Raw genomic sequence first — 144,179 nt, forward strand, 5'->3', positions numbered from 1 at the left:
AGTTAATATCTTAAGTAATGTTTAGCATTATTTTTTCTGAATCTTCTGGCATGGGTCATTATGATGATGTTCAGGGTGTAGGAAAGAAGCATTCTCTTTTATGAAAATACAGATATTTTAGGATGGAGTCATCTGGTGGTAGATCTCATAAATGTACATCAAGAGACATTTCCTAATATCATTAGTTTGGGTTTTTTCTTCACTTCACCCTGACTGTCCATCTAGAAGTTTTGAAAGATGGAGCCACAAAAACAAAAGACTGTATTTAGTTTAATAAGCCAATTTAAAGAGAAAGGTTGGAATTATATATGGCAGAGGACAATTAGGCAGACTGAACAATTCTTCAATTAATAATGAGATGCATGAAAGGCAAAGGAGAAGAGATCCTCCTCTCAGAAGGAGAAGGTTTATGATTCTCTGTACTCCCACCAGTGCATGCCAGTCAGACAAAGCTTTTTAGGGGCTCTGCTGAGGGCATCTTTTTGGTGGAAAGTCTCCAGTGGAAATTTTCCATTCCTAAAGAGGTTTACCACAGATGGTCTTCATCTTGCCAGGCTCTGTTAGAAAGCATGAAGTGGGGGGTGAACCTGTGCTTCATAAGCACCTGCTGGACCCTGAACTGTGAGTGTGGTGCTGGAGGTATTTTAACCACAATCCACTCTCTGCCTTGATCTTCTTTTCCTCACTCTGGTTTGCAGCCTGGAAAACATGACACGGAGAGACAGAAGCCTACCTGTAGATGCATCGATTTGGCTTTTTTCATGCATCTTTTATCTTTCTTCTAAATCTCTGATTGTTGTGTGCTGGAGCAACAAACCATATGTTAAAGGCGTTAAAGAGCAAATACTTTGCAGACTGTACCAGCATGCAGAGTCAGAGGGGAGGCGAGCAATAATGTTGAGAGAAGGGGGAAGAAGTGATTATCTGGTAGTCATTATTCGGGAGGGCAATAGTGGGAGGTGCTGTAAGTGACAGGGATTCACTATGGGATGCAAATCACTTAAGGCAAAGCCATTAGGATCAATTTAAAATACCAAAGAGGGAGGCTAAAGTGACAATAACATATTTTAATTGAAATCACAAATATCATTCTGCAAGCTATGATGTAAAAGACCAGGCAGAGTTACTTTAGCTGAATAGAGGAAGTTTTCCTTTTTCATTAAAGAAAAAAAAATCTCCACTTTGCAAAGACCAAAGTGGAGCAGAATTGGGTTTTAAAAATTCTTAAATGCCATTTTTATGTATATCTCTATTTTAATGTTCTTTGTGTGTGTATTATAAATGGAATTAGCTACATTACTAATGCTTTCAACCTGATTTTAATAGAGCCTAGGGCCGAAGCATGGAATCAGCACGTGTCTCATTAAAAGAAAAATACAGTTATAGAGACAGTAAATAGTGTGTCCAGATAAACACATTTATCTGTGCATTAGTTTTATTTATTGAGAGAAGTAGCCTTATGTACAGACACTCCGTGTGTGTGTGTGTGTGTGTTTAGACACTTCTGCAGAGCTGAAGTCCATATGATGGGGTTGTTACTGTTTCTGGCAGCAGAAATGTGAACTTGGTAAAAGAGCCTGGCATGGAAAACCACTGAGTTCTGACATATTCCATTTGCTCCTAACTCTTTGATTTCCACTCACAGGATCTGACATATGTTGGGCATTGACCTTGCTCTTTAAATAAGCTTATTTTAGAGGACCTTTGCAGAATGCTGTCTGTTTAGCCTTGATGTAAGCTGTTAGGGAAATGTAGTACAAACACAGAAGTTGTATGTTTTGAATGCCAGAGATGTTAAGCTGAAGAGCAGTTGGTAAGATCTATACTTTTTTACTGCTTTCTGTGCTCTTAACAAGGAAGTATCCTTAAAGAAAAGAAAAAATCCTGCATTTGTATGAAGACTTTTTAAAAAGTCATTTTTAGCAGGAAGTTCAAGACCAGACTCTGATTTTTTTTTCAATCCAGAATATTCTGACTGGGCTCTCAGGTGCCTCTCTGTAACTTCTCCAAAGTTTGGCCTCTCCCTTTATGAAGAACACACTTCAGTCAGTGAATTTCAACAAGAACCTTAACCTTCAGTGTGGAGATTTGCGTTCCATTTGTCATAGGGGAGCAGCTTGCATAAAAGTTCACACTGGAAGGGCTGCAATCTAGCAAATGCCAGCATGTATCACTATGCAATAAAACAAATCACTGAGTCCCAACATGGCAAATTAGAGTGAGAGAATGAAAGTGCCTTTATGAGATGGGTAGAAAAAATGTCCTTCATTAAGCCTGTATCTGCTGAAGTAAATAGAAAACTTCCATCAGCTCCAGTAAAAGCAAGAAGAGAAAGAAACTTGGAAGCCTGTTTGGGATGTGTTTGATGTTCTGCTATTGCTGGTAGACAAATTCCTGCACCCTTTGCATGGACTTTGAAGTTTGTAGCCTGGAAATTCAATCAGCTGGAGAGCATGTCCCTGGAAAGGGTTGCTAAGTTTAGCCATATCTGAGTAAGTGGCAATAAAATTCTACACACAGGAAATCAGGTATCAAATTGCCAAAATACATGTAAATTTGAATCCATGGTTGTATGTAGCTCTTCAGCACTCAGCTTGGCTCTGTGTGCAGCAAGGAGAAGCATCTGAGCTCTGCCAGAACATTAATAATCATCTTCTGTTGCCTATAGATGGCTCTGCACTTTGGCTTCCTCTCAAAGAGTGTGACTCAGTTGGCTTTGCAAACACACAGGAAGGGCATGAGGACCTGTCTTTGTTGACAGTGGGTTGAGAGGCTGTGAGCATTTGAAATGGAGAACTTCCTTGGCTGAAGGAGTTAGGAGTAGGTATTTTTACCTCTCTCTGCACACTTGTCTCCCTGATTCACTGGTGTCCCTCCTGTTACTACCAATAACTCATCTCCATAGGGTTCATATTCTGACCCATAAAGTCTTTTTGGGAAGCACAGGAGTGTCATGCCACCGTTGCCACTGCTGGTGACTGCTCTATGGAGGATCAGCTGGACCTGTGCCATCGGCCAAAGGGAAGGATGTAAACTGCAACATGATCTGGCAAATACAGGGGGAGCAAAGACAGGTTTAGGGCTTTTTAACAGGGAGACACAGCTGCCCTGCTGTGCACCTTAAGCCCAGGCCCTGCCTCCTGAGATCTGCCACCTCGAGCAGCCAGATCCCTGCTCTTGCTCTTTTTGTCATTGACAACATAGAGCATTTTCTCAGGCTGCCCAGAGAGGTGGTGGAGCCATTCCAAACCTACCTGGATGCCGTCCTGTGTGACCTGCTCTAGGTGGACCTGCTCACCTGCTCTGGTGGGGAAGTTGGGACTTGATGATCTCCAGAGGTCCCTTCCAGGCCCTACCCCTCTGTGATTTTGTGACTTTCAGTTTATTAATTCTTCTCACATCTTTATTTATTTACAGTAAGGGTGATGAGACACTGGAACAGGTTGCCCAGTGAGTTCATGGATGCCCTCTCCCTGGGGGTGTTCAAGGCCAGGTTGAATGAGGCCTTGAGCAATCTGGTCTAGGGAATGTGTCCCTGCCTACAGCAGCAGGGTTGACATAAGATGATTTTTAAGGTCCATTCCAACCCATACCATTCTATGCATCTATAAATCTACGGCAGAGCTGCTGCTGTCTTCTGTAAAGGGAACCTGCCCAAAATTCCCTTGACTGTCATTCACAAGCTCATTTTTTTCACAGAAATAGCTTTTATTTGTTATGAATTCTTCATACAGAAAAGCTTCTTACAAAAACTAAATAATGTGATATATTCCAAGTTCTGGACAGATGAAAACTGAAAGGGCTGTGGTGTTTGTGCAAGTGGAATGATAATGGCAAGTACCACATAAAGTCTCCAAAGATAGTGTCAGAGGACTCGATCCCCCATAAAATAATGAAAGACTCTAATGCAGTGGTGTTTTGTGAAGCAATTTGAGCATAAATGCCACCTTCTTTCCCATTAGCTGACTTCCATTGTACCAGGAGTTTTTATTTTTTAATACGTATTTTGAGCACACTGAGAACAACACTTTCCATTGTGATAGTGCTGCGGGAAGGTTTAAAGGTTGGAGTGTACTGAGCATTGAGATGCAAATCACATTTACACCCAATCTCCTGCTGGGGCCCAATTTTTTATAGATCAGATTCTGCAGCCGTGATGAAGAATCAGTGATCTGCCGTTCCTGGGATTCACAAATTAGTTGCGCTCTAAGGTACCATTTCCTATGATATAATTGTAGCTTAGCAGTTGAAAGTTTGTCACTGAAGACAGTCCCCTGATCTTCCATTTTTTTCCAGGTGCAGTGCCACTAAGGATCCATTCACAGACAATGCAAACACACACATCGCAGCTCCTTGCCCTGCAACATGCTTTTGCTGAATATAAACATGCTTTTTTTTCTCCCCTGGTGCACAGGTGGTGAAACACTGGCTGCCTTGAACTTCACATTTAAAAATGGAAAGAAGAAAAAAGTTGTGTTTTGGAGGGTGCTAGAGCAGCTCCTGCAAGCTTGTAACATGGTGGCTGCAGAAATCACCAAGGGGATAATGAGGCATGCCTGCCCTATTGTGGATACCTCTGCTGATTGCTCAACAAGTTTCAGTAAGGAACACGCAGTTCAATTTGTTGAAATGGCTAATGGCCTGGGTTTGGCTTTTCAGGGTGAGTTTTTAAATTATGATTTTAATTGCTGTCATTACAAATACCTGACTCTCCACAACTGGAAGGACACGTTATAGAAAGGCTGGGGCAGTACTGTCTGGCAGCATGGGAAAGTTTTAGCCATGTACGTGGCAGGAAGCACCAGGCCACATCTCTCTTACCTCTACCACACTGTGCTCCTGATTGTAAGAGGACAAGTACCTCTGAAGACTTCTTCATGTCTTCACCTCTCTAAAACACACTGTGCCAGCAAGAAAGACTGTGCTGAAGCAGATGCTTTGGGTTACCAGGTTCTGCTTGTTGGGGATGCACTTTCTCTGTGCCAGTGGAAACACTTCCTTACTGATGTGATGTGCCTGCTTTTGCAATTCATAAAGCACAGCATCCACAACCAGCCCACAGCAGCTAACTCATTGCCTGACAGAAAGTTAGAGGATATTGCCCTCTTCTCCTAGAAATGGGATGGACACTTATTTTTACAGGGCACTGATAACAGCATTCAGTCCTTACTAGTTTGGGGCTAGTAGCTTAAACATAGTTATGCTTCTCAATGCCCTGAACAACTGAAGCCTCCAAGAAATCAAGTATTTAGAGATTCTTGAATGTGCACAAATATGCTGAAAATTACCACAGTGATCACAAGTTCAGAGCTGGGTCTGCCTATCTGCATCTGCTTGCCATCCTGCAAGTTTAACTAGTCCTGCTACTTACTACTAATTAGCCACCTGCTAATACACCAGTAGCTACCGGTGTTGCAGAATCTAAGGGTTCCATAGAGATTAATGAGAATGAGCATTTGTTGACAGCCATGGTGGGAGTTGCCTGTCTACAGCGTTTCAGGAGTCCCCATTGCTGTAATGTTTTATTACCTCCTTTGGTAATTATAACTGACACTGAGCAGGGTTTTCATAGGTCTCATTTGGCTCTGCAGAGCCAAAAGACATATTGTGTTCTGTCTGTGGTGAGGAGAAAAGAGGCCAGTCATAATATATTTCCCAATAACAGTCCCTTCTTCTCTCCACATCCCTCACATGGATGACACAATGCAAAGGGACAGAACTAGGGGTTCTACTGCCACATGAGAAGGTGCCTGCAGGATGGCAGCTGAAGGACAGATGCTGGATTCACTCTCCCAGCAGAGCCCTGGCCAGGCTGCTGTAAACATCATTTTTTATGCTTCACTGTCTTACATGAAATGCTCTTTCCCTGCTTTTTGAGTATGTGGAGAACAGTTTAGCCATTTAAACTTAATGTCAACTGCCTTCTTTATTTGGGCATATGAAGGTAGTTAAAGTGCTACAGAAGTTTGTTCAGGGTGCCAGCAGTAAATAACTCCGGTGGGCCTTTCAGCGCCTCTTCTAAACAGGGAGCATAATCAGAATTAACACAAGGGGTTTAAATGCAGGCAGAAATACAGGCCCCTCGTAACTCTCAGAGGGGATATGAGTGCACAGCTGCTGCTTCCCTAGGAATACCAATAGCCTGCTTGGAAAAAGAGGTACAGGGGAATGCCCTGGCCTCCTGGTCATCTTCCTAAATCCATTCTGCAGAGAGGCACATGCTGTACATCCAGCCTGTGGATCTGGCTCAACTTTGCACTGAAAAGTGAGCATTTTCCATTTGCTACCATGGAAAGGAAGCTGCTTTCACCCTTACCTTGAAGAAGATGAGCTGTAGCAATGCGCAAGGAGCTTTTTTTATAGTCAGGGGGCCAGAAGGGGAAACAGTGGTCACAAGCCGAGACTGGAAGTTGGCTTGGTAAGTAAATCTCAGGCTGTAGCTGGTTTTAATTTATTTCTTGTTTTATGTGCAGGAGACTAGGCCTTGCAGGCCTGGCTAATATCAAAGCCTGGGGGTCTGTAGATTTTTAATCAAGGTCCACTTTGGGGGGTTCTGCTTTCAGTGGTTGTGGATGTATAGGGGGTTTGTTGTGTTTTTCTTTTTTTTCATGCTGCAGTGTCTGGATTTCTTTAGTTAAACTTTTCCATTCTTCAGTCTTGAGCCAAGTGAGTGATTTCAAATTAACCAGCAGTTTTCAGAGAAAGAGTTTTTTGTTGGTTTGTTTGGTATTCTGTTTTTCTTTTTGAAGTGAGCTTGCAGTCCGGCTTCCCTGAAAATCACAGATGGCATCTGCAATCCTACCCCATTGCCTCTCACTAATTTGGCATTGTGAGCACTGTCTAAATAGTTTATTGTTCATCAAACCTGCATGAAAGGAATTTTATATAATTTTTTTGTTTGTTTTGTCCCTCTGCTGGCAGGAAAAGTAAATCCCAAAGTATTTCAGCAGGTGCTATTAATATGCAAATAAAGCAGAGTACACTAGGTCTAATAGACCTCCCAACTGCATGGGAGGTGTCGCTGTTGGAGCAAATTAACTTTCTGTAATTTGCATGCTTTTTACAGCCTCCTGGGATTATATTTTAGATCAGAGACAATAAAAGCATATGCTGCTAGTTTAAAATGTAACTATTTTTAGACTTTGAAACTATTTTAAACTAACTTCTTAGTGTTAACTGTTATTTTGCAAAGAAACTTTTCACAGAGATTGCAATTTTCATGGCCTTTCTCTTTTGTCATTAACTACTCCACCTCTCTTTCCAGGTTGAACATGAAGAAGGGAATCTTCTAGCAGGCTGCATCTTCAAAGCCAGGTATTTCTTACAAAAGCAAGTCCAGATCATCCTAGCTTAGTTCTGACTCTGCATTCAGTTGCTGGTGGGTTTGTTTTGTTGGTTTTTTTTGTGAAAGTCCTTCTTCTCCTGTGGCATTTTCATGAGATGTAAATGCATTCAGAAAGAATGCTGTGGCCCATGCTGACCACTCACACAGTATGAAAGCTGTTGCAAGATCCAGAAATATTCTTTACTAACCCACCAAAGAGAAGAGAGATTGAGCTGATGTGGCATAGATTCCCAGTATGTTTGCCTAGCCTGCATCTAGAGATCTATAATCAGTTGGGAAAATACTATTTAAACAAAAAGGTAGGGGAAGCAAGGACTTCAGAGCAGTTTCAGTCTGTGGAGTCAAACATTACTGAACTGTACTGCTGCATGGCACTTTCCAAATTGATATTGTCAGCAAAAATCATACTGTTGGCACCTGTGGTTTGCAGTAAGTTGAGCGATGGAACATCAACTGTTGTGCCGGAGAACTTGTGTCTTTCTTTCAGGTGCTGCAGTGATTGCTTCCTATCCAAACTACTCGAAGGGACTGCTCAGGTAGGTTCATACAAAACAGCTGCTTGAAATTTGTCCCTTAACCTCTATATCACTTTGTTCTGCTCTCTTCTTGGGTATCTGTTGAGCTATTAGGAAATTGTTTTCCTGGCTTGCAGCACAGGCTTTGCCTGCCCCTGTTCAGCTTGCTTTGAAAGACTTCAGTAAGAGGTTTGTTAGACCAACAGCAGGTTTAGCTGTTACAGATGTACTTCAGCAGCAGAATGTAGTGGTGTTGGCTGAGGGAGTCTGTGAAAGGTAGAGAGGCAGGCATTTTATTTTGTCGTCCTGCCAATTGTCCCATTGCCCAGAGTATGTGATTTGTGAGTTTCCTTTGGCACAGTTGCTCCATTGCTCATATATCTCTGTGCAGTATTTCCAGGTCACTCGGTCCACAGGGTGGTGGCCATCTTTTATTTCAAGAAGGCTAGAGTTCAGGGGTAGGATCAGATGTGTGGAGGAGATGGCAGCCAGGTGGAGACGAAGTTAGCATTGTCAAATTTATTTCTAGCTTGGGAAAGGTGAGTGTTAGCAAGAGAGAGTAAGCCTGAAAGATTCCCTTTGAGATATAGCCAGGAAAAAAAAACCTCTTGTGTTGCAGCTTTCACCACACAGCAACGTGTGATAAGGCTCTTCTGAATTTCTGGGGCCACAACTTTACCATCAATGTTTTTATAAATATATTTCAGTCACATAATATAAGAAAGTAATTTCCCAATTAATAAAAAAAGGGCAGGCCTTGACTGATGCTTGACTTACTATTGTGAGTTGTGATCCTAAGGAATTGCATTCAGACATGACCAATGCAGTGAACCCTGTGAAAGGGAAATCCCTTCCCAGCATGAGCCCATTGCAGTTAGTGAAATTACAGCCAATTGTCAAAAAGACAGAGAATGAAATTAGGAAGTTCATTCCCACTCCCAAAGGTGGTTGCACCACTAAACCATCCACAACACAAGTTATTTTTGTTTTCCAACAACAGAAAACAGAGACAGAATGAGTGCTCTGTAAACAGTGCTCCTAATACACCAAGCTGGATTTACTCCTGTGTGATCCGTGTCCCATGAGCTGTCCCTGGTGCCCCAAGGGTCTTTTTGCCAGAGCCTAACTGCTTTACTGTGCAAACCTGGAGAAGGTTAACTATTTCTGAGGCTGTAAACCAAGGGGAAGGGGGGGAAAGTGCTGGAGAGGTCTTGTGAAAATCTCATTGAAAATGCTGGGGTTTTTTTCCCTCTTGTCTCACCTTAAGTGTTTTATAGCATTAATACCAGTGACCTCTCACTTCTGCTGCTTTTCATTAATGGGATGTGGCTTGCCTATTGTGAGCCTATGCACTAGAGCTTAAAATGGGTTATTTAAATAGAAAAAAAGGAAGGGGGAGGGGAAGAAAAAAGGGCTGTGATTACTCAGGTGTCAATAAAAAAAAAAAAAGAGAGAGATGTTGTGCCAGATGGCTGCATTTGTGAAGCAGAGTGTAGTCAGAAGGGAAGTGGAAGGAGACAAGGCAACTGTACATCAGAAGTGTGAAAACATGATGAAAATACCTTCAACCTTGTTTCACCAACACTGCATTAGGAAGCAACTATGGTGAGATGCAAGCACAGAACAGCATAAGGGGATACCATTTGGAAAACAAAACTACCTTTCAGTAATGAACTGCTTGACTTTCTCCAGCAAAAGCTTAGAAGTTTAGAAAAATCAAGAGACTTTGTAATGAAATGGAAGGTCTGAGCCAGTAAGCTGCAGAGCACTGTATTTGGTGTGGCTGCAAAATGCCACGTGCGATAGAGTAAAATACTGATAGCAGGCTGTGTCACAGGCTTAGTTAGCATTATAGCAGGATATGCTGCTGCCAATCATCTGTAAGGAACTGCTCTCTCTAGTGACACAGACAGTCAACAGCTCCGTGCCATGGCTGCAGATGTCCAGGAAGAGTTTTCTAGTGATGTGCAAGAGATATCTTGGGTCTTATACTAGGTATTCACATAGTTTGATCACTGCTCTGCCCATGCCCACACAAGTGGTATCTAGGAGTACTGGTGGGGGTCTGGATTAGTGTCTGTTCTCAAAGTGGTGGACTTGTAGTAACAGTGCTGGCCAGTTTGTACCTCAACCTCTTTCGTCAGCTCTCAGTGCCAGTGCAAAGTACTTGCTGAGCTGTAAAAGCAGAGAGCTTGACAGGTGCCTGGGTAGGGGCTTCTTTATCCTTTTGTATACTGAAACCACTTTCTGGTTTGCTTCCATGCTGCAGCTTTTGGCTGTCACATATAAAAAGTTTTGAATAATTTGCTTGATCAGAAATCCGCATTTTATGGGGGTTTTGTTCATGTTTAACCTGGCTCTGCTCTGTAGTTCCACAATCTCTTCTCTGAGGTCTCCTACAGGAAAAGGAGAACACTGACATGGTCAGTTATGTCTTGGGTTACAAATTTTGTGGCCTTTGGGTTTTATTACAAGTATGAAATCTTTTTTCTTAGATTGCAGTTTGATTAGAATATTGCAAGGAGAATCTGTGTTACTTTTCACCAAAACTGTTTCCAGACATACAATTTTCTCACCCCCAACCCCCAAAGTGACTTCAACTTTTATCATGTACTTTCTAGCAATGAGCTTCATTCAAATATACTGAAGTTGGGTTACCTTAGTAACAGTAAGTGCAGCAAACATGGCAGGAACATAGATCTTCCTCTGTTTCTTGTTCTGTTACTACTAAAGCTTGAATGTGAAAGTTTCATTCTGAAGTCTGAATTTCTCTAATAACTTTAGATCAAAAGTTTATTCTCCATGTCAGGAAGATTTGTTGTTGTTGTTGTTTTGATTTTTTGTTGTTTTGGGGGGGTTGAGGTTTTGGGGTTTGTTTTGGTTTGGTTTTTGTTATAAACTGTATTGTGTTATTTGGGGAAGATGGTCACAACTGAGAAAGAATTGCTTTGTTAACAAATCAAAAGCTTATGCTGTCAAAACTGAAATCATTCTACCTTTTTATGTGCAAATTAAAGCTTCTGTCAAACCTTCAGCCATGGTGCATTTAATTTGTGGAAATGTAAGAATATCTGGCTTAATGTTAAAATACTCCTCATGAGGAAGGAACTATTTTAAGCAAGGCATTACATTTGAGATTGTCAAAAAATCAGATATGAAAGAAATAGAATGGTGTTTTAAGAGAATTTGTTGTCCCCTGTTTTCACCAAAGTTCAGTGCAGTTCTGAAAAGTGTGCTTAAGTTGTACAAGTGTTTGAAGATCTCATTGAATCAAAGGCTTTGGGAATGAGTCAAGTTGCATGTGTGGCCAAAGCACAGGAGCTACATACTTGGTATTTTTACTTAGGATCACAAGATGTTTAACTAATGCCAACAGTACTGAGAAACCTTTGAGTCTGGATTCAGTCAAGTTTGGGTAAAATCTAAAAAGTAGCTATTGGTTTCATGGTGATAATTTGTGTTTTACAAAGTCTCTGTAGAGGGGATAAAATTCTGATTGTCTAAAGTTGGGCACCAGTTCTGTATTTAGGCTTCTAAAATAAAGAGCCATCTGTTTAGGCAGCAGCACCCAGTAGCTTGGCATTTCTGGAGCCCTGGTGCCATGGGCCTCGAATGAGCAGCATCTAGCAGCACGTGCTTCGCTTCAAGCACATGAATGAGGCCATTGATGAATTCCAGCATTTTGAACAGGGCATTTTGTTAGATACTTAAAGAAAAATCCCGGTTTCAGCTGCCACATTCAGAAAGTTTTTTGAGAGAACCTGGCTGTCTCCATGGCCTGTGGTCAAGCTGCCAGACTGATAGCCACAAATGACATTAGTACAGCAAGTTACTGTGTACCAAAAGTTAACTCCTTTCCTTGGAAAGCAGATTGGGTTTGATCTTAAGGCAGATCACACTCACACTGAGCCTGTGTCTGATGGTTTCTTTCACTTTTTTAATGGGATAACAGTAAGTTATCCTTTACTGTTTGCCTGTTCTTGTTGGGAGAACAAGGAAAACCCTGGTCTCTTATTGCAGTGTTGCAAACACCCTGTTTCAGTGTGGCCAGTATCTTTAGCTGCATTTTGGCTTGTTTTTTTTCTAGCATTCCTTGAGATTACTTAATTCCCAGCACTCCCTCTGTGACCAGGAAGCTTTCACTGAGGCTCTTTGAGAGGAGGGGTCCTGTAAAGGTAGGCTGTGTTTTCCAGTCATTTCTTTCCAGTCAGATATTTTAATATCTTGTTCTGTGTTTGGGTAGGCTTTAATTGTGCTGAGTCCATTTTACCTCGTTATTGCCCTTCTGTAATGCTGAGAAGAGAATAAGTGTCTGTATTTTGAGGAGCAGACTTGTTCCCTGAAGTGGCCCATTCCCAGCACTTTGGGCAGTGCATGCAATAATCCTTCTGAAAAGGCTGCCCTTGCATTGCATTAGTATGTACACGTCTAGGCCAGGATGTGCCCATGGAATCACTGTGCAGGTGCTGGCTTTCCAGCCACCTGGCCAGCAACATTCAAGCAGGGGAGTCCTTCCAGTCATACCAGTGCCAGCTAGACCACCCACTTTTCCTGTGCAGAGGGTACAGAAAATACTCTATGAATTTTGTCAACCATCAAATGTTTGTGTCTGGGTATCCTCTGCCATGTTTATGCCAGTGTTGTTAGCAATACATAATTCTAGCATCTTAGTTTATAAATAAATAGTTTTTTTTTCTGGGCCATCTCCATAAAGGGACTTTCTACAGGCTGAATGTGGAATGTCTTAAATTTGAAGGTGTTTATTACTGGTACTAAGCCATCACCCATAATTAACGGCAAGACAGCTACAGAGTCTGTGGGTTGCCCCAGGATTTTTGTACACATTCTCTTTTCATATCTGCCCCCCAGCATGAATTATATGATCATATTCTGCTTCTCACCATTAAACATCAAGTAAAAGGTTCAGGATGGGATCTCCTGTTTCAGGTCATAAACATGTGATCCAGCCACCCTATAAAGTACATTGCTCCAGTTTACTGCTTTCCATGAGTTCCTAAGTATAACTATGGCACAGAGTGGAGTTTGGATATGGTCCTGCAGGCAGTGAAAGTTGCACCCAACAAAGCTGTATGGCATGATGAAAATTACTGAAGTGATGAAGCTTCACCCAAATGGGTAAGGTGTGCCTTGATGCTGTGGGCATGGCTTCCTCAGTTTCTGACAGAAGCCTGTAAAACAATGGAGACTCTAATGCCCCCATAGCCTATTTTTGTGTAAGGATTCAGGAAATAAGGTTTCCAGACTCCTTGGTTGGCTGCCAGAAGGGCTGGGTAGGAGGCAAATACACAGGGGTGAGTGTGCTGGTAAGCTTAAGGCTTCCCTGCTGACTTTTCCTCAGTCAGGAGTGCCTTAGCTTAGCCTTGTGCACTTGGTGCTTTCATTGGCCTCTCTGCAAGCTGGACATCTCTTTCTTTATTATTGTGGCTGTTATGCAATCAGACGCTACTTCCTTACAGAATGCACTGGGGATGCACTATTTATACAGAAACTATGCACACTGAAATCCTTTTTCTCTGTGGTGATTGCAGATAATGTAGTAAGCTTTGCTTTGATTCATTAGTTTAGCACAAGAGATATTCAGAATTACTGGGTGTAATTCATGGCATTTCAGAAGCCATATATTTTCACAGTACTCTAAATCTACTGATTTTACTAGTAACTCAAGCAGGTGGTAATTGGTTTGCCATAGCACTGTCACAGGACAGTGGTGGTGCCATTTTTTCATGGTAACTGGACAGCTTGCATGTTCGTATTTGTAGTGAGTGACCACTGTACAGTGATGTGGCTGTTTGCAGAAGTGCATCTGAGCATTGCGAGGATCACCAATGCCTGCAAACTCCAGACTCAAGCAGACTCTGACTTCATGGGCGCCTGAGTGAAAGCCATAGGGAATCCTCCACAATGGAGGGACTTTCTTCTCTGGCCTTCAGCTGAGAACGTTTTACAAAGTGAAAGAAGTCTTAAGCAATGTCATTTCTTGAGCTGAAAGAACACACTTATTTTTTCCTTAATTAATTAATTTTCTTTAGCAGAGGATTATTTTTTAATATTTCTTTGGATAAAATGCTGTGCCACTTCTAGTCTGCCTTTTTTCTTTCTGGCAAGGTGAGTAAGCACACCCTTAGGATTGGCAGTGATTCACCAGTATCTTACCTCCTGTTTCACATTCTTTCCTTTCTTGCCTTATTGGGACCATCCTCCTGGCCTCGCTGATGTGAGCATGACTCCATCTAATTCAGCACTGGATGAGTCTTGAGAGATTTTCCACATACACCCATGCAAGCAGTCAGCACCATCCTGTAAAATCTCTGCCTTTAAACACTGCTTTTAAGAGAGAGGCTCCAAACCTCTTTCTAGCCAATGGTAACCTTTGTCCACAAGAAATCCTCATTAAGTCAAAGTGTGTGTTCTCATTCTTTTCACAAAAACACAGACTGCAATTTCTGACAGCCGTTGGAAGTCTTTTCACCCAGCCATTGTGTACATCTAGAGCTCATCACCACCACCTTCGCAGCAAGGCTTTTCCGAGGCACCTATGGAGACAGGATTTAAAATATCACTATTGAAATGATTAAACTTTGCCTTACACACCTGTGACCATGATGGGAGATGTTTTAACTTCCCCCCCTACACACTCCCCCTGCTTTGAGCACTGCTCATTTCTGTCTGACTTTATTGGGCACTGTAGTGTATTCGCACACCTCTGGAAATGAGTAGCATAATTTAAATATCTAACTTTAGTTGCTTGGTGACCAGGGTTTCTCATCTAATGTCACAGATTAAAATGTTCACATTTTATCTGAACATCTTTATTTAGCCCTGATGCCTGTACAACAGAGATGTGCTCAAACAGCCTTTCCTCTCTGTTTTCAGCTGCTTCACATGAAACTGATTTACCCAGGTCAGTTCCCTCTGATCAGCTTTATACTTTCAAAATAATTGACAAATTTAAAAGCAATTATCAGAGAAAATCACTTAACATGAGAAACTGTTTTCATTGCTGACTTTCTTCTATGTATCTATTTGCTTCTCTGTCTGAACCTCTTAAATGTTCAGAAAAAAATTTAAGCACGGCCCATGACTGCATTTAATGCACAAGATTTCACACCTCTGGGCTCTGTATTTATAGCTTTGTCATGTTCCTTCCTTGTACTGACCTGAAGAATAGGATTTTTTTCCCTTATCTGATGAGAAGGTTTTCTGTCATGGTGTGGTTATTGCAGCACAAAATATTGTCTAAAACTTGACCCTGAACAAATTTTGTACAAGGACAGCTACCCCAGAATTCCAAAGGGGATGAAACCCTCCCCACTCCAGCTGAAGGAGTAAGCTTCTTTGGATATATAAAACTGGGCTGAACTCAGTCATATTAACATGGATTTTTCATTGAATTGCAATTCAGGAATTTAAAAAATACCTGTATTAATCATGGTCTGGGCTGAAAAAATCTCTCAGATACTTTCAGTCATCATATGATGCTGCTCTAAAGCCTTGTCAGTAACCATGGCTTTCAAAGAAAGGACTTGCACCAGTTTTGGTGGGGATGGTAGACGCCTGCCCTGCAGAGAGTTTTCCCACTCCGTTCCTTTGCGTGACACCCATTCTTCCCACTCCTGCCGGCTGCAGCACCTACCTCCCAGGCAGTAATGCAGAACACTTGGGACAGGCATTCAGCTTCAGCAGTGTGAGGAGAGAAGGGGAACAGCACAACACAGTCAGAGCTTTTAAATAGTATAGCTTGCTTTATTTAAGTAGCCAGTGAGTACAAAAAATAAACAAACACTGACAGTCTCTTTTCACCAGTGCTGAATAGCTCACAGCACGACCTGCACCCCCTCTAGCTGCCTTCCCAAAAGTTCAACTGCCTTACTCTTTTCTGTCTAATCCAAATTCCTACTGTCCTTAACATAATTGTATTTGAGTTCAGCAACTGTTGCCAACCAAAAATGGGAATAATTTATAATTAATTACCCCTGGCACAAAGTTCACATCCATTCACATTATCCATGAACAGACTGTGATTATTTTTTTCCATGTGGAAGAATTATTCCCAAAATCATTTGTGGAGGGTGGACACCATTTTCCTCCCTACATAACCAGTTCAGAGGTCAAACATAGTTCTCCTGCTGTAAACAAAGGTGTGTTGCACCCCTGTGCCACTTAAGTGGCACTATTCTTTTCCCTGGTAGAATGAATGTGACTTGAATGTTTCTCCACTATAGAAAAGGTGCCTGTTATTCATCTGTGGTGTTCCTGTGGAATTTCTTTCTGCAAATATTTTTAAGTGTTCTGGTTCAGCCCCCATATCAAACATTGTGCTTATTATGTCTCCATCTACCAAAACAGGGGTTAGAATAGCTGGAGAAAGTGAATGCAGCCCCTTACCCCCTTAACCCCACAGGCTCATGTGAAAGCTGCAGGACTTTATTTTTTAAAATACAGAATTCTTAATTAAGGGCTTAATTATAAAATGTTTGCTTATTACAACAAATACTTAGACAATGCTCCTAAGTCCTTTAGGAATAGTTACCTGAGGCCACCATGGTAAACTGGAACCTTCACTCTGATACCTACTTAAGAGCTGTAATAAAATACTGAACTTAACTAAATCCTGTCCAAATCCCTTTAAAGGTGAGTGCATGAGGTAGCTGTACACAGCTGTCCAGAAGAGATGACTGCAAATCGGCCCTGGTGAGTTATTTTTCTGTGAGACACAAAGCCAGAAGGGATCTGTTTTTTCATGCTAATGAAGCCCAAAGTGACAGAGATTTGGCAGAGCAGGATCCAGTACAATCACTAGCCAGAATGCAAGGAAGGTGAAACCATTACATTTAGGCATATTGTAGCACAAACCTACAGCCCAGCCCAGTCTTAAACTTCATCTCAAATTATTCCAGAGCCAAGTGCCTTCTTTATAGTCCAGCTCTTTGTGACAAAGTGTTTGTCAGAGTAAGTGATAAATATTTTGCCAAGGTAAAAATCCAGCATCCAGACCCTGAATCGTGTGCTTGCTTTCCAGAAGTATTTTTGGAGATACTAAGAGTCTCTGAAACATTCCCAGTGAGCTTCCAAGCTGGGAACCAGCAGTACAGGTCAGCATCCACATAAATAGCTGGATTTTAGAGCACGTATACTGTACCTCATTAGTATAGTCCTCGAACTTCATCAATGCTGGAGTACAGTGCTTCAGGGAAAGAAAAAAAGGAGGAAAGGAAAAATCAGAACAAACTATAAAGGCAAGGCTTGCTTTGGCTCATTTACCCCATTAGCTTTGCATTAACTTTGTCACAACAGGATTTACATAAAATTTTTCATGCCAAGCACACGCACCCTCCGAATCCCAAAGCTATCATGTTAGTTTATTCAACAGAAAGAAGAGGTGCCACAAAATAATGTCAAGGCTCTGTTCATAGCAGGACATCAAGAGAAAAAAAAGTCAATTCTAGTCCTGCCATGTCAGCAAAACGTAACTGTTTTTTCACACAGTCTTTTTAAAGTTCAGCACGTGTGTTCCAACCTCAAACCCCTGAGGTGTAAATGCAGCAGCTTTCCCACATCTGAGTGTCTGTGGTTGCTCCAGATCACTGTTTGGGGCTGCACTGACCTCTCCGTTGTTAATGTTGGGTTGGCTTTGTCCCAGGTGATGCTGCTCTGCCATAGTGGGCATGCAGCTTCATGGTAAGGTGTGCCCACATAAACCTACTCTGCTGTAAAACAAACAGCAAATACAAACCTCTGCCTCTGCCAGATCATGTAATTTACCTTTAGCTGAAGAACTGCTGGTTTTTGCCACATCTTTCTGCACAAGGAGTCACTCTGCATTTTAACAGAAAAGGTCTGAAACGTGAAATGTTCAGGTGAGAGGAGGGAGAAATTTGAAGTTCCTTAAAGTCACAAACACATACTGGGAGTGGTATCCAGTTACCTCCCTTTCATTTTTTCCCCTCAGAATGCAGTTCCCAGAGGGATTTTCCCCAAGATGTTCGTACTGTGCTGGTTTTAACGCTGATTGAAGCAAGGTAGCAAGTGGATATTTACAGGCCTGACATGCCTGCTCTGCCAAGAAACAGCATGAGCTTTCAACTCAGAAACCAAGGTAAACTTTGTTGCTTAATCAATCTGCTTTTGCCTGGCTTGGCCAGGTACACCTATTCATGTTCATTACAGGGATGACTGTTAATTTATGATGACTTTATTTGTATTTTTCTTAGTCAAGGCCTTGCTTAGTAAGGGTGGAGACAACTCAACCCAAAGGCCATTAACTGGGATCTCACAACCTACAGACTCCCAACCCGAGAATGTACCTCTGAAATAGTAGAGATTTGGAGCCATTCTGAGTGGTTCTCAGAGTATAAAGTTGATCATGTGTCTCCTGTATCAGTGTCCTTGCTTAAAACCCTAACCCACAAGGAAATAATTCTTTAACCTGCAATCTTCTGTCATCTGCCTTTGCTTTCCAAAAGCATGACTGGGTATGCAATGGCAGGGCAGCTCAGAGCTGTGTCCTCCTACCAGCTGGTATACTCCATGTTAATCTGCCCCCACAAAGACAAAAAAAACCCCAAAAAACAACCAACAAAAAAAAATCAGAGTGGTAGCTTATTCTTTTACGGATGGTTTGCTCTTTGAAGAGCCTCTCTTAAATACTTGGAGTAAGCAGTTTGTCTGTTCACAGAGCTATGTTCTTGATCACGAAACAAGAAGCTGAAGCATTTTAGCTACAGCCAGACAAAGGCAGTCTTTTTATTTTGTGCTTCGAGGGTATGTTTGTAAATGAGTATTCAAGTGTTCATCTTCCACATGAGGTCCTATTCCATCTTATTTGTTACCTGAAGGTAGTCCAACAGATCAGAGGCAGGAAAACAGATTCATGTCAGTATAACATGATGCAGAACCTGCACAGAAAGTGGGATTTAAATGGTGTGTGTTAATGCAGTCCTGTTTTGCCTGAGAAATAATCTGTAAATTAAAGCATTATTCTGGAAAGTGTGCATAGTGCTTCATGTGAAAAATTTAATGCTCAGGGTCCAAACATTTCTGTATTCTATTTAAACTGCTTAATTTATCTCCTTTGCACTTGATATTCTTTCCTTAAAATCAGTTAAAGTTATGCTGTCAGGATGTTTGTGTTTGTGTTTGCGAACACGTATAGGCCCATGAATGTTTCTACTGCTAAAGCAGGCAAGACAGCTATTGTTTACAAACCCAAGTTACTGGTCTGGAGAAGCATCCATACTTATGCATATGAGACCTGCTCATTGGCCTCAATGGAAAAAGTGCCATAAGCTTTTGCTTTCATATTATCCAGTTGTACACTTCTGAGTTACAGACCTGTGTTGAAAAATGTCAGCACTTCTGAAGAGAGTCACAGGATCACAGAATGTTACAGATTGCAAGGGACCTCCAGAGATCAAGTCCAACCACCCTACCAAAGCAGGATCACCGAGAGCAGGCTGCACAGGAATGCATCCAGGCAAGTTTTGAAAGTCTCCAGAGGAGACTCCACAACCTCTCTGAGCATCCTGTTCCAGTGCTCTACCACCCTCACTGTAAAGAAATGTCTCCTCATGTTGTGCGGTGGTACCGGTGTTCTAGCTGGTATCCCTGGTTTCTTGTTGCTGGGCACCACCAAAAAAATGACTGGCACCTGCAACTTGGCACCCATCCTGTAGATATTTATAGGTGTATGTAAGACCCCCTCTCAGCTTTCTCCTCTCCAGACTTATCAGCCCCAGGTCTCTCGGTCTCTTCAGAGGAGAGATATTCAAGTCCTGCAATCCTCCTTCTAGTGCTCTGTTGGAGTTTCTCCAGCAGATCTCTGTCTCTCATGAATTGAGAGGCCCAAAACTGGACAGAGGTGTGGTCTCGCAAGGGTAGAGGGGAAGGAGAACATCCCTAGGCCTGCTAGAACACTCTGGAAAAGTGGTAGAAAGTTCACACTGTCAGAGCAGATGCTCAGGACTATCTGCTAATACGGGAATAAATGCACTCACATTAGCAAATGCCAAGGTACACCTGCACTGCTGAACTCTTTCTGTTTTCACACTCTTGTCATTTAGGCAGCATGACAGCATGAGCTATCCTCACATATTGAGGCCTGAGAAAACAGTTCTGAAGGACCAGGGGAAGCAAATAAAATGTATTTGTGATTATATGGCTGACCTTAGGCATACAGTATGTGAAGCTGCAGGAATCCTACACTGAATCTCAGATGATAAGTATGGTGATAACTGGTAAGACTGTGCTGAACTGCTGTGAAACAATTCAGGTAGTCAGCAAACAGGGCTAATTGCTAGTTTGGGGGATATTACAGGTAATTTACTGCCCACTGAGGACTTCTACCTAAAAATAAGCTGGGATTTTTGTTATGGGTTTGGTTTTGGATGTTTTTTTTTCCCTTTGGACAGGACTTGCATGTTAATGTAGAATTCCTGATGCAATTATATGTGAAGGGGACATTCAGATACACTTCCATAAATGCCCTTCTGCTTTTCAATTACATTAACTGTCTTCACAGATCCCTTAACAGAAACCATATTCTTCACTTTTATCCAAAATAGCAAATAGGCATTAAACAAGACTTTGCTGTTACCCGAGATGCCTTGATCAAAGGTCTGAGAGTAACACAATAAACATCAGAAAAGAAACTACTGGTGGTTTCCAACACAAACTAACAGGAAAGTGTCAAGTGAGCAGATACTGACAATTCAACCCTGAAACCAAATGTTTGTGTGCAAAACTCCACCTTTGAGAGGAAAGAATAAATATCCACAGAGTATTTTGGCTATAATTACTTCATTTAAAAAGGGGAGAGGGGGGGAATTGCTGAATTCAGTTTGCTAAAGTCAAGACATTAATATTTTTGGCATGTAATGATGTAAACCAAATGTTTAAATGAAATGTCATCCCCTGGGTTTGCATTTGCCCATTGAACTACAGCACAAACCCTCCACAGACCTTCATACAATACACATTTTTCAGTTCATTGAAGAAGGCCCCTGCTGCTTCTCAAGGAAAACTAACTTGCAGAAGCAAAATAAATACTGGCGTCGCAGTGTAGCAGCAGAGCCTCACACGCACAGATGTGTAGCATTGTCAGCTTTTAAATCAGATAAGGAGTATTCAGACATAATCACTTCAGTGTCTGGGACACGTCGCATGCTGCAGAGCTGCCCAAGTATGGCCTGACAGACACTTGCAGTGTGTGTTCAGGCTAAATGGCAACAAGCTGTCAGTATTTCATAACAGTCCTGTTATGTCTAGATAGGCAAATGTTTGTGTAATTTAGCTCTACTTAAAAATAGCTGAAGAAATGGGGACACAAATGGAGCTTTATGATGAGTTGTCAATGATGTCGTACCTGCTGGATGATAGTAGCTAAGGGGGCATCCTCGGGGTGCTGTGGCTGAGCTGCAAGCAGCATTGCCACAAAGCCCCTGTCTTTTCATCTGCCTGTCCCATCAGCAGGGTGTCCTGGATGGCTAATAGGCATATCAGATATCCTGGCTTGTGCCACCCTTCTGCAGGGCAGGAGGAAAACAAAGGCTTGGGCCATTATGTCCCCTCCCAAAGTGATAAACTGGTACCCACAGGTGTTTAGGTACTTGTTGGTGCCTTGCCAAAATAAGGGTGAGCAAGCCCTGGTTTCAACTAACGTGGTCAGTTTTGCAAATGCCATTGTGACTGGTGAATCTCTGTGGCCAAAGGAGCCATTGCACTCAGGGAAAGAATATAAATTGAGATAAGTTGCAAGCACTTGAGCTGCCTCTGCCTCACAGAGCTGCCTCTGCCTCACTGCTCTTGGACAATGTGTCCTGCTCTGCCTCATGCTTCAGACCAGCTTAGCCCTGATATTTTGGGCAAAGTGCCTCAAGTTTCTCAGGAGGAGGCATTTAAGTGCCTCACGATGTGGCAAGAAGGGCCAGGACATCATGCTCCCTGCACATCTGCAAGAGATCCTGCCTGCACCTCTGCAAACCTCTGTGCAAAGAGGAACCAAGATCAGGTCAGAGATCATCTGCCTCTTTCCCAGGACCCTGGGAAGATCTAGAAGCCTCTCAATGGCTGAGCAGTTCCAACACTGCCACAAAGGAGCCAGGGACCATCTTGACATTGCTACCCCACCGCAGTGAGTAGCACAGACGTTCCCTAGGGCTCCAGGCTACCTATTCGTAAGTGGGGCAAAGCCATTTTGTGGCTAAACTTTCCCAAATGTTCTGATTCTCCTAAGTGAATTAGCCATAAGCATCCTTGTGAAGATTTTCCTGGCTGAATTTGAACCCAAAATGTAACTAAATAGTATATAGTTGTGGGTGGGGCTTTCTGGAAATAAAATTAACTATATATTTTATAATTCCTGCCTCATTAACCTGCCTCATTAATTGCCCCAACTAAATCACAGGGCTGCTCATGTGAAAATATATATCTGTATCTCTAGATATCTATAGCCCCATGTTTCATCATGAACCCCAGGCCTGGCTGAGGTACAGTGTGCAACGGGCTGCTTTTAGGCAAGCTAGCTCTAGAAAAGCAGAGAGAGAGTGCACATTTAGCCCCACAGAAATGTGGGTCACTGGTTCTGTGGTGGGCCTCTTAAGATGTACAGAATATCCCAGCAAGGGAAACTTGAACTTATATCCAACACCTGATTTTAAGTAAAAAAAATATTGATGGAGTGGTGGGAATAAGTATTTTTTTAGCTCTAATTTATGGCTGAGCAGCTTCATTTTAGTTACTTCACGAGAATATTTTAAACCAAGCCTGCATAATATTAAAATAAGTTAAAATGTATGTAAAATTTATGAGAGCATGTCAGGTGCAATGCTTGATAAAGTAAGTTTAATGCTTCAGAATTTTTTTCTTCAGGCAGAGAAAGCTGAATCCTGCAATTCTAGGTTACAGTATAATTTTAGAAACTCTTTTCCATTATACCATTCTTTTATTAATGAGATCCAACCCGATTTAACGAAAAGAGGTAAATTCCTAAAGAATTTGTGAAGAGTCCTCAGCAGGTTGGAAGCCAGGAGCATGTGATAAAAGAGGACATTTTGCTGCCACTCATATGATATATCCAGTTTTATAAAAACACAGAGGAAATCAATTTACGACCAGCTTTATAAGTGTCACTGTTCCGTGTGGTTTTTCTCCTGGAAATGCTGCCTCACCCTGTGAGCAAACAAAAGCTTTGGCAGTTGACAAGGGCTGTACATCACTTTGAAAACTTTTCATTTACTGGGGGTGTGTCGTGTTGTTTCATTGTGTGACACACTCAATTATCGTGACAGAGCTAAATGACAAAGTACTGTCACCCTACTGAAAATTCTAAGCAGCTTCTTTCCATTTTTCTGCCTGGTCATGGAACATCACTGAACTGGCACAAAGGAGCGGCAGGAGCAGAAAACAGGGGGAATGTCTGCACACTGCTGTAGTGTATTAAAAATTCAGCTCCTCGGCAATATTAAATCTGAATTTACTTCCATCAAACAGAAACTTAGCATATCTCATTCTTCCATTATAAAATATTGACATCAGAAATAGTGAATCCTGAAATGAAGATTATAGATGAAAATTACATGCTTGGTAATTATATTTTTTTTTCTTTGTTATTATGCCTTCCCTCTGAGGATTGCACAGGCTGTTGCAAACAGTAATGAAGTTAGCATGCAATGTCAATGTAAAGTATGCTGCAAAGTTATTCCTTCCTTCACTATAAATGAGGGAAGTGAGATGGTGGGAGAAGGGTGATTTCCCCTGCCAAACTCGCACACAGGTGGGACAGCACTCCATCTCACCTCTTAGGCATCATCCCTAGAGATGAGACCCTTGGTGCCACCTTGTTTTTGCCGTCTTTTGTTCTGCTGTTTCCTTGGGGGTTTTAGGTCCTTACAGAGGCTCAGAGCTATTAATATCAATGACAGTTTATGTAACAAACTAAAGAGGCAGTTCACAAATGCTTTCACTCCTGACAAACCCACTGCCCTGCCTTGTAACATTCTGCATTCTGGAATAGCCACAGTGCTAAACCCCTCAATTACAGGTGTGAAAATGTCCAACCCTTCATTTCAGTCACATCACTGCCTATTCTTCCAGCCCCTTCTTGAGAGGCATGACATCAAAAACGGGAACAGTTCAATGTACTGGGCAACCTGCACTAGAATAACCCTTCTGGTTGCTGCATGTGGAAACAGCAAAGGGTGGCTTCCCAACAGAAAAGTCATCTCATCACACCCTGAAATTCAGATGTGGCCAACTAAGTTGTTCCCTGATGATGTCTCCCTTAGGTAATTACTCAGAGAGGTATCTCGTGGCAGGATGGGTTAATTTGCTCACTGACCGTTACCTTTGCATACTCTTGGACTGTGCCTCATCACCTATAGATGTCTTCCAGGAGTGTAATACATACAGTGTGACACCTGATATCCTATCTGTCTCATATGCTTATAAAAATCAATCTAAATCAATAATTTGTCCACCCTCCTCACACTGTATTTGCAGACGTTCAAAGACAGGACCAATTACTCTTAAGGTTGAATTGTCAGGTGTCAGATGAGAATATAGAAGTTGAAGCATTATATGTAGGAACTGATTTATTTAGAAGACCTGAAGAATCTGTGTTGCTATCAACAGGTCTATAAACAGCACATTTTGTAGTACAGTCTGGTAGAAACTGATACCTTGCAAAATGTTAGAGGTTGTGCTGACTTGGTTTTCTTTCCTTTTCTCATATTTTTTGCACAGTTTGAATCATCTAGCTGCCTGTTGAAGTAGGTAAACGAAGAGTCAAGATCACTTAAGTTATGATAGTAAATGTTCTGACCTTGAGGGCTTTTGGTCCCTATCCTTCTTGTCAAACATGGTGCCTTTTTGTTAGCTAATTTTCCAGGTGCAGGTGTAAATGCCAATACCCCATGCTTGTATATAATATATGTATGTCTTTATCGTGCATCCAATCTCCTGAGTTTGATTCCAGAAATGAGACCCAGGGCACTCTCAAAGGTCTAAGGATTAACACAGGAACATTTATGTCCCTGACAAACCCATAGTATACAAATACCAGGGCTCATTATAATCACAAAAGATGTTCCCAAGTTTAGCAGTTCTCATCCCAGAATACCAAAACCCCTCTCTTAACACTCCCAACAAATCAATATGCATTATTATTACATGCCCAGATACTACTGTGATAGATATTGGGTTTCTGCTCATGCCAAAATTTCAGTAGGCTGTTCCCTTGAGTATTTATGCTTGTGTAGTCTATTTAACAACAGCCCATTCAAAATGCTCACAGCTTCTAGGAATGAAATGCACATAATTTAGGAATAGCTGCCTGGCTATTCAGGCATCATGCTGTGTCAAGGGAAAATTAAATCTCTGACTCCCCCCGCTTTTAAAACAAACCTGTAGTTTGCATCATATTTGGGGGAGCTGCATGGAAGTTTCATAAAGGGAAAGCAAGCATGTCTCTTTTGCCTGTTTAGTGGCAGTGCCTCCCCATTAATGTTCCAAAATGATACAGGAGTTTAAAAAAATGGTCTCAGCATGCATGCATTGTATCGCATTAAGAAATCAGGATTTTCTAGGCACTGCACAACATTAATTACACTGAGCATGCTGCAAATTTAAATTAAATGATATGCCATGTTCTGTTGTAAATATCAAAATGGATTGCAAGATACAGCCCCATATTTGCTTCTGATTGGCATTTGTGCACTGAACAGGATCAGAAAATCTCAAAGATATTTGATTTTGTTGTTATTTTAGGTGCACCTGATGCAAGTGCACTTTTTGTTTTCAGCAGTAACCAACAGCACACTCGCAGGTTAGAACACTGTGGTAAAAAAAAAATTACCCACTCCTCAAGAAAAAATAATAATACTAAAAGAACAATAAAAGCCCTCTGCCTCCATTTCCCACTCCAAACAAAACAGAACAAAAATATGTCTCTACTCCCCAAGCAATTACTGTCTAGGCAGTGGGAGGGAACCAGGAAGAAAATGGGGGATATGTGAGATGGAGGCAGGTAAGAGAGTGGACTTGATTTTGTCATGTGGGTCAAGTACCCAGGATCAGGTGTAAGCAAAGCAATGCTCTGTGGGCTGCAACTAACCTGAGGGTCAAAGGGCTTATGTTACAGCTTGAGTTTAAGGCAAGGAAGGGAATGAGGGGTGAGCTGGCTTGGGACTGTCTCTTCTCTGTTATGAGGGAAGTCTGATCTGATAATTCAGTGAGAACAAGACAATGGCTGAAAATAGTCTAAGAAATACACAACAGGTCCTTTAGTATTTGTATTCTTTTTCATAGGTATTTCACACTTGTGATTTTATAATGTCAGCTTGAACTGCCAAGATCTCACCAGCCTCTGCCCTTAAGCAGTGGGGTGAGGAGTATTTTAGCCTGTATTTAAATACTAAACAAATATTTTAAAACTCTGCACATCATCAGAGAAGAGATGGCATTTAGATAACTCTATAAAGAAGGCACTTTGGAAAATAATCTGTATTTTCAGGACTTATTTAATGCCTTTGTAAAATGATTAGCACTGAGTTGAGCACAAGTCAGTCTGAACCGGCACAAAGGCATGAGGCATAGAAGTGCAGGCAGGTCCATGCAGACACCAGCATGTCTTCAAACCCAGGCTTGCCATATTCTTTCTAAATGATCTTACTTCTTTCTGTGTATTTTGCTTTTAGGACTTAACCCCAGCTTTCCTGGACCATGAGACAGCAGACTGCTGTGTACGACAAACACAACTACGGAACAAACAAACAAACAAAAAGCACCCAAAAAAAGGGGATGAGGATGACTTGACCTACCCCAGAACAATGAATGGACATTAAAACCAAGCTCAGGATGCCTCAGTTTATAAAACTTCTTTCACAAATCTTCAGAAGTTCCCCTAGAGTCTTCCTCAGCTGGTCTGAAACACACTTGTCTGGGACAACAGCCTTCATGAGCTTGTCTGGTAAAGAAAGGCTGTCCCTGGGCCTGCTGAGGATCAGGTGAAATATCTGTCCCTAAATTTCCACAAAATTTCACTGGATCTTTTCAGTGTCTTCTTTGGATATGATACTCAAGGTTCAGGAAGTGGCTGGTGACATAATAAAACCTGATGTCAGACTGTAAGCTGGTTGTTCATTCTCACATCTGACAGCAGTGCCTCATTGCCACCTTGATTGTGTGTTTGGCTTTTAAAGACATGCTTTTCCCTGGGAGCTGCAAGGATACACTGAAGGGTGTCTAACCTTCCTCTGTGTCCAGAATGAATGAGGTAATGGTCAGTCAGGTGAGATGGAAACCACAAGACACCCTATTTCCATATGCCTGACAGAAATAAGTGGGAAAACAACTGGCCTTCTGCTCTCTCCCCACCTTTTAGTACTTACAAGAGAAAAAATGCAAAAAAAGACAAGCCAAGGATAGTTTATGTGCAGCACAGGAACCTCTCAGAAGCAAATGTGTCTGTGATTTAATAACACATCTACACAAAACGACACTTCTCCTAATATTCACTGAGAGAAAGAAAGCAGAGCAGTATGGGGCCATAACCAGCACACGATGCATTACTATTGCAACAACAGCTAAACTACCAGGTATTTATTTCTCAGTATGCACAATTGTTGGAGGAGAATGAAAATTATTCTTTGACACTCTGACAGAGACATAGAAAGCCCTGTGCTTCCCCTAACTCCTGTGGTCCTGGCAAGAAACAACTCACAAATTCTAGTAAGTAGAAAATAGAAATAAATACCTTAACTATATCGCGTAGGGTTTTGAATGGCTTTCTGAATCGGACAGTGCTGCTCGTATGTCTTCGTTACTCCTACACTCTGTAACGTTTGCTCTCCAAAAGTCAGAGACAAAGTGAGATAGATACCACAAGGATCACAGACACTACACTGGGAAACCAGGTATCAATGGTACATCCAGATTTATGGTAGGGGATGGCAGTAAAGTGAAAGCAAAATTGTTTGCACCGTTTCTATTGTTGCCCATTACTGTGTATTTGTCCTTTTTTCTTGCTTAGCTACAGCTGCAAGAATGGAAAATTGTACCTTATGTACAGTATTAGGAGCCACTTTTTGATCATAAGGTCAATCAGACTAGTTTACCTGCCGGCAGTATTTATGACACAATCACTCAGTGTCTTTAAGGAAAGGTTAGATACATTTATGGGAAAGGTATTTTGCAGAAGCCTTCCCGTTTCATAGAGGTCTTGGCCAAAATGACCCAGGAGGCCCCTTCCAAGTCTATCAAATGTGGTTCCCTGATTGATGCTGTTTCCCCCCCCAAGTCTTTTCAAAACACAAAGCACTGTTATAAAATTTAATATGATACACTATATAACTTTAACACAATGCCATTCCCTTATAGGCAATGGCTAGCTGGTAGCACAGAAGCTAGCACAAAGAGAAGAAAAGAAGGAAAAAAGAAATTGCAGTGCAGTTTCTCTGCCAAGGGATATAGACTATAACATTTGCACTGTTTCTTAATATGGACCCTCATCTCTGCAGGGGGACACCAAGTCAGGGAGGCATATAGCCCAGACTGTAGTATGTATTTTTCCAGCCTAACGAGGCCTGAGGTAATTTTCTATGCTGTGCAATCAGCATCCCCTCAATGCTGGAAAGCAAATGGACACCCAATTCTCCTTGTTATAAGTAACTGCCTGGTATTGTCATCAGCTGAGCGTAACATAGAGCTGCCTGGAGGCAAGAAACGGGAGTGTCCTGCATCTCTCTACACACACACAGAGGGTCATAATGCAGGCATGGTCTCCAGCTATGGTCTCAAACCCTTCTGTGGTTAAAAATTGCAAGAGTGAAAACAAAGTAAAGTGAGAAGGGGCTTAGAAAAGTCCGCTTCTGCAGTTAATTACCCTCTCTAACATGTCTTTGGCCCAGCCTGTTGCTATTTGTGCAGCTCTCATGCAACAGAAGGAGCAAACCCATGAAAATGACAAGCCCAAAAAGCTGTGCTTCTAAAACCCTCTGCTGAGTGCAGGAAAATTACTGGGTAACAAATTTGTTAGCCAGCAGAGCACTGGCTACATTTTCCCTTATTTGAATACAAGATGCTGCTTAAGAAAAAAATTGTTTCTTTTTTTCTGTTCTCCTTACAGTGGCCAGGTCGTATCATGCTTTGAGGCTACTCTGAAGCTCCAGCAAGATGAAAGTGCTTAGCAAAGAAGCATTCAGTGAGGCTGTCACGTGAGAACACAATGGAGTGTGAGATTTGTTTTTCAGAGAGACCACTCTTCAGGTCTCTTGTATTTTCGGGTCCACCAACTCATTTAGTGAATTTATGTCATACTTCTCATCACTACACTTTTTTGGTTGGTTGGTTGGCTGTTGGTTTGCCTTTTTTTTTTTTTTTGAGGAGAGATGGCTTTGCTGACTGTTGCTTAAAACTGAATATTTCTATTTTCTTGTTTAGATTGTTAATACATTTAAATGTTTAAATCAACTTTATGAAAATACTGAACCTAAATCACAAGGTTTTCCTAGCCCCTTGGTTGAAATGCTGTAGTTGGCCCCTGTTGCTTTAGAGCAAGTTTTAATTTCATGTTTTCACAGGGAAAAAGAAAAAAATATCCAGAATTTTATTGAATTGGGTTTGCTTTCAGAAACCTTTTACACTAACCTTTGCATTATCATTCCAGCTGATTTAGTTAAAGGCTAAACACCCCTTTCAAAAGAACAGCACTCCCCACCCTGCCTTCTTGGGACATCTGTGGCAGGAAATAACAACGTCCATATGCACACAGTCCAAATGCTTTTGAAGTCTCCCAAGTGTGAGCTGTTCCCTTTTGTAGAACAGGCTAGGATTAACTCTTTTATTGACCTTCTAACCTCAGCCACAAGAAAGAAAAACAGCCTAAGGTTGGGAGGGTTTATTATTTTATGGAAGCTTGCAGTCTTCTTCACCCAAACATTTGAGAGATCAAACACCCTACAGGTGGGGGCAAACTGAAGTCCACTAATGTTGCTTTCCATGAGCAGCTCCATGAAGCTCCTTTTGGATCCTGCCATTCTATTTTACTCTTCATCAATGGCTATCCCTAAAAGCTTGTGTTTTTACTTGAAAATATTTTCCCATTACCACAAGACCTGGATCTATCTGAATCATATCTGGGAGAGAAAGTAGTAACACTTCTGTCCTTTTCAACAAGTTGCATCTATGTATGTTTCCCAATTCCTACATCGTAAAAGTGGCTTTTAGAAAACAAAAAAAGCTTTAATTCTGACAGTGCTTACAACTGCTCATCCTTTGCTCTGACTTCATCCCTGCATCACAGTGCAGAGTAAGACACATCATAATAGCTCTTCTCACTGGAGTCAAAATGGTAAAAATTTGTCAGGCCTAAGAAACAGCCAAGGCAAAACAAAACTCAGCTACATCTCCTTGGTATGTTACACAAGGTCATGACTATTTGTCATAAGGACCATGATTTTGAGCTAGCCCTGTCTCTCCTCTGCTGTAGCTTTCACCATTAAGTGTTTTCATAGAATCATAGAATTGACCAGGGTGGAAGAGATCGCCAAGATCATCCAATCCAACCTATCACTCAGCCCTGTCCAGTTAACTAGACCGTGGCACCAACTGCCTCATCCAGGCTTTTCTTGAACACCTCCAGGGATGGCGACTCCACCACCTCCCTGCACAGCCCATTCCAATGCAAATCACTCTATCTGGGAAGAACTTCCTCCTAACATCCAGCCTGTACTTCCCCAGCACAACTTGAGATGGTGTCCCCTTGTTCTGTTGCTGGTTGCCTGGGAGAAGAGACCAAGTGCCACCTCGCTACAACCTCCCTTCAGGTAGTTGTAGACAGCAATGAGACCACCCCTGAGCCTCCTCTTCTCCCAGCTAAACAACCCCAGCTCCCTCAGCCTCTCCTCACAGGGTTTGTGTTCCAGGCCTTTCACCAGCTTCATTGCCCTTCTTTGGACACGTTCCAGCACCTCAACATTTTGATGATACAGTCCCTCTTGGGGTCTCTCCTTTTGGAAGATTTTTACTTGTCTTGTGTCTTAGCTTTTAGCAAGCCAAGACACTTTAAAATCTCAGATGGGCAGGATGAGGAAGGCAAAAATCTCCCACCTCATGTTCCTCATTAAATAACACTTTGAAGAGAACTTTCCAGCTGTTCTGCTGGGTAAATATGCATCACATATCTAATGTGCAAGGATGCCCTTCACACCAACAGACTGGGGAAGAAAAGCAGTGGGAAAAGCAAAAGGCATCTAAAAAAACCAAGGCTGGCAGATTTTTTATTTCCTTCCCTGATCTCTGCAAATGCAAAAACCCATCCAGGATCATAGATTTCCAGACTGGGCTGTATACACCATTAACTGTGTCACAAAGCAGACATGATTTGCTATTGTTGCCTCCTCCAAAACAAAAGTTGTTATTGTGAGTTCCGTGGGACTCAGGAGCTCCATTTCCCAGTTATCAGTCAGTATTTCAATGGTAAATAAATAGTAGTAATAATCATAACACTACCTGGCTTGCCATTATGTTGTACTCAGTCTTTGTGATTCCTCTCTAACATTAAAGTTTGTGTATTAAACACTTTAATTGAAGCTCTTAATCAAACAGTGGTATTTTCACCTGTGCAGCTATTCACAGAATCATCACAAAGCACTTTGCATAATCAAAGTAGCCAGCCTGATCTTTTTATGGATGCAAACACCATTACTGTGCATCATAGGAGTATTAGTACAGCTGCCACGTACACAATTAATTGTCAAACATACTGATTTTACAAATTATGCTGGCCAAACAGCATCCAAAAAAAAATGGGTTTTGTCCTTAAGCTTGTTCCAAAAATCTCTAAGCAACACAGCACAAGGAGACTGGATGGTCTTACCTACTAGGTTTGAAGAGCAGGCTGCAGACATGAAAGCTAGGGAAGAGTCTCACCTTATTATCAAGAGCCCTGGTTCAGAAGGAAAAAAAGAAAAGAGGCTGCAATTGTTCTGGTTTAGAAAAGAAGCCATGGAAGTCTCGATGTACAGTGGTGCTGAGTACTGAGCAGCCGCTGCAGGGTCACTAAGAGAGGACAAGGCATAGCCCAGCAATGCAAATGCTGATGTTAAATGATTCCTCCCGAGGTCTGCAAGAGGTCTCAAGCCTTGGGTCTGTAATAGGTAGTTTTGGAGCTATGAGATGGCAAAGAGCTTTGTTCCCTCTCATATAATTGATAAATTACCATTGTTAGTGTTAAACAATACTACCGAGCAGAGAATGGAAACATGCTAATGCTTTACCTATCTTAAGCAATGCTGCTCACGTGCTCCTTCTGTTCTTAAATGTGTTAGATATTTGTTTGAGGAAACAATAACTTTTAGAAAAGAGAAAAATAAGAACTTGAAAGATAATCAAAACCTTGACTACATACTTTACCACAGGCAGCTGTGAATAAGCTTCAGTACTCTTTATTTTTAACATTCCAGATATGTAATTTAATGCAGGTCTAATGACAGTCTCGAACGTACTGCTTTAATCGAAATTGTTCAAGCTCTGTTCTGTGACAAGAGCTCACAAGCTACCAGCAGGGCTGTCCATTTTCTCCGCTTCTGTGCGGAAAAGAAAAGGGAGGGGAGGGAGACACTCTTGAACTTATGTTGCTATTGATGTGTGATATACAATAAAAAAACAGTTAAATTTCAATTACCCACAGGTAATTATAATTTTATTGTTTGACTGTACTATAGGGATTTTTGTAATTCCCAAGACTAATAATTTTCTATAATTTTACAGGTTGTCAAATAAACTATTAAAGATTATCTTTGAAAAGGATTCTGCAATTGTAAGGACGTATCATACTGTTCCTGTACATTATTAGTAATTAGAGATCCCTGGATAGTGAAATATCTGCACTATATGCTAGCTGCTGGATACCATATTTTCTCACAACCTCCTGTAATCTTGAACCAAAGCTTTCAAACTTCCCATCCATTGTAGCCTGAGTCACGTCCAAACTTTTATTAATATTCACTGAGCACTCGTTAAGCAATTCCAGTGCATTCGAGATGTTAAATCTATGCTTCCTGATGGGGAAAAGCAAAGGCTCACAGGTCCATCCTGGCATAGTAGAAACAAACACAAAAGGACTAATTCTGAGCTGTGTCCCCTGATAGAGATGTGGAGAAGCAGCAACATTTATACCAGCACAAAAAATCTGACTCTGTCCTGAATGCCTTTTGGCAGTGTGGCCTGCACAACAGGGTGAAACTACGCTTCCTAAATACACTAGGGATCAGCATCATGTGTCAAGAATCAGGGAGGATGGGATGGGCAGAGTATCCAACCCACAGGAAGCAGAAATTTAGGGCTATTCCCTCTTCCTTATCAATCTCCCCAGATTCACCAGGGTGTGGATTAGGCCACTGGATAGCCCCCCCAAGCCACTATGCCCAGCATCCACATAGCCAAGGTGAACAGACAGTAACTTTTCCCAGTTTAGCTGGTAAAAGCCAAACAGCAACTAAACCAGCATTTACTGGCTGATAGCTCCCTTCAGCCCTATGTGTAGTGTTTGGTGAGGTATTTACAGGGGTGTCACCCTAAAGATGAGCAGGCAAAGGATGAGCTAAGAAGAAAAGATGACCCCAAAATGTTGTATGCTATACCCAGGCACAGCCTGAGAAGGCAGAGAGTGTACAACCACACAAGAGGATTAGGAGCTGTAGAGAGTGTTGCTATCCTTACTACAGAGCCATCAAAAGTACAATTCCTAACTGCTGGCTTTTTTTACTGCGGCTGCCCCAGGAGGCAGTCGTTATTTGTTTTATTTGCCTCGTGGATTGTTATGTGGTAAAGGCACTGTGTGGTAGGAAACTTCAGTGCATTAAGACTTCTTTATGGGCTGAAATCTCTGAGGAGAGTGGTTCCAGGACATGAAGACTTTCATGCAGAAAACTTTATGGATATGATTTGTTTCCCCATGGATGCCTCCCAATGGATGGACACCAAGCAAGAGCATCATCTCATGGCTCAGCTCTGCACTGGACACAGTGCAAGGAGCATTTTGCCTTCCTCCTGGTGCCAAGAAGCCTCTTTGGCAGCTGTGATACTCAGTGAGGGATCTGGTGTAGGATTTTCCTCACACTGGGGAGTGTTGAAGGTGGATTATGTTGGTTTTACAGCAGTCTTGAGCTGGTGGAGCAGTATAAAGATACGGGAGCACAGGGAAGGATTAAGGCCAATGGACTGCAGCTCTTTGCCTTCCTCTAGAGACAACTTTGATCCAATCAGATATGCAGAACAAATCTGAGTAGTCAGTATAGATCTACACACTGAGCTCTCTTTCCAAGCTCTGCTTGTCTTGCTGTCCTTATGCTCAGCTTGCACCTCTGGGAAGGAGTGGGAAGAAGGATATTTGATAATTTGGAGGACTCTTCAATAAGTGCCATTTTCTGCCTCTCTACCTACATACCCATCTTAGCTGAGATTGAACCCTTTACTCCACATGACTGACCTGTATAACAGACAGGAAAAAATGCAAAACCCATACACTAGGCTGAGTATCTTTCTGGATAGCAGGCAATACCATGTACAAACACACATCCCTCTCTCCCCTTAATTTTGGTCTGTGTTTCCTGCTTAACACATCTCTTTTCCAAGTGGAACACGTTCTGACAATTGAATAGTGAAAGCAATTAGAAACAGAATTAACTGATAAAATTAAACCCCTGCTTTCCTCATGTTTGTCATATGACTACAAATATTGTCACTCCCATTAATATTAATTAATATAATTATCAATGTTTCTAATCCCTATGCATTTTGTTGAAAAGTTACTCTTAGCTGAAGAATATAATTGTTAAGTCACGGAAATGTTAAGTAGCAGCTAAGCAAGTCCAAAGAATTAATAGCAAACTGTAGTTTATCCAAGGATTAGACTTTTAGCAATACATAATCACCTCTTCATGTGTTCATCCACATAAAATACCTTCTATCCCTCACTACACTTCTGCCTACTTGTCCTTGCGGTGCACAAATTTCAAGAATAAAATTTAAAAAAAAAAGGAGAAGCTAGGAAGGAAATATTCTTTGCAGCTTCACACGTTTCTTGCAGATAAGTCACCATGATAAGAGTTATGTGCTCTTAGCTGAAAGCAATGTCAAGGTCAATTATCTCACAATGAAAGCCCTAATGCAAGACAGTTTTGTGATCAGAATATGTAACATTGCAGAGGCCTTGGTGTTGAGGAAAGCAAATCCACTCTCTCTAGACTTTCCAACGTGTTGTCTCTCAGTTTTGAATGTCATGGCTTATTCCAGTAATACAAAAGACCAACTTGCAACTCTGTAGCCATTAGAGCAGGTTTTCCTGGCATGGTATGTCTGGCACTGCCATGTAGAGGGACACTGGGCAGAGCCTTCCCTGTCACCTGCCCAGTTCCTCAGAGGACACTTAGCAATTCCCGCTTTGCAATAGCGTGTGGGCTTCACAGAGTAGTGCAGGGTGGAGTGTTAATTACCTGTTTTGGAAAACAGCCAAAGCACTTTAAAGGCTTTTGTTGGAAGGTGGCGGGGTTTTTCTACTAGGAGACAATAATGCAATCATTTCACTATTAATTTTTAATTTATGTTGCTGTGCATTATTACCAACCTATACTGATTATACTAAGAGAAATGGTGATGTTCTGCAAGTGATACCTGTCAGGGAGATTGTTGGGCAGCACTGTAAAAGAAATGACAGATAAAAGCTATTCTTTAAAGTTGTTGCAGTCACCTGCTGCTGCCTATTCCTACAAGGTATCACATTAAATACTTATAAAATGTATGAGCTTAAGAAATTCATGGAGATGTGCCACAGTGTTCCCTCTTGTCAGTTGTTTTCTTTGCCTGGTTTTGTGGGGGTTTGTTTTTCTTTTTTTTTAGTGGCAGCCCTTTGTAATGAAAAGTTACTTCCCAGAAAGCTTTTGCAAACAAACTGAACTCACTGGCATGGATGAAACCTGCTGCTATGTGCTCACTGCTGGGGAGAACACATGTACTCCCCTGCAGGTTTGGGGGTGGAGGTCCACACAGGTCAAAATGCAATGGTGCAGCATCAGCACGAGTGTAAATCTCTGCACAACAAGCAGGTTCACTACTCAAGTGCATCATTTGTGCAAAGGGCAGTTCATCTTTTTTATTCAGAACTCTCTTTGTTTCCTGCTCATCTATCTGTGCTGTGAGATTTAAACTTACCCTGCATCCCCCTGATTTGAAAATACCTCTGCACTCCCCAGTAAAAAAACAAACAAACAAACAAACAATCTGGTAAATTATACTTTGACAACTGTACTGGCAGAGTTGGACCATAATCCACAGGCCACTACTAAGGGAACGGCATGCATGCACAAGAGTCAGAAGTACACATATGTGAGTCCTTCTCACAAGGAAATCACCATGAGAAGATGTAAGTTTCAGACCACTGACACAATCAGCTTACTGGTAGAGAAACGATTGTATCACCTGCTCGTGTCTCCTCACAAACTCTTCATCTAAGCAAAAGTTAACCATGGGGGAATGGGAAATCTTTAATCTGCTTTTCTTCAGTTCTTCAAATTTCTGGTTCTTATCAACTTGCATGAAATATGAGCAACACAAAAACTTAATATCGTCCACTTAATGAAATAAATGGAAATAAAACACAGTTTTCCAGTGTGAGGCAGATACATCACAATAAAATACTGCATGAGAACAGGTGTGCAAAGCAGCTTTAAAAAGGCATCATGGTTATAAATTCAGGAGTAAGAAATCAATCAGACCCAAACTCAAGTATGTAGAGAAGTCTGCATTCAGTAACACAGAATTCATGACCTACATTTGCCAATGATGTGAGTGTCAGGGGGAGGAATTAGGAAGGGCCTTTGTTCACCCCAATGTTTGAATATTGTGCATTGCAAGGAACAGTCATGACATTTTTTCCCCTGAATCCCTAATACTAACTATGTATTTCTATGTAATTTTATCATACCATTTGTATTATAAAATAATAATATAACACCACTGTATAATAGATAACATACAGATCATGGAATCATAGAATCAACCAGGTTGGAAGAGATCTCCAAGATCATCCAGTCCAACCTATCACCCAGCCCTATCCAGTCAACTAGACCATGGCACCAAGTGCCTCATTCAGTATAACTCTCTTTTTTGACAAACACTCAAGAGGGTCATAATTTTTCACAGTTGAACTGGGAAAACTGTGGAAAACTGATGGAAAAATGAAAAGCTTGCACCCAGTTTTCACAGATTTCAGCTGAATTAGCTTTGAAATGGGTAGATGCTTTTCACGATAACCAATTAGACATTACTTTTCAGTTAAAAAGCATCAGCAACTAACAAAAAATAAGCAATAAACTAAAACACAAAACAAAGACCAAACAAACTAACCCAAAACAAACAGAAGATTTTTACCTGATCACTTCCAAACTGTAATTTTAATCACAGCATAAGCCCCTGATCATCAGTGAAAAACATGTCTTTGTTATCTCCATATCCAGTGGTGACTCCAAGACTAGCTCAGGAAAGCAGTGAAACACGCAGGTTAAGACCAGTATGCACTTTTCCAAATAGCAATTCTTTCCTGAACTGGGGCCAACATAGGACCAGTAAAGGGAAAAACAAAAATGCAGACAGTGAAGCAACTTGCCCCTCAATCCCCAGTGAATCAGAGATTTAACCTCTTATACAGGTGCCAGTCCTATTCCTCACTTAACTGTATGTAGTCTTGTCATTTTTTTAGGTCAGGAAAAGAGAAAGTCACCCTCTGACCCTTGCTGGAGGGTTTCCCAGGTCAAGAAGCAACAGTTGTTTGCATAATGAAAAGTCACTTTGCTGCTTTCTTGGAAACATGAACACAGCATCTGACCAAGATAAAGAAATACAGCAGTGGATTAACTCCAGCACAGCTTCTATGCCCCAGCAGCTATTACACACAACTCAGCTGCATTTCTCCTAACAAGACCCTCTACAATCAACCAGTGGCAGAGCCATTGCATTAAGCAGCTGCATACCGTCTTTTAATACATAGCCCCGTGGATGGTGTCATCACTATACATTTGGGTTCTTTGACAATGACATGATCTATACAACACCAGGGTTGTTGACACCAAACAGGAGACACCTCTCTTGAAGGGGAAAGAGAATTTTTGTAGAGGAGATGGCAGGGCTAGTTGACAGGGCTTTAAATGGGATGTGAAAGGGGGAGGGGAGTCATCAGGCTTCCATGTGGCAATGTGCGGGAGGACACACCAAGTGTGGGAGGCAATGGGGGACTAGTAAAGGCTCTCAACCTGATACCCAGAAGCATGCTGGGGTCAAAATAATGTAGTCAAAATGAGCCAGATCCCCTTTAGGTAGCAGCTGCCAACAGGAAAACATCATGTGGTAATCCATGTGGTAGTGACGACACAAGGGGTAGAAATAGATTGATAGCTACAGAGGTGCCTAAGCATGGACAGGTGGGATCTGACCCTAGTATTGGAGTACAGACTGAGAAAAGAGTTCCAAAGACCAGGGTAAGGGAAAATCAGTCAGCAAGTCAGCTCCAATAAAGGCACAACTGAAAATCTTCTACACTAATGCAAGGAGCACGGGGAACAAACAGTAAGAATTGCAAATACGTGCAAGTCTACAGGGTTATGGCATCACTGAGACATGGTGGGATGGATCTCATGATTGGAGCTTGGGGATAGATGGTCATAGACTCTTCAGGAGGGAGAGGCAGGGAAGAAGACAAGGGAGTGTTGCCCTCTACATGAACAGAGCTTGACTTGGACATGTGCAAAGCAAAGCCAATGAGTTTATGGGCAAAGGTCAAAGGGAAGGCAGGAAAAGGTAACATCATAATAGGAGTCTGCTACAGACCTTCTGATCAGGAAGGCAAAGCTTCATGGTCACAAGCCCTGGTCCTCATGGAGGACTACAACCACCCTGACATCTGTTGGAAGGACAACACAGCAGAGTACCAGAAATCCAAGAGGTTCCTGGAATGCACTGATGATAACTTCCTCCTCCAAGTAGTAGATGAACCCACAAGAAAAGGTGCTGTGCTGGACCTAGTCCTCACCAACAAGGAGGGGCTGGTGAGTGAAGTGAAGCTGAAGGGTAGCCCTGGCTGCAGTGACCATGAAATGGTAGAGTTTAAGATCCTCAAGGCATATGGGAGGGTGCATAGAAAGCTCACTGCTCTGGACTTCAGGAGAGCAGATTTCAGCCTCTTCAGAGACCTCCTTGGCAGAGTGTCGTAGGAAAAACTGGAAGAAGGGGGCGGGGGGAAGGAAAGTTGGTTAATGTTCAAGGATCAACTCCGAGGCCCAAGGGCAATGCATCCCAAAGAAGAGGAAGGCAAGCAAGAACACCAGGAGGCCTCCATGGATGAACAGATAGCTCCTGGACACTCTTAGATGCAAGAAGAAAGCCTACAGAGACTGGAAGCAAGGACAGGTAACCTGGGACCAATACAAAGAAATTGTTTGTGCAACCAGAGGTCAGGTTAGGAAAGCTAAAGCACAGCTAGAATTAAATCTGGCTAGGGACATTAAGGGGAACAAGAGGAACTTCTTCAGGTATATAAGTGAGAAAAGGACTAGGGAGAATGCAGGACCCTTCCAGAAGGGAAATGGAGAGCTGGTGACAAAGTATATGGATAAGGCTGAGGTGCTCAAAGACATCTTTGCCTCAGTCTTCAATGGCAAGGGCTCCAACCACAATGTCCAAGTCCCAGAGGGCAAAAGTAAGGATTGGGAGAAGGAAGATCTGCCCACTATAAGTGAAGACCATGTTTGTGAGCACTTAAGGAATCTGAGTGAGTCTATGGGGCCTGAGGGAACTGGCGGACGAAGCCGCTAAGCCACTGCCCCTCATATTTGAAAGGTCATGGCAGACTGGTGAAGTTCCTGCTGACTGGAAGAGGGCAAACATAATGCCCATCTTCAAGAAGGGAAAAAAAGGATGACTCCGGGAACTACAGACCAGCCAGTCTCACTGCTGTGTTTTGAGCTTACCTGATGAGGCAAATCTACCTCTCCCGATATTGTCAACACAAACACCATACAGTATTTCTCCTTTGCTAGGGAGATTATATTTATCATCATACACACATGGCCCATCCATGTGTGTATCTTGACAAGAAGTCTTGTCACCTGCTGCAGAGGTTCCAAAGTCCTGTTGAAATAAATGTTGAAGAAGCCCACTTTTTCTCACACTAACTGCAGTAAGGCTAGCACATTAGCACATGTTCCAGAGGAAGTGGAACGCAGTCTAACAGCAGATAAATATAAATTATATATAAGAAAAAGACTCTGTACCTTTAACTCTTAATTCATTACAGATCAACCATCGGTCTTTAATTTTGAGACATGTCACCATGTGGTCAATAAGACAAGCTGTATCCTATCACACAAATGATTTCCAGGGCACCAAGACACAAGCAGGGATTTGACTAGCAGGTCTCAAAATGGTACTTTACCAGGGCACTTCATATGCATATTCTTTCTGAGGTTGGTGGAAAGAGGAGGTGCTTAGCACTGCCAAATATCTGACCACTGGGTCATGATAAATTTGATGCTCTGCAATTACTTTTTCCTATGATTCCTGTATTTTTAGTGTGCATCCTAAACAGAAAAAAAAAATCAGCCAGAGGGTAGGGGCAAGGGAAGACGTTCACAGCACTGACAACTTGTCTAAGTAGCCCAAGTTTCATTTTCACGGTGCTGCACATCTCTGGTCATCTCAATAGAATTGGAATTTACTAGTGGCTACATGCCCATGCTTTATCTATAACTAATGATAAATATATAATGACAAAAAGTAATAATACAAATCTACCCCAGCTTTCATTGGCAGGGGAGCCTGAAAAAGCCTCTTAGCTGGTCTAGTTTTATACAGTTCTTATTGATAAAACCATCCCTCTCATGCACATTAAGGAGAAAAAAAATCAAAACAAAATACAACAAAAAACCCAACCAACATGCCACTTCCTGCTTAGGCACATTACAACATTTTCCTTTCTGTTACAGTGTGTTATTAATTGGATTATCCTGTTGCTTCACAGCTTTGAAAATAATAAATTAAAGAAAACAACACAGAAAAAGAAAAAGCTATTGAATCTTCAGACAACTTGGGTTGGAGGGTTTTGTTTCTCTGCTTGTTTGAGACATTCCTTTCCATCTACTGCACCATCACGTTTCACTTCCTGAGAGCTATAGATATTTATTCAATGACCTTCTATCTTGGCCATCATAAATAGTTCTCTGATAACGAACCATGCTCTCTGAACTAGAATGGAAGGGGGAGGGGGTTAAACATGACAGCACCAGAGATAAATCAAAGGGAATTGAGGAAGGTAGGCTAGAGCTAGGAGTAAAAGCAGCAGCCCAGCTGAAGTGCATGTACACTAATGCACGCAGTATGGGTAACAAACAAGAGGAGCTGGAAGCTCTGGTGCTGGAGGGAAACTATGATATTGTCGCCATCACTGAAACGTGGTGGGATGGCTCACATGATTGGTGTGCTGTAATCAATGGCTACAGACTCTTCAGGAGAGACAGGCAAGGGAGAAAGGGCGGGGGAGTGGCTCTGTATATTAGGGATGCTCTGGATGTCATGGAGGTAGAAATCAGGGATGATCAAGTTGAGTCATTATGGGTGAGACTTAAGGCGAAGGCCAACAAGGCTGATATCCTGGTTGGAGTCTGTTACAGACCACCCAACCAGGAAGAAGAGGTTGATTTATTACTCTTTAAGCAACTGGAGGCTGCCTCAAGATCACCTGCCCTTGTTCTGGTGGGCGACTTTAACCTACCAGACATCTGCTGGGACTTAAACACTGCAGAGAAGAAGCAGTCTAGAAGGTTTCTGCAATGTGTGGAAGACAACTTCCTATCCCAGCTGTTACGTGAGCCTACCAGGGGGGCAGCCCTGCTTGACCTGCTGCTCACAAATAGAGAGGGGCTGGTAGGGGATGTGGTGGTTGGAGGCTGCCTGGGGTCCAGTGACCATGAAATTATAGAGTTTTCAATACGTGGAGAAACCAGGAGGGGCATCAACAGAACCTCCACACTGGACTTCCGAAGGGCAGACTTCAGCCTATTTAAGGAACTAATTCAGAAAGTTCCTTGGGAAATAGCCCTTAGAAACAAAGGGGTCCAGGAAGGTTGGACCTGCTTCAAGAAAGAACTCCTGAAGGCACAGGAGCAGGCAGTGCCACTGAGCCGGAAGATGAGCCGACGAGGGAGGCAGCCAGGCTGGATGGGCAGGGAGCTGCTGAAGGAATTAAAGATTAAAAAGAGAGTGTATCACCTTTGGAAAAGAGGGGAGGTGTCCCAGGAGAAGTTCAAGGAGGTTGCTAGGTCTTGTAGAGGAAAAATTAGAGAGGCAAAAGCCCACTTGGAGCTCAGGCTGGCCACAGCTGCCAAGGAAAATAAAAAGTGTTTCTTTAAATATATGAATAGCAAGAGAAGGGCCAAGGACAACCTCCAGTCCTTGTTAGATAGAGAGGGGAATAGAGTGACAAAGGATGAGGAAAAGGCAGAGGTGCTTAACACCTTCTTTGCCTCAATCTTCACTAGTGGGACAGGTTGTCTCCAGGACAGCTGGACTCCTGAAGTGGTGGATGGAGTCAGGGACCAGTACAGTCCCCCTCTAATCCATGAGGAAGCAGTAAGGGATCTGCTAAGTCACTTGGATCCTCACAAGTCCATGGGACCGGATGGGATCCACCCTAGGGTGCTGAGAGAGCTGGCAGCTGAGCTGGCCAAGCCACTCTCCATCATTTATCAGCAGTCCTGGCTCACTGGAGAGGTCCCTGAAGACTGGAAGCTGGCCAATGTGATTCCCATACACAAGAAGGGTCGTAAGGAGGAGCCAGAAAACTACAGACCTGTGAGCCTGACCTCAGTGCCAGGCAAGGTCATGGAACAGGTCATCTTGGGTGCCATCACAAAGCACCTACAGGATAGCCAAGGGATCAGGCCCAGCCAGCATGGGTTTAGGAAGGGCAGGTCCTGCCTCACCAACCTGATCTCCTTTTATGATCAGGTTACCCGCCTGGTGAATGTGGGGAAGGCTGTGGATGTAGTCTACTTGGACTTCAGCAAAGCCTTTGACACTGTCTGCCACAAGAAGCTCCTAGCCAAGCTGGCAGCTCATGGTTTGGACAGATTCACTCTGTGCTGGATCAAGAACTGGCTGGATGGCAGAGCTCAGAGAGTGGTGGTGAATGGTGCCACGTCCAGTTGGCAGCCAGTCACAAGTGGTGTTCCCCAAGGATCAGTGCTGGGCCCAGTCCTGTTCAATATCTTTATTGATGATCTGGACGAGGGCATTGAGTCCAGCATCAGTAAGTTTGCAGATGACACCAAGCTAGGAGCAGGTGTTGATCTGTTGGAAGGTAGGAGAGCCCTGCAGAGGGACCTGGACAGGCTGGATGGGTGGGCAGAGGCCAATGAGATGAGATTTAACAAGGCCAAGTGCAGGGTTCTGCACTTTGGCCACAATAACCCCAAGCAGCGCTATAGGCTGGGGACTGAGTGGCTGGAGAGCAGCCAGGAGGAAAGGGACCTGGGGGTACTGATAGATAGTAAGCTGAAGATGAGCCAGCAGTGTGCCCAGGTGGCCAAGAGAGCCAATGGCATCCTGGCCTGCATCAGGAATAGTGTGGCCAGCAGGACAAGGGAGGTTATTCTTCCCCTGTACTCAGCACTGGTCAGGCCACACCTTGAGTACTGTGTCCAGTTCTGGGCCCCTCAATTCAAGAAAGATGTTGAGGTACTGGAACATGTCCAGAGAAGGGCAACGAAGCTGGTGAGGGGCCTGGAACACAAATCCTATGAGGAGAGGTTGAGAGAACTGGGCCTGTTTAGCCTGGAGAAGAGGAGGCTCAGAGGTGATCTTATTACTGTCTACAACTACCTGAAGGGACATTGTAGCCAGGTGGGGGTTGGCCTCTTCTCCCAGGTAACCAGCAATAGAACAAGGGGACACAGTCTCAAGTTGTGCCAGGGTAGGTATAGGCTGGATGTTAGGAAGAAGTTTTTCACAGAGAGAGTGATTTCCCATTGGAATGGGCTGCCCAGGGAGGTGGTGGAGGCACCGTCCCTGGGGGTCTTCAAGAAAAGACTGGATGAGGCACTCAGTGCCATGGTCTAGTTGACTGGCTAGGGCTGGGTGATAGGTTGGACTGGATGATCTTTGAGGTCTCTTCCAACCTGGTTGATTCTATGATTCTATGATTCTATGATTCTATTTGCTACCAAAGGGATCTTCAAGAAGCACGTGCACTGTGATACAGGATATCCCTGCTTTGTTAGGAATGCAATAAAGAGTTGTACAAAATCAGTTTTCTTCCATTTGGAGGATAAGTGCATATTATTTTTGTAGTTTTGCCACTTCTTATTGCCTGTCTGTTTCTGCTTCATACTGAAGAGAGTCACTGCTCCCTTGCTCTTGAAACGAACACTGCTACTTAAATACGCTATGTGCTTATTGAAAGATCCAAGGATTTCAGCTGTCAATACAGGCTTAATTATCTGCTGGTGGATGCTCAGATACTATTATGATGGCTGTTGTATAAGGCCAGCACAGAAGCAACCACTCTCAGCCTGCTGTACACATTGATCCAACAATTTAGGCAAAAAATAAACATGTGAAGCATAATATTAGCTTGCATCTTACTTACTTATGACATAACCCATCATGTAACATGGTGTTATTTCATGTCATGTCACATGTAACATGATGCAATGCAATGTCACACTTCAGAAAATATTACTAAGTGAGAACTGATCCTTGTTTTCAGTTCAGAATATGTGAACCTGATCCAAACACATTGTGGCTTCAGCTGATGGGAGGGGATCAAACTGAGAGCTACATCAGGCAAGTGCTTTTCTTCTCTGGCTTGGCCAGCAGATGTCCATTTGTCAGTTTTAGGTTCAATTGGAATTTCTTTGTCACGAGTGCTTTCTCTTGTAAAAGAAACAGCAATTTTATGGCAAGCCAAATGCTGAGGGGGGGGAAGCCCTTAGAAATACATAATAAATGTATATTAGCGAGACAGAAAATTGGAAAATGGCCACCTGCCAGCAGCCACATAAATTCTGGAGGCGATGTATTTTTCTGCCATTATGCATTATCACAGGAATTGCAAATATTTATTAAAAGTATTAAAATGGTGAGAATGTTAAATGTTTCCTTCAGAGCTGGAAATTCACATTGCCATATAGAAGATAGGATATTCTGATACAATGTTTATTAAAACGACTTCATTTTATTAGGCTGTCACACACAATAAATGTGCAGGTACAGTTAACAAAAGATCTATTGTGGATATGGGAGATTTGTGAGTAACACTTCAAAAAAATAATCTCTTCTGAACTCTATTAATATAAAAAGCATGCTGCAAACTTTCATTAACTTCCTGAGAACCAATTATTTTCTGAGCTTATTTTCTTTTTCTGCCACCCTGCTACATTTTGTTAGTCAATTTGTTTGCTTACATTTTAATGCTTAATGAGATTAAGTGCAGTTTATCTCTAATTTATATACCAGTAAGCTGAGTGTAACAGGCAACAAAATACTGTGATTATTTTGGGGTTCATTTACAGGTCTACACACGATTTGCCATAATGTATTGGGACCATAGTGTCTTTTCATCCATGAATAAAACATTATTAAAAGATTGGTGGGAGCTCCATAATATTGATTGAGAAGCAAATCATATTCTGGTTTTGCCCACATTTTCTGCCACGGTTTTGATCACGGTGATTTTGTGCATAAGGTTCTTGTTACAGTAAGACATAGGCACAGTGAACAACATCAACATCCCACCACCTCACAGGGCAACCTTCCTGGTTAGCTTTGCAGAGCACAGAGCCCCTTGCAGGAGAGTCTGAGCACGGATAGGGAGAGTCCTGTGAGGGACACCAATCCCTATGAGAAAGGCTGATGTGAACAAGTGAAGGGTTAAAGGTCTGTGAAAAAGCAGCTGAATAATTGTCTCTCAGGACAGACTTAGAAAACATCTGGATTAGGAGGGGATATCTTGAGATAAACAAGATGATCTTCTTAGACGGTCACCAGATTTGTGATGAGATTGTTGTTGCTGGATTGGAAACAACACTACTTCTGCACTCAGTGGTTTCCTGAATCAGCAGTGAAAGGAAGGAGGATAGCCATTGCCTTCACACAACTGCAAGTGTCATCTAAGCAGCTTTTAAAGGTCATTCTGTTTTAAGAAATGAGCAGAGAGACAAGAAACCAGTACTGTTTTTTTTCCTTAAGTGAAGGTTTCTCAATTCCTTATGGCCTATTAAGTAAGCAGTGAGATTGGAGTGTGTGTTGCAGATAGAGGGCAACTAGATCAAAGTTACAAGACCCTAGATACAGAGCAAGCTTTATGCAAGAAAAAACCTGACTCTGTAAGATGAAATTTCAGAAATAAAAGATTTTTCTCTCTGGTCTTCTATGGGAAAGTTTTATTCCTTTCTGACAAGCAGGGAGCTGAGACAGTAGCTTTCATGAAACACAGTGCTTCGTTGTGATCCAGACACTTCATATGGATTTGTCAAATATCTGAAGTGGTGCATGAGATTTAACATGAAATGTGTATGTTGGAGAGAGACCTTGGCTGCCTCACAGGCAGAGGCACAACTTCTGTTGAGTTTGGTGAGGGCAGGTATAACGCCCTCTCACTGATGCAGCTGCTTGACCAGAAGTCAGGAAGTAGAGGTGAGTTTTACTCTACCCAAAGCACTAGTGTAATTCGGGCACTAAAAAGCATAGTCAGCATCTCAAGCAATGCAAACTCATTTGCTTGGCCAGCCTTATTTAATATGAATCATGTTTTATCTTGATTTAGGTTGTTGTTGTTCTTTAATTAAAGAAATTACAGGAGGTCGTTCTCATTAGCTTAGAAGGGTCCTCACAGAAGGGGTCTGCAACAATTTAACCTCAGGGTAAGCTGGCACAACTTTTGCATGTAAATGGGATTTACTACTGGACACTTTGTGAATAATCCAGCTCACCACTTGTGACATTTAAGGAATACTTGGAATACTGACTGGAATAAAAAGATGATGTTGATAAACTGGGGACTTAACCATGAAATTGACAAAACAATGTGCAGTGGCAGCCTGGAGCCATTGCCGGCAGGGAAGGGACACCACAAGGCTTTCTGTTAGGGGCAATCCAGGCAATGCTTCCTATCCCTGCATGACGACATGAAGAGATACTGTTCTCAAATCCCATTGCTCATGTCTGTATAGAGGAAGGGCTACCCTAAGGGATATAGAAACTGGACAGGAAGAGTGGAAAGCAAGGTGTTTCCCCTCTGACCAAGGAGTTCATGCCTTGGGGCTGGAGCATGGCACAGGTGTATGGTGGTAGGGGGGCCACCATTGCCATGGAAAAGATTTGCTGTGAAAAGGAAAAAAAGGGGAGAAAAAGCAGCGGCATGAGAAGTGCCAACTCTGAATGACGCTGTCTTTAATTGGTACCACCAAGGGCTTTGTGCGGCCAGCACTCTTTTCGTGTTTATAATAGAATCCCCAAATTTGAATGATCTGAAGGGCATCTGACTGTTTTATATTAATCACAAGCTATACAGCAGACACTGAGAGCAAGTGGGCAGATACCCTGGTGTAGTAGCAACTAAGGAGCTCTCATTATAATCATCCTGCCAAATCAAAAGAAAAACCCTAAGGCTCCTAATAATGGAGACCACTGGACTAAACAAATTGAACAAGTAGCTAGACATGCATGAACTTAAACCTACTGATTTTTCTGAGCCACTTATTCTGCTCAGTACTCCAGATCAGATGCAGACAAAACACAGGCACGGACTCCATGTGGCTGAACCCACCCTAGAGAGGCATATGCTGACATACAGGTGAGAGCACATACACCCAGTGCTGGGGAAACAGGTACAGAAGCAGTTTAAAAAGGCACCTTCAAGGAGTCATTATTATACCACTATCAAAAGCGATACAGCAGTAAGTGGAACCGGTAGTGTGTATGGAGACGTTGGCATGCATGAGCAGGGGGGTGTCGGAGCAGGCTTATCAGTCTCAGTAGGGCTGGATGTCTACTTCCCCCAGTTCCAGTTCAGAAGATATAAAAGAAAGACTTTGGACCTCATAAATTTGAATGTCTCTAGGTCAGAAAAAGGTGCAGTACCCTGAAAGACCTGAACACTTCTCGCCTTCATGCACCTGCTGATGGAAGTTATTATTTAAGTTATATTCCCTACTGGAAGGGGGGAAAAAATGGCAAAAAGGTGGGTCATTGCTCTCTGAAAAAATGCACTTGGCACTAATGAAAAACCTCCAGAAATAAGAGGGAAAGGAAATTTTAGATTTAGAAGCGATGTATTACATGTTGGTATTTTAAAGACAAATGATAGCTGGATTCCATTAGCTATCAGCCCTTCTCAAAAGCCATCAGGCAGAAAAGCAGGATTTTGAGATATTCCTTCAAACCTCAAAATTAATCTGTGCACAAGAATAAATAGCAAGGGGAGAAAAAGAAACATAAATTATTAGGGTCAGAGTTAAGAGCTGGAATCAGGGGAGATGAAAAAGGAAGGGTTCAGTAGGGAGGACGTGGACAAGGGACAATGCACTTGAATTAGGTGGAGGCATCAAGGGAGAGTGTTTTCATGGAAAGAAAATTGACTTTGAACCTTTAGTGCATTTATCATTGTAGGAATTGACGGCTAAAACACTGTCAGATTTCTAAGTATTGGTAAATTTTACCTGCTGTTGTCATCACAATTGTCACTGCTATTTGTGTGAGGGCGCTGGTTGCTGTCCTCTGTCGTCATCTCAGCAGCTTCATTTCCATATGGACACTGCAGTGGCCATGGAGGCAGAACTGGGGCTTCCATTGTGGGTGTCCTGGTGCCATTTGAAACTGTAAGATAATGTTTTGAGAGATCGTGATTCTTTTTAGAGGTAATTCTTTCTCTTTTACTTCATTCCTCTGTTTCCTTTTGTTTTTTTCCCCTATTGCTTCTCTGTATTTTTTCTGCTCCGTACAGTAATAAATCAACACATAAATATACTGTATTATTTCCACCTGAAATGTCAGAAGATAAATAGTACAAAAGATCAGTTTGGTCATTTACCATATTGGCTTAGTATGGTAATACTGTTGTTTTTTTTTCACTTCTCATTTCAAAAGTGTAAACGAGAACAAGAACAGATCAAGTGCTGCCTACCTAAGACAGTGCCTTGTGCAATGACAATATCAAATTCATGTTTGGAAGACCAAACTGCCTCTCTTTTACATATTCATAGGAAAAAACTCAGAATTTTGAATTAGCCCAAAATTTGAAACTACACTTTTGCCCAGCAGCAAAACCAGATGTAGCCTTCGTTACATTAAATCACCAACACATACAGAGAGAGAGATGAGGAAAATGCACATTAAATATGAAAAGCTTTCCTTTCAGGCAGAAGATAAACAGCCCTACTACAAATTAGCTCTCGGCCCCGTCAGGTGTGAATCTCTCTTGTCAATACGTACCAAATTCCCTGAGATAGAACCACATGGTCATGAATTTTATTTCTCTCCTGCTTAATTCCTAGTACCACTCTCCCTTGTGGATTTACTCAGGGATGATTTACAGTGGGAAAGGTGACATTAAACACGTCATTGAGCATGCAAAGATGCTGCACTCAAAGCAGCATATGCTTGACTTTGTTAAAAGATGAATGCTGTCAACTCCACAGTGCCCATCAAGATCTGGCCTCCTTTTTCTTCCCAACAAACTTCGAGAAAGATGCAGACACAAGTCTTGACACTGAGAGAAATAAAAGTTAATGTATTCATGACATGATTTCACTTGCAGCCTGATTTAGCAATGTCTTGTCTAGTTTGGATCTGCTGTTGCTTTTCCTAATTTACTCATTGCACAAAGAAAATAAATAAATAAGTGTGCTATAGTCTTATTTATCCTTCTTTGGACATTTCTTTACCAGGCAGATGGTCAATTAAGAGCACTAAACAATGACACTGTTTTCTCTGTAAACATTTTTTTTCTAATAGCCTAACAAATGAGAATCTGTGCTGCCATACTGCTGAATACCATCTTGACTTTCTAATTACAAAGAACTGTGTCTTGATAGTAACAATTACAGCTGTAACAATGATGCTGGTACTTGAACAATATGGTTGGAGGCAAAGTGCTTATCGGAATATTCACAAATAAAGGCTTACATTTATGCCAGAGCTGGAGATGGGAGGTTAAACAGTTGGGGGTGGGGAGGTGCAGAAGAAAGGTTGAAAACATTGGTTTAGTAGCTACAGATGTGAATTTGAATCCAATTACATGAAAGGCGCGGGAGGACGAAGCATGAAAAGATGCTGTTTCCTTCTGTTTGGCTAATCAATAGGTTAAAGGGTTAGTAAAATTAACATGTTAATAACATTCATTTTGCTATTTATGTACTGGTCAGAGTATTTTCAGAGAATTATGTCTCATGAGTAATACACACACTGTTATGCCTGCTTTTTTCCTTTTTTCTCTGAAATGGTGAAACAATTGTGGTTTTTTCCCCCCAGTGTAATGGAAATTGGCTTCCCAAGTCCAATTTACCCTACTTTTCTTCTTTTTCTTCTTAAATACCATCCTTGCAATGTTTGGGTGTTTATTTCTTTACATTTTTTAAGTAAACTTCCATGTATCCCAAAGAAAAGGGGTAATGTCGTTCCTGAGCTCACCACATCCTCACCAATGATGTTCCAGGGAAACATGTTGGCAAACTGCTGTCTTTTAAACTCCCTCCTAGAGGGAAGGGGATCCTTGGAAGAGACAGCTCTTTTGTCCTGACCTCATCTATCATCTTTCATACCCCTCTGCACCCCTAGTGCCACAGGACTCTACATCCATTGGCACTACCGTGGTCTCCACAGGCAGGATAGCTTTTGCCTCCTCTGCTGCTTCCCTCACTCTCATTCCCACAGCACTCCACCCACTCTCTAAGCTGTAATTTAGCCCACACTTACTAATCAGTGCACATAATTTGTCTCTAATGCTGTCAATTTAAGATGGCAACCTGACTTTATTTTTGGAGGGGGCAGGGTCAACAATTTAATGAATCTCGTCTGCATTTTAATTCAGACCTAATAATCTGCCTCTGGCAGTTTTCTTAGACGAGAGCAACGTTTCCAGGATTTTCTTTCATCAAATCCAGCACAATGGGATGTTTACCTTCCTGCCTTGGATGTGTTCAGTACAGGGCAAGTCTCATACAGACTCACCTTAATCAAACTGGGACATGGACTAAATCTACTGATTCAGCCTTTGAGGCAGTTTCCTGGGGATGTGAAAAGCACAAGGAAAGAGAAACATGAGTCTGCGTCGTTGCTTTTCTGCACAAGTAGATGCACAGTTATAGGCACAAAACTAGACCTCTGCAATGCACTGCCCCTCTTGAAATACCCCTTCCTTCACTTATGGTGGGAGCATTCAAGGCACAGCTCCAAAAGAACTTGCTTTATTTACTCCTGTGCTTTTCGTTTTGTTCCTCCTACCATAAAGTCCAGCAGGAGTGGAAAAAGTTACCAGAAGGAAAGTGAGGTATAGAAAATTCAGTCCTTCTGATGAAACAGCACGGAACAGTTTGTCTAATTGCCACGGCAGGAGGCTGGAGCCTGACTGAGCAGCTCGGTGGACTTCCCTGGGTCAAAATAAATACAATTCCCCAAACAAGAGCCCCTCGATGTCAGATGTAAACGGAATGGACTTTGTTATTAGGAGCAATGTGACTTTGCCTGGGTGAGCACCGTGCTGACAGTAGCTCCTTTCTGGATTTCAGTCAGCTGCTGTCACTTGCCTTGACAACGCGGGAAGTTAATGTATTCATAGCGTTACTGCACACACATCTGCAATTCGCAACATATTGTACTGTTTACCCCTGCTTTTTCGTAGTAGTGTGTGTAGTAATTTGCCTTCTAGTAGCAAAAGATTTTTCAACTTAAATTTTTACCCTCATTTTGTTTGCTATTAATAGAAAACAACCCTTCCACAGCCCTGCCACCAGCACAGCTACTGCAGTCTGAGGCATCGCAAACAGAAAAATGTAATATTCTCCATTTCTATCAGAAGCATCTTTGAGATATTTTTATGCATATTCTTCATCTTTCTCTGCCACATGTTTTTTCCCCTTTAAGAGCTGCCTAGTGTGGATAGTTTCTAACCAGTATTGGAAGGGGCATTCCTGCAATGTTCCTGAGTACTGACAGCAACAGCACAGGTGTTTCATGTCCTACATTATCTTGTGCAGGTACTCCTGCCTGACAGCATATTAGGGTGCTTTCAGGACATCTACTCTTTCACAGCAGCTCCAATTCAGTGTTTTTTTGAGTTTTTGGTGAATTGCTTAACTGATTTACTGCTCATATTCATTATTGGTACCTACTGCAAAATTCTGTCAGATTCAGGTATCTGTCCTTATAAAACAGAGACCAGGTTGGTCAAACCAACATATCATTCCAACAGGTCATGCTCCATGTCATGGGCTTCATCTCACACAGCTTGAGCTGTATAAATGGGAGGCATCCAGTCCAAACCCACCAGTGGGCTGGGCGAACCCAGAGGGAGATTCATTACTTATGACAGGTGAAATAGGCAGGTGGGTAGACACACAGACGGACAGATGGACAGATGGATAGATAGTCAGTCAGTCACCTTTGGTAGATCTCCCTTTAGCAACATCAAAGTGATTAAAGAAGCAGCCTCCCCTTTAGGTTCACCTTGTTGGTCAGGAGCGTTTGGCACCAGCACAGCCCCTAATGAATACCAGAACCTGTCAAGTCCATAACACGCTACTCAGTGTGAATTTCACTGTCTGGCTGCCAATGACCAGTATTAGCTAAGCACCTGAAAGAGAGATAAACTGTACAATAGACACTTCAAAAGAAGACAATTGCCATGTGCTCAGGTAGCACTCTGGAGAAGGGAGTTTCAATTCAGAGGGCTTTCCAGATGAAATAGACAATTAAATCTTTATTGAAATGAGATTTCTATATACACACCTTTTCTTTTTTTTCTTCAAAGCAAGGAGAAAGTAATATTGGGAATTTAGAAACGTGATTTAAAAAAAAAAATTATAAGCTACAGTAACAACCTACACAATTCCCTTCCCTTAAAATGTTTATTTGGAAACACAAGATTTGTGATGAGGGTAGACTGGGTAACCAGGTCTGAATACCTTCTGCAGAGGTCTCCCAGTGGTCAGGGATGTCCTCAGCTGTCCTTGGGTTGGCCCTGTCATACTTGTTTACCTTGTATCTCCACATATTGGGAAATAACAGGCAATTAATTGCATAGCACATTTACAAGATTGGGACTATAAACTACCATCTTACACCTGTGGGGATTTGGGACTGAAAGAGAGAAGGAGCTGTGCAAGCAGCCTGGAGGGCTCAAAAGATGTGCAAATGGGAACACCCAGGCCTGAAGCACTATTCACCGCCCTACCAAACCCCTAAGTACCTCTCAAGAAGCATTGCAGGGAGGAATGCATTTCCCTGAGACTAGCTTGTATCTGACGAAACATTTGGATGTAGATAAAGAGGTGTATTCCTTTGATTTGTTTTTTCTGGGCATCTCCAGCCACAACTCCTGCATTGTTTACCATAGGACCATGATGTCTGCTTCATTGTTACTATAAAGAGACACACAGAACCTCTTGGGAAAAAAGAGCATTCACACATTTTAATGAAATCTCCCAGAAATGGAAAGGAAACCAACTCTTCAGTAGCTAGGTAAGTAGTTTTAGGCTCAGTTTCCTTTCCTTCCCTTCCTTCTCACCTTACTTGTGCTTCAGAAGCAAATACAAGCAAACTGAACAAACACTTTTCTACTACCCAACTTTATGTTTTATGCTTTTGTCTTGACTTCTTTTTTTTTTTAATTTATTACAATTGTTTGCAATCCTTTTGACCTAGCCCAAGTTTCTTCCTCCCTTCCCTTCTGGTTCCACATGACTAGACTCCAGACTTCTCCCTCTCACTGTCACACACAATTAGAATTAATTCTTTCTGTGCAACTCTCTGTTTAATTCCAGATCTTCAAGCCACTTCTGAAATCCCAAGCCAGTCTTTATAAATTCTTAGTTCATCCAAAGGAAAACTTCAGCACATGGTTTGCTTCAGATAAGGCTGATGCTTATCCCACCAGTACATAGTTCAGCTTCAAAAGAAGCTATAAACCACCCATAAAATGACCATATGAAAGAAAGGTGCATGTATTTCTCTTGTAACACAAAATAAATACACTATGTACACAGCCATGAGAAATTTAGGCCTGGCTACCTAATGAACAGGTAGCCAATGACACAAGTAGCTTCTGGTAAATGGGATCTCTGAGAAGTGTTTTAATAGAAGAGACCATTCCATTAAAGCACAGCTGGAGCTTGGAAAGGCAAGAGTCAGACCTGGCAGTGAAAGTGGGAAAACAGGGAAGTGATAAAAACAGGTCCCTTGGAAAAGGTACTTAATTCCCTGGTCCCCACTGCTACCAATGTGTTTTTTGCCATCCTGGAGATGTTTAATATTCCCATAGACCTTGAATGGACCTGTCTGGTTGAGAAACATCAGGCCTGAAGGAACCTAGTGAAGATACCAGTGATAAATCACTTCCCTGTTTCAGAAATCTTGATTTACATCTACCAAGGATGAAAGATGCTCAGATCTTCCTGTAAATGTTGTTTGCTCCCAAGCACCAACTGAGCGATACCTTGCACTTTTGAGGGAGAGGGAGACTAGGTACTCTGCCACATACTCTTCATACCTGGGCAAAGTTGTCATAAGTCAATATGTGCAGTAGAAAGGATGAAGCTTAGGTCATATTTAGATCTTTCAACTAGTTAACAGGAGTGGAAAGAAGCATTTCTCACTAGTCTTCCAAACCATCTCTAAGGCCCACTTATTTTCAGCACTACATTAATGCTATAAACTCTAAGTCCTCAGCAAGTGGAAAGTCGGTTACAGAAATCTCAGCTTACATACACATGAGTCACGGATTCAAGGATATTCCTTTGAGACAACAAAGATGACAGTGCCCAGAGCAAAACTGTCAAGAGAAAGAGGGAAAGTCTGAATGAGCTTCAAGAAGAAAAATTCCATATTGAACTCAGCAGTCATCAATATTCACTAAGTACCATACAAGAATGACGTTTTTTCTTTTTTTTTTGAACAACTGAAGGTGACATCATCACCACTGGTATTAGCATTGCTCATTATAAGCACAGGTAAACATATGGAATGCAATGAAGTTGTCAGGGAGGGCAACAAAGATAAGGCCACTGACTCAGTGTGAGGTAAATATGAAAGGAAGAATAATGGGAGTGATGAGGCAATGTATAGGACTATAAAAACAAGTAGAAGAGACTTCAGGGCTTTGGGGAGATTACTTGATGGCTAGGGAGCACAAGTGGTGTTCTCTCCAATCCCTCCAGTGACAGGTAGAGATTTTGAAAGAAGGAAAAAAATCCATGTGATTAACACATGGGTTAGAGGTTGGTACCGCCAACAGAACTTTGGGTGTTCTGACCATGGGGAAAATTTTTCAGCAGTGGGTCTAGTGGCAGCAGATAGGGTTCATCTGTTCCATAACAGGAAAAGAATCCTTGCACATGAGTTGGCTGGGCTCACTGGCAAGGCTTTAAACTACGATGAGGGACAGGGATGTAGCTGGCATTGTCAGTGAGAATCCTGAGTATAATAACACAGCATTTGAGGAGCAGGTTGTTGGCATTTTAGATAGCCAGAGGGTCTACCCCCCTTCAAGGCTGAAAACTATGTACTCAACTCCATCTCTGAAATGTTTATACACTGATGCATGCAGCATGGAGAACAAACAGAAGTTAGAAATACGTGTGCAGTCGCAAGGTTATGACTTGGTGGCAACTACAGAGACATGGTGGGACAGCGCCCGTGACGAGAATGTAGTCACGGTTTGCTATGTCCTTTTTAGGAAAGGCAGGTCAGCAAGGTGAGGTGGTGCAGTTGCTCTTTATGTGAGGAAACAACTAGAATGTCTTGAGTTCTGTCCAGGGGTGGATGAGGGGCGACTTGAGAGCTTGTGGGTGCAAATTAAGGGACAGACTAGCATGGGTGATACAGTTGTGGGTTTCTATTACAGGCCACCTGATCAGGATCAGAAAGTTGATGACGGCTTCTACAGGCAGCTAACAGCAGCCTCACAATCACACACCCTGGTTCTCAGATATTTGCTGGAAGGGCTACTCAGCAGATAGCCACAGTCCAGGAGGTTCGTCCAGTGCACTGATGATTACTTCTTGATGCAAACGGTGGAGGACCCGACTAGGTGGGCAGCACTGCTGGATCTTATCCTCACCAACAAGGAGGGTCTGGATAAAGCAGTGAAGGTTGAGGGAAGCCTTGGTCTTAGTGATCATCAGATGGTGGATTTCAAGATCTTCTCTGGTAGGACTACAACCCTGGATTTCAGTAGGGCAAAATTCGGCTTTTTAAAGCAACTGTTGCGTGAAATCTCATGGGACAGGATAGCAGAAGGCAGAGAGGCCCATGATAGTTGGTTAACATTTAAGGACCTCTTCTTCCAAGATCAAGATCAATGCATCCCAGTAAGTAGGATATTGAGAAAGACAGCCAGGAGACCTGCATGGTTAAGTAAGGAACTTCTAAGCAAACTTAAGTGGAAGAAGAGAGTCAACAGATCATGGAAGGAAGGGCTGGCCACCTGGGAGGAGTGTAGAAGTGGTGTCAAAGGGTGTAGGGAAACAACTAGGAAGGCTAAGGCCTCACTGGAACTTAACTTTGCAAGAGAGGTCAAGGATAACAAAAAGGGCTTCTTCAAATACATTGTAGGAAAAGCTAATATTAGAGTCAATGTAGGCCCTTTGCCAAATGAGGAGGGTGTCCTGGTGACAGAGGACACAAAGAAGGTGGAGTTATTAAATGCCTTCTTTGTTCTCTGTCTATACTGCTGGAGACTACCCTCAAGAGCCCCTAACACCAGAAGCAACAGAGGAAAGCATGACAAAGGAGCATTCTCTGGTTGATAAGGACATCCTTAAGTCCATAGATCTTAATGGCATGCACCCATGGGTGCTTTGGGAGCTGATAGAGGTCATTGCCAGACCATTCTCTACCATCTTCAGTAAGTCGTGGTGGACAGGAGAGGTGCCTGGGGACTGGAACAAGGGACACATCACTCCAATCTTCAGAAAGGTTAAGAAGGAGGACTAGGTAATGATAGACCAGTCAGCCTCACCTCCATCCCCAGAAAGGTAATGGAGATATTTATCCTTGGTGCTGTCCTTAAGCATATCAAGGACAGGGGGTTGTTAGGAGCAGTCAGCATGGTTCTACCAAGGGGAAGTCATCTTTGACCAACCTGACAGCCTTTTATGAGGACATAACCAGGTGGATTGATGATGATAGAGCAATGGATGTGGTTTATCCTGATTTCAGTAAAGCATTTGACACTGTCTCCCACAGCATCCCTCTGGCTAAACTGAGGCAATGTGGTCTAGATGATTAGGTAGTGAGGTGGATTGGGAACTGGTTAAAGGAAAGAAGCCAGAGTTGTGGTCAATGAGATGGAGTCTAGCTGGAGGCCCATGACTAGTGGGGTCCCACAGGGATCAGTACTGGGACAAGTTCTGTTCAGTATATTCAATGACCTGGATGAGGGCACGGAGTGCACTGTCAGCAAGTTTGCTTATAACGCCGAACTGAGTGGAGTGGCTGCCACACCAGAAGGCTGTGCTGCCATTCAGCAAGACCTGGACAGGCTGGAGGGTTGGGCAGGAAGAACTTTAATGAAATTCAGCAAGGGCAAGTGTAGAGTCTTGCACCTGGGAAAGAACAACCCCAGGTATCAGTATAGGCTGGGGACTGATCTGTTGGAATGCAGCAAAGAGGAAAAGGATTTGGGTGTCCTAGTTGATGGGAGATTGACCATAAGCCAGCAATGTGCTGTCGTGGCCAGAAGGGGCAAAGCCATTCTGGGGTGTATTAGAAGGGGTGTGGCTAGTAGGTCAAGAGAGGTTCTCCTGCCCCTCTGCCCTGGTGAGGCTACATCTGGAGTACTGTGTTCAGTTCTGCCCCACCCCAGTTCAAGAGGGATATGGAACTGCTTGGAAGAGTCCATTGCATAGCCACAAAGATGATTAAGGGAATGGAACATCTCTCTTACAAGGAGAGACCAAAAGAGCTGGGGCTCTTTAGCTTGGAGGAGACTGAGAAGTGACCTCATCAATGTTTATGAATATGTAAAGGGTGAGTGCCAGGAGGATGGATCCAGGCTCTTCTTGGTGAACCCCAATGACAGGACAAGGGCAATGGGTGGAAACTGAGGCATAGGAACTTTCATTTAAACATAAGGAGGATTTTTTTTCCCTGTGAGGGTGACAGAACACTGGAATAGACTGCTCCTGGCCCTTGTGGAGCCTCCCTCTCCAGAGATATTCAAAACCCACCTGGATGCATTCCTATGTGATCTGGTACAGGTGATCCTGCTCTGGCAGGGAGGCTGGACTGGATGATCTTTCAAGGTCCCTTCCAGCTCCTGACATTCTATGATTCTATGAAACAAGGAAGATGGTACTTGGGTAGTCCCCACCTTTCTATTTGCTGTGCCTGCATGCCACATGATGAAAGCATGAGCAGTAAGATGTGCACAAATGATGAGGATAGGAGCTACGATTAGTAACAGGGTACAGGGCTACCTCAGCATGTTCCTCAGCTTACTGCATGGTTGGACAAGCAGCATGGTGGATACACTATGATGGAGGGAAGGAGGAGGCAGTGAGCTTAACTCTCCTGAACTGTGGCACTGATTCCTTTTGCCTGGAGTTACAATGCCAGGAGAAGAATCAAAAGAAGGGATCTGGAGGAAGTAATGAGTGCAAGGTCCAGTGAAAGACTGCAAGATGTAATGACACCAATTGAAGAATAATCAGAACAGAGGAGCAGAAAGGACCACTGTCCTCTAGGGGACCAAGAAAGTGTATTTAAGGAGCTGCTGACTAAAAGTTTGCAGTACACAGGAGTGGAGCACATGTTCAGGTGAAATACTTTTCTGTAGCACAGCCCACAGGCATAGCAGGAGGGAAACCCAATGGAAGCAAGCAACTGAGAAGAAGGGATCTTGGAAAAGGGGTGTGTGTTAAAGGCCACTTCTGATTCAAGCTCCACTGGATAAAATGAGGAAGGAGGAAGATTTCAAAGACACATGTTTTGGTAGCAAAAAGTCATGACTACTGCAGAGAAAATAACACTTTTGAGACATGGACTAGGTTCCACTTGATACTGAAGCATTTGAATAATGAGAAACCCAGTCTAGAGGCGTCTTTTCTACAGCACAATTTTGTCAAGGATGCCCTTTCTCTGCCTGATGTGCTGCAATGCCATGAAAGCTGGGCATCTTGTAAAGCAAAACGCTGCAGAAACTCTAGGTGCAAAAGCAGCATGAACAGAAACCCTTTTACTTAAACTGTGATACTTAACAAAGTGGTTTACAGAACCATTTTCATGCCTTCAACAATTTCCCCTGCTTGGTGAGTTCTTTTTAGCATCTTCTTCATAGTTGTGTATAGACTTCAGTGTTCACCCCTTGGTGTCACCTGAAAGGGCACTGCAGGCTGCAGATCAGAACTACAGCATGACTGGAAAGTTCACCTAACATGCTGTTTCAGTCCTAGTACTGAATTCTGGGAGGAGGGGACTTTGCATCAGAATGAGATGGACTAGGTGCAAACCACCAACTCTTCAGAAGAGTTAATCTTCCTATCCATTATCTAGAGTAATTCAAAATGCACAAAAATTGGAACTGTTCTTAAAAAGTAATTCATGTTCAGGTAATTACAAATAACAGACACATCTGGTTATCTTAATTGTTTGGGATTGTCTCAATTATCTAAGAATTTTTTCATAAAGACTCAGAAACAGGAAAACTTTCTCGTGGCAGATCGAACTCACTGATGAGAGGAAATTCAATCTAACACAGAGAAGCATGCTTAGACCCAGAGAGCACTTTCAGCCCCATTGTCATGGGCTTTATTTGTCTCTAGACAATGATAGACTATGAAGTGAGAAATGGGAAAGTCCCACTAGACAGCAGCAGACCCTCTCCCTGCCACCTGAAGCTTTTCCAGCACTCCTGTGAAAATGAAGGATTTTTTGTGTATTGATGACTCAGCTAGGAAAGTGACAGCAGTGATTTTTCAGACATCTGCCCTAAAGAGAGGTGAGTTCTTGCCCTGCCAGAGGGCAGTGGTGGCACTTAGTGGCTGGTGAGTGGCACCCCTTCCTTGCAAAAATTTGAAGTGTCTCTTGCCTGAGGTGGTGCTCATTACAGAGGAGCTCAGAAGTCTCTGCTAAGCTGTGTTCACCTGCACAGGGCATTAGGTGCTCGTAAGAGACCCAGATCCAAGCCCCAGAGGGGCACCATTCAAATGGGCATGCAATGGTGCACACAGTCTCCAACAAAATCTTCAGTTAGCCATAGGGAATTACCTCCCCTGGCTCCTAAGCCTCCACACTACATAAGAGTGGTGACAGGGAAGAGAGGGAGTTTTGCATGTATGCCAGGTTGCCTGTGTCCCCCCCTGAATAGAGAGTAGGAAAGCTTCTTACACTTATGTCCCCTAATTCATTTAGCTCTTCCACCTGGGCCACAACCACCTGTCTCTATTTTTCTCATGAGTACTGAAGAACCCATCAGCTCCCAGCTTGCTTCTGCTGGTAGCCTAACTAGCACCTTTGTGTGGAAGACATGATTGGGGTGAAATCTTTTAACTGTAGAGAATGTACTCCTGTGGCTAATCAAAGCAGCAAAGAGGGATGTTGTTGGGGCTCTACACAAGTCCCAGTCAATATTATTTATCTGGCTGAACATGCAAGGTGGCCAAATCCCCTCCACCTAATGCCCACTCCCATCCCCTCCACCCTGTGAGTATCAGCAGGAGGGAACCTGATGTATGCTGGTAATTATCTGCTGCTGAAAAGAAGTGCTATTTCTCTTATTTTTGTAATGCAGATCAATGCACATGTCACTGCTGAAAAGCTATGTCATTTAGGATGGAGCATTAACTGCTAGGAATGGATTTTGAAGCTCCCCACTTGTGGGTGGAATATTTTCTGGAGGAGTTGAGCCTTTCGAGTGCTGAATTTCATTTATCCCATTGCCTCTTTAAGAGTAGTCAGTGGAGGAGAGGATGTTTGAGCAAGTGACAGTTTGTCATCTCCTTCCCCAGCGAGATGAAGCTGCAGACAAAGTGGTAGCAGGGAAAGAAGTAAACCAGCATGGGTAGGTTAGTGGGGGACACAGCAGGCATTGTTGGAGGAAAGCAACATCCCTGCAGTGGGTTGCAAGAAAGCGAACTCCAGAAGACAGAGGGCAGTTCACGGGGGACAAAAGTAAAGTGTGTGCTCATGAGTGGAAACACACTAAGACACCACAAGAAAAGAAAGAAGTCAGGCTTGAAAAGGGCAAAAGCTGGATCCTTCACTAAAAGTACAGATCTAGAAAGTAACACACACACACCACCCCACACACAGCCTCACACACTCCCTTCTACAAGAATTGCTAGCTAGGAGCTGTACTAGCATGGATTATCCAAAAAGAAGACATCTAATTTGCAGTGAGGAGGAAAAGTTTTCCAAGTTTCTTTCTATTTAGCACAGGAATGAAACACAAACTTATTAAGAGACAGAAGGCAAACTCTTGGAGTGACCATCAAGGCAAGTAAAGAGGAAGACATACTAGCCACAAGCGGGTTCACTATGTCTAGCTAATAAAAAAAATGTATCTAAAAGGGAAACTGTTAGTTCACACTTGTAAATTATGAATGCCACACTTTTTATTCCTCTTCATTGCACTTCCAGATAATCTGGTCAGTATCAAACTGCAAATTCATACGGTTCTCCAAAAGCAATTCCACTACTGCCATACCGCTATTCGGCACCCCAAGTCATTAATTGTTGCTCTGAAGAATGTGCATCTGTCCGCACACACTGCACACTTCAGACATGCTGATGTACGCAGCCCACAGTTAGGGTGCTAAAAGAGTAGCTAAACACGAGAAACACTAAGCATTAATAAAATGTGACCCATACCTTTATGTCCATGCTATTTGCCCTCGTTAGAACAGGCATTTGCCTTACTTTACAGCTATGATTCTCAGAGCAGATGTTCACTATCTACCACTCTTCTTTGGAAGTTATGCTACTCTTTGGAATTGCTTAAAAAATTTAATATTCTTTTGAGTACTTGATATTTACAGTTTGATATTTAAAGTGTGTAATTTGTTATCTAAATTGCATAGCACACATTCAGTTTCCTGACCGAGTGACCTAACTTTTATGAACCTTTCCAGCTTCCACAGGAAAAGGTTTTGTTTAGACATGAAACACCTTGCCATGATTAGACAAATATCAGCTATCTCCAAAAATCATTGCAAGAAGGTTTATGAACAAAGAGAAATAGAAATTATACTTAGATCTCCACAGGCATGCAAACAGCTATTCCTTCACTCACCTACACTTCATACATAGAGCCCAGATTGTTGGTTTTTTTTTACTGATGTTGATTTTTTTTCATAGAAAAGAAGACACATGGGTACTTTGAAAGCTGATCAGATCCCTCATTCATTTTAAAAGCTTATTTCTAAGTAGTACTTGCAAATATGTGATGAGCATAAATTTGGAAACTGCTGAAAAACTAGTTCTATGTGTCATAACACAGGGTGTTGGGTTTTTGATGTGGTACTGAAGTATGAAGAAAAATGAAGTCCTACCAAAAAAACCACTCAGCGATGACCAACCAGAAGAGGACTGGAGAAAAGGCACTATTACTGGACACATTCCATGCCCCTCTTCACTCAGGCAGACAAATACATGTGACCCTTTGCAATGGCTCAAGTTTCAAAGCTGTCTCTTTAATTCTCTTAATCACTACTTGTCCCTTCCCATTGACAACTTGAGCACTTACAAGTTTTGAAGCCTTCTTGGCTTACTTTTTAAATTTTCTTTTCTACATCTCATGCCAGCAGTTATCCAGAGGGAGAAAAAGCTCCACCAAATCCATCCTTCAAAAAGTCTGACTTTGACTATGCTAGTTCTAATACATTATCTAGGCCCACTAATGTGTACTACATCATCAGAGAAGCAATGCTTTGATGATGTAGTACAGCCCATGTACATGTACATCATCAGAGTTATATCCTTCTGATCTGCCTGTGGGTTTAATAAGCATTCCAGATGGCTTGCTATGCCTGAAGCAAGAATGGATAATCACACAGCTCTACCCTCAAAACAATAATAAAATAAGGACACAGTAGCACAGGGGCTTGTGCCTGCCAAAAACATTCAATAGACTGTATAATACAATAGTCCAGTGTGATTGGTGAGGCACATTTATACTCTAGCTATTTACAGGTGAAGGGGACCTGGTTTTAAATAAAGCAGAGGTTAAAAATATGTAGCGTTATTGCTATTATATATTGCAGTACAGCTGCAGTGCCTGAGCCATGCAGAGTGCTGGGCTGCCATGGGCCCACTGGTGGGCCCACATAGCTCACATACGCAAAGAGATGGCTTGCAATAGGCAGGAGGAGGATGGCCTGATTTGAGTAATGATGCAGCGGCATTCCTCCAGAGCCATACACTACATGCATATCTAATCTGTTATCTATTGGATTTGCAGGGTATCCATCAGCCCAGCTTCCAGCCATCAAGCACAGTAGCAGCAAGCGTCACAGTCTTTCCTACTTGAGCAAAATTATTCTTCAGTGGTGCTACTTAGAGCAAACAACCTGAGCGATGTGGGCCTGGCTGCTGATCTGGCCGCTGCTGAAACCGCCAGCAATGTGATGGCAGAATTGGTCTAAAATGGCGTTTTTCACTCATAGTTTATTACTCTTTTCCTTCCACATTGCTGTGCCACAGCAGGTGATATAAAGAATAAATATCTTTGTGCTATTTGAGTATCTGTAACTTGAAAATGTGTGTGTGTTGTTTTTTTGGGGGGAGAGGTTCAGAAGAATAAAAATGATGTGTGAAGAAAAAGAAGAGATGAAGGCTCTATTCTCTTCCTCCTTTGAAACGGAGGGAGAGGGAAGAAGCAAAGAAGACTCAGTGCCTAGGAGTAGCCTCTCAGCAACTGGATGCATGGGACAAGATGGCATGTACTCCCTCCTCAAGAGGGGAACAAACTCTCAGAGCTATTGTAATGTAAGTTCAGGGGTACCTTGAAATCAAGAGGAATTTTCACAAGTCTCATAAGGGATAGGATTTCCACCCAAAGTAGCAAAGACCTGACACTCAGGTGGGCAAAAGCTCACCTGTCTCCAGAGGGGAACAAGATGAATCATCCCAAATCCCAGCAGATTGAGCTTGGAGAAGAGCAGCTTTTTGACATCAACCATTTAGTGTGCTGATGGATATTTTTTTCCCTGGCCAAACAAGTTGGTTCTACATTATTTTTAACATTAAATGCTATTAAATGAAATGAATACAGTATGTTTCCATTGTACATGTTGCTGGAGCTACTGTGACAGCTAAGAAGCTGCTAGGCATGATGTGTCAAGAAAATGTACCAGAAGAACAGAACATGGAGCTACTGTCAGAAATACAAGCAGGATTGCAAACAGCATATCAGCCTCATATGCTGTTGAACTTGTTTTTCAGTTGAATCTATATACTCAGGCAGATCTTTAAGAGTTAACTGCACACAATGTAATGAATTCAATAATGATGAGTTAAAAAAGGTCTAATTAGCAAGTAACCACTTTATTATGAAAGGAAATGGTAATGAATTTAATAGCTCAAAATCATTAACAATATTTAGTTTGCTGGTACTTGTTCTCTATTATCCTCATTAATAAGAACATTTAATATGTTTTAAAATGGATTTGTAATACTTTCTGTACCACGAGGTTACACTGACAAAAAGAGTGTAATTATTCTGTTAATTGTAATCTCTGTCTGTTTGTGCTCCAAATAGTAGCATATTTGGGTGTTAATTAAAAAAAAAAAAAAGTAATTTAGAGAGGGAAGTTTGAAAAATGTAATTAAATAAAAACTCTTTAAATTACAGGTTGAACCACTCTGAGGAAAAAGTTTTGAAAGTGAGAGCACTGGAAAAAGAAGTTGGAAGGAAGGAAGGAAGGAAGGAAGGAAGGAAGGAAGGAAGGAAGGAAGGAAGGAAGGAAGGAAGGAAGGAAGGAAGGAAGGAAGGAAGGAAGGGGAAATAGAAGCATTGCTATTATTTATTGACAAAAAATACTGAAGCAGTCATTTCTTGAGCTGGAATCAAGTATCAGGACTATCTTCTGAGACATCTGCTTGTAAGCAGTGTCTGGCAAGTGAAGGTGCTCTCTGACACTGCTCCACAAGTCCAAATCACTGTGCAGGAAAACACTAAACTTGTTGCCTATCAGATACCTAAGAAACATAATTTCATCTTGCAGAGTATCATGTCAATCTCCATTGATCATCTAGGCTTCTTTATATTTCATGCCCCTCTTTACAATCATAAACATCTTCCTCCATTGCCCCATAACTGCTTTTGCAGCTGGCAACATCTCCAGTGCCGCGGAGGCACCCAATCTGCTGCTGTCTCTCTCACTGAGGGAACTACAGTTCTCTTTCCCTCCAAGATCCTTCAAAGCAAAAATAAAAATGAAAAGCCAGACCCAAATCCAGTCTGCATTCATGGCTTCAAGGAAATACTTGGCAGTGTCAGGGGCTCCTATGTCTGTGCTTTCTCTCTCCCACTAGTATATGCCATCCTGCCAGAAACAGTGACACAGCTATGGCACAGCAAAGCACAGCACAGCACGAAAAAGACAAGGCAAGGCCGCATTTACCTGATGTGGTGCAGTCCTTTCGCTTAGCCATAAAGAAGAAACTCCTGTGACTGTTTTAATTTGTTAGACCTGTCTCTAGTGATCTGTATTCCTGCTTACAAATCCTGCATTAGCCAAAGCAAATCCTGGTAACTGTTCTTTTGTGCTATATTTGATGTGAGTTTCTCCTTAATCCACATGGAATTATTGCACCTCCATTACCCCTGCCTATCCCCTCTTCCCTGCTGTAATAATTGGTGGCTAATTATTACAAATTTGGCCCCTCTTCAAAGTCTTTCCCATAAAAATGAAGTCAGGATTCAAGCCTCCTGAGTAACAGAAACTTTTAGAGCTGTTTGCTGCTTACAGCACCATCTCCTCATTGAAAACAGCTGTTCCATAACTTAGCCACACACTGGTTGGCAGAGAACAGGATAGATGTGAGGGCAGCATCCTGGCACAGGTGCCCAATAGGTGGGTCATCCACCACCTGCCCAGGGTGTGGTGGGGCTCCACACATATCTCATCACAGCACTAGCACCTTCCCATCCCTGGATATTGACTTAATAGGGAAATTTAAGAAATGATGCTGAGGATAATGCTAGTGATCACTGGAGATTTCAGCATCATTCCTTTGGAATATTGCAGATAATTTAATTTCTTAGTTAAGTTTTGCACAGCTTGTAGTGCTTGGTGGAGGTGGGAGCAAACTTCACAGGCTTGCAGGCACATGGTTACTCATGTTCAGAGAGGATTAGCCAACGGTGGAAACATCCACGCACCAGGACAGGTGTCTTGACCAGGAAGCCCCATGCAGTTTACATAGGCAGCCAGCCTATAATAGACCATTTAATGTTTAGTCTTTTTTTAGAGAGGAAACTTAAAAAAAAAAAAAAATTGATATTAAAATGAAGCATCTTATTTGCCCTGAAATGACTTACTTCAACTTTCCATTCTATAGGAAAAAAAAAAAAAACCTTGTGAAGGATGCTTTTTTTTAAAACTCATTACAATTTCAGTTTGTTTTTTTTTCTATTGCCAGTCCAGAGAAAAATATGTGATTTGCAGAGCTCTAAAAATAACAAGTTAAAATAGTTCCTGCCTCTCGGAGGAAGCCTCTTAGTCCTATAAATTCTGCAGATTTTGCTTTTCAGGATGGGCATTTTAAAGAATGATATAATATCATTTCTATAAGTATCGACTCATAATCTGGTGCCACTGTTGGTTTAGAGGTGCCACTGTAAGGTTAGAGACAGAGCAGCAGAAATACCAGCTCGGACAGCTATATTAAAAAAGAATAAAAATACAGTATTTTAGGAAAAGGAACAGAATGTATATTCCAAAGATGAGCAAATAGTGCCAAACGTTTTGGAGACAATTTCTTTTGATTTCTATCTTTGGCTGCATGTATAACCCTTTTGTGTTCGTTTGCTGCAAACAGATCAGCAATGACTGTTATGAAGAGGTTTACTTTTAGAAAGAAAATTTTAGAAAGAACACTCACATTGGGGCTGGAAGAGTGTGTGGAGTGTTTCATTCTAGAAATAAATACCAGGTGTCCATTTGTAACAAAGTGGTATTGCTCAAACTGCAGGTATTTACCTTCAGCCAACTAAGATAAAAACAAAGGAAACAAAAAAAAAAAAAAAAAAAAAACAAAAAAAAAAAAAAAACCAAAGCTACTGAAAATTCAAGTTACTCAAGTAAAAAATAAGAATAATCTATCTATGTACCTACCTACCTTCTGTCAGAGCTATCACATTTTTCATTGTTAACTTCCTCTAATCACCTTTGCTCCAAGAGCATCTCTCCCGTGCCCAGGACTCACCCTGGTTGTAGGTATGAAGAAGGAGGGTTTAAAGAGAAGACAGTGAGTGGGTCCTTGCTGCCTTCCCTCACCACAGTGCTCAGGAGGGAAACCACCACTTCCTGCTGCATGGCCAGCAGAGCAGACATGCTCCATTGAGATTAGCTATTGTTTATCAGACAGCATTCAGGGTCCAAGGCAGCAGCAAACATTTGTGGGTTGCAAAAAAAGGGGAAGGAGATAAACACCAGATGGAGGGGAAAAAGAGGCTAAAAATTGCTTTTGTGCTGGGAAAGGGACGAAGGAGAACAGGAAGAAAATAAGGTGAATAAGCACATTATTTTTCAGCTGCCATTTATTATGCTTCAACCGGACTTGGACATATGCACTCTGGATGTCCATTTCCATGACCAAGACTGAATTTCCGTTGCACTCAATCACCTTAAAGGTCTTTTCCAATCTAAAGTATTCTATGATAATCTACGAAAAAGAGCAGCAGGGTAATTATTTTGGTTTGCAAGATAGCACCATGTTCACTCTGAACAGTATTTGAGGCTTCACGTGCAGGTAGTCATCGAGAGCCATTTGAGAGCACAAGCACATTCAGGTTTGTGATAAACAGAAATCTCACCCCACATTTGTTTGTTGAAATCCTAAGAGCGTGAAGTCTCTGGACAGACATACTACATTTCTTGGTTTTCTTCTCATGCGTGTCATAAGAAGAACTGACCATGTTACAAAGATTCAGTAGTTATTGAAGGAAACTGAGCTGTTCCCTGCAAGTTCACTTGGGAAATGGAAGTTTTGTTCTTGGTAATAGTAAAAACAGTCATCTACAGCCAAGTCTCTGTTCTCTTCCATAAAGCAAATAATAAAAGACATTTCTTCTCTGTGTTCAAGTTGTATACTATGCTCAACTTTTTCCTTGTGAGTGCACAGTGCAATGTGTGGTTTGTAAGAGAACAGTTTCTTCCTGACAGGCAGTGCTGTTTTCCAGTAATGGCTGATAGCCTGCTTCCTTCCTAAGAGTGTTTACACTTTAATCCTTCCTTACTCTACCATAAAGAAGAGTCATTCCCCAAGGAGACATAAGAGTATCTCCATATGAAATGGTATGAAAACTCTTACTGCAAATGGGTGACCCTAACAAAGTCTCTGCTTTGGGAACAACAGTGACTAATTTGTCATTTGCAGCAGTTTTCCTAATGCAGGGATCACTTTTTTCAGGTCTGTTCCTTAAACAAGAGGTAATTGGAAAATGAGCATTTCCTCCCTATCTGGAGATGCTTCTTGACCACATAGATGCTGACAGCTTTTGAGAAGAAGAGCTGCCTCAAACAGCTGCTCTTCAGGAGCAACTGTGCATGTTCACCCTCTTTAAAGAGGGATCCACACAATTCCCAGGCCAATCAGTCTCAATAATCAGATGACTTAAAACAGGTTATTTTAGTATATCAAGGTTTCTCTAGATGCATTTACAAGCAAATGGTTATTGCTGTAGATAAAGACAGGAGAACTTGCACTGCCATGATACTGATAGGCTTATCTTCAGCACCTATATAAGGTCTAAATAGTATGCATGTTTTATTGCTCACACATTTGGGTTAGTCAATGATCTCTGGGCTGTGTGCAGAAAAAAATATGATTTTCTAACTTCTACTCAAGCTTCTACTCTAGCCTTCACTAAAGCAGATTCTCCACTATAAATTCAAGTGATGCACCATCTTCATTCTTACACATGTCTTTTTACATCCTTCTTATCCATTAAGTCATACACAGTCCATGGGACTGGATGGTACACACCCAAGGCTACTGAGAGCGCTGGTGGAAGTGCTCACCAAGAAAGACACTTTCCATCATTTACTAGTAGTCCTGGCTAAAAGAGAAGGTCCCAGTGGACTGGAGATTGACAGATGTGATGCTCATTTACAAAAAGGTCCAGAAGGATCTGGGGAGCTACAGACCTATCAGTCTGACCTCAACGCCAGGAAAAGTCATGATGTCATTCTGAGTGCCATTGTGCAGCACAGGCAGGACAACAAGGTGATCGTGCCCAGTCAGCATGGGTTCATGAAGGGCAGGTCCTGTTTCATGAACCTGGTCTTCTATGACAATATGACCTGCTTAGTAGTGAAGGAAAGGCTGTGGACTCAGTAAAGCATTTGACTCTATGTCTTGCAGCACCCTCCTGGAGTATCTGTCTGCTCATGGCTTGGATGGGTGGATACTTCACTAGGTAAAAAGCTGGCTGAATGGCCAGGCCCAAAGAATGGTGGTGAATGGAGTTACATCCAGTTGGCAGCAGATCAGAAGCAATGCTCCCCAGGGCTTAGTATTTGGGCCAGTTTTCTTTAATATTTTAATCAGTGATCTGAAGGAGGGGATTGAGTGCACCCTCAGTAAGTTTGCAATGGATGCTAAGCTGGGAGGGAGTGCTGATCTGCTTGAAGGTAGGAACAACCTAATGCAAGACTACAGGCATGGTGAAGAGTGACTGAAAAGCTGCCCAGAAGAGAAAGACTCAGAGGTGTTGAGAAACAGCTGAATATGAGCCTCTCTGCCTGTATCAGGAACAGGACAAGAAGCAGGACCTGGGATGTGATTGTCCTCCTGTACTCAGCACCAGTGAGGCCACACCTTGAGTACTATGTTCAGTTTTAGAGCCCTCACAAAAAGATACACTGAGGTACTGGAGTGGGTCCAGGGAAGAGTAACAAAGCTGGTGAAGGGTCTGGAGAACAAGACTTATGAGGAGTGGATGAGGGAACTGGGGTTGTTTAATCTGAAGAAAAGGGAGACGAAGGAGACCTTCTTGCTTGCTACACCTGCCTGAAAGGAGGTTGTAGCAAGGTGGGTATATTGGTCTCCACTGTCTAGTAACAAAAGATAGGACAATAGTAAATAGCCTCAAGTTGTACCAGGGAAGGTTTAGGTTGGACATTAGAGGAAACTTCTTCACAGAAAGGGTTAGGAAACATTGGAATAGAGTCTCCAGGGAGATGGCTGAATCATCATTCCTGAAGGTGTTTAAAAGACTTGTAGATGTGGTGCTAAGGGACAAGGTTTAGCAGAGTTTGATAATGGTTGGACACAATGATCTTAACCAATGGTCTTTCCAACCAAAACGATTCTAAGACTCTATTCTGATTTCATGATTGTAGAAGTAAATGATAAAGATTATCGGTAGTTTCTGGAAGAACACTCTAAGATTCCTTCCCAGGTAATTCCCTTTAAAAGAAAAACACTCAATCTAGATTTGCTTAAAACTCAGAGGTACATTTAACTCAGAACACAACAGCATGAAGTGCAGGAACAATACAACTGCACATTTGGCAGTGCAGCACTGCAATAATTTCCAGGGTAAATGGACTGGCAATTTTAGCCACATGGATAATATCAAGGCCAAGATGGCTAAACTCAGCCTAGCCTGCATCTGACTAGAGAAATCTGTCATATGTAAATAGACACAAAGATGCTTGTTATTCCAGACTCCACCCATGACATATGCTAGCCTCCATCCTTTGGATTATCAAGGTTAATTATGAACCACCAAAAATACTACAAGACTGTAGGTATTTATTTGTGTAGTGCTATCTTGTGAGCTGGAATTTATTTTACTAAAACAAAACAAAACAGAAAACCCCCAAACTTTAGGAAGGAAAATAAAGTCATGAACTTATCTAAAGAAATCCAGCAAGTTCCACTACTCATGCCTAACCTTTTTTTGCATGATGATCAGTACTAACTTTGTCCCCTTCTGGACACCTAAAGGTCTTTTCAGCCTCATGGGCACCTTACATGTGCCAGGAGGTGGTGGGAATGTCCACATTCCATACACATCATATTCAGTATAAAGCTAAGGAATCGAGAGGGTCAGTGTGCTAGTTTGAAGCTAGCTAGAATGTTTCGGTGAGAAGGATTAGATAACAGTGCTTATGTCTACTTCACTCATAGGCTTGCTGAGAGGTACAAGAACAAGAATACAAACATAGATAAGGGAGTCCTTCTTCTTCTTCTTCCGCTTCTGCGTCTTCTTCTGCTTTGGCTTCTTCTTCACCCAAACCATGACAATCAGCTTCTACTTCCTCCACTTCTTCAGTGACCAGCACCCAGGACAGGATACCTGGGTGCAGGACAGGATTCTGTCCATTCTGCTTTCAATCCAAATTCATGAGTTCCTGAATTCAATTCTAGAATCTAGCTCCTGAATCCAGTCCATGTCTGCCATAGGGTCTGGTCTGGAACTTCTGTCACAGTACCTGTGGTGATCAATTGCTGTTGAGGGAGGTGGATTCAGTATTGGGTTTGCATATGTTTGTAAATATCTATTTTAAAATTATTTATTATTATTATTACTATTATTTTCATAGCTTTCATTTTCCAACTTGTAAGTCTCTCTCCCTTGTTCCCTTTCTTTTCTCTTTGGGAAAGAAGAGGGGCTTGTAGGGAGCATCTGTCCTCTTTTTCAGTAGAAGGCCCTTTGACAATTATAAAAGTATATATATATATATATATATATAAACATCCTTGAATTATTCTGGCATTCTTACATGGAGATGAGGAGTTTCAGGGCTCTCTCAGTACAATCTGCAATAGCCTATGGCTTCATCTGTTTTTTGCTGGTAGTCTTCTAAAATCTCGATCTGCAGTTATAAAAGCAACTACAGATTGTCACTTTTGCCTTGTAGTGGAAGGAAAACCCAGCGGTCACTGGCAATACTTAACCTGTCGTTTGGGTGGCTGTGATGGCTTGAAGCTAATTGGAATATTTTAATGAGAGAAATCAGATCATTGGTTGTAAAAAAAAAAAATTATGAAGTCTATCATTCATTTGTTTGCTGAGAAGGATAAAAAGCCAAAATGTCAATTTTGGCCACTCTGGCCTGGGATGCTGGATCTATTGGCTTCTTTCTCACTCCGCACTAGCAACTTTTCTACTAATCTTGGCTAAGAGAAAACAATGTAATTTTGCTGGTTGTTTTGTTTCTCTGTCTGGGAAAGTAGAGGGAGAAAGAGGGGGTAGCTTTGAGTCCCTGTTGGGCAGTTTTCTTTGTCTGGGAGGGAGTTTGGATTTTTGTATTATTTGTAATTTGTATATAATTGTAAATACTTGTAAATATATTATGTATGTATGCTTGTAAATTTTGCTCTACTGTAAATATACCCTCACCTTTTTTCCAAACCGTCCGAGCTAGCCTGTTAAATTTCAACTGGGAGGGGAAGTTTCTAACCCACCATAGTGGCCACAGGCCAAGGGTGTAGAGAAAAGACTACAGAAAAACACTGTTTAATCACATAAGCAGTGGAAGTTTAAATCTCAGGTAAGAAAAAGAAGTAATTATGTTTCTGATTACCAGCAGTTTAGGCTGAATACACACCAAAAAAACCCTGAAGATTTGTTGGGGAAATTGCAACACCCAGAGACACATCTGCCCATTTGCTGTTCTGATTTTTGAAGATGCTCCTGACAATGTTTGGCTATTTGCTTTTCCACTAGGAAACACGGGAAAGTGGAGACCTCATATGACTTGAACACCTCCTGTGTTCCAGTTTCTTCTTCTCTACTCCACACTACACAGAAATCTTCAGGAAAGCTTTTTTTTTTTCTGCCTCCAAATGTTTTACCCATTGAAGAAGGACTCATTCAGTGAGCTGATATCATAACCTACTATTCTCTGAAACATCCCGGTCCTCAACAGGGATTTTCTTGACTTTATAAAGTTAATTCTTAGTTTAATATGATACCTATGACAATAAATTCATTCCTGTTTAAGGCTGCTGATTAAGCTTTGGATAAGAATAGGTTTTTTAACTGTTACTTCCAAATGGAGAGTGAGAATAACATTCCAAGAAGCGGAAGCATGAAAAGACACTGTTGTTTTCATACATCTACACTACCCCTATGAGGGGCAACACTGACAGTCTTTAACAGCTGGAAATAGTCTCTACTAGTGGACCTTTAAACTCTTCCATGACAATACCTGCTCTAACGAAGATTAGCAAGACTTTTTATTTCCTTTTAAGGTGTGCTGTTTGTGCAGTTTCAGTGTATCAGGTCCTTTCTGTACACAAAATCTTGGCCAAGAAATCTCCCAGAAAAGGAGGTTTACAGCTATCAGCAAAGTCATGGAAAAAAAACCTCTGCTGTGCAAGAGCACAACTCTGAAATCCTCCACAACTTCCAACTGTCAAAAAGAAATCAGTCAAAAAGCACAATGATAGTGGAAACAGAGATATCTTAAGTCTTCCACTCAGCTCTCATTATAAAGCCAGGCAAAATTAGCCAATATCTGACCTTGTTGCTCTAAATCTCCTGAAGTTGTATTGCTCTGGGAAAGGACAGGAACCATAAAAAGCCTTAGCTGGGAGGCAGCTTTTATACTCGTGTTCAGGCCTCTAGTAAGTTGTCCCACCAAATGTAATGAGACCTCCTGCTTAGCCAGGACTCTTATTTCCATAGCTTATCCCTGCAGCACTCTTTACATTCCATAAGCCATATTAACTCACCTCTTGCACCAGGAGGCTGGGGCAGTGGCACACTGTCTAATAATGGAACATATTTGTTAATACTAATAGACATTTGTAAAACTACCACATGCCTTTAGCCTTCAAGTCAAAGCACAGGACGCTTGCTAGGGTTGTGAAAGGTATGATGTAAAACTTGGGATGTTTTGGTTACAACATATCTCATTTATTTTTACTGTCATCACCCTCCCTGGTATATAATGCCTGCTGCATGCAGAGTGAAATATTGCAGATGTTTTCAAAATAATTCTAGGCTGGTGGAGAAACCAAAAGGTCTCTTGTGCTTAAGGTCTGGTTATTTTCAACTCAAAACAACCAGGCAACAAAGTTTCTGTGTGTTGTGATTTTAAAAGGCCTGGATTCCTCTGTCCTGACTCATACTTGCACTGCCCACCCAAAAATTTACCTCTGAGAACATTAAGAGACTCCAGCCATTTTAATACCCTCAGGATTCAAGAATGAAGGGTGAAAAGATAAAACTAGTTTTAACTGTTCATTAGTTTTTGGTACTTCAGATAATTTGTGCTATGGCTTCAGGGGTTTAATTGAATCACTTTTCCCACCTTGTCTTAATTTTAATTATGCAGCAATCATTTTTACCAACCTGTGCAAAGGAGCCATATGAAAATGTGACATATGACAATATACATTTACCTAAGCTCTAGGACTACTCTGACCTACAGGCAATTAGCTACTGCCTCCAGCACTCAAACAGCCAATTAAAGAGTTAACAAAATGCCCTCCAAATCACCTACATGTTCAGGTTTTTGGACTGCCATGAACATTATACTTCAACTGATATAATTTTTGACTTACTGATTTACTAAGTCTGCATCGGCTAAAATTCTAGAGCCATGACTGTAAAACTGAAGAATCAGATTTTATGAGGTGCTTTCATTGTCATTAAAGACGATCCCACCTTAGCCCTTTCCCTAACAAGACAATCTTGCAGCAGTCATTACAAGATGTGATCCCAGCTTGTCATCAGGGGAAAAATGGCTTGCTAGGTCAATGAGGACTGCATTGAGTTCATCTCAAGGATGTAAGGCATCCATCTGAATGGCTAGCAGCCAAGAACAAAAATATTAGAGCCCCAAAGATTGCTTTTCTTGAAGATATGACTCCCAAAGTTTTACAGGTATTCAGTTTCAAAAATCCAGAGAGATTAAAGTTGTGGTCACAAATGGACCCCTCCACATCTGTGCATAATTTACAGTGTACAAGTGAACGATTTGCAGAAAACAGATCACTAAATAGCCAGAAGTGCACAATAGATAGATTATTTCAGAGAAAAGTGTATTCAAATGTGTCCTTGCATGGGAATAAGAGAGATCCAGGACACCGTTAATTATACCAACAGAGGGAGAATTGAAGGGTGGTAATCTGTTCAGGAAATCCCGAGTTCCAGTCCTGCCTCCAACAATAACTCAAGTTGTGGTTTTGCAATCTCCTTTCCTCCCCACCTCAGCTGGCAATGGGGGATAACAATATACCCTGGCATATATTATACATGTTGCCACAAGGACTGACATTCTTAAAATGTTTTGGAAATGAGTGAGTTGTCTGGGTGACCCACCAAAGTCTTACATATTGAGTATTTTATTGTGATTTTGGAAAAGTTCTGCCTTCTACAAGCAATGTGGTTTCATGACAGTATCTCACAGGTAGAGGGGTCATTGCAAATCCACTCTCCCTTTTGTGCAAGAAAAGTGCAACTCCACAATGAAAGGGCTGATCTGTGAGACCGATACAGACCTGAGATCTATTTGCAGATTCTCAGCTAAGCTGATGTTTCTCTGAACTGACTGGCATAATTTGTCCTGTGGTCTTAATGTTTGGAAGAAACCTTTCTGCATTTGAGCAGAATGAGAAGAGTATTACTGGGTCTCCTCACTGGCCACAAAGACCCAAATTCCACCTGATTTATGCAGGCAAAGTACTGCTGCCTTTGCAGGGCCCAGCAGATGCTGCCCTTCTGAATATGAAAGCACACCAAAAATCCAGCCCAATCTTTTAGATGCCATCAGAAACTTAAGATAGAGCTAAACAATCCAGAAGGGAATTTCTTTTCCACTCTCTGCACTTTCATTACTAAGACAAGGCCCACAGGGCATGTTGGCCAAACAGCTTCACTACACAAACATGCAGTAAGGTGAAATGAATGGCATCACAGAGATAAATGAATCAGACAGTCCAGTGACTTAAGGCTACTTGTCTTCTTGCCTACTATGTGGGAAACCAATGTTTGGCTGTAGCAACCTTAGCTCTCCTGTTTTCTAAGTCAGTGGCTGCGGGGAGCATCATGGAGGTGACACTCTTGGCCTTCAAGGGGTTGGGGAAATCAATATTGGCAATATGAGGGACATTTAACGATGGAATTTAAAAAAGGCGTGTTTATCAGTGGAGGAGACGAGTGAGACAATCGGTAGTTATAAATGGTTGGGCAGGAAAAAGGGAAAATTTTTAAAAGTCACAAAAATAATACATACTAAAACCCCACAATGCTTTATTTTGCTGTCTGTGTTTGCTGCAGAGTCCAGTGAAAGAGAGAGAAAAAAATCAACTGTTTGACACCCTGAGCTTCTTTGCTTTGAAAACTGTGCAGACAAATGTAACAATGAAAAGTCAGGATTCCATAGAGTTGTTTGTGTATGGCATGCATGCAAATGCATATGATTATGTAGAAGTGTGTCTGTGTGTAGTGTAGCACTAACATCAGTTCTCACAGCCTTATGAAATGATGTATTAAAAAGAAAGAAAGAAAAGCAAGCTAGATTTTCTTTCCCCCCTCTTTTACAAATATGATGCAGTTTACAGAAGCATAGTCCTTTTTTAGGAAGAATTCTAAATGCATCATTCCAATATTGTTTAAGCTGAATACATGATATACATATCATGAATACATATAATCACAGTGTAGTCTTTTATGGAAGTTCTGAAAATAGCACTGGAAAAAGCTGACCATGAGTTTCCACCACAGGATTTGCATTTAACATGTGTGAACCAACTATATTCATCTCATCCTCAATGAGAATTATCCTACTGCTCCAAATGGCCAAGCTGAAAAGTTTGGCCTGGATGCCAGAAATCATTTATGTGGATCCAGTGTCAAGGACACTATCTACAGTCACCAGATGAAACAATGGGAAACACCATTCAGCAGAAAAATCCTTACAGGTTATGCACCATAACGTCTACTGTATTGCAAACTGCAGTCAAAAGATGAGGAGTCTTGTAGCAAGTTATCTGCTTACTTCCCTAACCTTTTTCCACCACTTTCCTTTTGGCAGGAGAGAGGAAGACTGTTGGGAAGGCTCGAACTTTCTTCTCTAAAGCCCCAGACTTGCAGTATATAACCTAATTACTCCTACCTCTCTCACTGCAAAATGCTGGGGAGGGGGATGGGGGGTGAGGGTGGAAAGAGAGAGAAAGAAAATGAAAACTCACAGAAAAAAGAGGTAATTAGGTGGGTGAGCTGCAAAACCTTTGCAAATCACCCTCCACTCAGCTGATTGCGCAGGGCTTCTGCGAAGCATCACACTGCAGCGGGAGGTCTGCACTAAGGGTGTCTAGAGGTCAGAGGGGACAGCACTGCCCTCTGCAAAACTTGTGGGAACAGGTAAAACTGGAGGATGCAGGAAGGGTGGCAGGGAGGGCTGAGTGCTCTAAGTAGCATGTTTCCTAGGAAACCTTCAACAGCAAATATCACATTAGTCCTGCCTTGTGGCCTGGCTCATGTGATGTCAAGAATAATTTCTCACAACTCAGCTCAGAAGGTTAGCAAGACTTGGTGAAATGTTCAGTGATTCTAGCCTGACTTTCCAGCTGGGAACAAAACAAGAAACTGAGGGTGTTTACATCGTTCCTGAGTTTTGTGAAAAATTCCTAGCCAAGCCTGTTATTTACTTTTATAAAAACATTATCGTGCATTTCCCCTCATAGTCTCACAGGTCTGTGGAGATCAACCCATTTGATATGCTTACTCTTAAGGTATTTCATTTAATGAAAGAGATACTCTGGAAATTAAAATACAGAGGAAAAATGCAAAATCAAGCAATCTCATGTAAAGTTTGAGAACGCTGTTTAGATCATGCATTGAGTAAAGGAGCTCCATAACAGACTTCTGGCATTGCAAAACTTTACAACTATCCTTTCTAATTTCTGCCAGCTACAGCCTCAAAATATCCACACCCTAGAAAAAACTCTCTAAGCTCTGGCAGCACAACTCAGATAGGAGATGTATGTCAGCCCAAAGAAAGCCCCCAGCAGCTCCTTGGGCTAGGGCTCAAACACCTCAGTCTGGATCTGATCACAGGGATGAAGCATTTTTGTTCTCAAGACTGAGAAGTATTCTGAGGATGAATATTTAAAGTGCTATGTGGTACCTCACAACTAGCCAAATGCACCTGTTATGCAAGAGTTCTTCCTTGAAGTCCTGCAAACTGACCCAACTGGAAGGCAGTCCACACATCGTATTGCAGAGGAAATATTCCACTTTACTGCTATTTCTACTTCACACTGTGACTTCAGTGAAGTTTCTCTGACTTCTAATTGTTTAAAAGAGTAAAGCTGAAAAATCTTCCTCTGGTGACATACTTCATCTCATGCTTAGTGAAATATAAAGACCTTTTTAATAGAAAGTAATATATTTAAACAAATTAAAAATAGCCCCACTAATTTCTTTTTAATCACAAGCTAACTTAAGTGTATGACCTCTTTATTTCCTTTTGCTGTTTCTCATCTTTAGTGATTTGAGCTTTTACATCTAGGGGAGAGGGGGGAGGGTCCTTCTTTTTTTTTTTTCCTTCCCAAGGAAATGAGAAATACCAAAAGAACAAGACTACTCGAGGTACCTGAGAAACACCAGCATAGAAATAGGTCCATCACCTCCTTTCATGCTGCTTTAGATACAGGAGACCTGATGGATCCGCTTTTCCTTCAGGAAAGCCAGGATTAAAGAGGTCAGGTCACCAGTGTGAGAATGCCTCTAAGAACACTGTGGGAACACAAGACTTCCTTATTAGCGCCTTAATGTACTGAACCTGAAGCTCATTTCAACAAGATGGAAAGAGTTGATTTCTCCCCCCGCCTCAGCCCAGGTCTGCTGTGTCCTTAGTGCCGTTTGATCCACCAAGTGACAAATCTCTGGAGCCGTGTGTTACTCGAAATCTCATAAAACAGAACAAGTGAACACAAGGATTTACTGACCACTGTAAAGATTCCTCTTAAGATTCAAAAGCAGAGGGTTTACAGGGGGGAGGCCTGACAGCAAGGGCTGCAGCTGAGATTACAGAAGGTGAAGATAGACTGGACAGCTTAGCAGAGTCCCCCTGACCTGCAGGCGCCTTTGCAGGCAAAGGGCTGCTACTCACAGAAATGGGGCCCAGCTTGCCCCTTGCTTCCACTGCCCTGGCTGGCACCAGCCAGCCACAAACCCTGAACTCTGAGCCTGGCTTGCTGTGGTGACAAGCTGCAGGCTCTGTCCCTTCTCACCTGTGCTCCGTTAGCCGCAAGACCTCAGTGCCCGTCCCCGGCGTCTCCGCCATCTTCTCACGGCGAGGCAGCTCTGCGGGGAGCTCGAGGCTGTGAGGGAAGGCAGCAGCTGCCCCCTGCTGGGCACGACTGGCGCCAGCCACTTCCAGACAGTTCTGGAAGATTCCAGCAGCCCCACGGCTCCACCTCAGCCCCTCGGGGAAAAGGGGTGGAGGACCAGACTTTGACTAAATCGAATTGTTAATAATAGTAATTAATAATAAATATCAATTAATAAACAATAACAATGTTTTTCTAATCCTAAAAAGCCACTTCTGGGACTGTAAGAGCAGCGGCTGCAACCGCTCTCAGCTGACAAAAACATGCTGCTCTTTTCCTGACGGCTCTCCCCTCTCACACACGTGTCCCTACATAGGCTGTGTCTCTGAAACGTGTCAATGTTACCCAGGCTTGACTGCTGGGGGGAAAGGGCTGAGAGCACCCATGCAACGCACCGGCATCGCTGGAGCAGGCAAAGGCTCTTCCTACACCAAAGGTGTCAGGTGGGTTTGTTTTCTTCATACAAACACCTTCCTGTTTAACTTTTCTTGTTTAAGTTAATTAGATCCCTCTGCAGTAACAAGATCTGGTGACACTTAAAAAGATTGCTTCTCACATATTTGGGACCCAAAGAAAGAAAGATTTAAACTCTGGCAATATCACCTTTACCTGAGGCTCCAGGGTAAACACACTCTCCTCCTTCTCAGCTCCCTGTGACAGAAGCCAATACCTTACCCATGGGAGCTGGTGTATGGTCCCTACCAACACCTTTTCACTTGCTGAAGGACTGGGTTGGAAATGCAAAGATCCAGATTAATACTGATGCAGACCTAAATAGTATCTCAGTATGTAATAGATAAATGATTTGGAAAGAAATATCTACTCTTATCACAAGGAAAGATCTATAACTCACTGTTGGCCTTTCATCACTAGGAGGAAATACACTGCAACTCACACCAATCCATTATCTGTTCTTATTTTCCTCTCTGTGTGTATTTATCTCTCTGGCTCACTCTTTATCAATCCCACCACCCATGATCACCCAAGCACAAATTTCAAGTGAGGCCCAAGCTAGCCCTCCCATTTGGGTGGGAGATTCTGCTTTACTCTGACCAGCAAGAATAACGAGCATACAGCTAATTTTCATACTCTACAATGCATTTTCCTCTGACCTTGGTGAAAATCCCACCCTCACTTAATGCCATTTTGCTGTGACTGGTCGGTCTGCTTAAAATCCATATGGCATCAGCACTTGGCCCTGTAAAACTCAGCAGGAGAGGCTGGAACTGAGCTTTCCTACAAGTCTACACATTCCCGTCTGGAATTTTAGGTCAGGCATATTTTGAATTCCAACTTGTTAAAATTACAGGCTTGTGCATTCATCTCCCCTCCAGCTCCCCAAGAGGATCTAGGGCTGCTTCCAGCCCTTGCTTCAGTGTTTTCCAATCTAATACCAGGATTGAGATTTGTAGCTACGTTTCTCACTTCCCAATCTATGAGGGCAGTAGCCCTATCACTATGCACTTATTCCACAGTACACCACATTTCTTTCTCAGAAGCACCAAGATCCCTCTTGGATACAAACATGTGCCTCGTGAAACCCAAATGTCTAGGATTTTACATTGGGATCAAATTTCAGCATTGATAGTGACTCATTCATTCACAGAAAAAATACAAGGACTTCATCCCGCCCAAATATGAAAGCTCTGGTTTTCTTTTCTTTCCCAAGGTGTATTGCATACTGCAGCCAGCAACTGGCTGCCTTGCTTGGGACATGTCCTTTGTAGAAGATTCTCCTATTACATTAGCTCAGACATCAGCTTCCAAGTGAGAAGAAAGCATTTGATTTTTACTTTGGCACTGCTACAGTGCTACTAATAAAAGAAGTAAGCGTTTTCTGCTACAGCTTGGAAGGAGTTTGCCAAAAATCAGGGGTTTGTATAAAAATAACTACATGTCCACATTGGTTAGTTTCTCTCAGAAACTTTTGGAAAAAAAAAATTGATAGCTTTACCCTGCCCTGTCCAGCCACAGTAAACTATGTTCTTATGGTTGTCATAACATTTCGCTCTGTGTTGCCTGTGAATGAATAATCTATTAAGATACATAAGGTGCAAAATGCTGCCTTTACATCTCCAAGAATGTTCCTGCATTCTGCTGTAACAATCCAGCTCAATTACTCCTGGAGAAGTGCAAGAGCAACTGCCCGCCACTGCCACAGCCACAGCCAACTGTCAGGGCCAGCAGTTCTGAGCAGGCTTGGCCACAGCCATTAGGGCTGCAGAGACCAGCCTTCTTCCCGCTGCATTACCCCTCCTCCTCCCTTATCCCAGCCTGTCATCAATCTTACTAAAATGACAGCAGACAGATGTTAGCCTTTGCAAAGATCAAATGAAATCTATGGCTTTAGGGCTGTTCACCAAGGAGCAGAGTCGTCTACACCAGACACGGGCACCAGCAGTCACCTCCTCTGCATCAACTTGCCTCAAATCAGTTTGGCAGCCATCACAGTCATCTCTCCACAGGCAACCTGAGGCCTGAAATAGATTTTGACAAACTTTAATGTTTTAACCTATCCATAGGGTTGAGTTAGTTTTTGGTGTTTTTTTAATAGCAAGACTGCTCATTAAAATTTTTTTGGATGAGTGTTTTGACTACATTTAGGGCAATACTGGGAGGCGAGTTGTATTTGTGGCTACCTTGACAAGCAGCTCAGGAGTGCCTCAGAGTGGGGGTTCATTTGGATTTAGTACACTTGGCTCTTGCATGTTTGGTAACCTGAATTCCGTTAGGAAAGCAGAGGGGAAAGAAAAAAAAAAGAAAAAAGAAAAAGAGATTACTCCATGGCATAAATATCCTGTATGTGCCCTTGTCTCATGCAATTTCTTTACATCAATGTGCAGGAATATTTATCCCCAGTAGAAATGTTTAACTAATCTGGTAAATGTCAAGCCATATGGTGTACATTGTAAGGATTCCATCAGACCTTTTTAACTCTTTGTGAAAGTCTCTCTCTCTCTCTCTTGCTCCTTGCTTCCCTCCACCTTTCCCCCCCCAGCACCCCCATCCTTTTATTCCCCCTCTGCCACTGCCCCGCAGGAAGGAGGCAGTGTAAGGAGTGTTGTTAACATTAGTTAGATGAGGGATGTGATGCTCATGGTTTATAATCACAAGTAATATTAACCAGAAGTGCAACTTGCGAGACACCTTCTTGCTAAGAGACAAGCTGAATGTCATTTTTATCAGCAGTGACCTGCAGAAGAAGATCTCTAATACTTTGGCTTTTAAAAAAACCAAACTGTCCACTCCAACAATGCACAAAATTCCCAGGGGCTACCTCATCTCTTATCGCTTCCTTTGAATAATCAAGTCTTTACAACAAATAAACTGCAGTTCTCCAGCACTTTCAAGTAAAGGAAATGTTTCTATACTGTAACAATCTAATGTATCTCCCAGAAAGATAGAATGCAATTTACAATAAGCAATATCAAAAAAGAATAAACCATTATGTTCATGCCAATCCTTATTCATGGTTTTATAACAAGACATATCTGTTTTCCTCCTATAAATCTTGACTCTATTTTTAGAGTTCACAAATAATGACTCCAGTCTTTGGCTGCCTGCCACTTCTGTGGAAATCTAGAATAACCCACACTGCAAGACTGCAATATTTAAGGAAAAGAGAGAGAATGAGAGAGAGAGAGATATATATATATAGAGAGAGAAGGATGTTGTTGAACTCTGTATTCCCTACCTGGACAAGCCCATTCAAAATAGTGACAAGTGATGCAAACACACAGAATGCATCAGAGAAAGCAAGAAAGGCTTGGAAATTAGTCTGAATTTCCACACCTATTTCAGAATCCTTTTACCTAATGCAAACTGCAATGGCCCATACCTCTGTGTACCCTTTGCTGCATCGTGGGCACATACTTGCACCCAGCAAGCTACAAGCAAGCCTGAACTTCTCTCCTGGGCACCACTATTGCCTTTTCATTTTAGGGGCCACCTATCCTGCTTTTACTGTCTTTTGATGAAAACAGCCTCTGAGGAAAAAGGACTATAGAGCATTCCTCACTACAGTAAAACCCAGGAATTAAAAAAATAAAAACAACAGGGGAAACGACCACCTTCAGCCGTGGCCTCCAGTCATTTTAGAGCGGTAGAAGACTGGGGAGGGGGAGCTGCAGGTCAAGGAAAGGATAAAATCAGGATGGCTGGGAATGGGGAGGGAGAAAGAGGAATGTAGCAAAGGAGGTAGGGAAGGAAAAGAGGGGAAATGACAGCATTCAGATAAATTTAGCTCTGAATCCAAACTTCAGGGGTAGGGGAGGCGTTTCCTGCCCCAAACCTCTGAACTTTCTGAGATTCTCCCATATCTGTGAGTGATTTACCTGTAGAGAGAACTGAAAAGAGGGGGGAAAAGAGGGAGAAAATTGAAATAAACAGTTCTCTGCTGTTTAAACAATCTTTCCATCCTACTCCCCCAGGGTCAAATGTTCAGGCACAAGGACAAAAATAGGGGGAAAAAGGAAAGGAAGGAAAATCACTTTAAAAGAAAGGTCTTTACACGAATGCATTAGCCCCAGTTTTCATCAGTGCAACAACAATATATCAACAGTTAACACAAAGTGCCTGTTCCACATTATCTGCCAGTTCCCTAACTCCAAAATATTTATTGGTACACTATACTTAACATTTCAGCATTATTAAGGACACTGGCAAGTAATAGCGCAACAGCTCCCAGTGTCCTTATGTGAGCTTTGTTATGTGTGAGTGTTTTGAGGGGGGGGACGAGAGAAGCAATGCTAAACATGGCAAAGAAGAAAAAAAAAAGAACAAGAAAGCAATCATTAATTATTAATCAGAAGCATTAGTCTAGGACTTTTATTGTGAAAGCTATGAGATGAATGTATCTATTAGCCATGCATATATGCTTTTATTTCAATTTCTCACACTAATGTGTTTCCAATAACAGCATTATCTGACTGTATAGACAGCTTATGTCCAAGCAGCTTCTCGGCATTCAGAAAGCTGTTGACAAAGACTTCTGCAATAGCTTTTGTGATTTTCTGTTATTTCCTTTAATTGAACCAATAAGACCTGCACTCCTGCATCCCTGACCTTTGCTCTGAAGGCTAATTTGAGATTAGTGTAGTCTGAAAGTAAGAAATAGGGAGTGTATTTTTAAGGCACAGAAACAGTTCTATAATAATAGAAGATTGAGATCAATTTCAGTACTGGGACCCTTTCAGCCCCAAAACACTTTGCTCTTAAAGCAATCTTTGGAAGGACTTTGGTGAGACAATATAGTATCTTAATTTCAGAAAAGGTAAATTCAGTCAGCTTTCTCTTTATCCGGAGTGTTTTAGGGCTTGCAAGAAAGATGATACCTATGACTTTGAGTTCTTGGTGTCTTTACAGTCACCCAGTAGGACATTCAGAAGTCCCTTAGGAAAATTTACACAGAAGCATGAAATATGCCATCCCAGATAAATGATTCTTTGTAGTTCTTGCATTATTCTTTTCTAGTGCTGAAGGTTACAATACCTAAGCCATGTGTAGGAGCCAGCAAATGAATGAGACAGGCTCCTTGGTGGTAGGAGCAGACCCCAAGTGATTTGGGAGAAGATAGAAGAGCAAATGTTTTGATTACAACTCTGAACATTATGCCAACATAGTAGAGAGATCCTGCTACATGACTCTGTGCCAAAACACAGAGGAATGACTAAGGCCCAGATGATAAATGAGACCAAACCACAAGGGGAATGTGTGTGTTTTTAATATGTGTGGATTTTCTCCATGTGTTCTCAGGTACAGTGATAAACAAACAGAGAATCTGAGGAGCTGACCATGACCCAGGATGCAGTATCTACTCCTGCTAACACTGTTTAGGGTTAGCAGTAAAGAGGTTCCTAGGTGCACTGCACATTCAGCCTTACCATTCTGCAAGTCAGCCAGCCTCAGTTTAAAACAAAACCTAGAAAAGTTCATATGGAGATTTCTTTTGGGCTTTTCTTTCCCCATGCACTCCATGAATTACTTTTTCTGACATAGGGGTTGGAGGTGAAGAGAAGCACATTTCAGTGGGAACAATGTGCTGTGCTGAATCTGTACCCGCTATCATGTAGAGAAGGACAAGAGAAAAAGGAGATATGGACCAGTTAACTGCATTGCGCTTCTGCAGTGCTGTATATAGAAAACTCTCACTCAAAGCTAGAACTTGTTTCCCTTAGCTGCAATGTTCAAACGTTGTGCTGTCCTATACAAGGGCGTTCACCGAGTCAGGAGGAATACTGCAAGCATCACAGCTGCAGGTAAAAGACCCAACAGCCACTGCTGTAACTTGGATTTAAATGCTGTTCTGTCTATTTACACGTGTAGATATTGTAATGCTGCTATGCAAACAGTCCTCTGTGGACTTTTGCTTGTGGATTTTATTATAACACATTCCTGACTATGAATGGCACCATTCCTCTGCAATATCTGCTGTTGTGCCCTTTGTGCTTTACTTTCTGGCTGCCTTCTGGTTTTGTTACTTTTCTGGCTGTCAGGATTTAAAAAGTATGAAGTGAACTTTTCCTTTTCTTCTCTAAGTGATGCTCACAGCATGTGAGCTGCAGTTGCGTCCTATTCCCTGAACTTTGCAGCCACTGGAAACATGAACAGTATGTCAACTTGTTCCTATCTTTGCAAGAGAATTCAAGGTCAAGCTGACCAGTGAACTCTCATATTTAAACAGAGTAAGCCAATGCTCATCTACGGGACTGAAGCTGCCTCTAGGAAAGATATTAACCCTGTACTGGGCCTCCAGACAGCACCAGGAATGCCATGGCTTTTAAAGCAGTTTTCTGCTGCCGTCAATAAGAGCTGGACATACTGCATATGTCTGCCAGGCCTAAACAAATGTCCCTTCTTTGGATGTGCACCGTTCACAGAAGGCTCTCAAGGGGTTAATACATGCCATTCCTGAGTTCAGTGAAGGGACAGGGAGAGCCTAACAGCGGGAATTTCAGGATGTTAATAGCCTCTTCTCTTCCGATTGGCCCAGAACGAGTGCAGGGTACAGTAAATTGTCCTTGTCAGCTTAGCTCACATGATGATATGCTTTATTTCTAGACATGCCTTGAATCTGTCCCTTGAATTTATGTTCAGAAAATAAACACTTCCAGACGGCAATAAAGCATTCAGTTGTAGCTGGCTGTTGCACAGTCTCAGGCCAACCAAAGACATTTGCTTTAGAGCTTCTAGAGCCTGCAAAGCTTTGGCTCTGTGCTTGTGCTTCCTCCAGTCCCTGCTCACATTAGCACGTGCCTCCCACTTGGATTTGAGGGGATATCCCTACTTATTCAGGAAACCTCCAGAGAATTTCACTTGGTTTCCATGTGAGCACCATCCTGAAAGATGACATCAAGCTACCCCGTGCATGCAGACTGACCCTCCCATCTTTTACAGCAAGCAACACTAAGAGAAAACAATTTAATGACAGCAAGCTGCAAAACGAAGATATCAGTGATCCAGGTTATGAGTTTCCTACCATGAGAAAAAAGTGAATTAACTAGCTGTTACATCTCTTTTCTTACATGGCTAGGGAAAAAAAAAAAAAAAAGGTGGCTGGCTGATTTACTGATTAGGAAGGTTGCATGCAATAATCTCCGGGTGTTGCTGACAAGTGCCTGAAGAGAACTGCACTGTTTGTTTGTGACCACTGATTTTATGGCTATCCGTACTCAAAGTGCCCCTCGGTAACACCACTTTATAACTGCATAGTTAACAGTGGAGGGGAGTTTGGCAAAAATCAATGGTAAATGTGCATAGGAGAGAAAAAAAAAAAGAGCAATACAAAGAGAAAAAGCCTCATTACGGCTTTAGTTTAGTAGAGGTGTGTGGATATAAAAATGTGGTTTTTTTTCAACCCAAAGGCACTAGAAGAAGAAATATTGAATTATATCCATCACTTTTAGGGTTGAGCAACACCCAAATATTATACCTGGAACACGCCTGAAAAAACCCTGTGCATAGGCAGTGTTCATTTTTCCCCTGTTTCACATAACATAAAATTTTTACTCATTTCTACTCAAAAAATCACACACAGAGGAACCCACACGGGGCCAGAAGCAGCAGCTTGTCTGTTATCTGAATGTGTCTGACAGCAAAATCATTTGATAAGAAGTCTGGAGAACATCAGGGGTACCATTCTGTTCTAGATTATAAAATCATTAGGAGATAAGGAAGCAAAAATAGGAGTACTGCAGGTATCAGGTGGAGCTGGAATAAATTCCCTTGGATTGCTTGTTGGTAATAAGAACATCTGCCTGCTACAGTGTCAAACTGGTCAAAAATGCGGGTGACAACAGAGGTTGTGGATGATTCACCCCACAAGTGGAGCAGTGCGCAGGAGAAAAGTAACTAACAGGTGAAAAATGAGGGACCACCATAGCAGCTGGTGGTGGAAAACATTCACTGAGGCAGTATCCAGGCAAGACACAAACTGCAAAGCACTCAGGGAGGAGGCAGGTTCCTGCTGAACCATTTCTTTCTCCCTCCACCATCAGGCCAGACACCTCCTATGCTGTAAGGACTAGGAGAATGTTCTTGTGGCTGGTTCAGGAAGGGTGTTCAAAAGCTTTTACAATTTCATGGGAAGCAAAAGGGCAGTTATGCTTAACACACACACACCTTCCTCTTCTCTGGCTATCTTGCTTTCTTCTGTTTCTCATTCACTCTCATCCCCATCCTTCCTTTCCTCTTCTTTTCACTTGATCCATTCAGAGACTCCAAAGGACTAACTGAACACAGCACTGGCAGAGATAAGTTAAAACAATGAGCAGATTTGGAGTTACAGAGAGTTTCAGGGGTTGGGAATTGTGCATGTTTTACAGCCATCTCTTGCCTGCTATAGGGATTTTATCTTCGGTAGATACAGCTCTTTCCTTAGCTGCCATTGCCTCACCCTTGTGCTTCAAGTGAAATTTCACATTCTCACTAAAGTGCTGTTGTATTTCAAACATATCCCACTGTAAAAACAAAACAGTTATGAGCGTATGCTGTATTTTGGCCAGGGCTGATTATCAATGGCTTTATCATGCCTTTAAAATCCTTTCTTAATGAGGTATCCTTATTACCATAATCAAACAGGCTTGGAAACTTGTCACAGATAAGAAAAATTCTTTAGATTCTTTTGCTCTGCGCTCTCTTTAGGCATCTCTTCCCCATCCCCCCTTAGTGACTGCTTAGTTTCTGAAGGTTAGGGACTGGTAGTGCTGGAAATTAAAGTCCTCCGTTTACCCACACAAGCAAAGAAACAGTCAAAGCTGCAGAGGTGACCTGAACAGTGACCTGAAGAGACTCCCCCTCTGGAAAGAGGAGAGGTCACCGAGTCTCCATACAGGATCTGTTCAGGGCATCCTTTGCAGAAAGAGCGAGGGAGAGATTGCAAATCATCCAAACTGTGCCAAATTATGTGTGAAGGGTTTGCAATGCAGACAACTGTCCACCAGGGATTAAATTAAGTACATCAAACCCGACACAGAAAGAATTTCATTTTATACTTATATTTCTCCTTCAGTGTTTTATTTAATGCATTTTAGCAAACCCTCTGTCCCAAAACATCTTGCTACCAGAAAATACTTAAATTGGGCAATTTGTGCAGAGGGTCATACAAATTTAGCATGAAAGACTTTTGCTTTTAATTTGTTCATACATAACATGGACTCAGTCAGTCACTGAGGCAGCCATTCCCCATTTGTTCCAGAAACCACCTCTTCTCTCTGTGTTTACAGAGTACCTGTCCAAATAGCACAAAAACTTGATTTAAATGCAAGTGGTCTGACATGAATCAAATGATTGATAATTAGAGCACAGTTAGAAATACGCTCAGCTCAGAGAGGGGAGTTTGCACATCACTACATGTCAGCATCCAACACTTCTTATCCCAAGACAGGACCATTTGATTTGAAATTACAAGCCACAACAGCATTTTTCATAAATCTGACTTATTGTTATACAAATACATGTCTTATTTTTTCAGGGGTTTTTAACCTATGAAAAACCTGCTGCTTTACTGTAGCCTTCAACATGGAGAGCTTCTTTATTTTAAAATTGAGGGGTTTATTTAGAAATTACTTTTAAAACGAAGAGACAAGCTGCAAAGGTGGTGGGTGAAAAAAGGCTAAAAGCTCTCGTGGAAGGGTATGAAAGCTGCACATGTTTAAGCACATGGGTTTTGCCTGGTACTCTTTGATAACTACTACATCAGGGCTATACTTAGAGCTCAGTTAACCCTTACACAACTGGGAAAAATACTTAGTTGCATTGTGGAAAGAATAGCTAGTCAGAAACAGTATTTATTAACTGTGGCAACAGAGATTGAGGTTGTAGGGTCTTGCCCTTGTGTGGTGTGGATGGCTTTCAAACCTGAAGCTCCCTAAGTCCTCTTGCTTTAGTGATATTAACCCAAGCTTTTCAACTGCTTGTTGAACTGCTGTGGAAGGAAAGGGAGAGTTTCTTCCCCTGAGCAATAGGCAGCAAAATTAAGACCAACAGAGATTTGTGGGCTCCCTACAGCCCATTTCCAATGCCAGCTTTCTCTGAAACCATCCTTTTCCAACCTGAGCAGACACACTGAATATGTCTTAATTTTACTCATGAGAGTATCACAGAATCATAGACTCATATGATATATAATATGAATATATAACTGCTTCTTACAGCTGGGAAACTGAGGCATAAGTACTGAAATATTAGGTTATGGTCACACTAAGAACCTGAAGTCAGTCAAGTTCTGAGTCCTGAGGACCACTTCAGCTCCTTTGCTTTAAAACCACTCTGACTTCTGTGCAGTTCCTTTCTCTGAAGATAAAAACAAAAACCCCAAATGCCACAAGAACAAAGGAAAATAAAATCTTGGGCTATAAAATAGAACTAAGGCAAAAAAAAAAAAAGCTGAGGAAAATTCACACTTCTGAATACATGAAAATTTGATTACTGAACTCAGCAGAATGCTTGCATTCAGTGCCAAAATCTGTAATGTAAACAGACTATATTAAGAGAATAGAATATTGCCCACATATATGTAAATACACATATACTTTATATTAAACAATAGCATTCCAATCCTCCAACTAGTGGGATTCAGTTAAACTTATTCACCAAATATGGGTTCTCACTAGCACACTCACTTCAGTGGCTGAGTATCAATATATGTGTGAAGAACAGCCACTGAAAACGTACGTGTTACTTTAGCAAGTGAGACAACTTCTAGAAAATTATATTATGCCATTGAAACTCTTGGTACTTGTATCATCCTCTGCATTGATTGATTATGACTGTTCAGGACCTTGTAAGGCAGTAAAATCCTATCATTTTAGATGGTGGGGGACTCAATCCTTTTCTGGAGCTCTAATCCAAAGTGTAGCTTGAGAAATGCTTTTGCTACAGCAGCCAAAATGCTCATGAAAGGCTACACAGATTGGGCCTTGTAATCCAACAAAGTACTTGGCTGCAACGCTGCCCATTAAAAAGTCAGCATTTGCCAGGAGTTATCACACAATTACAGGAATGACTAGTATCTCCAAAATTATAGCAATGACTGTAGTATCTCCAACAAGACGGTGTGGGAACTGCAGGTTAATGGTATCTGTTAATGGTGATGGCTGTAATGTAGGTTAATGGGATCATCTTTTCTTTTTCCTGGGAGAATTTGTGAATTCTTCCATTCACTGACATTATTTTTAGCAGCAAATGAAGGATGTGATTCAGATCTGGAGATGTTTTCCCCAGGAGATTTGTTTTTAGTGAAGATCCCATTCAAACTGAATCGAAACCTGGTATGAATTCTCTGAAGAGCAGTGAGGAAGGCTCACTGCGCACACTGACACCATTTTGCCTCAGCATGTTTGGTGCTGCCCAGGTTTTGGGGAACCCATCTCTTGGGCTTGTTCCACAGTGTGCCCCAACTAGTCCTGGTGGCAAGCACTGATGCAGCCCATTGAGCTGAGCCAAAATCCTTCATGCACTGAAATCCACTGTGTGGATCATCAGGGGTTTTGTAAAGCACTTTTTTGGCTTATAGTTGAAGTTTATCATTGATCTGAAGGCACTTTCCCAGCCACGTCCCTGTCCCTGCTTATTCCTGGCTCCATCCTGCTCTGTCCTGCGCTTCAAGCCTCGCACAACAAGGATGCTGGAGAGCACAGGCTGTCTGTCCATATGAAAACCAAACTTTGCTGAGTTATTAGAACAAGGCACACCTGGCTGTCATCTTATCAGCCAAACGAGAGGAAAACAAGCAAGAAAGCAAACAAGCCAACAACTAAAATAAATCCAAAACAAAAACCAAAACCAACCAAGAAATAGAACAGAAGAGCACAAAACTCCTCTTGTCTTATGGGTGTCACCATGGCCCTAGCTGGACAGCTGATAGGGCAGGGCAACTGATGGCTTTTCAGAGATGAAGCACCGTGCCCTTCAGCGTAGCCTTCAGCGCTGCTTTCCAGGCACTTTTGCTGGGCACTGGTAAGCCATTCAGATGGCATCCAACACAAGTAACAGAAACAGCCCTTCAAAGAGCATCCCGTGTGCTTTCCCCTCCTTTCTTCTCCCCGGCTCGTTTGCTTTTTCTCTGCCCTCCCCCACTCCAGTAACCCGCCGCCTATCCGGGGTGCCGCAGCTCCAGCGCCAAGGCCCGTGGCCGGTGGTCTGCCCCTCCGGCAGCCCCGGCGGGCAGCGCGGCTCCGGCGGTGCGTTAATTGCCCCTCGGCCGCCCGCCAGCCCCGTCTGCCGTTTGCTGACTGGCGACGTGACCCGCCTGAGCGAGCGAGCGTGCCGGGTCAGGGCTCGCAGGGGCCAAGTTCAAGGGCACAGGCTGGTACAGACGTATAAACAAGGGAATGGTATGTAAGCAATAAAGACATAAAGGTTAGGATCAGGGCTAGCAGTACAATAAACAGCTGTGATAACCCGGTTTGTTTATAGATAAAGAATTTACTGTAAAATTCACGACGCGCAGGATACATTTGTTAACGCTTTGAGGGATGTGTGTTTTTAGACCTTCTTTCACTTTTTGCTCTACCTACTGAGCAAATGTATCCAAACATCTTTTGGTTTTTCTGCTTTCTTTTAAATCAAGCCCAGGAAACACACACTTTTATCACATTAACTAGATTTTTTTTTTCCCATCAAAGAAACTCTCCAAACGAGCCAGTGCTGTTCCATAGGAGTGTACGACTGCTGCTACAACAAATTCAGAGGCAGACAGTCCGGTTCTTAACACTTACAGCCTCCTGTTAAAACACTCGTGTTTCAAGTAAGGAACAACCCTTTACATCCTATTTTTCCTAATTTAATTTTAATAAGAGTGAGAGGACTAAGTACAATCTCATCAGAGCTCTTGTAAATTCTGCACGGTGCTTGTTTTGCCAGCTTTACTTTTAAAATGTATTTCGGAGTGTAGCCAAGCATTTTGTGAAATTACCACGGTGCTTCTTAACTGTCCTGTGAGGCTCCCATCAGAAGTACAATATATTGTACTGTAACTATTGATCCAAATGGCTACATTTCTAAAGCAGAAAATGATTGTGTAGTGAAAGCAGTGCAGAGGTGCAGTAAAATGCCCTCAAGTATATAAAGACATAAAGATTAAAGTCACCCTGTGGATTCCCTTTAACTCCTCCAAATCCTCTGTGTAATGTGTTCTTTTAGGATAAATCAAAAACTTTGTACAAATTAACATGACAGGTGCCAGTGTTCATAAATAAGATTGCTTCTCACCATCAGGAGGCTCCAGGAAAGTTTACTTTGCTTTACATACATGCAAAAGCTGTTAATTAAATTCCCAGACGTTGAAAGAATATCTGAATATCTAGAAGGCAAAATAGCACCCCAAAATCTGTCATCCAGAACACGTATGCAGGATAAGAAATTGAGACTTCAGTACGCTGGATGCCCTAGAGTGTTAATACCAACAATTTTCAGTTCAATAAAGTTTAGATGATCTTAAAAGAAAATATATAGGTGGAGTCCGTCTTGTACTCTTTTCTCCTTCATAACAGCAAAGTGACCTTTCTAAACTTTGGAACACACTTTTTTGATGGTGTAGTTGTTGTTAGCATTTACCCATAATTGTAAAAAAGCATTTGAATGTAGGACAAAGAAATTTGCCCTTGCATTAATTTCACATTCTTCTTGGGATACTTTTTGGTACCAGATGCCTTCAACACTTTCAACCTTCCCCTTGTGACATCATAAAGTGGAACACATGTTGGAGGTGCCAGACAGGGCTTGTAAAACACTTGAACAGCACAATCTAGCCCTGACTGTGAGCAGTGTTCTTCAGCTCCTTTTTTGCTTAATAAATAAATTAGAATAATATACCAAAACCTTTACAATTTAATGCCTGCTTAGAGACTGACTCTTTTTTGGGCTGTTTCTTCTTCCCCTGTACTCAGTGGATAAACACTCAAGGTGAAATATTTCCCCCAGTCAAGCTGGTGGTTGAAGTCTCCAGAATTCTAAGGAAACTAGTAGAACCTAAACAGATTAATCTCTGAAGAAGGAAACCTTTCAGACTCTGGCTCTTAGCTGCTCCTGTACGCAAATAAAGTATTTTGTCTCTGTGTGTACTTCAGCAGCTCTGTCACCAAAATAAACAGTAAATCAAAACATCCTTGTAAGTCAAATTCTGGCCCACTCTGTGTCTGGTCAGAAAACAGATGGATGAAAAGGCATTGCTAATGCAAAGGCCTATCATGCCTGGGGCCTTTCCCCTGCACAATTATCCCGCCTAGATTATTCCTCCAGGACTATGAGTGATTTACACACTACAGGAGTGTATCTCATCTGGGAAATGAATGCAGCTTTTTAATTATTCTCTATGCTCTGGTATCAGCCACGGGGTTTTGGTCAGAGCTGCTCTGCTCAGTGCTGCACATTTCAGGACTACAGGATTGTGTCCACCAAAATTGTGTCCTGCCTACCTTACAAGTTGGATAGAGAATTAACTAAGAAGAAAGCTGCCGTTCAAATGATGAATGGTTGTTATGGCATCCTAACCATCTTGCCATCTTCAAGGGTTTGGTGGAGTCACTGCCCAAAAGGAGGAGGCTTGGTGTGAGCATTGTGGAGAGATGCACAGTAAAAGCCTGTTCTTAACCAGTAAAAGTATGACAGTACTAGCTAAAATTATTATGTGAAAGCATAAAAGGATAGTATTTTAGGAAGAGCTCTGATAAGGAGGTCAAAGATTTTATGTGGAATATGATAGGAAGAAGGCAACCAGCAAAGGTAACAGCAGGTGGTGGTGTGAAATTGGTGGAGGCTTCAGTCCCTTCTGGACCCAGAGCCAGGCTGGAGAGGGAGACACACTGCTGCTTGCTGGGGTGCAAGCAAACAAAGCAAATACAAAAGCACAGTGTGGGCCATCCACTCCCAAACACAATTACACAGCAAAACAAAACCATCCATTACAGATGCAGCGTGGGGTAGCACGCCTGCCACCTCCCACCTGGGCCATCCATGCCTCAGCATCTCCTGAGTGGGGACAAACACAGAGGACACAGGCAACTCCAAGCTTCAGCACCTGTTTCCATCCAGTGCAGCTATGGGGAAAACACACTTCAGGAGAGGACCCTCACTGGCTGCAGGAAGCATGAGCTGGCCTTCAAACTACTGGTTTTACAATTAGATGAAATTAAGAACTGTAAGAGAGAAGGACAAGACAAAAGTAAATATGCAGTTCTGGTCTGCTTAGACAGGTAAGGTATGGAGGACTCACACCTGTACTGGGAAATTGCTCTGCATTTCCCTTTGGAAACTGGCGGTCCCAGCTATGGTGTGACAGCCACTTGTGAATTCATATTTACAAGATTCCTCGCCTGGCCATTGAAACTAGGAGGAATATATAGAGATATCTATAAATGACATACTTTCATGCTTTGTGCAACTTGTCCCTGCAAATCGCTTTTGAGCAGCTAAGCAATTTACATCTAATAGCAAAGTGTTTTTTAATCAGTCAGATCAATTTGTGAAGAATTGGTACATTAGGTATAGCCATATAGCAGAGATCCTTATAGCAAAGGTTTAGAAGTAATTGCTCCCTGACCCACTGAACACTGTATTACAATAGAAGTTTGTATTCTATTAAGAGTTAATAAGTGACCAAAATCTAGACTAATACACTGTCAAGGTTCATTATCATTACAGGTTCTTGCTATTTTTCCAGTGCCTTTTGCTCTGCCCTTCTTGCTACATATGGAAAACCTATATCAAGATGGTTGTCATGGCAATGAAAAGATTTGCATGTGTCTTATCTATCTATTTAAATACCTTCTTATGGTTTATAACCACCATAATACATCCCTCCAGCCCTGCTCATTCCTAATTTAGAGCTAGCCCAGTGAGTATGAGGTCAGCCATACCACCAAAAGCATGTTGTCTAGAGAACTCCAAAGCTACTGTCCGTAAGGTAATTGTTTTATGCAAGTAAAAAAATGTACAGTGCTGACACGCTCATTCGTGACTTGTGCAATCTGCTTGTGCTGGGGGTGGATCCAGCCTGTGATTGGAAAGAGCATTTTCTGTCGCATCCATCAGACAGAGCCTCACTGGTTTGATGGTCCTTTTCAACGCCGGTTTCTTTTGGTCAGGCCTGAAGATAGCCTGAGATGAGGCTGATATTCTAAGAAGCTACCCTGTAGAGCTCTGCTCTGTGTGCACAAGTGTGTGTGTGTGTGTAAGCACACATCCATGTGCATGTGTTAAAATTACAGAGAATTGAAGAAAAATGTCCCCTCAATGTCACTCATTTTTTGGAAGGGTGAATGAAAATTCTTTTTTTATGCACTATCATGGCATGGCCAGGCTCAAAAAATGGTGGCAAATTGAGGGAAATCTAGTTGGCAGCCAGTCACTAGTGGTGTTCCCTAGGCATCAGTATTAGAGCCACTAGTGGTGTTCCCTAGGCGTCAGTATTAGAGCCAATTCTCTTAAAAACCTTTATCAATGATCTGGACAAGGGACTTGAGTTTACCCTCAGTAAGTCTGAAGATGACACTGAATTATGTGGGTGTGTTGATCTGTTTGAGGATAAGAAGACTTTCTAAAAAGAGATCTGGACAGGCTGGATCGATGGGCCAGTGTCAGATGTATAAGGTTTAACAAAGCCAAGTGCCAAGTCCCGCACCTGGGTCACAACAACCCCATGCTTGGGGCATAATGGCTGGAAAGTTGCCTGACAGAAAAGGACTTGGGAGTGTTGGTTGACAGCTATCTGAATATGAGCCAGCATTGTGCTCAGGTGGTCAAGAAGGCTAACAGCATCCTGGCCTGTATCAGGAATAGTGTGGCCTGCAGGAGTGGAGAAGTGATCTTGCCCCCGTGCTTGGCACTGGTGAGGCTGCATTTCAAATGTTGTGTTCAGTTTTGTACCACTCACTCCAAGAAAGACATGGAGTTGCTGGAGTGTGTCCAGAAGAGGACAGTTAAGCTGGTGAAGCATCTAGAGAACAAGTCTTATAGGGAATGGCTGAGTGAACTGTGATTGTTTAGTTTGGAGAAGAGGAGTCTTGTGGGGAGACATCATTACTCTCTACAACTATCTGAAGGGAGGTTGTATGAGGTGGGAGTCAGTCTCTTCTCTCTAGTATCAGGTGATAAGATGAGACTAAATGGCCTCAAACTGTGCCAGGAGAGGTTCATGTTGGATATTAGGAAAGGTGGAGTCACCATCCCTGGAGGTGCTCAAGAAACCTGTGGACATGGCACTTTGGAATGTGGTTTAATGGCCATGGTGGTGTTAGGTCAATGGTTGGACTTGATGATCTTAGAAGTCTTTTCCAAGCAAACAATTTCTGATTCTATGACATGAGCACATAAGCCTGCTGGGTTCAGTACCAATGGTCTTTGGGGAATTAAATTTTCAAAATGACTTGGCAAAGATTTCAGTGAGTTGGAATAAAATGATTCAAACCTTCTACTTACCACAAGTTCTTCTTTTCTTCAGGCCTTTGTACCTCATCTAGTTCCATCAAAATGCACTGGACTGAGAGCACTTTTTGAGGAGATTGTGTGAAAGACAAGGAATTACTTTACACCCAGAGCAGAAGCTGCTCTTCATCAGCAGAGTAATGCCTGTGTTACTCTCCTTCCCTCTTTTATCTTTTTTTTTTTTTTTCGTTCAGGAGTTCATTCTTTGCTGCTACATTCAAATGGTTGCAAAGATACACATGGCTATTACTGCATAAATCCATAATGCACACAAAGGCAGTGTGAAAACATAAAGAGAGGTAACAACAACAACCGCCATGAAAGGCTATCTCTGAAATCTAAAACACCAGACTCTTCATTCCTCTGATCTCCCTGACCCAGGATTGTGTTTTTTCAGGATGTCCACAGATTTAAATGACTCTTTTCAAGTACTTCAGGATCTTCTAAGGATTTATTTTCTGGCAAGTTGTGTGCTGTTGCTACCGGAGATAAATAACAATATTAGAAATGTTTGCTAATTTTGTAATTGTCTGATTTGTTACCAGTATTTGAGTTGCTTGACCACACTTAACAGATTAGAAATGTATTTTTCCTGAAGATAATTTATATTTGCATTCACAGTCTGAGGGAATGCCACCTATTCCTGCAGCAGTAAATCATGGAACCATTTACCCTGCCAATTCACTTAGACAATGTTTATGTGCAGGACTACATTCATTGTTTGACTCGTCTGTAAGAAGCAGATTTTCTATTGCATTTCAATAGCTCATCTACTTCAGACTGTTATGAACTTTCTAAAGATGTGTTTTCACTCATAACAGATCTTGGAGTGTAGTAATCTGGAGCTGAAGTTTCAGTGACAGATCTATTCAACTAGTGTTTTGCATGAAGCATTACTACAAACATTAGCATATATGTTCGAGTGCATAAATACATTATACTTACATATGCATCTGACAGAATCTTTGAAAGATAATTTCTGCAATTTAGTAAGCTAAAGATTTCAAGTCAAGCGTCAGTTTCTGAGTGTTTTTCATAATGGATTTCACAGCCGATGACCTGACAGCTAATCTCATAATCTGAATTGTGCTCCAACGCACACACCCAAACAAACTGCCATCAGACCCTCAAAGGATCACCCTGCTTTCGCATGCCATGGATGCAAGTCCACGCCACTGATGTCCAGAGGTCCAGACTGACCTCCTCACCCCCTGTCTGGGAAACATTTCTCCTGCCAGCAGCTCATTCTTGCCGACAAACAGAGCAGGACCAGTGGGCACTCACTGAAAAGGGACGAGAGAGAGGCTGTGAATGGAGCGTGTCTGGTACAACAATGCTAGACAATGCCTGTGAATGGGGTTGCAAACTTTGCTCCTGTTAAAGGGGCTGCCAGCAGTTTCCCTGCCCCTTCTCTCCCTCCCTCTGAGGATCTCTGCTCCTCTTTCAAAAATATACCAGACCTCAAAGCCGTACCAAATAGGTGGACAATGTCAAGAGGTGCTGTGTTTCAGAAAGGAAGGGCACTGGCTAGTAGTGCCTAAGACTATATAATTTCGCCAGCACGCCTCCCACTCCGCACCAGCTGCTCTGTATGTCATTAAAAAAGGACAAAGGCAAAGCAAAAATTGGAATGCAGGTGCTGCTCCTGCATTTGGATGAGGGCAAAAGCACCAGTGTCACTCTGGGATGGGCCCCTGGCCTCCAGTTTTGGCCCCTTTTGAAGAGCAAGACAAGCACTTCACTAATGAGGTGTGAGTTTCAGACCTGGCTTTATTTCTCTTTGTTTTCCCCCAAAACCCACTGCTTAAACCAAAGAATGAAAAAACCCATGTATCTACACCACGACGTGCTTCTCCCGTCTGATTCATAGCAAAGGCAATCGCGTACTTAATAGTGAAGACAAGATAAATGCAGAAGGTGCTAAGATGTTTTACAGGTTGCAGCTAAGCTCTCATCTCATTTATGCTTAACCTAGTCCAGGTAAGTCTTCTGAAAACAGGGGAGGGAGTCCAACTTTTTTAGTAAAGATCAGTATTCAGCCTAGAGTGCTAAATAACTTTGGAAACTATTTGGGCCATTTTTTCCCTGTCTGAGAATATAGAAAGTGTCACTGGAAATCCTGGGTGAAAATTAAATTGAAAACGTATTTCTAAAACTGATTACTAGTACTAATCTTGAGTGATTCTTATGTCTACAAGACAAGATTTGGTACTGGCACTTACACCCTAGTTCAGATTGGTGAAAAACAAAATGAAGAAGTTATGGAGCTGTGTGGCCAGTACAGTATGAAACCCTCCTCCCAAAAGACTCCATGACCTTCAGAAAGTCCATTTTGGGTACTGAATCAAAAGCAAGGGAGCCACAGTACACTCCTCAGTAATTTGGGATTTCTCATCTTGGGAATCTACCAGTAACTCTAGTTTTACATCGGCAAATGCTCTTTGGCAAGGGAGCACCTGGGTCAAGGCAGGATGATAGAGATGGTTGAGACTAGGGATCTTACTAATACATCAAAAAGATCTTTCAAAGACTGGGAGCTTTCAGAATCAAAGATGCCTCAGCTGACAGATTTGTCCATCTATACTTCTCTATATGCAGAAATCTGCATGCATCTAGCTGTAAAATAAAACTTTCTGCCCATATTATAGCTTGTTTTCCCAAAACATGTTTTGGATACAACTGTCCCAACTGAACTTGCCAGACCTCTATCAGTAGCTAATGTAAGTCAGCTAAAAAAAAGGTAGGTGGTCACAGTGATGTGGGGGTACCCGCATGAGAGCACCAGGGCTGTCTGCAAGAGCAACTGCAAAGGCATGTTCATTCCTGCTTGGGCTAAGCCACAGAAAGGATCTGCTAGATTGTCTCCCGGTGTCAACAGGACCCCTGGAGCCAGCACAAAAGCCACAGTTTTCTGGGAAAGCAGCCTGACAAAAAAAAAAAACAGATAAAATGAAAAAGCACCTTGGACTACAGAGCCCAGCAATGGCCCCAGCTGCTTCATGCAAAGCAAACAGACAGCTCCCCCAGCTGCAGAGTCCTGGCAGGGCTGGCTCTGCAACAGCCTCCTCTCTGGGCATCTTTTCCCCCCTTGCCAAGGACAAGGCACCTGGCCAGGGAGCTACTGTGTCCACCTGGAGTGTCCCCTGGGATGCTGGGCAGCTGGAAGTGAGATAAAACATACTTCAGGCACTTTTATCTTACGGAGGTGGCTAGCCCCGAAAGTAGGAAAGCGTAAAAATGGTTTTAAAACCACAGCTTTCTTTTATCATTGGGTTGGTGTACTTTTCCCCTGTCTGAACATTTGGGTCTCTACTAGAGCATGTGCTGTGGGCAGAGCAGACCCTCTGGCTCTGAACCTGCAATGCCCATAGGAGAGCCAAGGCTTACATGACTGTGAGCAGATAAAAACACTGGGGAGGAAAGGAAATAAGTGGAAGGTTAAAACAATAAAGTTTTTTTACATGCATGCCCCTACCTGTTCAGAACATGCATTTCTGTTGTATGGAGGGATTTTTTTTACACCCAGTGGGAGCTAGATTTGCAGTGAGATTTGATTACATCGAACAAGGAATATGCCAGTCCGGATAGAAGTAGCATACCTCTTCCTGTGGGATTGATGACCACCCTGTCAACCCTATTCTGAGGACAAAGTGCTCACCCTGAAAGCTCAGACCCAGCCAGCAGCTCCTGCTAACTCTGGTGGCGAGATAGGGACTGAGGAAAGGGAAGAGACTTCCCCTCTTCTTTGGGCTCATAACCAGCTAAGTTTTTGTCTTGTTATGCCTTTTAACACAAGTAAATCCAAATAACTGGGCAGTAATGAATTATAAATGGAACGAAAATGAATATACTATTAATACTATTCCCAGAAGAGGATAAAAGGGATCAGCAGCTTTATCCCATGGTGCAGCTGAGAACTGACAGGCAGACTGGGCTGACATTCAGAGGCCACTCTGTTTTCATAAGGGAAGGAAAAATCCCTGGTGAAGGCAAGGCAATATTTTCACTGCTTCTACAGCCCCACGCTCAAGAGCCCCAGCTGCAGCCCCATGCAACACAGCTCAATCCAACAGACCAGGTCTCCTTCCTCAGATACAATTGCCTGTAAGAGGCACGGTTCTAAAATGGTTGCAGAGAAGATGCTCACTTTGCAAACGAACAAGCCCTCCCTCTGCTTCTTTGATGAAATATGCTTGTCTAAAACAGGGAGTAAACAAAATTCAGTGCTTAACAATCTCCAGGCCTTTATGTGCTCCCACAGAACAACGCCTATGGCTGCTGCAAGGTGATGGGGAGGAAAAACAAAGCCAAAAGCACCGCCTGCCCAGGCACTGACCTTCCTGCAGCCAGGTGCCACAGGGCACTCAGGCCTCCGATAGCAGCCTGGCCCGGCCGGCACTGCCTGTCCGTTGGAATGCTGGGAGATAAGGGCAGTGTTTTCTGACTTTCTCTTTTGAAAGCAGGTTTAGAGCGAGAGGAAAGTGTGCACTTGCATGGTGAGGGAGATCCTGCCTTTTAACTCTGCAGAGCAGGTGACAGGATCCACAGGGATCACTGAACCATAGGATCACCTGATTTTTGTTTTTCCCTCCACACGTAAGGACTGATCTGGAAAGTTGCTAAGCACCTCTGATACTCAAGCACTGAGGAAAGTAAACTGGGCACATGCTTAACATCTTTTATATACTTTGAAGTACAGTTAAACTCTATCAAGTGCTGAAACTCAGAAGGTTTCAATCCAAGGCACTTCCATGTTTTTTCACACATTCAGTCGTATGCCTGGAGCAGCCAGCTCTAGGGCACATTCATGTGCCCAGTGCAGTTTATCAGTCACAGCACCTCCAGGACAATCCCAAGTGCTGATCTGAACTGGAGCAGAACTGTGCTACAGCTGTGCTCCAACTTCTGGAGCACAGCCGTGGTGAAGACCAGACCAAGCAGATGTAGGTCCACATCACATAAGCTAAACTGAAATAAAGTACCTGTCTGTAACACTTGTGGGTGGTCTTGCTCCTGAGCTGGTCTGTCCTCCCAGGAACATTCTCATCCCCGTGGTGATGAGATACCATTTTCCACTGCATGGCACAAGGTGACACAAAGGAAGATATTTGAAGCCAGGTGATTAATAGGGCTAGATTTTAGTCTCTTCATGTAGGGAAACTGCAGGTCTCAGGGGAAGCTGGAAGGAGATGCTCTGCACCCAGGCTGACAGCAGTGAAAAACTGTTCTCCAGATGTTACCTATGACCTCATGTGCCCAAACTGCTGCTGGTCCCAGCCTGCATGTCCCCCTGCCTATTTGTCCTGGGATGGTCAAGTACCCTCTAGCCATCAGCAGCAGCTCCCCATCCCACAGCCAGGGTACTACTGTAACCATAGAGACCAGCCCAGTTCTGGTCACCATGGAAACCCCCAGCAGTGCTCAGGTTGGTGAAGCTCAAGCACTGGGAGAAGAAGCAAGGGGGCTGTCCCCTCACTGACCACATAGGGGTGAGAGCATGATCTTGACCCTGAGACAACCAACGAAACCCAAGCAAGCATCACAGTGGCAATGCAGGAATACCTCCCATCCCTTCACGCTTTCTTCTGTGCAATGTGGTGTTCCACCAAGACTGGTAAAACCTCCCAAAGAAATCACAAGAAGAGAAAATAAAACATGGTGTTCATGACAACACTGAATTGTTACATAAAACTTTGTTCCAGCTGCACTGTCTGGCTCCAGCTCAGAAAAAGTATGGGTCCAATGCTGCTGCTTTGCACGACAAACACAATCCTCAGGCCTGAATGAGTGTGTGAAAAACTTAAAAATTAATTTTCTTCAAAGGATACCAAATATTAATTGTCATTGCTGCTGCTCTCACCCAAGATGGTTTGTGTGAGAAAGAAAGCTGTCCTTTCAACTAAGAAAGACACCAGGATTCACACTGGAATACATATGCACCTATGTATTGATGGATTTATTTACTGCTTTACCAGATGTGCACCCAGCCCTAATTGTCAGGTTGTGTCCACGCAAGTCATGAAAAAGAAAATTAGAAATTACCAGAAATAAAATAATTTCTGGACATTTTCATCACGACTCAAAGAAGTCCTCTGTATGCTGAGTTCTTTTTGCAATACAATACAGCATTGCATCTCCGCTGCCTCAATCATGGATAGCAGGGGAATATTCCAGTAATTATATCAATCCCCAGTGCATTTTGAGGTGAACTCTCTAGAATAACCAGTTTTACTAGTGTTTCACTCTTCTATCTCATCAAGTAGGAGTAAATGGGGTGTAAGAGGTGAAATGTGGGCACCTGCTCGTACCAGCATCTAGGATGTTAGCTGCCTTGTGAGGGATTTCAATACCAAGATACACACACTGCTTGGTACCCATCACCATGGATATTCGAGTCCTTGCCTCTCTGCCTGAGTTTGTGCTCTAACTTGCTGCCTTCTCTTCAATAATCTGCCATGCTTTCAAGGAAAACAGCTTTTCTTAAAAAAAAAAGTAATGAAACACAACATAAAATGTCAATCTTGAATTTAAGGCACTAAAACTTTGCATTCCATTTTAATGGTGAAAAGGTCATCCTTGCTTAAAACAAACTCACACACCCCTTGCCCTGAGCCCTCCCAAGCCTAAAAAGTTGAAAGAGATAAGTTCTATTTTATTCCTTTCTGTACTCAAATGTCTCCTACTGACTGTAAAACCTATAGGGACATCCTTGTAAAATATAAATTCCTGGAATGAATTTCAAAGCAATCAAGCTAATATTCACATTTTTTGTAACATTACTATGATTGTATTGTGTTATTAAAATGGTACAAATTATTGAAAACATTTTTTTTTATTAATATAATGATAATTAACACCATTTCTAAGCAAATGCTGAACCAACCAGCTGAGCAAGGGCTTGCTTTGTTGGTATCTATGATGAAATAACTGCTATGATGAGCAGCCTATAGCCACAGAAATACTTTTTTTTAATAGGGTGAAAATACTGTTGTTTGGTTTGGGTTTTTTCCTGGGTTTATGGTGCAATGTGATATTTCATAAACTACTTGGATAATGAAAAATAGTTTAGCTTTAAAAAAAAAACCCAAACTATTTGATGTATCCTTTACATTCAGCACTTTTATTACCAACAGAAATGGTTTAATTACATAGATCTTGTCCACAAGGTCAGTAAGAAGAAAATGAAAGGGACTTTGATACTGAGTCACTGTGACTTCCTTTCTCCACTCTAGTACTGTTGAAGGTGGATTTCCATTGACCTTATTGCTGTCTACAGCTACCTGAGGGGTGGTTGTGGCCAGGAGGAGGTTGCTCTCTTCTCTCAGGTGGCCAGCACCAGAACAAGAGGACACAGCCTCAAGCTATGTCAGGGGAAATTTAGGCTCGAGGTGAGGAGAAAGTTCTTCACTGAGAGAGTCATTGGCTACTGGAATGGGCTGCCCAGGGAGGTGGTGGAGTCGCCGTCCCTGGAGCTGTTCAAGGCAGGATTGGACGTGGCACTTGGTGCCATGGTCTAGCCTTGGTCTCTGTGGTAAAGGGTGGGACTTGATGATCTATGAGGTCTCTTCCAACCTTGGTGATACTGTGATAATTTATATTCACTTTAAAGGCATTTCATGGGGCATAGGGAAATGTGGGCTCCTTTGAGGATGGCATAAGGAAATTCTAACTACAAAGGATGAAGAAGCTTTTTTAGTAAGTGGAATCAGATATGGAGTAAAAGCCAAACCTGTAAAAAACTGGCTAACTCCAGTGTTCATGTACAAATTTAAATCTCTTCATTTTCTACTCTACCTAAGCAGAAGCACCAGAGACTAAGATTTTGAAATATCTTATGTCTTGTTCTTCCGTATCTCAATCTGATCCTGTGGATGCTAATTGTGCAAAATGCCCATTTCATAAGACACTTGATTATTGTGCGTGAAACTTGCCCTGATTAATCCTGAGCCTGCCCCAGGGCTGTAGATAGCTGCCAGCACAGCAGGAGGACACGTCTGCTGCCCTGTACATTGGCAGCAGCTTGCCTACCATGGGCAGGCTCAGCCACCAAAGCACGACTTTGGTCGAGGAAGAGAGTCCAACACCTCGTAGCTGGCCTTTGTACAGTGCATTCCTCCTGCAGACTCACTTTCACAAAGGTCTTTTTTTGTAAAAGCAACTGCAAGGCAGGTGTCACATTTTTCCACTGGGGGTTCAGAAGGATAAATTCTCCAAAGCAAAATAGTCAGTGAGGAAGAAAAAAAAAAAAAGAAAGAAAGAGAAGCAGGCTTTGGCTACAGGAAAGCATATTTCTTTAAAAAAAAACTCAGGAAGTTATGTTACTTTAAATTTTTCAGCTGCTGCCCTCTGAAGAAGCACACGTTTTACTTTATCATGTAAAGGAAAGAGTAAGCTGAGCACCATAAATCGGAGTTGCACTTACAGCGAAGGTGCTGTTTATCTGTCTGATATTTAGACTGACCTTTGCTGGGTTGTGGAGTTTGTCTGTCTGCAAATCCTCAAATCTCAAACAGAGAACACTCTGCCGAGAACCAACTGACCCGCGGGGAGATGAAATATTATCTTCTCCACTGTATACAACTTTTTCCCTGGGAGCCTCACCAGCGCCAGGACTTTGTCTCCAGCCTCTCACAGGGTTATGCACCCATCCAGTTACAGCATGACTCTGCCAGCCATCACCCATGGGTGCTCAGCGGCCCCACTGCTACAGCTTTGACCCTTCCCTCTGTGCCAGCACCACAGCTCCAGCTTGGGCTGGTCAGTCTCACCTATTTGATCGAAGATGCAAAATCTGGCAGGTCCTCACATGTACTACCTCCAGTCCTGGTTTATCTGTGGTGTTGCCTGTTTCTGTTTCCACTGCTCATATACAGTGGTGATACCTGAGCAAAGCCCCACCACGGATAGTCTCAGAATCAAACACATACAGCTCACATCCCAGTTTGTTTTACCAGCCTGTTTTCCAGTGTTGTTTCCTTCCCTCCTTAAATCATTGTAGTTTTTTTTCTAAACTCTCCCTTGGATGATGATCATGCAACAAAGATGGCATCGGCGCTACTTTTGTTATCCCAAGGAAAATGTACTGCTGTTTTTTTGCCAACCGTCTCCATTGCCAGTGCTTAAGATTCAGTGCTGGAGCTTATGCTTTCCCCTTGCTTAGCCTTCCAAAGCCTTTTGCAAACATTTAAATAAACAGCCCTAGGAAGTAAGTATTAATAAATACATTTTACAGAGCTCGATTTAGTCCAGCCAGTAGGAGTTATGCACACACGAATTAGTAGCAGACTCAGAGAAGCAGCCCATGTGCCTCGAGTCCAAGTGCTGCCAGACAAAAGCTGGCTGCAGTCACTTCTCCAGCATCCCAGAAAAATAGACTCACACTGCACCAGTCAGTCCCTTCAGAAACTTTTGCAAGTGCATAAGCTCTGTGAAGTAGTGAGGTTCACCAAAGTGGGTTGAAATTCACCATGCTCTGATTTCCATCCATCCACCCCTACACCCATTCATCCATCCATCCAGTGCAACACCTCTGGTCCTTCCCTCCAGCCAAAGAAAGAATACTCTAATGAGTTAACAGTAAATGAAGCAACAGCCAAGATTTGTGAATGAACAGGCCAGAGGACTGTCAGGCCCATCTTCACACAATGATGGCTTACTCACAAAAAATAGGCTTTGAACAATCTAATTAGGACTAAGAATACATCATCTGGACAGTACTGAGAAAAGTGAAATATGTTGCAATCGCTGACGCTTTTCTATTGTTTCCTGATATCAGCTGAGCAGCCAACAAAACCTCCTTCACCAAGCATGAAAAGGGCACAGCAGGTTCTGTGTGCCTCTGCTTTTACAATCTGGGGACACCCCAGTGAAAATCACAGGCCGAGGTGCACCTTGGTCCTTTCCTATGTTAGAAATCAGCCCATGTGTGATGACCCCATCCACCAAGACCTGATCTAGGTCTGATGGTGGTCACAGTGATCACTCCACTTCCTAAAGCTAAAGCCTAGGACTGAAACTTAGCCTTAAAAATCCCTTTAAAGATGCATTTTGGGGTACAGTACCCATAGGCAGCACTTTAGCTGATATCCTGTGCTGAGGACAATGCAAGACTGTGAAAGGGTAAGGACAGACTGAGAACATTTTATCCAGTATCATAGCAATCAGAGAGCTGAGCACATTTTCCTTCCCAATGAGGTTTTCCTAACCTGCACACCTCTACTGGTGGCCTCCCCGACAACAGTCAAAAGGGAACACGACTAAGCTGGAAGAGTTAATCCTTCAGGATTTAAGCACAGACTGAGCCAGAGAAGACTTTCCTTTAAAAGTACAATTGTTGTTCACTTTCCCTCAGGTACAGATTCATTAGCTCTTGACTGGCTCTCTTTGCTTGCTGACTACTTGTGGAAAAAGCCATTTACCCTGGTGAATGTCAAGGTTAGTTCAAACTGTCCTTGTCATCAGTCTCTCTGGCAGAAGGTCAGGGAGAAGCTTTCCTCAAATGGGCAGCATCAAACAAAGCAGAGCCTGACTTAACTCACTGAAGGAAAGAAGACTTTCCCTGCTAGGCGATAAACATTCCTCTGGGCAAAGAGGATAAGAGATTAACCCCTCTCTCTACTCCCAAATCCTGTCAGACTGCCTTCAGCCAGTAACCTCTGTACCCATGGAGCTGATCACATCCTCATCTCCCTTTACTGTGGAAGACTACATTAGTCTGCTGAACCTTGCAGAGAAGAGTAAGCCTCAAAAGATGTTATCCTAGCTGAAGCTTAAGTCTCTTTTACCAAAATTATTATTTCTTTAATCTTTTATTTAATTCTTACATGTCCAGCACCACAAGCTTCATCACTAGGTTATATGGGAAGCATTACAGCACATAAGCAAACTATAAGCACCCATTTAATACCTGTTGGTTTCAGTTCCTAGAGTGCATGCTGTGATGCCTTCAAGGTGGTTGGGAACTGCTCTATAAACGCAAACACAAGCACATGTGGTACTTAACAAAAAAAAGAAAAAGGAAAGAAATGCAAGAATCCTGCAAAGCCTCTCTCCCCTTTGTGTGCTGAGAGTGAGGTGGCTCAAGGGATAATTAATGTTGCAAGGAAATAGTTTAAGGTAACACTCGTGATAAGAATGTCATGGGTAAATTACAGGAAAAGCTGTCCTGCACCTGGAATGGGCTTTGTCCACAGGGCTTTGGCCTGAGAAAATGAATGGGAAAGCAAGAGGGGAGACTCTCGGTGATCCTTTCATGCTCTCTGTTCACATGGGAAGAATTAAAGGAATTTTTCAGCAGGAGGGAATGGGCGTAAATTATGAACGACCTCATCACAGAAAAATACTGAAGTTTTGACCACTTCATCTTGCAGCATTACCAGCTTGCTTCTAGGGTTTCACTCTCAACTCTGCACCCTTTGAGGCCACAGCATATAGGTCAGCTCCAGGGGTGCTAGGCAGAAAGCTAACTCTGCCACACTGACATCTGTCTTAGAGGCCTGAGAAAAAAAGAAAAAGAGAGGGAAGCAGAAAGGATGGGCACGTTCCCATTGCAAAAGCACAGTGTAGACCACGTCCAAGGCGAAGGCTACAGACAGTGTGAGGAAAAATAAAGATTAAAGAAATCAAGTCTTCAGTGTTTGCTGTCATACAGCATTTCTCAGCTGACAATCCCACAGTCTCCTGTAAAAACCTCTCTAGAAATCTTAAGAGAGAACAAAAAGTTCTGCTGTTATGCAGCTTCATCACAAAATCTTTTTGGAGATTGTATTAACTTTTGAGATCTTGTTCACCTGGACACTGGAGACACTTGGTTTGAGAGTTCTGGTTCAGAACAGCTCTCCTGTACAGAAATTCTTACAGTCAATTAGACATTAGCCAGTGCTTTGAAGTTTAGAGACTCTGAGGTTCTTCAAAGAAAGGCTGTTTGAATCAGTATTTCGGCCAAGGTCAAGCACAACACCCAGACCTTATTTCAGACTTCTCTGCTCTCAGAACAACAAACATAGTTTATGGTATTTCTAATTTGTGGGTGTATCTGAGAGATGAGCAGATCAAAAATGTAAATGGCTTCAGCCCTCAGGTCAAGCAGGCAGTCTGTGCCAGTGTGTGAAGAAAATATGTATGACAGTTCACAAAACATTGCTTCCAGGAATAAGACTTCTCTGTTTCCTAATAAGCTAATGGTGGGCTTAAAGAGGGTGCTATGAATTGCTCTCTCCCTCCAAATTTCCTCTGGGTTGCAGCTGGATAGCAGACCCTGAAACTATACAGCCTGAGCCTGTTAGGAGAGAGATGTCTCTACCTCAGGGCCCAGACTTGGACCTACTTTTGGTTACCACATGTTTCAACATCTGTCTGAGTTGCCATGGATGGGATTCAAAATGCATTTTACTTGTGTGCAAATGAATCCCTGCAAAAAACCCTTTCCTGATTTTATTGTCTGCAAGGCTCCTTCCACAGTCATTCTCTACTTGTAACACACTTCTGTAAAATGAAGCCAGAGATGTACAAGACCTGTCCTGTCTGCTTCCATTAGAGATGGAGAGCATGCCTATCAGCTTGAAAGTAGGTCAAGGCCTTTTCATGTTCATTCAGTTTTCAGGTTTCATTTTTATACACATGTACATACATATTATAGGTGGGGCTGAGAGCACTGTCCATTACTAAGGTTGTGTGACACTTCCCATTATAAGAGACTGTTGCAGTTGCTTATAACTTTGCCAAACTCAAACCAGACTTTTTCTCTAATTTCAGCTTCCAGCTGCTGGAAGAGGGACATCAAAGAGAAGAAAAGAAATTGCTTTCCCCCAGGTACCTCCAGGTCTGGGTAACATGGAAAAGGAAACAACTTCATTTAACAAGGGTAGAAGAGGACTTGTGAGAAAGACTGTGGGGATGGAAAGAAAATAATGAAATAACATCTCAAGCAAAACTGAAGTATGGGATGGAAAAGAAAGATTACAAGTGGTTTTGCTGGGTGGACATAGACTCACTCTAGTGAGGAGCTAGCAATAAATGATTAGTGGAAGAACAAGACTGGTTGGGTAAAGTCATGAAAAAAACCCACTTGTAGAAACAAAACCCAAGATAACCATGCCGAGTCAAGCAAGATGATTTGGAGGCAGCAAAACAGTGGAGCCGAATAAGGACACAATGGTAGAACAGGCTGGGTGAAAAAGCAGGAATGGGATCTGACTAAAGTATTGCTGCAGAAGGTCACTGAATCACACCAGTCAATGTGTGACTGTCTGTATCTGTCTGTGTCAATGAGAAAATGTCAGGGATGTCCCACAGTAAAGGAAGAACTTTGAATGAACTTTCTAATGCATCCTGGACAAATGAAACCAGTATAAAGCTGAATTCAACAGACAGTCTCCTTTGCTTAGAAATAGGTCCTATTTGTACTCATCAGCATATATAGGTGGAAGAAGTGTCAGAAGGCCTTCCAGCCACCTTATCCCAAAACTGCATTGACTTCTGCCATTGCAGCTAGCATGAGAACTGAATATAGAACTATTATTAAGATTAAACAAACTTTTATTACCCACAGTCATATTGTTGAGCTCTGCCAGCAAATACCAAGAGTCTACATTGACAAAGACTATTTGACCAAGTAAAAGAAAGACCTACCAAAGGAAGACAGCCTAATCAACAAGAAATCATTGGCAAGTGCTCTCTGTGAGTGCCCCAGTGCTTCCCAGAAAGGCAGATGAGAATTGAGGTGTCCTAAACTCATAATCAGTTCTGTAAGTGCAAGTTGCAGCTTCCATATTGTGTTGATGTATTTCTAGATATTACTTTTAGGAACTATTTAGATGGTCTGGGATTTAAGAAAAAGAAAAGGAAAAAAAAGTGAGATATTAAGCACTGTTAGACTCATGCAGATGGGAGAAGGGTAAAACAAGTTTTTTGCTTTCATGCTTGGAAGTGCGAGGAGCAAGAGCATCTCACAGTAGGAACATATCACTGTGGAGATAATTTATGTCAAATTGAAGCTCTGCATTGATAGACAGCTAAGTACAATAACAATTATAATAATAAAAGCCAGGCTCTAGTACATGCTGCGTGCATGGACATTTGTTGCCCTTGAAAATAGCAAGAGGGTGGTAAAGCTCTCTGTAACTATCACTTAGTAAGCTAAAAAATGAGTAAATTAAAAATGTGTGTGTGTTTCTAGATGAATTAAAGAGAGAGGTTTGCCAATGCAAAGTCTTAAATACAGGTTTGAAATGACAAGTACACTGTGATGTACGGGAAGATGCCATCATGGTTTTGCAAAAGGAAGAAAAGGTATTATTTAGAGGGATTAATACGTGACATAGAAGTGGATGTCACTTTAAAGTTTGTCTTAACCAAACAGTACTTAATACTGCAGATTCATGGTGTTTGCTTGTGCTGGTGTTTCCACCAGACTGCTAAGAACTGTTTCGGACTACAGTTTTGACTCAGAGTTTGAAACATACTCCAGGAATACTGAGTCACTACACTCCTCTGGGCAATGGAATTGGTGAAAGAGTGAAATTTAAAACCAAATCCACTGTCAAAAACTTAAAAAAAAAAGAAATAGGGTTTGGAAGGGCTGTAAAAATTCAGAGTTTAGAGCAATTTCTAACTAATAGTAGCTTGGATGAAGTCTTAATGTGAACAGACCATTCTACCTCTCTACTCAAGTTTCTTGTATATTAGTGCATCTAATGTAGACTAAATTCACTGCACATCCAATGCAGTGTGGCAAACCATACACAGTAACTACCTGAAAAGCCATGGTTTTCCTTCATCAGGAAGTCAGACCTCAAAGGGCAGTAGACTTAAAGCTGCACACTCCATCCCAGGAGCCTCTGACTCCTCTACCTGTGCTGGGAACCTACAGCACTTGGCTGAAACTCAGATTGTGCCTAGAGGTGAGTTTGGCCACAAAACATTAATGTACCATTTATTTCCTTGCAGAAAAACCAAAAATTGCATATAATAGAAGAAGTAATAAAAAAAATTTAAGTTCTAAAATTTTAGGAAACACCAACCTGAAAGTCACCTGGACAACTTTAATTTAGGTTCCTTACTTGTACAATAGAATTTTGATTCAGTCTTTAATTACATGATCACTTAATGTTTGTTTCAGAAGATCATTTCTTCCTTCAGTGCAAAGCAGTTGCCCAGGCAACCTTCATCTTTGCATTTTCAAATTTTGAGTGCTCAATTCAACAGTCTTTAAAAAAATAATAAAGAAGAACATTTCTAAGGAATAACTGTGGACTTGGTCTGGGTGGTTTCCTTGGGGACATGCATTGCTTCTCAGAAAAGAATTAAGTTCTCTGCTAAAGTGCCCATTTTACTACAATAATTCTTCAGGTAGTCAATTGTTCTTCCCCCTCAGCCAAAGCACTGGGGACGATGAGCATTGCTGAACCACATTGCATGGCATCTTTCTCCCAAGGTTGATCACAGTAGAGAGCATTTACATGGTCAAAACATGCCCAAGTCCATGTCCAAAAGCATAAAAGCAGCCTCCAACTGAAATAATGAAATTGTGGGTTTAGCTACTAGGGAGATTCCCTGGTTCTCAGCATTCTCACCTTGCATGGTCAGGACAACAGATGCGACTGGCATAGAGTGAGATATGCTTTTGGCTATCACAACTCTACATTAGTTACTGTTCCACCCTGACCCCCAATTAACTCCCTGCTCCAGCCTCAAATCAATTAGGTTTATGCCCCTGCCCAGTTCTCAGTGTGTTTTAGTCTCACATCAATTCTGCCTGCAGTGATTTAGCCCCTGTCTCAAATGTACCACTTACCCCCCATGACATTGCAATAGTTCTACATTTATTTTCTCTTCTTTTTCATGCTTCTCCTCGCCCCTCCTCAGTATGGGAAATTTGTTAAAGCACACACTTTGCCTGCAGTTGTTCTGCTTTTACAAATTAGCACTTCTCAATAATAAAATTATTAACTTAAAAATAAAAGAGGGGGGAGGGGGAAATTCCCACATCTCCTCACAGCCTCTGGTGAGAGTTTTGTGACACAAATGCCACAGTTTCCCTCTTCAGCAACCTTTGGCTGCATTTCCCTCTTCCAGCCAGCACTCCTGACCTTCTTCCGGGATCTGCAGTACCAGTCAGTGACCTCTGTTTTTTTTGGATTTTATTAGGTTTGGGGTTTTTGTTTGTTTGTTTGTTTGGGGTTTTTTATGATGTGGTTTGCAATGTGATTTGTTTTGGTTTGTGGGTTTTGGGGTGGTTTGTTAGTTTTGGTTATTTTTTTGTTTAATGAAAAAAAACAAACAGAGGTTTGCAACCTAAGCTAATTTCGTGCAATTACACCTAAATTGCCACAGATAGAGATGGTAGCAGTCAGCCTTTCCCTGGGTTATTGTGCCTTAGTACCATCTTCAGAGCAGCCAACAGCAGCTGGCTAGATTCAGGGGTCTGTCTGTTGATGGAGTGCTCCAGTAGCAGAAGAAAACTGAGAAAATAATTTTTAAAAACTTAAGAGCAGAGGATCAACTCCAGCTTTCCCAACTAAAGGCTGGGATTTGTCAGGAAGAGCCTGTAGTTGCTTTGCACTCAGGTACTTGAGGTTTATCCTAGATCAGTTACAGCATAAGGTCAGCAAATATTTCAATATTTGCCTTTATTGACCATTATTTGGGTTCACTTATGACTTTTGGGCAAAAAGTTGGGCAGCAGGGTAAAGACTGATTCGGCTACATCTTTGCAGGACCATTCTTCCTGATTTATTCTTTCTGTACTACCTGAGTGAACTTTTCCTGGCAGTGACTCAAATATGACTGCATCCATAAATGGCTCATTTTCAGCTCACCAGGACAAGGTGAAAGGGCACTGTAGCTTTGCTGGAGGTGAATGTGCTGAGACTGTGCCCCACAGGACACACTAGTGTTTTGGGAAGGTGCAGGTATCAAGGTCAGGGACTGGGACAGATTTTACACTTTAAAATGTCAGTGTGTTCCCATTCCTCACCCACACAAAAGAGGAGAGGGGGCAGACAATAATCTTTCACATTGTAAGCCCTGTTTCAGCACTAATTGTGTGTGTCCAGCCCCCTGTGCCAGGTAGAGAAGGCAAGCAGGTACTATTGTTCTCCATTTCACAGCCGAATTGTCCAAGACACTCAACAGTCAAAAGCTGCAGTGCATCCCCAGCATTCCTGACTGAGCATGAGGGTTTGTCCTGCTTTGCTCAGATCTCCCATTGATTTTAATAGGAACCAGCCTGGGCTGAAAATGAACTGCTCCTCGGTAGTTCATTTTCAGATGTCCCTCACTGAAGGCTGGTGATGAGCTCACAGCTCGAGATGCTGCCTGGCTGGAGGTGATGCTGTGATGGACAGGTGTCAGCCCGGCATCGCCAGCAGCAAGCTCTGCTCTGAGTGTGGCACAGCTCATTCACAGTTGCACAGATTTAGCATCAGCTCAGGCTTCTCTGGTCCTACCAGCCCGCCTGCTTCCGGAAACAACGTATTATATTTCAGGGCGCTAAAACATTTGTATATCTCTGCCTTATAAAACATGCAAAAATGCCATCTGCAGTTAGCATGACTAACTCCAAGCATACAGCCCTACTACAGATCGCCTTGCAGCTCTCTTCATTTCGTTGCTAAACACTTTTCAAGAAAGAAAAATCCATTTTTAGTGCTAATGCCACCTGCAGGTTGAAGAAAAACAGTTGCAAGATCCTTGAAAAACTGAACAAGCATGCTTCCCCCCTGCATCTAACCACAAGGGACATTATTGTGCAACTGCACCTTTTTCTGGACAGAAATTACTTTGTCCATTGGGAAAGTGACCTTTCCTCACTGCACAGGTCACATTGTCTTCTTGTGGAAGCTTCTACCTTGCTGGCTGCTAGTGGTTTATGGGAAGGCTAAAATAACACGTTTGTCAGCACTTTTTCCTGATGTTTCTTCTGCTGTTTTAACTGCTCCTGCTTCCCCTACACCAGAGGGATGTAAGGATCCCAGCCACTGATTCTCTGTTCCCAAGACGTCCAGTTCAGAGGCATGCACAAATGTGTACTCCACCACTCGTGCTTTCACTGACATAGGTACTTAATGCTGTATTTGAATGCTGGATCCAAATGTTGCTGTTGGAAACATGGACCCCCAACTCTGATTCACACAGCTGGGTGCTCCAAACATAAAACCAGGAGCTGAAAAGTCCAAACTTTGATGCTAAAAACTTTAGTATGTTTCTTTCGGGCTTCACCTCAGTTCCCAGTTCTTTGAAGTGCAATTACTGACCTCAGCCAGATCCTTACCAGGAGAATGGTCCTGCTTTGAAGACAAAAATAACCCTAAACAAGCTGAGCCAGCCTTCTATTAATTTAGCACCATGTTAGTGCCAGCGTCAGGACTGACAGTAAATACTTACCTGCAGGGACCAGTCATGTTACACATTTTTTCCTCCATAGAGACCCATTGAAGTGTTTCTCTCCCAGATCCAGGCCATGCAGCTTTAATAACAGCTCTTACCCTCCAAATATTGCTGCTGGGGACCTCACTGCTATCACTAGTTCATCATTTCCGTTAGTAGTACATTTTCAATTACAGTATGGACCCTGCTTTTAGTTGTACCATCGTTTTTCCTGCTGTGGGGATTACGTCTAGGAAAGAGCAAGCAGAGCTGGACCAGTCAAGTGTATTTGACTTCTTCCCCTGACCAAAAAGGGCATCTTGGACCTACATTTTGTAACCACTGGCCTTAAGTACATGAGGCTGTGCAACCTCTGACACAATGTAACACTGAATGCAATAACACAACGTTATAAGAACAGATAGAAATAATGTGGAAAAGCCCTTTCTGGCTCTAATAGGCAGCTGGTGACACAGGTGAAACACCTACTGTACCACTTAATAAAATTATTTTAATTTAAAATGGGAATGAAGAAATGGAGCCAATTACCTTAGTGGATTTGACAGGCAACCCTAAATGGATCCTCAGCATCCTCAGTTTGGGCCATTTTTATCCCTATGAATAATGATAAAATGACTCAGAAGAGATGCCTGAGGAAACACTGCGCGCTCCCAGCCCGGATAATATTAATAAGGCAAGCTCCCAGCTGCAGAGAAAGAAACCCGAACAAATGATCTTGTTTTCGCTTATGCCCCCTTTTCTTTGACTGAATTAGAGGCAAGATGGGTGGGGAGGGAAAGAGGAGAGCACGGGGAAGAACCATCTGCCTTCCTGCACCCAAGCAACATCCTCACTGCTATATGGAAATATCCAGGGCAAGCATCACTGTCGACAGGCATTTTCAAAAAAAGAGTTTGCAGCATTTCTGTGGCAGAAATAATAACAATAATAATAATAATAATAATATTCATGGCTGCACTCAGCAGAGTTAAAGCAGGGGAAAAAAGTTCCAGGGGAAAGAAATCCTGATGCTGTAGGGTGTAAAGGGACTGTCAGTCAGGAGCAAGGAGAAATCCTGTCTGCCCTCACCCAATGTTTAGTAGCAATTGCAGAGGGTGTAAGCACAGGGGGAGGTGTTTTCTGCCCCCATGTATGGGTCCAGACTGGTGCACCACACTGGACTGGGTGGACAAATGGTCTGTTCCAGTATGGCAACTCCTATTTTCCTGTGAAAATACAGATTTCATGGTGCAAAATCAGTTCTGTCAGATTAAATCAAAATGCAATAATCACTGAGCAATTGCCATCTGATATCTAAATACCCTCACCAGCCTTATCCTACTACTAATTTTAAAACAGGCACCTCCAAGAAGGAGGATATTTTTTCCCCAGGGAAAGGAATAAAAAATCCTCTGAAGTGATAAAATTTAATCTCAATTCATGTTAGTTTCAGTGACAGCGATTGTACCAGGCACACTGGCTGTCCGGAGGTATTTCTTGCACGAATCCCGCATCTCAAAATAAGGCAGAGGATCTTGAGAGATGTTGATTTGTAGGACTCTTCCCCCCACACACACCCTCTTTCCCCCAAAAGCTTCTTGCACTACAACTTCTGGGGGAGAGAGGCCAAGGGAACCCCTGTGCCTTTAAGACCAGATGTAACTTGCAGATCAAAAGGGCGCAGCATTCACCCATGTCATTGTCCTCTGAAAGATCAAACCCTCATTATATCCTTGGTGCAATATCTGCTCTTTCAAAGGTAGTTTCCATATTTCTCCACTTTTCCTTTTTTTTCAATTATTTTTCTCATACCCCCACTTCTGTTCTTCCTCATCTATTCTTATCACTTTCGAATTACAGAGATCTATTTGCAGATGAACGTGTCGAACAAAACCTTCGTCTGGGTTTTTTTCTCTCTTCCCTCTCTCTCCTCTTTTTTTCCCTTTCTTTCTTTCTTTTTTTTCCTTTCCCAACATGGCGGTACGTGCTTATGCCCGCTATCTGCATAAGTCTTTTGTGTATTGCTAATGGAGTGCTGGAATTGTGGCAGCTCTGAGCAGGGAATACATGTGAGCAACAATATGCTGACAGACCCCTCGGTGGAATCTAATCTGTTCCAGCTCATGCACTCCTCAGAAACTATTTAACTTTCATTAAACTGTGTTTGATATCAGCTAAATAGAATGCATACGGCACCAATATAGCTCATATGGTCTCATTCATTCGATCACAGCAGTGCTTTTTTCTTATATTTTCCCCCCACTTGTGTCAGTACCCAGTATAGCTGGGTAAATAGGAGACCTTTGAAGATATAGTTAGTACTCAGATTTCTTTATTCTTTTGTGCTGGTTTCTTAGTGTTGAAACAGTGATTCATGTATGTCTCAGACAGCCTCCATTAATTTCATGTAATGTAGCTTTTATCTCGTAGCTGGGACAACTATCTCCAGCGCTGTCTCCCCACAGCATCTCTCATGCAGCAGCCCACCGTCTTCCCACTCCACCAGAGCCCCTTTTTCTCCCACGGGCAGCTCGTTTCTGGAGAATTTACTTTTGTTTTGCCGCGTTGGGTTGGGAGGTGTTTATTATAAATAAGATAGCAGAGGAGAAGTAAGGTAAAGATCTTTCTGTCCGCATGGATGTCTTTATGTCTCACATAAGGAGAGAAAAAAGGCAAGGGGAGAAGAGAAGGGAGGGCTTTGTGTGGAGTGGGCTAAAATATCTTCCGTGGCAGCGGCTGGATAACAGTTTTTTTAACCTATTCACAGTGCACTAATTTGATTATGAATGCAGCGCAGCAGGAGCATGCAGTTTCTGGGGAGCGGGAGGAGGGGGCAACGGACACTACATTTACAAACCGGGGCTGTTCAAAAGTTCGGACAAATGTGTCTAAAGAAAAAAATTAAAATTAAAATTTCAGTGGAAATAATCCCCCCAAATCTGTCTTTAACACATATCCCTCACACCCCACCCCACCCCCCCACAAAAAAAAAAAAAAAAAAAAAGGCACAAAACCAAACAAACAATTGGGAAAAAGAAACAACCAAACACCAAACGAGGAAGCCCTTCAAACCACAGGGAGATGTGAGAGCACATTAGCACCACAAACAAACGTCGTGGTTCCATTTTGTAAATAAGAAAGAGAAGAAAGCTGGTTTGCTCTTTTTTCTCTGACTTATGAATGATCTGAATTCATTAAAGACTTCTTCACATGGAGGATGGAAGAGGGAGAGCAACATTGATTGGGAAAAGTGAAAGCGATTACCTTATGCTTTCTTTAAAGGTTTTTTTCCAGTTATGTTCTATTAAGTCCAAAGGAATAATCACCTTTTTTTAATATATAGTGCTTAAGAGAAAACAACATGGGGTCCTTTGGTAGAGGGAACCCAATTATTTGGGATATTGTTTTGTGAAACCTTTTTCGTTTTATTAGTATACCAGAGCATTTTCACATTCACGAGGCTAAATCCTGACTATTATTACTTTTTTTGAAGCAATGTCTCACCAGGGCAATTAATTTTGTGCATTAACACTAGTCGCTGCTGTGTCACACGTTTTGAAAGGGAGAAGGAAAGCAAGCTTCTCGTACAATTTATCATTCAGTTCATAACGGGGTCACCAATGCCAGCCCAGGTAATAGAAAATGAGCTTTTTCCAGAGAAGATTGTGCTGTGCAGCAACTTTGGAAAGTCCTGGGCCATGCCAAGTTTACTGGGGGATTGAGACAGGTCTGTAGAAGCATTCTAGCAGTAGTTGTCAACAGGAGAACAGGAACGTGCCCTATCCGCTCTTTGGAGATCAAATCCCACTGAGGTAACTTTGCTCCTGAGCCCAGTGAGGTTGCACAGGGAAAGGCTCATTGCTGCCAGCTGAAAAGCTGATCCAAAAATTATTGAGATAGGTTTATTGACATTTTTACTATATGCTATTAATCTTATTAATAGCATTAACAAAGGCTAATTGGAAAATGCATTATCTATAACCGTACTAGTCTTCATTTTAGGATATTTTAGTCAAAGTACACTAGAGAGGAGATATCAAAACTCTGCTATTATTTGCCCCTGGTTTGGGGGTTTTAGCTGGGGCAGGAAGGAGGACAGACTAGTTTCCCTGAGTGCTGTGCAGCCCAGCTTCAGAGGCAGTGAAATTAACGGCTGTGGTTTCTGCTGCCAAGAGGCTAAAGACAAAAACCAGCTTTAATATTGCAGGGCAAGTGTGCACAGCACCAGGGGTAGCAGAGGAAGTGTTCATCAGGTTCCTGTTGCATCCAGTGCAGGAATCCTTGGTCCTGCCACCTTGCTGTCTGCTAGAGATAGGCAACAACATCCACAGCCTGCCCTGATGCTCTTCCATTTAAAAACATGTCACAAAAAGAAAACAAAACCACATAAATAAATGAAAGTTCTTGTTGGGCAAGGGGCAATCATGAGTGTAGAAAAGGCAACAAGAAGGAGTCCGGGAGAAAAACCCAAATAGCAGCCCTACATTTGACATGGTACAGTGGCATCACAAAGCCTCTCACAGAAGAATGATGCCAGCATGATCTCCCAGCCAAATGCGGCACAAATGCCCATCTAGGAGACCCTACTGCAAAACCTCAGCAAAAACCCTTCTGGCTCACCAGGAAGAAAAGTAACACCAATGTCATAGCAGCATTGTCCCACCTGTCCTGTTCCCAAGGCCATCTTAAAATAGCATTGCCCCATTTCCTTCTGAACTAAAGCCAGTAGAGCCCCAATCCAAACTATGGACACCGTACATGGCTCTGGGGCACCCTGGGGATCCCCGCAGAGCACAGAAGAACGTTGAGTGTGGATTTGCTCCCAGCTCCCCTCATCAGGGAGATAAACCATTGTGAGATGCACACAGTTGGGATACCCAGATACTCAGTACTCTTCCTCCTCTGCCCTATTTTGTCTCCTATTTCTCTGCTTTGAGACAGTTTGGGAAGCTCCACTGAGTCTTCTGGCACAGTGACAACTTTCATATCGCCAAAATTGAAGATTTTCCAAAATCCACCAGCAGATCACGAATCCCCACTGCAGGGGTGACACACAGTGTTTGCACAACCCCTGGGTTTTGGGTGCAGCCCTTTACATCTAGAAATATTCTCACGTCAGAGCTAAAAAGAAACCTGAAGCCATACACAAGCCTTTTCTTTAAAACTTAAAATAAGTTTGCTGCACATTCACTCCTGCACACCACTGCCACTGATGACAGAGAGAGGCATGAACAGCTAATGCTGGATCAGTGGGGAACTGGTGCAGCACCAAGGAGCAAATACTCAAATGCTTTGCAGTCAGGTTGAGCTAAGAGAGACATCTCTGATTCATAATCTCCACTCTGTGCTTCTCTTGTGCTCTAATGAAAATCGTGGCATATTGGTCGCTCTCGCTGCCAAGTGATATGGCCATGCCCTCTCCACAGTATCCAGCTACAAACACGCTTGATGGGCGCTCTCTGGGGGGACTGCCTGCACTGGTTTTACATTGCTAACATATGTAGGTACACCTGAAAGCTACAGCCTGCCACTTCTTGTGGACCTCACTGGGGTACCTTTGCTCTTTTGCCACCAAGGGTTAATTTTCTAATGGCTGCTTTGCTGCTGAAGCTGGCCAAGTTTTTCATCGCCTGCAGAGCACCACAAGCTGTGATTTGGAGCCAGAAAACACCATTAATTTTCTAAATAGGAAGGATCACATATGTAAACTGTCTGGGTCTATAACCAGTTGGGCAGGTAGAAGGCAAAAAGAAGGAAAGCAGTGGATTTTTTTCAGGCACCAAAGCAAAATAAACCCAAGGCTGCTGGTTTCTCAGTGAAACTGGGCTCTTCTTTGTCTTCCCTCTATGCCCCCACCACACACACACTTGGCGTCACCCATGGCAGTGCTCGTTTTTACTGGAAAAGGTCAGGTTGGTGATTTATTGAACAGTTATTGAAGTTTTTTAACATGAGGTGATACAGCAAAGTTACTGGAAAATTCAAGGAAAGACTATATAAAGGTAACAGCTCGTAGTATGTATCGCAGCTGGGAGCTTTGCACACACCAGTATGGCCTTATTCTGCCCCATATATGTCACTGCATGTGCCCAGTTTTCACCAACAGAGGCTAATGAGTAGCCTCAGACCTCAACCTAGGCAGAGACCTGAAAGAGAGGACTCCAGGAGTTTACTATCCAATGCATCCTCTTTCAAAACACCCACCAGCTGCAGATGCTGGAGAGCTACCTGACTTTTCTCAGCCAGGCAAGGAGGTGATAAGGAGGGAAAGGATGGGGCCATGTTCTCAGCTGCTCTGGGCTAAGCTGCCAGCCCTACCTCCTGTGCCTCAGTTTCTCTATTGATAAGCTGGTGTACACATACCAGCCACAGAGAGGTGCTCCTGGCCTTAATTATTAATGCTTTGTGCAAGGCATTGACAAATCTCATACTAGTAAATGGTTTTAAGGAAAAAAAAAATCATGTTGTGATTGTTTTTTTCCAAGTCCTTTCTGCAACACTTGATATTATGTGGGTCAAATTTCCACCTTTTTCTTGCCTCTGCACAAGTATTTTGCAGCTGCATTCTTCTCCCTTTGGAGCTGAAGGGATGAAGACATGCAGACAAGGCCAAGGGTTCCCTTGATTGGCACCATGCTTCTGCCCAGCACCATTTGGATAGCAGGGGGATAACCTCGACACAAACCCTCAGACAAGGACCGGGGCAGGAGAATTCTATTTTTCCAAGTTACTCAATACAGCAAAGACTCAAAGCAACTTTTTGTTTGTTTTTAGGTGCCATGCAAAAGGCTGTAGCAATCATTGGCTGGCTTTGGCTTCAATTGTACCATGACCTCCAAGAGTCTGACTCAGCATTTACCAACCGCTACAACAGTCAGCCCAACCAGATGTAGTAACCACTGCAGGATCAGGTCCTTAATTAGTTCAATGTTTCCCTCCTCCTGTATCTTTTACCACTTTCCTTCCCAAGGATGAGTATTATTCATTAAGGGCTCAGCAGAGCCCACCAGAGCTCATTTTAGCTGAGCTCTCCCTATGATCTTCCCAAGCCTATGGCAGGGAGTGAGCCTTGGACTCTCTTTCATGGGCTGCGTTGTGACCTGGCTTCAAAGTGTGCAAAGAGGTTCCATGGCTCCCTTTGTGCGGCACAGTCTCTTAATTGCACTTTTAAGCACAGTATAATTTTTGTAATTAACATTATGGTTTCAGAGGGCAGAGAAGCCTGCACTATGCTAATTACAAACCAGAGTAGTCAGAGTAGAAATTCAAGGCTCTGCTTGCTGGGACCGAATGCAGTTTTTATGAAGGATTTCAAAGCCCCTCCGTGGGCTCTGTGTTCTGAGTTATCATTAGTATTTGATAACATAAAGAATTTTTATAACATGTGACAGATTTCGATGTGAAGATTTTACCTGATAACTGGAAAATTTACATAAAGACCTTCATTAGCTCTCAGCTCACATTACAGCGAGCAGAAGAGCTACAGCACACTGTCTCCCTCTAAGATGGGGCTTGGGAGATGAAGAATTTGTGCTTTATAATAAAATTTATAGTACATTACGAAGGGAGGTTATAATAATCCTCAATGATGTTAGGAATCAGAGCAATTCAAAGAGTAAAAGAGCATGAGAAGTGAGAGGAAAGGATATTTCAGCATTGCCACACAGTGGAGGACTACAGGCTGCTGCAAAATGATGAGAGCGGGTACATAAACCATCCTGGAGCAGATTCAGCACCAGCACCAGGGCTAGCATCAAGGCCAGCTCCTGAACATGGGCTGGAACCAGTCTAGGCTCATGTATGCTGCCACTATAGCTATTTGTGGCAGCTGTCTCGGTAAGGTAAAGGAGAATTAATCTTTAATCCTGCTGTCTTCCTACTGCCTCCTGGCTGCAGAAAAGTGGCATGTGGCAGTATCTCTGCAGGATGCATTATCCTTCATAAGTGATGTGTTTTCAGTGTGACTATGGACATAACACAAGGACATGTAACCACAGCATCACAGAATCCAGATTACCCAGAAATCATTAGTAAAAGTTTATCAGTTTCTCTCTCGTGGTCATAACATTCTATGGCGTTTCCTGGGACAACATGGTATTTGCAAGATGTCTGCAAGAGCTCTAAGACTTTTCCACTGCCTGTTGAAGGCTGCCTGGCTGCATCCTGTGGACATGCTTTTTCCTAAATGTTTAATGGTGATTATAATCAGTGTGGAATAATTGAAATTGCTCAGCAGCATAGCGCCATAGCGATTGTAAACTTTTGTGAGAAAGAAGTAATATGACAGCTGATATGCGTGGCCAGACTAACCAAAGATGCCTCAGATGGACATCTGAGCAATGCAGATACGGCCAGGCCTTAATGAATTTGTCACAGTTACCTCAGTTTAACTGATTTCAGGTTTTTTGATGCTATCAGTACCAGATTCTGAATTTCTTCTGAGGCTTTTAGATAAAATAAATTGTCTAGATCTTCCTTCAGAAAACTCCAGCAATCTTCCCAGCTGATGCACAAGCATCACTCATGAGGTCTCCAACTGGACTATTGAAGACACACAGGAATTTCAACAAGTTTCTTCAGTCCTGTTGCACGGGGAACAGCCACAACAGATTTTTCAGAGTTGCCTTTCCAAAGGAATCTCCCTTTCCTCCAGTTTTACAAGCCCAGTGCTTAGAGAAACCAAAATGCAACCTTAGATCAATGATCAAACTTTCATAGTAGATGGCTTTTATTTTTACAAAATATTTGCTTCCAGCAGAGTGTATCTTAATTTACAAGTGCAGAAATCTGTCATTAAGCTTTGACCCAGCTTCATGGTATTGCCAAATGCAATAACGTATCTTTTAATAGTTTTATATCAAGTAAGGATATAACATATCATTAGTTTAAATGTATTTGCAAGCAATTACCCCCACTAGGATATTTGTGAATGCTCATGCAAAATTGATGAAATTCTGACATGCTTAAACATTGTTCATTTAGCTCTATTCCTTATGTATAGAAAAAATAGAATAAATAATTCTGCTGCCACTTGCAAACTACTGTTCGGCATTTTCATTCTGCTTGTGATTCCTGTCCTGCCTTTAAACTATAGCCCTTGGTGATCATTTGGAAAAACAGTTTCATATATGTTTAATTTTAAATAGAGGTACTAGATTATTCATTCCTCTTATTATTGTTCAATGCAGTAATTTAAACATGGACTAGATTTACTGCATGTCAGCTGCCTTTCTTTTACAAAATGGGATAAATTATTAAATGAGTAGAGGTTGTTTGACAATAGGTTTTCCAGTACTTCACAAAAGAAAGACCTTTGACACCCAGCTGTCTTTTGAAAAGAATAAAGAGTAAATCAATTAAGTCCCTATGCTGTGGTTCAAAAACACGCTGTTATGGCACATTCTTGCTTACCTCTAAGTTGACTTGGGAAGACTCAACCCATCGCAGTCATACTGCTAGGTAAATTATTCATTTCATTGTCAGGTTGCCTTGCAAGTAACACTCTCTGGCTCAACCACTTTAAATATATCCATTTCTACAACTCCACTCATTCCACAAGCTACAGAAAGTCATTGTTATCAACCTCTGGTAACATTTGCCACTGATTTGGAAGACTGCGCTTTTGGCAGCACCTAGCAGAGACTCAAACTTTAAGAAGAAATGTCTTCATTAACAATGCTGAGAAACTTTAATGCTTATGAGTTCCTATGCAAGAAGATTTTCAAGAAACAGAGGCGATGTCAGGTGTGAGATGCTCAGAGCTCAGTAAAAGTTGGATACTAGGGGGTTTCCTGCCAGGGAAATCCTTGAGTTCATGGGAAAGCGGACTGGTGGGAACAAACAATGTTAATATTTTCTTTCTCATCTCTGTGGTCTCTGATTGCACTGTTTACTGCAAAACACTTGTGGCGCTTTGAAACAAAGCAAAACAGTTCGGCTTAAGATATCACATCGGCAAAGTAAGTGAGCCTTTAACTCAAGCAGAACTACAAAACGGAAAGTGTAAATAAATTTTGTTTACCTGGCTTACTGCGATGGCACCAATTCTGTGCTGACAATAGTCTAACTCAGCAGGATAATGCATGGTTATACACAAAGGGATTTATGTTTTCAACCCAGCCTTAGTGTGGTGAGAATTTATGGACATGGCTACTTTTATTTAATTCTTTGGCTCTGCAGAAACCAAAGAACAAGGGGTTCCTCTACCAGATTTAATAAATCTGTTTCACTAAACACTCTTGATCATATCTCACATCTTTCTCTTTGCATTTTTCTATTCCCAAGGGGCACAGACATTTTGCACACTAAAGGTCAATGCAGGACATGAACTGAAATTGCTGAAAGGACATGAGGAAACACACTACTCAGCTTTGGAGTCTCCCAAGTCCCCACTCCACCCATGAGGGATGTTCCCCTACTATCATTAGGTTGAAACTTTATTCACTCAAGTTTTTACCATCCCAAGTGACAGGATTAATTTTAACTTCCCTGTGGGATTGTTTCTGCCAGGACGATTTTTGTACTATTCAACTCTAGTTTTCTGTTTCACACTTCCAGAAGAGCTTTTTAAGCAGTGTGGCAGCTCACAGGAGGTCTTTGGGCCTGAGGACTACCCCAAGGCCACCTACACAGAGGAGCGTCAGGGCCAAAGTGCCACTATGGAAAAGGGAGATTTTTGAGGCAGTGATTAATTTATAAATAACTTTAGGCATGGATTTGTTTATATCTTCTGATGAATCCTTGCCAGGCTGCAATATACTGCCTTGTAGCAGAAAAATGAAGGCAGCAGAAATGGGGTTTACACCTGCGTATTGTCTTGGGGACAGCTTGTGTGCACCCCGCTTAGGAAGCAGCTTGCCAGGATTTTGCAAACTCCTGCAAACCCACTTTAAAGCATTGCTTCCCGAGAAAAGGTTAAACGAGGTTTAAGTGCAATGTAATAAACCTTCACTGTTCATAAAGTTATGTGATAAATGCATGTGTGGTTACTCAGGATAAAAGCACCCGAGGTCAGCAGGCAAAGCTGGGAGGAGACAGACCCACAGAGACAGATCCTAGCACAAGGCAGCCTGTCCATCAGTGGAGTGAGATGCTCCAGCTCACCTCAAGCTCATTCCTGAGATGCTCATTTCATGCTGCTATAAATTCTCACAACAAAGAAACTTGTGACATTTGTAATTTGCTTGCAACATCCAACCAAAATTGCCTGGCTTCTGCCTTACTCCTGCACACAACAGCTTTGCCAACATGCCTCTTGTGCTTGGTCCTGATGAGGAAACAAAGCTGCCACAGTTTCTGTGCTCATTTGTAAATGGTATTTGCTGAGACTCCAAAGCAAAAGACAATTACACAAAGGTCAAACTCACCTTCTTTTGCTTAGACTGGGGAGCACCTCAAAGGGGCCTGTGGAAGCAACTGAAGTATGGTGCTGCTGATTGAGGCTGAGGTGAGAAGAATGGTGCTTCTATTATTATTTTTAAGTGAAACTCAGATTGCTAGGGGCATCCCAGTTTTATCCAGCTCATTTTATTTTCCCTACATTTATGTGAACAATATGTCCTTAGCTTGCAATAAAAAATGCCATATACCCCATCATCACAAGGAGCAGTTTATATAAATAGGGCAGTGTGCTGATGAATTTGAGTATGAACCTGTTTGTTTACAGAATTTCTCCAGAATTTGTAATATTTATGATTTAGAAGATGAAGCAAGTGGGAAGTGTCCTGGATGGCAAGGAGCCGTGCCTGCAAATTTTACTCACAAGCTATGGATCCAGTTACAGAATAATGCTCTTGGTGAAAACAAGTAATAGTAAAGTAGTATAAAATTTCAAAGTATTTTCCTTCCTTTGGGCTCTCTCAGTGACAAGGCAGCTTTAGCCCTGAGGGGGCTAAATTTCAGTGCCAATATAGTCAAAATTCCTCTTTGACAGAAGATTAATCTGCTTCTGCATGCATTGCACATGTGTGTGAGTGTGCAACCATCAAGAGCCCTGGAAAGGACACAGGCACCTTTTGTTACACAAAAGGTAAGAGACAATTGGGAAGGTTTGGTCAGCAACATAATAGTCAAGGATCATTCTTCGTAGCACAGGGATACTGGAGAGACTGTTTTGGCCTAAAGAGGTAGTAAAGTCTTACAAAGAATGAAGAAGGTAGGAGAAAGATTGCATTCCTCAGTTATTCTAAGCCCCAACACTGCAGCTGGTGAGAAGGAAAAGGGATTTCCCTCACGAGGTATCTGACAATCAGGTGTTTACATCAGGAGTACATCAAGGGATAACATTACTTCCAAGTTCATTAAAAAATATTTACAAAATTAGAGGTCTTTTTAAGATATTCCTTCACGAGTTGGATCCTTCAAAGATAATACATGTTGAGACTGTGCACATAACCATGATATGCATTAACCATGAAATGTCATGGTGCAGAAGCTCAGTCATCATCAAGAAAGCACTTCTGTACTCAGCAAGCTGTTGTTGGATGCCTATGGCAGACAAGGCACAAACACTTCATACAACGGCTGGCAAATGCTTGGTTGCAAGCAGAGATGTTCCAGCAGCGAGGCACTTGTTAGACTAAGGGCCCATCCATAAACTGTGTTTTTACAATAATTTCCTTCAAATTTGATTGTCCTCATGATCAGAGAGCCATTTACTGGAAGCAAGTGCTAATTACACACAAGTTCCCTGTAGGGAGGTTAGGCAGCGAAATGAGAATTTTGGAGGGAAATTTCACCCATGGATGTTTTCCAACAGGCCCAACTCAAAAGTTCTTCTTCTGACTTAAGCAAGAGTTTTTGACTCAGCACAGCCCTGTGAGGCTCTGCTGTATATGTTTTGGTCGATTAGAAAACAAAACATAAAGACAAATACTCTTCAAATCATTCTAAAAATCTCATAGGGCACCTTGTCCATCCTGCTGATGACTAAAATTCTCATTTCAGTGTCCTCCCATCATGATTTTTTACAGGGCATGTGGTATGGCTATCCTAGATCTTTTGGAAGACCAGTTCACTGGTCCCTAGACCATATTTTTTTCCCACAGAATCACTTGAAGTTATCCTTATCTCAGTTCCATCCCATTACTCTTTCCACTTAAAGTATCCCAAATAATTCCTCTTATGCAAACACTAGTAACTTTCTCATCCAGACTCCTCACTGGACACTTCTTGAAGTCTTCTACTCCTAAAGAAGTCAACAAGCTAGATCTTTTAAGGATGGATTTCACCAGTGTGGTAAGGAACTGTCTGAATTTCAGATTCTTTACATTTATGGCTGCTACAAGACCCTTTTGCATTGACAAAGAGACTTAGTATAAGCCCAACTGAGTTGAAACTCACCCTGAACTCAACACCTTCTGGTTCCTCTCCCCAGCGCTTACATATGTGCATCCAGCATCACCATTTCTGGACCACATACCTAAGGAGAAAGACTATTTCCCCTTTCATATATGACAAAGTAAAGCAACTAACCCTGATAACACAGCAACATGCTTTGTGACCTGCAGAAGCTGTCTGTGAGAATGTGAAACCCTTTGGCCACACAGTTACCTTGTGATATGAATGAAAATAGTGGAGTTGAATACATTCTTGGAGCAACTCCACTAGAAGCACTGGAGTTCCTCCAGGGATTAATTTCAAATGGTATCTGTAACAGAAACCAGTTGCATTGTATTTCTGAGCTGCAATTAAGATCAGCAGAAAGTATCCTGGGCTCCAGAGCATGATATCTTTTTCCTCTTTAGCTACATGGGATTCCTTCAATATATAACAAAACATTTATAATAGAGGAGAGTAATGAATACTATTATTTTGTTTAGAGATCTGGGGATTTAAGCAAGAGCTGGGGTAAAACATTCTCCATCAGGAAATGCCAGTTTGTCAGATAGGAACTTGCTGCAGAAGCCAACACTTTTGATAGAATTTAATTTAGAATAGAATTGAACCACAGAGTTTTGGGGAGAATAAACTCTAAAATTAAATTTCATTGGAACAGTGTTAGTCAATTATTAATTGCAAAAGAAAAAGTTGTTCTGAACTGTTACATGATATCCCTAATTATAAGAGAAAAGAAATACATAATTGGAATTAAACCTTTTGATTTATTGAACTAGAACATTTTGACTAATTCAAAATAGCATGCCCTAGAAATGTGTTTTTCACAAGCAGTTTCAGCTTTGTGTTTTTGTTCCAATTTAGAACAAACCTCCACATTTTCAAATCACAAATCTATCAGCTGAGTGGAAAACAAAACAAAAAAAAAGTGGATGAGAAAACCAAGCAGCTTATACAAAACTGATGATAACCTTACACAGACTTCCCTTTGCCCAGCAACTTTGAGCAGCTTTATGGACATATGAATAGACAGAAAAGGATGAAACAGGACAATACTAGAGGTGTAAACCACAGGCAATGTAGTGTTGTTCTGTAAGACAGATTATCAAGAGGGCATGTGTATAAGGATGTGTAACACTCAGGGCAACTGACTGAGACTCAAAGCTCCTAATTCAGCAGCCAAAACAAACCCTGGACATCCTTAAATGACCCCATTGTTAGGTTATATATGACTCTGTCACAAGGAGGTTGGTTTACAGCATACTGACTTAATTTCCTTCATTGGGTGCTGCACAGCTTATGCTTTCTATTTCACCCACTGTCTGTCACAGCTCAGAGGTTGTAAAAAGCTTCAACACTTTGACTGCAGCTTTTGGCCCAACACAGTGGAGAGCTGTGCTCCATCCTGGTGCCATAGGGACAAGATGGCACCTCCAGAAACCCTGTTCCTCCAAGAAAAGATGTCACTACCTCTACCACTCTTCACTGATTCCTTGTGCAGTTGCCCGTGTCCTAGTCCTTTGGGAGTCAAGGACAAAGTCAAAAACACTTCAAGGAATCAGATGTTAGAGGGGGTCTGAAGGAAACTTGTGTCCTTTGTATGGCAGCTCCAGTGTGGAGTTGCCCTAGGGCTGCTCCCCACACAGCACAGCCTGAGCTACGAGGTAACACTTCTCCATCCCTGGAATTGTTTGCAGTGAAAAGGAAAAGCAATGACCAGGCTATTGAGTAGTTAACTACACAACTGTTACCTAATGATCCTAATTTGCATGATTTTAATAATAATGAGCAAAACCAAACTGTTAAGTTGCACTTTCTGCCTCAGCAAAACTGAGCTATAATTGTGTAGAGAATAATTTTATGGGTGAGGTGTGCCCTATATTGTAAGAGATTAGAATAAAGTGCTCTAATATTCAATGTCTTAGCAGGTGCAAGCACTTACCTGGGCAATTAAAATCTTTTTAATACAAATCACAGCCAATGAGATTATTGGCATGACAAACTGGATCCTTCAAGACATATTGTGTGTGTGTAAAATAGATTTTTGTTTGCTAGCAGTAATTTCTCTAACTTTTGTGTAAGAGAAAATGTCTAAATGCAGCTTAATTTGCAGGAGAGTCTTAAAACACTTGTATTCTATCACCTCTGTGAAAGCATTTAACATCTCCCTGTCTTTGTGCAATACATACCTTTTATTTAATAGCCCTTTTTAAATATATACCACATTCAACAATTGATACATTTCAATATTATATCTGCTAGGGACTCCTGGGCTGGGAAGAATAGAATTTGGCCTTGAAATAACAAGCATATTATGGAAAGCATATGAAATTTTCTTTAACTGATGGATTCATTAATTCCTTCCTTTGTGTTCAGGATTTATTTTTATGTATAGAATCGGTCAGGAATGGAAGAGACCACAAGGATCACCTAGTTCCAACCCCCCTGCCATGGGCAGGGACACCCTACCCTAGATCAGGCTGGACAGAGTCTCATCCAGCCTGGCCTTAAACACCTCCAGGGATGTGGCCTCAACCACCTCCCTGGGCAACCTATTCCAGGCTCTCACCACTCTCATGGTGAAGAACTTCCTCCTCACGTCCAGCGTGAGCCTACCCATCTCCAGCTTTGCTCCATTCCCCCTAGTCCTGTCACTCCCTGATACCCTGAAAAGTCCTTCCCCAGCTTTTTTGTGATCCCCCTTCAGATGCTGAAAGGCCACAATAAGGTTACCTCAGAGCCTCCTCTTCTCCAGACTGAGCAGCCCTAACTCTTTCAGTCTGTCCTCATAGGAAAGCTGCTCCAGCCCTCTGATCATCCCAGTGGCCCTTCTCTGGACATGCTCCAGCACATCCACATCCTTTCTGTAATGGAGGCTCCAGAAAAAGTTGTAGTACTCCAGGTGGAGTCTCAGCAGAGTGGATTAGAGGGGGAGAATCGCCTCCCTTGCCCTGCTGGCCACACCTCTGATGCAGCCCAGGATCTGGTTGGCCCTCCAGGCTGCAAGTGCACACTGCTAGCTCATGTTGAGCTTCTCGTCCACCAGCACCTCCAAGTCCTCTCCTCAGGGCTGCTCTCCAGCCAGTCACTGCCCAGCCTGTATTTGTACTTGGGATTGCCCCAACCCAGATGCAGGACATTGCACTTGGTCTTGTTCAACTTCCTGAGGTTGGCTTGTGCCCACCTCTTCAGCCTGTCTAGGTCCCTCTGGATGGCATCCCTTCCCTCCAGCATGTCTGCTGCACCACACAGCTTGGTGTTGTCAGCACACTTGCTGAGGGTGCACTCAGTGCCTCTGTCCATGTCACCAACAGAGATGTTGAACAGGACTGGTCCCAGAACTGATCTCTAAGGGTCTCCACTTGGACATGGACCCATTGATAGCCACTCTTTGGGTGCAGCCATCAAGCCAATTCTTTATCCATTTAGTGGTTCACTCATCAAACCCATGTTTCACCAGCTTGGAGACCAGGATGCAGCATGGGACAGTGTCAGAGGCCTTGCTCAGGTCCAGGTAAACGACATCAGTTGCTCGCCCCTCATCTACAAATGTTGTGACCTGTTTATAGAAGACCACCAAGTTTGTCAGGCAGGATTTGCCCTTGGTGAAGCCATGCTGATTGTAGCCAATCACCTCTTCACTATTCTCCTGTCTCAGTAGTGCCTCCAGGAGGATCTGCTCCATGATCTTACTGGGCACAGCATATATATATATGTATATATATATATATATATATATATATATATATATATATATATATACACAGAGAGAGAGAGAGAGAGAATAGATGTAGTGTTTCCTGTCAGTTCTGCAGAAAAGCATTTTCCAGTTACTCCTGAGCTGTTTTGAAACTTCAAAAACGAAGAAAACTCCTCTGCCAACACCCAGCTCTGCACATAAAAATATGCTGTATTAATAGATTTGGATCTTTGCTGCCGTTCAAGATATCATTACTTTGAATTCAAATACCAAGCAAAAGTGCAACAGAAATACTTTTCAGTTATTTTAAAGAGTGATGTGAAGGCAGAGAACTGAGGTCTGTCACTCAGGTCCATCACTTGTCCCACCAGCACACACCGCACAGCGGTATGGTCTGGCTCTACTAGAGAAGGGCAGGAGGTCCTGGCTCACCCATAAACCCAGGTTGTTATGATCCAAGAAATACAACCTGGAGTTTCCAAAACCACTGTCCCTTTCTTCTAACTGCCTGGTGGAAAAAATCCCCGGTGGTTTCCCATCAAGGAACAAAAGCCTGGCAGCTTCTTCACTCAATTCACACCTCTGCCTGTGGGAAGAGGTGCAAATTGCACCTCCTAGAGCTTCCTCCCCAAGGATGTTTATACTAATGGAAGACGTTAATTGTTTACACATCTAGGCTTTGAGCAACTCCTCTCCTGGAACTAGGAGCTCCACAACTAGAGGCACTTGCCACAGTCCCAGCATTTGCAGTGATAAGGACATGCCAAGTCCATTCTGACAGTACTAAAGTCTTTCTCCTCTGTAAAATAGGCTGGGGAAGAGAGGCATTGAGCACCTGGAAGAAGCTGGATAACATAGGGCTGAACACAGACTGATGGCTGCACGAGAAATAGCTTGCATGAAGATCAGTGGGGACATACTAAAACAACATGATACACCATAGAGCAAGTCAAATGATGGACTTTGTGCAAGGTCACCCATTTGGGAAGTTTAACATTCCACAGCAGCAACAGACTGACATCAAGTTATGTGAAGACAGAGTGCATTCAGAAAACAGTACAGAGAGGAGTATTTAGCAGAAAATTCAGGGCACATTCAGCAGGTAACCCTATCAGACATAAGTGATATTTCCTTGTGTTTGGAAGAGGCTGATGAATTTTCTACCTATTTCTACCTACTTTGTTCCACCAAGTGGGTGAAGATACTCAGAGCATGGCTAGTTAAGGCAGAAAATATTGCAATATATGGATGAAAGCAGACTCTTCCACCTCAGGGAAGATTTCATCATGTTTTAAACCATGAATCTTAAAAATAGTTTGTATATTCAAACTAGACCTCCCTTTCCAGTCTATAGAGAGGCAGGCACCTGTGAAATCTGTGAAAGAGTGTACTCTCAGCAAGTTTGCTGATGACACAAAACTTGGAACAGTGGCTGACACACTAGAAGGCTGTGCTGCCATTCAGTGAGACCTGGACAGAGGTGAACCTCATGAAGTTCAACAAGGGCAAGTGTAGAGTCACACATCTGGTGAGGAATAACCCCATGCACCAGTGCAGACTAGGAATTCACTTGCTGAAAAGCAGCTCTCCAAAGAAGGATGTAGGATTGCTGGTGGACAACAAATTCACCATAAGCCAGCAATGTGCTCTCATGGGTCAAGAAGTCCAACAGTGTTCTGAGGGGCATTAAGAAGACTGTGGCCAGCAGGTTGAGTGAGATTCTTCTCCCCTGCTACACTGCCCTGGTGATGTCAGACCCGGAGTGTTGTCTGCAATTTTGGGCTCACCATTTGAAGAAGGATAGGTCTCTGACAGGTCTTCCTGTGCAGCTGGAAATGGGTGGTTTGTGTCCCACTCCAAATCTGTGTGATTTGGAGTTGTTATCGTGGAGATTACTCCTGGACACCTTTCCTGTGGTAAGCAGCAGTCTTTGCCAGACAGCATATACGGAGGACAAGCTGGAGAAAGCAGCAGCCACTCCTCGTCACCAAGGGGATTCATTTGGCTGACCTGGAGTTTTCAAAGAGGTTTGAGTCCAGATCTTCTGTATCCTTTTTTTAAATGCTTATGTCATTAACCACATCATACTTGGCTCTCTTCTTGTTAAACCATAAACATGGGAAAAGCCCAGAAATTACCAGTGTCTTTAAAAAAATAAATAGTGCGAGCTCTGAGCCTCTCTGCTTCTGCTGCAGAAACAATTTAAACCCAACATTTGATTCATACTTAAGCTGCTCCTTAAAGAAGCTTAAAGCACTTTAATCTTCATACAAACTTACACGCTAAGTATCAACATTTTGCCTCACTTTCTTCCAAGATAGCTGGGAAATACACATCTGCAGCTGCTTTGTGCATTCTGATTTCTTAGTCCAAAAGCATTCCACTATCAAGCCACAAATTAATCTAACTATTGGGATGTTTAAGCTCAAGTCTACAGACATGCATGTGTCTAACATTGCCTCTACAATGCAGCTGCTGGAGGAGTACTTAAACATTAGCACATGTCTAAACGTTGCATTGAATGAAACCTCAGTAACAGCATCTTCAGAAGCTGGCTTTAAACAAACTGAGGCTAGGCAGCTAAAGGATTGTCTTGGAAGAGAAAAATCAGAGGATGGGAAAGCATTTACAAAGTGTGACCAACACCTTGTGAAAGCTATAGATTATGTTTAACAAAAATTTTCAACAATAGCTATCTGGAATAATTATGGGAATGGAACAAGAGACAAGAAATATTACTGTAACTCATGGCAATTTTGAGAAGTTTGAGATGTGTTTCACCTTTAGCATTGCTTTTTAAATGACTGGTCAATGATAAAGCGGTGACTTTTTTCCATAGCACAAGTATGAGCCGTTCAGGTTCTGCAAGGGGCAAATATTAGGCCAGCCTTGCCTTGATCCTCCAGTTTGCTTGGCCTGAGGAAAATTAATTTGTAGAAAGGAGTTGACATCAAAAATAAAGTAGCATGAGGCACACAACACTGTAAAGAGTAAAATGAAATGAGAGTGAAAACAAGCTGTAAGAGTATCACATTTCCAACTGTAATGTCAGTAGTTATATGCAAGACAAAAAACATTTAAAGGAGCCACATTATCCAACCCCATTATTCACTGTTCGAATTCCACAGATGGCTCCACTCTAAGGAATGGTAGAAATATGACACTATTTTGGGGGACTACCCCCGGACAGCTACTGATGGAGACACTCCAGCAGGACACTGAGGGACAGGCACACCAGAAGTAGCTCTTGGACACTGGGGATGAAGCCCTCACTTGCTCCAGGGAAAAAAAAAACAGACAAGGGGTAAATTATGGAGCACCTCTGCAAGGTATTTCCTAAAACACCAATGGAAGCTCATAAACCACCACAGAAGACCCAGTCCTGTGGTAGGTGCTAGTGCTGGGGCTGCTGCACCAACCTCACCACAGCTCCAGCCTCTACCACCCACTTGCTGTGTGACCCCACCAGCACTCATGATACATTGTCCCATCACCCTCACCGTTTATAGCTAAAAAGCTATTTAGCTGGTGCCTGCAACCCTTCAGCCCACAATGCCTTGACAGCAGAGGTTATAGGAGAGGAAAAAAAAAAAGGAAATAGAAGGGGAAAAAAGAGAGGGGAGAAAGAAAGAACAATGTGCAATCGGCACTGCATTAGAGATGGAAAAAGTACTTAAAGCCTGCAACATTCATCAAGGCTGAATACATAAATGCCACATTTTGAATAAGCCAAGCAAAAGACAATGACAAAGGAAAGGCGCATTGCTTCAGGAATCTCTATCATTTTCATTTGCTGCTGTCAGGAACCTGTTTTTTGCCTCTCACTCTATCAGCCATTATAGCATTAATGAAGTAACCTCACATAGTTATTGACTGGCTTGTCAGAGTCCCTGCCTGATCCCTTAATAGAAACCATTGGTCTTCAGTTAAAAATGGGGTGAGCTGGGAGGTGCTGTGGGCATGTGCTGAATTTCAAGTGCACTCCTGAGGTTATCAAAAGGCATGAAATGCAAATTATTATATTTTTTAAACACACAGATTTCATGCAACTGAACATATAAAATTGACTAATACTGTACTTTATGCATCCCTAATAATGTTTCCAAATATGCTCTGCATATGATCTTTCCCCAGAAAGTTGTGGGTGGTATTTGAATGAGCAGAAATGGGCCTAGTTTTATTTTGTGAATAAAGTCATTTGCTGGATGTTGCAAATCTCTGTTCCTTCTAACATTATCTTATGTTTATGCACTGTCTGTTCAAACAACACAGGTAATCCTTTGTCTGAATTTCTGTCTCAGATCAAAATCATTTTTCTTTCATCATTTTCCCCCCCACCTTCTAAGTCCCAGAACTAGTATATTCTCATTTACTAGAAATTGAAAGTCGGCAGAGGGTCTAGAAATAACTTATTTTCCCAGAAGGTAATAAATCCAGGGAGTAATCTAAAACACTAAGTTGTTAATTCCAGTACCACCACAGCACAGCCTGTGATACAGGCACATTACTGAATCAGCCCTGGTTGACAAGCAATCAGTACCTGTACAACGTCTGTGAAGGGTGTGTTGCAAGAACATCCTTATACATCTGGTTTTTCAGCACAAAGCATCCACAAAGAGTTTGCCAGCTTGGTGTTTGGTATGGAGCATGAGCAGGGGAAAGCTGGGAGGTGATCCTATATAAGCTACTCCAGTGAGGAGCTGGGGCCCAAGGTCTGGTGGTTTTTGTTACAGCTCTTGATGTGACATACTTCACACATCGATCATCATTTAAATCATGGCCCAAGCATTACTGAGTCCTCTTGGTACAGGATGGTCCTGAATCCCAAAGCCCATGCAGAAACTAGTTCAGCAAATTCAGTCAGATGCATGGAGTCAAGCTTTACTTCTAGGTAAGATAATTAAAGCCTCAACTCAATATAAACAGCCCTGATAAACATGTTTCTCCTTTGTCTTCCTTTTCAAAAAAGACTCAAAGGTTAAACATTTTGCTGATTTTGAGAACAGTAACAAGAAACCTCACATCTCACTTGGCAAAGACAGCAGCAAGAGGAATAGTTTTTCAGCCAGACCTGATTTGAGATTGTTCAGACCTCTTGGGTCCACAAAACTGGGTTGGTGTTCTCAGAAGAACAGACTCCCATAATAATTGTGGTCTTCTCTCATTTCTGATTGGGCTAAAAAGTCTCTGAGAACAAGTCTCATGGCACTTCCATATCCCTGGTCTGAAATTAAGTACATTTTTCCTAATGAATACTGTTTGTTGATTTGGTGGCACTCGTTTCCAAGTCTGAAATACTATGAAATTCTTTAATTCCCCCCTCCCCCCCTCACCATTTTCCCCAATTAATTATTTGCAGGCTATTTCTCTCTGTAAAAGACATTCCATATGTAAAAACAGTTGGTGGGTAACATGTTAAGGACGTCTTTCATTTAACCTGTTTCAAAAAGTATTCCCTTGGCCCTGTGTGCAGAGCAGGCAGTGCACTTGTTCATTCTCTCACACAGTCCTGAGAAGGCCACAGGGCGCCATAGTTGCTCAAAACTGAGTTGCTTCAAAACCAGAGGAAGGTCGTTTGCAAAGGGATTTGAACAGACTACAACATTTCCTTAGGGCACAAACATTCTCTAGCCTAGGAGATCACAGCACTGGCTCCTTACAGTTGTCTGAACTCCCCATTGTTGGTACCCATCAGCACGTATTTCCAAGGATATGTTTGCAAAAGTATGACTTGGCTAAAACATTTGAGATTAATCTAAGCTGTATAGCTCTCTCAGACACTTTTATTAAAGTCTTTATCACAGGCCAAACTCCACATCTCCTCCCCAGAGCTTAGCATCCTGAGTGCTCTTGGGTGAGAACTAAATTCTGGCTGTCATCATTGCACAGGATAAGCTTATTTAGGGTGAAAATAAACAAAATTGTTATTTGTATATGGGGGGAAACCCAACATAACATCATTTTCTAGTTGATCCAAGGTCCCCAAGAGATTAAATGGGATCAGAACACTTCCCAAGCTCAGGAAAATTTTAGGTTCTTGGGACTTCTGTTCAGTGCAAAGACAAAGTAGCTAACAAGTGGCTTTTAGGTTTGCTTCCAGATCTGCATTCAAGAAGGCTGGCATGCTAACAAGTAAACAATGGGCAAAGTAGAGGGGCATGAGCTAACATTTGTGTAGGTCCTTGTTTTCAGAGTGATTTGTCCATCCCTGCTTAGAAGCTCTGTTACATTTTAGGATTGCTTCTCTTTTTATCCTTCTTTTCTTCAGGATAAACTAATGCTATGTTTGCAGCATGAACTCCACGAAAAAACATGCTTGTCCACAGCTCCTTAATCTGTAGCACTGGAGCAATAAGTGGCCCACATACATAACATCACTGCCACGATCTTATCAGTGCTGATCTTCTAATTGTGCTTAATGACTGATGAAAGGAACCAAACAATCATGAGTGAACTTGGACTACCCCAGTAACTAATATTGTTATTAGAGAATTGTTAATAGTTATTAGACTCCAGCAATCTAGAAGGCTTCAAAGATTTTGAGCATCTCCGGAAGACACACAGCCTGCCAAAGTCCTGTTTCACAGTTTGTAGCTTTACCCTCATTTTGCACATAGTTCTGACAAATGCCTGCCACGGTAGGAGCCCAGAGAAGCCTCTTAACTGCTTGCAAGAACCTGTGCTCTGTTCAGACATATTGGGCTTCGAGAGTATCTTTGTCGTGGGGGCACACTCTGCAGTCCTGGGAGGGCTAAGCACAGCTTTTGTGTGTTGTAGCTGCCACCATGAGCAGAACCCAAGCAAGAGCTGCTTGACTTTGTAGCGAATTTTCACGTGAGCAGTGTAAAACAAGAATTATTCTTCAAGGCTGGTCAAGTGCAGATGTGCAATGGCATGAGCTGTATGCAAACAGGCCAGCTATTTTGTTGGGTGCAATATATTTGGCATGCAAAAGCTGTGTCTTCAGGGATTTTTTTAAAATAAGTAGTCTGGACATATTATAAGAGACAACGTAATTAGCATTCCCTGAGCCCAGCAGGGCAGCAATTTAAACTTCTACAAGGAGTCAAAGTTCAGGATGCTGCCCTGCCATCAACTTTCTATATACAGAAGGGATAGAGTCTGGAATATCCAACTGTTTCAGGCTACTCTGGGTTATTTGAAACTCCAATAGACAGACATTACTATGGGGAAATTGCTTAATCTGCTCTAGGATCTGCTATTGTGTGCTCAGTATGAAGGTCTTGGAGGGTCAGAAAGGGCTATTGCTCAATGCAAGTATTTCATACCACATTAGAAAGTTTCTGACCATACCTTCATCCTCAAAATCATTACATCTTATTTTTACTCAGACACATACAAAAACACTCCTTAAAATTAATCTGCATTTACACCCTCCTCACAGTAATCCCACAGTGTGTGGAGAGGAGAGAGCTGGAACACTTTCCTGCCTGCTTCAGTCCAGGAAAGGCAATTTGTTTACATATTAAGAAAACACACAGCAAAATCATAAGGAAAAAAAACAACAGCCTTTCTGCATTAGATTGATTTAAGAGTAAGCACACACTAAACAGTGAAAGATTTTTTTTCCACCCATTCAGCAGTCATTTTTACAAACATACAATGTGAGTAAAGTTCACTCTGCACTTTTTGCCCCATGGCACTACCATACTCTGCTAGGGAGCCCTCCATCTCTTCTGTATTGCTGGCAGGGAGGACTTGAACCCCAGTCACAGATTGCATTGAGTTGGAAGGGACCCTCAAAGGTCATCTTGTGCAGCTCCCCTGCAGTGAGCAGGGACATCTCCAAATAAATCAGGCTGCCCAGGGCCACTTCAAGTCTGATCTTGAATGTCTCCAGGGATGGGGTCTCAACCACATCCTCAGGCAGCCTGTTCCTGTATTTCAATGCTGTCGTTGTAAAGAACTTCCTCCTTACGTCCAATCTAAATCTACTCTGCTAAATCTACTCTGCTCTAGTTTAAAACCATTGCTCCTATTCCCATCACTATGAACCTTTCTAAAGAGTCCTTCCTCAGCTGTTCCTGTACTATCTGAAAGGGACTTGAAATGTTGCTTTAAGGTCTCCCCAGAGCCTTCTCACCTCCAGGCTGGACAGACCCAATTCTTTTAGCCTGCTTTCATAGCAGAGATGCTAAAGGCCACTGATCATCTTTGTGGCCCTTCTCTGGACCACTCCAGCAAGTACACGTCTCTCTTGTGTTGGGAGCCCCAGAGCTGGAAACAGTACTCCTGGTGAGGTCACACCAGAACCGAGTGGGAGAGTGACCTCTCACGATCTGATGGCCACACTTCTTTTGATGCAGTCCGGGATGCAAGTGGCCTCTGGTCTGCAAGTGTGTATTGCTGGCTCACGTCCAGTCCCTCCTATCTACCTCAAGGGGGGAAATCCAGTGCTCTGAGACTAAGGGGAGATGGTATTGTGTGGCAAGATGTCAGGAGGTGACAGGGGAGGGAGTGAAGCTGGTTACAGCAGAGAAAAAAATGTTTCATCCCACTCAACATAGTTATTTGGGGCTTTCAGAGAGAAACTGGTAAAAAATTACCTTTTTTTTTTTCTCTTGTTCCCCCCTGCCAGCCTTTCACTTATAAGAGCAGGTGGAATTAACTAGAAAGAGATGAGAAGGAAGTGTATCACAACACATTTGTTTTGTAGACGACTCACAGCTAGTGAAAGCAAAACAATTTAAGCAGGAAGGATATCTGAGTGCCATGGACCTAAATATAACAACAAACATGGGTGAAAAACAGTCTTGTCTAATTACCCTGAAATGCATTGCTTTATTTGCCAAAATACATAGAAAATTGTCATTACGAGTTTTGGTGCCATCTTTACACCTTTGAGAAATAAATTCAAGGGTACACCAAGATTTTAGGCCTCTTGCAGGATCAAGCATCAGGTTTGGCCATGTCCTATCTTTACATCAGTTTCAAGTTAAAATGAAAACACAAAACCTTATTTGCAAGCCAAAGTATAATCTCTCAAGAGTTTTGCTACTTATTATTTGCCAAACAAAAGAAACTTGGAACACAACCACTTCAGCTCTTTCTTGTCTGCAGAAGACCTAATAAAGGTTATCACCCTTGCAGTGGAGATGCTGCAGAGGAAAATGGGGAGAAACAGCTCTCCACATCTCCACCTTCCCTTCAGAAGCAAAGGAAATTTTTGTCTTTCCCATTTTACATAATGATGGCACGAGACATTAAGTAACTATTCTGAGTCAGTAACTCAGGTTGCTTGGTGATTGCAGGAAGAGATGGGAGTGGCCAAGTGTCTGCTTTGCTCTGTTCACATAGCCCACAATTCTTCCTCATAAAGTGAGAGTGACTTGTGCCATCCCAACTCCAATGCAAATTTGTACTAGATTATCAAGAGATCTAAAGGGTTTATTTCTTTTTCTTCATCATTTTATGACCACCAGATTTCTTCTTGCAGAGAAAATACTTTAATAGGTGTGTGATTAGAAAATATGTTTCCCAAATACAAATAAAGGCTGAGGGCCAGAAGGATGGAGCCAGGCTCTTCTCTGTGATGCCCAATGACAGGACAAGGGGCAATGGGTAGAAGCTAAGGCATGGGAAGTTTAATGTAAACATGAAGAGAATTTTTTTCACTGAGAGTGTGACATAGCACTGGAACAGGCTGTCCAGGGCAGTTGTGCAGTCTCCCTCTCTGGAGATATTCAAAACTCTCTCAGACACATTCCTGTGTAATCTGGTATAGGTGATCCTGCTCTGGCAGGGAGGTTGGACTAGATGACCTTTCGAGGTCACTTCCAGCCCCTGACATTCTGTGAAATGTTTACTTATTAGCCCAAATTAAGCAGAGAAAAAAGAAATAATTATTTAAAAAAATCACTGTTTGTAGGAGATGTCCACAGCTCTTGCTCACAGGAGGTTTGAAGAGTTCAGACATCTGATTGCTGATCTCTAGCACATTATAAAACCATATGAATTCATCAGGATCCTTCCTGTCAATGCCCATGGCAGGGGGCCAAACATGAGCCGGTACAATTCCAGAGACAAGCTTTACTAAACACCAAGCCAAGGTTACTGTCTTTGCCTCCACTAAGGCTCATTCTCATCACAAGTTCAGACAAACTCTTCCTAAATTTTCTTCTTTCTACTACAAATGTATTTTCTAATTGAGAAGAGAGGCAACTTCTTTTAGTGCCATAGGCTTGAATTAAGCCTAGTTTATCTAGAATAGCTTCAGGGCCTATTTACTAAAGAAAAGTCAGTTATTTACAGGGGAACACACTCACATCTGTAGTTACAGCTTCACAGAATAAATTACACAGCCCATCATTCAACCTGCTTTAGGACATCAGCAGATTACTTTTGGGGTCAGGAAAAGAATTTCTTTTAATGATAAAATATTATATAATGAGGATGGTTTTGGTAGTTTTCAACCTGCCTTGATACCATGGTTCTTTCTCATCACTCTTCAAGGATGTGACACTGGGTTTAAGATGGGGGGAAATAAACTAAGGGTCTCACTTTGGACCTTATTTTCAAAAGGTCCTCCAATACCACCAGAACAGGCACCATTTAAATGGTGCTGGGTGCACAGCATGGGGCAGGGTGTTGAAGCCCCCATCACAGGCATTTTTCCTTCCTATAGCAGAGGAGAAGATGTACCATTATGTGTGAGGATAAGTCCCGGTGCAAACTGAGTGGTGTTCAGGGAGGCATCCTCTGGGAGGAGGCAGGACTTGCTGGAGACCAGTTCCTGCTGCGGAGAGAAGCTCCCTGCGAGCAGAGAACTATTAAACAGTCATTTGAGGGAAGGAGCCTATAAAACCAATGAGGGGTCTGTAAAGCCATGCTAAGTCATATTTTTGCTTTTTCTTTAATTAAAATAGCTTTAACTTTCCCCTCACCACTTCCAGGCTGAATTGGTTTGATCCAGAGAGGCAGTTATGCATAAGAGCAACCACTTTAGATTAAATTAGGGGATTTCTCATGCAACACATCTCACCAATTACAAGGCCGGGATGCAATTCTATGATTTATAATACATTATACTGTTAAGTAATATAACATTATAGATACAATTTGTACCTATCTCTCCATGGATTAGAGAGGTGGCACATGAAGAGTGGATCATTAAACAGCAGTGCAAGGCCAGGGGCCAAGCACTTCTGTTTAACAAGCTGCTCCAAGCACCACCTCTCTA

General features: G+C 42.3%; 1 long non-coding RNA gene across 1 annotated transcript; it reads right to left on the minus strand.

The window, feature by feature from the left end:
* Nucleotides 1-13,915: 13,915 nt before the first annotated feature.
* Nucleotides 13,916-79,673, minus strand: LOC135176745 (uncharacterized). The gene is made up of 5 exons (XR_010302807.1): nucleotides 79,558-79,673; nucleotides 48,639-48,795; nucleotides 17,021-17,065; nucleotides 15,515-15,555; nucleotides 13,916-14,414 (listed from the first exon to the last, which is right to left on the minus strand). It is a non-coding gene; the product is annotated as an uncharacterized LOC135176745 (long non-coding RNA).
* Between the last annotated feature and the right edge of the window lie 64,506 nt (nucleotides 79,674-144,179).

The sequence above is a fragment of the Pogoniulus pusillus genome, chromosome 7 (genome assembly GCF_015220805.1).
Source record: "Pogoniulus pusillus isolate bPogPus1 chromosome 7, bPogPus1.pri, whole genome shotgun sequence".
NCBI classification, from domain to species: domain Eukaryota; kingdom Metazoa; phylum Chordata; class Aves; order Piciformes; family Lybiidae; genus Pogoniulus; species Pogoniulus pusillus.